The 144179-nt window shown below is 40.7% G+C and overlaps 2 protein-coding genes across 2 annotated transcripts; both read left to right on the top strand.

Annotated features, from left to right (window-relative positions):
- Positions 1 to 301: 301 nt before the first annotated feature.
- On the top strand, positions 302 to 40844 carry srp54 (signal recognition particle 54). Its single transcript, XM_072267552.1, has 17 exons — positions 302 to 406; positions 500 to 684; positions 783 to 885; positions 12455 to 12546; positions 13305 to 13389; positions 13476 to 13580; positions 16378 to 16444; positions 20956 to 21013; positions 22833 to 22983; positions 23078 to 23226; positions 30181 to 30281; positions 30368 to 30454; positions 30539 to 30612; positions 31220 to 31328; positions 39289 to 39459; positions 39925 to 40020; positions 40501 to 40844. The coding sequence occupies exons 3-17, from the start codon at positions 808 to 810 to the stop codon at positions 40590 to 40592; spliced, it is 1515 nt and encodes a 504-aa protein (XP_072123653.1). The 5' UTR covers positions 302 to 406; positions 500 to 684; positions 783 to 807; the 3' UTR covers positions 40593 to 40844.
- A 2646-nt stretch (positions 40845 to 43490) lies between these two features.
- Positions 43491 to 105405, top strand: sec23a (Sec23 homolog A, coat complex II component). Its single transcript, XM_072267538.1, has 20 exons — positions 43491 to 43833; positions 60415 to 60656; positions 61361 to 61418; positions 63680 to 63766; positions 63966 to 64202; positions 65210 to 65289; positions 67088 to 67232; positions 76353 to 76511; positions 79318 to 79433; positions 81838 to 81961; positions 84477 to 84557; positions 86963 to 87052; positions 90513 to 90619; positions 94987 to 95140; positions 95259 to 95336; positions 95831 to 95992; positions 99027 to 99113; positions 99970 to 100125; positions 104173 to 104238; positions 104751 to 105405. Exons 2-20 carry the CDS (start codon positions 60436 to 60438, stop codon positions 104838 to 104840), a joined length of 2298 nt encoding a protein of 765 aa, XP_072123639.1. The 5' UTR covers positions 43491 to 43833; positions 60415 to 60435; the 3' UTR covers positions 104841 to 105405.
- The last annotated feature ends 38774 nt before the right edge of the window (positions 105406 to 144179 follow it).

Raw genomic sequence — 144179 nt, forward strand, 5'->3', positions numbered from 1 at the left:
GCCCATAGTATTGATACCCTTTCCATAACCTCCCCCCACTTGCCAAGATATAGAGGTCCTTTCTCTCCTCCTCATTGTCGAGAATTTTTCCCTACTCCCCACAGTTAAGGACACTAATCTTTACATCTTCGCATACTCCCTTTCTTTACCTCTACGGTACTGAATAAGCCATTGAAATGATCACTACCCCACAGATTTAGCTGAGACATAACTCGCAGTTGGCTGCGAAACTGCTCGCCGACACCGCAGCCTTCGAGCGGGCACTCCGCCTGCCCTCGGGACGTGTCATCGGGCACGGGGCGGAGCGACGCGATCCCGGATGTGAATGCTGCTGGCAGGATGGGTCACCAGTAATGGTGACGTTTCGGTGATTGTCGAGGAGGGAGCGTGTTGTGTTGTTTTAGGGGTAAGCTGGATGGATTCAGAGTAGCGTCGGCACCCTCTTTTCCTTGCTTTTTAAAATGAGGCTCGAACACCCGTCTCTGTGTCTTTGTTTCAGAACTGTGAGCGCTGTGGTGGCCGAACGTGTTTCTTACCGTGACTGGGTTCCGACAGGCGGCTGCTGGCCTCTGTTTCTATGGAGTGAAGTCGGCCAGTTTTAGCCAAGTGGCCCGTTTCAGCTCCTCACCCTAAACCGTCTCACCGGCGGCGCCCTCCGTTCCGGCTTGGTTTTCTTTGGCTGTGGTAAAACAAACTTGTGTTCATCTTTGAAATGCTACCATATGGTTTTGAGTTTAAGTCAGCTGCGTTCAGATCGTGTCTCATGGTTGTTTCTATCAAAGGTTTAGACGTCGGAAAACAGCGAAAATGGTTTTGGCAGATTTGGGAAGAAAAATTACCTCCGCGCTGCGGTCCTTGAGTAACGCGACCATAATTAACGAGGAGGTATGTTAACTTGTGATTACGGAAAACGTAAAGTCTGGAATTTTTTCTGTGGTTTGAAACACGTCACACTGTTACCAAAGGCATCAGGTTATCACAATCGCTATATCGTATGTTTCCCCGTTTATTGTCTCATGATAATTGAGAGCTATTTTCGCTAATTTTAATTAGAGTATTTTAAGTCGTCGAAAGAAGTGCGTACATTATAAAAGTTAAGTCGTGTTTATTTGAGGTAGTTGTTCATTGTAAACCCGGAATATTTTCACATTTTTTAATAATGAGCTTTAGATATCTTACTACCAGTACCTTGAATTACTTAATGTTGGAAAAAATTGGAGCAATAGTCTGGTTGTCTCTGACAACTTGATCATCTTGTGGTATCTTTGCCAAATTGTAATAAATTTAGTTGTAAAAAGATAAAATTATGTAGACGGATAGATTATAGATGTTTTTTTCTTTTGTCCACATTTGCAATTCAGTTATTGAAAATCCAAATATTCAATATAACCGTGCACTTAACCAGTTTTGATATACAGCACCTTAGAAAAAGTATTCAGCCCCAACCATTTATTCACATAAATGAGTATTAGAGCCATGGATTTTGATCAATTTAACTGAGAATTATAATTTGTGAATTACATGATCCTTTTTTCATAGTAGAACTCGAATAAAGGGAAAATTGTAAAGCATGAAAAACTAAAAATTCAAAAACGGAAATGTCAGCAGTTCAAAAGTATTCATCCCCCTTTGCACAGTACTTAGTTGAACCACCTCTTACAGTTATTTCAACCAGTAGTCTTTTTGAATAAGTCTCTTTTACATGATGGAGCAAGATTTGCCCATTCCTCCTTGCAAAATTGCTCAAGCTGTGCAGGTTAGTTGGGGACTGCGTTGAACAGCAATCTTGAGGTTGTGCCAGAGATGTTCAATTGGGTTAATGACAGGACTCTGGGCCACTCAAGGACATCAATTTTCTTTATTTTGAAGCCACTCCGTGGTTACTCTGGCAGTGTGCTTTGGGTCATTGTCCTGCTGAAAGAACTTCTTCCCCAGTTTAAGCTTTTTGGCATAGGCTAGCAGGTTTTTAATCCAGGATCTTTCTGTTTTTATCAGCATTCATCTTCTCATCAATCCTATAGATTTCCAGTACCTGCTGCTAAAAAGCATCCCCATAGCATGATACTACCTCCACCATACTTTACAGAAGGGATAGTGTTACTTGGCTGATGTGCAGTATTAGATGTATGCATATGTACTGCTTAGTGTTGAGGCCAAAAAGTTTCACTTTAGTCTCATCTGATGACAAGACCTTCTTCCACGTCCTTACAGTGTCTTCTAGGTGACACTTTGCAAAGTCTTAATGGGCAAGGATATCCTTTCTTTTAGTAGAAGGGGTTCAACTAAGTACTGAGCAGAGGGGTATGAATACATTTGAATTGCTGACATTTCAGATTTTTAATTTTTAATTATTCATGCTTTACAATTTTACCTGTTTTCGCACTACTGTGAAAAAAGGATTGTGATTTAAAAGTAAAATTTATCGGTTAAAATGATCCAATTCCCTGGTTGTACTTCTCATTTATGTAAACAAAGGTTTGGGGGCTGAATACTTTTTCAAGGCACTGTATATGTGGTTGGACAAAGAATTATCATTGATTGGAATTGTGTCAAGAACAAATTACGGTTGAGCTGAAATTAGAATGACTTATTCCTATAATTTGCTTGCTATACTTAATTGATTAGATCATCTTTTATGTACATCCCCTTTGTAAAAGATTGTTAAAGTTTAATGACTTAAAAAATACAGATTTGGGACATTCCTTAATTAGTAAAAACATAGTGGGGGAATATGTCCAGTCTCCTGACATAGTTTTGAAGAATTCATAATTTACCTTCTATGTGCCACAGATGTTGTCTCATAAGACCAAAAGATATAGAGCAGAATTAGGCCATTTGGCCCATTCAGTCTGCTTTGCCATTTCATCATGGCTGATCCAATTTTCTTCTCAGCCCCAATCTCTGCCTTCTCCCCATATCCCATCAATCCCTGACCAATCAAAAATCTATCAACCTCTGCCTTAAATGTACGTAAAGATGGCCTCCACAGCTGTCTGTGGCAAAATATTACACAGATTCACCACTCCGGCTACAGAAATTCCTCCTTATCTCTGTTCTAAAAGGACATCTCTCTGTTCTGTGGCTGTCTCTTCTGGTCTTAGATTCTCCCACCTTAGGAAGTATCCTCTCCATATCCACTCTATCAAGGCCTTTCACCCCTCATTCTTCTGAATTTCAGTGAATACAGGCCATAGCCATCAGATGCGCTTCATATGACAAGCTATTCAATCCTGGAATCATTTTTGTGAACCTCCTTTGAATCCTCTCTAGTTTCAGCACATCCTTTCTAAGGTGAGGTGCCCAAACCAGCTCACAATGCTCCAAGTGAGGCCTCACCAGTGCTTTATAAAGTTTCAACATTTCATCCTTGCTTTTATATTCTAGGTCTCTTGAAATGAATACTAACATTGCATTTGCCTTGCTCACAACTGACTCAACCTGCAAATTAACCTTTAGGGAATCCTGCACAAGAACTCGTAAGTCCCTTTGCACCTCAGTTATTTGTATTTTCTCTCCACTTAGAACTTCTACCAAAGTGCATAACCATACACTTCCCATTACTGTATTCCACCTGCCTTTTCTTTGCCCAGTCTCGTAATCTAAGTCCTTCTGTAGCTTCTCTACTTCCTCAAAACTACCTGCCCCTCCACCTATCTTCATATCATCTGCAAACTTTGCAACAAAGCCATCAATTCCATCATCCAAATCACTGACATATAACGTAAAAAGAATCGGTCCCAATAAAGACCCCTGTGGAACACCATTGGTCATTGCAGCCAGCCAGAAACGGCTCCCTTTCTTCCCACTCTTTGTCTCCTGCCAATCAGCCACTGCTTTGTCCATGCCAGAATCTTGCCTGTAATACCATGGGCTCGTAGCTTGTTAAGCAGCCTCATGTGGCACCTTGTCAAAGAACTTCTGAATATCTACGTACACAACATCAGACATCGGTCGATTTCCCTGTGTCTATCCTGCTTGTTATTTCTTCAAAGAATTCCAACAGATCTGTCAGGCAAGATTTTTCCTTGAGGAAACCATACTGACTACAGCCTATTTTATCATGTGCCTCCCAGTACCCTGAGACTTCATCTTTAGTAATCTACTCCAACACCTTCCCAACCACTTGAGGTCAGACTACTTGGCTTATAGTTTCCTTTCTTCTGCCTCTCTCCTTGAGTGGAGTGATATTTGCAATTTTCCAGTTTTCTGGAGCCACTTCAGGATCTAGTGATTGTTGAAAGATTACTAATGCCTCTATGATCTCTTCAGCCACCTCTTTCAGAACTTTGTGGTGTATACCATCTAGTCCAGGTGACTTATCTACCTTCAGACCCTTGAGTTACCCAAGAACCTTCTCTCTAGTTATGGTGCCTTCACGCACTCATAACCCTTGACACCTGGAACTTCCACCATACTCTCGCTTCTTTTACACTTTATGTATCTGAAGAAACTTGGCATCCTCTTTAATATTATTGGCTAGCTTACTTTCATATTCCATCTTTACCTCCTTAGTTGAGGAACTTTGAACTTTATTGTGCTCATGGACTTCTTCATCAAGTTATGCTATTGTTGCACTGTGTAACTATATGTTATAATTATGTGGTTTTGTCAGTTTTTTTTCAGTCTTGGTCTGTCCTGTGTTTTGTGATATCACACCGGAGGAAATAATGTATCATTTCTTAATGCATGCATTACTAAATGACAATAAAAGAGGACTACGTGTCTTCATAATCTAATGACTTTTTGGTTGCTTTCTGTTGGTTTTTAAACGATTCCCAAACCTCTAACTTCCCATTGACTTGTGGTCTATTATATGCCCTCTCTTTGGCTGTTATGTTGACTTTGACTTCTCTTGTTAGCCACAGGTGTGTAGTCTTTTGTTTCGAATACTTTCTCTTTGGGATTTATGTATCTTGTACCTTCCGAATTGCTTTTTAGAAATTCCAGGCATTGCTGCTCTGCCATCATCCCTGCCAGTGTACTTCTCCAATCAGTTCTGGCTAACTCGTCTCTCATGCCCCTGTAATTCCCTCTATTTCACTATAATACTGATGCATCTGACTTTAGCTTTTCCTTCTCAAATTTCAGGGTGAATTCAATCATATTATCATCACTTGCCCCTTAGGGTTCCTTTACCTTAAGATTTCTAATCAATTCTAGTTCATTGCACAACACCTATTCCAGAATAGCTGATCCCCTAGTGGGCATTTGTAGCATCTCCTGGAATCCACTCCTGAATTTCCCCTCCTGGAATCCAGTATCAACCTGATTTTTTCCCAATCTACCTGCATATTGAAGTTCCCCATGACTATGGTAACATTTTTCTTTTGGCATGCATTTTCTGTCTCCTCTTGTAATTTGCAGGCCACATCTTAACTACTGTCTAGGGGTCTGTATGCAACTCCCTTCAGGGTCTTTTTACCTTTGCAGTTCTTTACCTCTATCCACAATGATTCAACACCTTCTGACCATATGTCACCTCTTTCTAATGATTTGAATTCATTTTTTGCCAACTGAGCAACACCGCGCCCTCTGCCTTCCTGTTTGTTCTTTCGATACAATGTTTATTCTTGGACATTAAACTCTCAGCTATAATCTTTCAACCATGATTCAGTGATGCCTACAACATCTGCAACTGTGCTGCAAGTTCAACTACCTTATTTGGTATACTGCGCGCATACAAATGAAACATCTTCAGTCCTGTACTCACCCTTTTCGATTTTGTGTGCCTTTTACATTACAACTCATCTTGTTGACTGTAGTTTTGCCCTATAAACATCCTCTCCTCACTACACATTGCTTATGTTTATAAAGCTCATCTTCAGCACTATAATCTGCCAATTCTATGATATTTCTTGCATTGAAATATACGCAGCGCAGGACACTAGTTGCACCATGTTCAACCTTTTGATTCCTAACTTTGTCTGAGGCCTTAACCAACATCTGCTTCCACAACTTCTCCACTAACTGTTCTGGCACTCTGGTTCCCATCCCACTGCAACTCTAGTTTAAACTTCACTGTGCAGCATTAACAAACCTTCTCACTAGGATATTAGTCCCCTTCCAGTTCAGGTGCAAACCGTCCCTTCTGTACGGGTCCCACCTTCCCTGGAAGAGAGCCCAATGATCCAAAAATCTTGTGTCCTCCCCCAACACCAACTCCTTAGCCACGTATTAAACTGTATAATCTTCTTAGTTCTGTCCTCACCAATACACGGCATAGATAGCAATCCTGAGATCATAACCCTGGAGGTTCTGCCCTTTAACTTAGTACCTAACTCCCTGAACTGCCTATGCAAACCTCGTCACTCGTCCTACCCATGTCATTGGTACCTACGTGGACCACAACTTCTGGCTGTTCACCCTCCCACTTAAGAATGTTGAGGACTTGATCTGAGATATCCCGGACCCTGACACCCGGGAGGCAACGTACCACCTGGGAATCTCGTTTTCGCCCACAGAACCTCCTGTTCGTTTCCCTAACTAATGCATCCCCTATCGCCACAGTGCGACTCTTCTCCCTCGTATCCTTCTGAGTCACAGAGGCAGACTCATTCCCAGAGACCCGAGCACTTTGATTTTCCTCTGGGTCATTCTCCCCCAACAGTATCTAAAATGATATGTCTGTTGTTGAGGGGAATGGCCACAGGGGTACTCTGCACTGGCTCCTTAATCCCTTTCCCCTTCGTGAATGTTACCCAGGTTCCTATGTCCATCTCCTTGTGTGTAACTACCTTCCTGTATGTCCTACCTATCACCCACTCAGCCTCAACGAGGTTTGTTAGAAGTTGCAGCTGGATGCATTTCTCACAATTGTAGTTGTCAGGGATGCTGGAGGTCTCCCTGCCTTCACACATCCTGCAAGGAGAGCATTTCACTATCTTGCCTGGCATCTCTACTGTCTGTAAGGGGTTTCTTCTTTTATGTTACTGCGTAGGCTAATTAAAATGGCTTCTTTGTTAACTGCTGAGAAAGTTCTCTTGCTAGCAGCTTGTTTGGGTTATATTATTGATAAGAGAGCGAACGAACCAATTAAGATAGATGTTATTCTTTCTTGTGTGTCTGTGAGCTATTGTGATGCGTGGGTTTTTGGAGTAGAAGGCGCGATGGGGAGAGAGAGGGTGGACGCGGTGCTGTGACTGGCTAACGGGTTTGGACCCCAAGCCGGAGTCCGAGGTCTAGGATCTTCAGCAAGGAGGGGAGACGAAGACAGACTCATGTGGAGCGTCTGGTCGACCACCGTGGTTGGTCCCAGGTGGCGGGTCAAAGTGGTCAGAGGGAATTGAATGGTGAAGAGAGGATCGTTACTAGAGCTCCAACTGTTTGTTCACAAAGAGATTGAACTTTGATAAGTTTGGCACCTTTTATTTTCCTTTTATAGTTTATCTCTATTAATTATATAGTTCCAGTAATATCTATAAATTGTAATCAATTAATCGTATCTGATGTTCTGTCTGTTATTTGGCGGGGTGGGGTACATTACACAGCATCCACGTAAACTTAACTACCCAGTTTGGCGGGGACGAAGGCTGCTTCCCCTAGACGACAGCGAGTCGAGAGACCCTGAGGCTTACCGGGGGGCTACACTTGGGGGCTTTGTCCGGGATTGGATTCAGTGGAGTGCTGCATGGTTGCCCTGTTTAAATCAGTGCTGCTGTGTCTCTGTGGGATTGTGCGTAGTAATGTGTGTCTCTGTGGGTTATTTGCTGGTTATTGCTGCATGCGTGTTGGGTGAGGTCTTTGTTCGAGTTCAGACTAGCGCTGATGAGTTGGGGGTGGGACTAGGGGCTGTTCATACTGTTAGGAGAGAGGGGAAAGAGTGGTCTGATTCGTAGGTAGTGTCTGCGAATAAATGTTCCAGCTATGGCAGGCTCCGCCTGGCTTTTGGGATATTGTCCACCCCTAAAGGGGTGGAGGCATACAAGACGTGGGCGGAGCGGATCTCTCAGTTGTTAGATAGGAGTGCTGGGTTGAGGGAGAGCAACGGATTGGTTGAAAGTTTGAGTAGGTGGGCTGTTGATGGTGTTAGAACTGTCAGGTTCAATTACACCGTAGTGACAGCTGCCAGTTATCTGAAAGCAGGGGAAAAGCTTTCAGTGTATCTTCTCTGGCTAGGAGGGCAGCTAGATTGCTTGCAGTGCCTGGGGGATCATTTCAGGGGATCAGCCCCTCCTTCAGTTCAGCTGATCAGAGAGGTGTCGGGAAACTTGGTGGAGGCCCAGTGGGGGATCGGCTTGGGGTCTCGGGGAGCACGTTCCCAGCAATGTACCAAGGAACTTCGGAAAGGAAAAGACCCTGTTCCTAAAGGCTTAGAGGGACCACGCCCCAGTGTGTCATTACGGATAGATGGAAGCTATGCTAAAGCCATCCTTGATACCGGGGCGCAGGTCAAGTTGTTGTACAGTTCGTTTTACAACCGGTGTCTGAAGCATTTACCCTTGACAACATTAAGGGCACTGGAGATTTGGGGTACCAGTGCCAGTAATTATCCAGAAAACGATGATTGGTTAGTGACCCTGGAGTTCATGGGGGCATTGTCTGGGCACTCAGTGTTCTGAGCTGCTTCTGAGGACGTGTGTAGCAGCCTTGGGCTAGTACTGAATTTAAACGAGACCCGATTGTGGTACGGTCTGGGGGAAGTATCTGATGGTGAGACCCTCCTAGTAGACGCTCCGAAATACCACGAGGGAGGGGAGTTGACTGCTGAAGACGGTGAGAGAGAGGGTGCGGCGACTGGACCCTGTAGCCATGGAAGACGTAGGCGGCATGTGAGTGGATTATAGGACTCTGAACAGGCGCACTGTAATCGACCAGAATACGGCCCTGAGGGCCGAAGACACTATGGTCTGTTTGTATGGTGCAACGTGGTTTAATGTGCTGGATCTGAGGAGTGGATGTTGCCAGATCCCGATGAGTGAGGCCGATAAGGAGAGGACAGCTGTTATAGGTTCTCTAGGATTCTTTTGATCCGAAAAGATGCCCCAGGGCATATCCGGAGCTCCTGCAACCTTCCCGAGGGGCATGAGAAAGACCATGGGGGATGTGGAGGTGTTCGGAGTTTTGGCGTATGTGGATGACCGCCAAGAGTTTGGATTCGCCTTGGGGGACTATGATGCGAGGCGAGTGGCGAAGCCCGGGCGACAAAGAGTTAAAGAATTAAAACATTCTTTGGACGAGTGTCAGGTCTGGAGAAAGAGGCAGTTTGGGGAAAAGCGACCGAAGCGAAGTGTAAAATGTGGAGTAGCTTTTGGCCGGCGCAGTTTGGTGCAATCTGAGAAAAATGACCCGACATACCAGTTGAACTTCCTGGTGTTGGAACAGACGATGGTGGACCTGGGGATGGAAACCCAGGTCATCAATTGGAATGAGACACTGGGAAGAGAGAGGATTTGCACCGCTGAACTGAGTGTTCAGACATGCAGGCTGGAGACTGAGTGCCTGAGAACCTGAATTTCATGCAGAAACTGTGGCCACTTACTGATGAATTAATCCAGACAAGATTGGAAGACTTACAAGTTGGGGAAGACCAAGGAAGCTGTCTGACTAAGGCCAACAGAAGACCGAGAGCCTGGAGAGGGGAGCTTGACTACACTTCAGAGGAGGTGAAGCAATCGAGGACAGATCGCGGAAAAGGGAAGCGGATGCTTGAAGGGAACCTGAAGACGACCATCGACTGTTTAAGTGAAGTGGAAAACTGAAAGTTGACCTGGAAGAAGTCATCAGGAAGAAAAAACTGGAGGCTGAGCATCCTTTAACTTCTGCTTTTCCGGTCGGGGGGAAGAAACTGATGGTGTAATTGCGTCCCAGATTGAGATGGCCAAGAAGCATGAGTCAGAACTGCTGAGACTATGGCGAGAGTTGGAGGAGTCCAAGAAGAAGCTGTCGTCTCGATTACAGGAGGCTGAAGAGGCTGCAGAAGCGGTTCAGGCCAAGTGCTTCAGTTTGGAGAAAGTCACACAGCAGCTATCGATCGAGGAAATGATAAAGAATATGGATTTGAAGGATGATGTGCTGGACATGTGGTACATGCTGCCTTTCTCTAACTTCCCCTTGATTGAGGAAGAGACTTTTAGCCCTTCTCCCACTGAGTTAGGGTAGTGGGGAGGGCTAGCTGTGGGCAGCCTGGGTTACAGCAGGACCCGGAAGGCAAAGAACCGGGGCCCCGGACACGGAACAGGGGGCTCCGAGTTGCAGTGGAGGCATGAGTGAGAGGTTGAGAGAGGATTTGGCAAGCCGACCCGAGGTATGCCCCGTAGTGCCTGAGCCTTAAGGGTTTAGGTGAGGAGGGTACGGAGGTCTCGGAGGATTAGGAAACTCCCAGATAGGTTGGTCTATGTAGCGCCCATGGGACCAGGCATAACTGTTTGGGGAGCAATGTCACTGTTTGTACCTGGATTGGGTTTTTGTGTCTGCAGGAATGGTTGGGGAGTTATTTAGAAGTCAAGAGGACATGACTTTATTGGTCAGGGGAGAGTGTAAGGGGTTTCTTTTTTTATGTTACTGCGTAGGCTAATTAAAATGGCTTCTTTGTTATGTTAACTGCTGAGAAAGCTCTCTCGCTAACAGCTTGTTTGGGTTATATTATTGATAAGAGAGTGAACGAACCAATTGGGATAGATGTTATTCTTTCTGTAAGCTATTGTGATGCGTGGGTTTTTGGGGCAGAAGGTGCAATGGGGAGAGAGAGAGAGTGGATACGGTGCACCTGTGAGCTGGCTAACGGGGTCAGACCCCGAGCAGGAGTCTGAGGTCCAGGGTCTTCGGCAAGGAGAGGAGATGGAGACAGACTCGTGTGGAGCGTCTGGTTGACCACCGTGGTTGCTCCCAGGCGGCGGGTTGAAGTGGTCAGAGGGGATCGAATGGTGAAGAGAGGATCGTTACCAGAGCTCCAACTGTTTGTGCACGAAGGGATTGAACTTTGATAAGCTTGGCGCCTTTTATTTTCCTTTTATATTTTATCTATTAATTATATATTACCAGTAATATCTATAAATTGTAATCATTTAATCGTATCTGGTGTTTTGTCTGTTATTTGGCGGGGTGTGGTACATCACACAGCATCCACACAAACTTAGTTACCCAGTTTGGCGGGGCCGAAGGCTGCTCCCCCTAGACGACAGCGAGTTGAGCGACCTTGAGGCTTACCGGGGAGCTACATGTTCTTGTAGAGTGGATAGAAAGAAGAGAAGGAAAAAAAACTTAAGCTTTTTTTTTCTTTTGTTTTCTCTGAGTGAAGCCTCTCTTTGTTGAAGCCTCAAAGAGCTAAAGCCTCAAGAACACCCCTCTGACCACGTCCACTCGGACAATGGCTGCTGCGATGATGGCCGGTGCGCTTGCCCCTGCCTTCTTTTAATTTGCTCTTACTGATCAATCCCAAGCACTAACTGGTTGCTGGTGAAAGCTCTTTTTTTGCTGTAGCAACCCACTGCTGCCTTTTACCCTTGGGCAGTGGACCTGATTGAAGTTCTCCCCTCTCTCCCCACCCTCCAAAACTGATCTGCTGAATTCCTCCAGCATTTTGCTTTTGGCTACAGATTACTATGTCTATAGGTTCCAATATGTTATATTTTGACTAACTTTGTCATCTCACTAATTTTTACTTGCATTTTGTTCCATCTTGTCAAACTCCATTCAGTAAAGTTCTTTTTGGCTCATCACCAACACATTGTACTTTCCTGTCTGTGATCATCCTCTTTAAGTCATCTCTGGAGGGTACGAGCAAAATGCAATTCTAACTATAGAATACTTTAAATTTCATTTTCTAATTTTAATCCAGACAATTTGGCTTCCAGAGCTACATGAGTTGCCATACAATGAGTTGTTATATTAACTTTGAAATAGCTATTACTAGCTGTCACAATTATATTTGCCATTGCCAAAAGTTGACCTTTTGTTCAGTACTAGAAACTTTGACTCTTTAATATGGTATAATTAAAAATAAATATTGATGTATTGCTCAAATTAAACTGGGTTCTGGATTTGATTAACATGTTTGTTCTGGAAACATTTGATTTATTAACAACAGATCCTTTTCAATATATCTGATTTCCCGTATATGTAGTAACTATATTATCTAAGATATTTTGCTTTTTAAAAGAGTTTTGTGTTTTGCTTATCCAAATGGAAAAGACACAATTGAAAACTTTTTTTTGTTGGCTTTTTTATTATAAATGGAAACGCATAGTATTATGTGAGTTGAGGCCTCTGGCATAGTCCTCATCCTGATGATGTTGCTCCTGTCTCAGGTGTAGGTGAGGAAATGATGATTGGGATCAGTATTTTTCATTATGCAGTGAGAAATAGGTTTTGAAGTTTGGAATTACTGCTGGGTGATTAATTGGTTGTGCTAATGACAAAATAAGGCAAACTGAACCAGAAGCTTACAATTTTAGTGAATAGTGGTGGGATAAGAAAACTGTAGCTTTTATAACATTAAAATATATTTCACTCTTAGGTTTTGAATGCTATGTTAAAGGAAGTATGCACAGCTTTACTTGAAGCAGATGTCAATATAAAACTTGTGAAACAGCTAAGAGAAAATGTCAAGTAAGTAACAATCTTTAACTTTAGTTGGTTTTTGGCTGTTACACTGCTGGCGTTTAGGGCAGCAATGAAGGTCCGCCATCTATGTCCTTGACCATCTTATCAAATGTGCCCCTGGTGTGCTTCAGGCTCCCCAGTCACACACAGATGTAGAAGGATTCTTTATTGCTGTTTTTGTAACAATCTTTGACCAGTCAGGGTTGTTAGTCCTGTGCTGAACCCCAAACCTTGCGGACCAGTGCACCACTCTTAATCTGGCCTTTACCCTTTGATCTGTTTGGTTGACATGGGTGACACTATCAAGAGTTAAAACACAAGGCCCTGACTCCAGCCAACATAGCTCTCTGGGTCATTGAGGCATGCAAGCCTCCAAACTCTATGACAAAGTTGTGGTCCTCTTGATTGTCATATCATAAAGGGCTGAAGTTAATGCCCATTTGTTTTTATTGAGCATTTTTATTCGGCTTTGTGTTATTCATACTGCTATTTGAGAGAGACCCATGAATATCTGCATTTGACCATAAGACATTGGAGCAGAAGTAGGCCATTCAGCCCATCCAGTCTGCTCTGCCATTCAATCATGATTGATTTATTTTCCCTCTCTACCCCATTCTCCAGCTGTCTCCCCATACCCTTTTGGTAATAATTTGGGTTTAGATTTACATAAAGATCAATTTGACAGTGAAAGTATGATGTATATTAGTCTGTTTGATTGTTTTAAAAAATTTATTTGACATTCCTTTTGCCAAATTGTATTTCAGAGCAGCTATAGACTTAGAAGAAATGGCCTCGGGCCTCAACAAAAGACGAATGATTCAACATGCTGTCTTTAAGGAACTTGTTAAGGTACCCAAGTCAATAAGACTGGAATTTTATATATTGAACTAATCTTATTTAAATTCAGTTGATTTAAATTTGGATCTATTATTTAGCTTGTAGATCCAGGAGTTAAAGCATGGACACCCACAAAAGGAAAACAAAATGTCATCATGTTTGTTGGCCTTCAAGGTAGTGGTAAAACTACAACATGTACAAAGGTATTTAACTTCATTCATTGATGGACATTTCTTTGATGTGCTGCATTTTTGTTGTCCTGACAACTGAGATACATTAGGTGGATTCTCGACGTGCTGGGGGTGGGGCAGGAATTGTCACTTTAAATCTACTATTTTCCCTCTTAAATTATGTCTCTTGTCTTAGGCAGCCCCACCATGGAGAAATGATTCATAGTATCGACACTTCATCCCCAGCATAATCTAGTATGTTAGTTTGTTCAAGTAAAACAAACCTAGCCTATTCTGTCTCTATAACTGAAATGCTTTAAACGAGGCAATCCTGGTGGATCTTTCTTGCAAGGGGTGATCGTAATTGCTCCAGACGTCTAACCAACATTTTATGATGTCCTAACTCTTATATTCGATGACACAGCTGATGAAAGCAAGTGTCCCACATGTCACCTTTACCATCTTCACCATGCTGTCACTTTCAGGGATTTATGGACATACCAAAGATTCCACACTCTGGGTTCCCTGACATTTATTGTGTATATCCTATCCTTCTCTGACATCTTCAAAATTTATCGCTTTCACTTGTCAGAATTAAGTTGCATCTGCTATTGCTCTGTGCAATATGCCAAGTGGCTTTTTTTTTATTCTTGGCCAACCCCCTAGCTGTCTATGGCATGTCCAGTTTTCATATCATCAACAAATTTACAAATAGTACCTCCTAATTTTGCATCTAAGTCAGTAATGAATAGCTTAATTGTCAGAAGTTTCAGCGCTGGCCCTTTGGTTGGCCACTAGTTACAGCCTTCTAATCAAAAAATAACCATCCATGACCCCTGAACTTTGAACTCCTGCCTTCCTACAGTGAAGCAATTTTGAATTGATAATGTCAACTTGTCCTGGACGCCATGGACTCTAACCATGCGGATCAGCCCATCACGCAGGACCTTTAAGAAGGGTTACTGAAATCTACTGGACTGTAATCTTAAAAAAAACTGCTAAATTAGTGAGACAGGATTTCCCACGAACAAAGATTTGATTAATATCTTTAATTTCCACTTTTCCAAACGTAGATAAATACTGTCCCCTAGATTTTTTTTCAATCGTTTCCCTACCACTTATGCTGGCCTGTGGTCATCTGGCGTGGCCATGCAGCTCTTGACAAAATAAATAATATTTATCATTCTCCAGTTATGTGGTCCCTAACCAGTAGCTTATGAATCTTAAAGTATCTACATCCTTGTTTTCCTGTAGCAGTCTGGGATACATCTCATTGGGCCTTTGGAATTTCTTCTCTTTTATGCTCATCAAACACTTCCTCCTCAACGTGTACATAAATGCAAAAGGCTTAATCGGGCCTCCTGAAGCAGTGCCCAATCCAAGTACTAGAACATTTATTTTTATTTATCTAGAGACAGAGCGTGGAACCAGCCCTTCTGGCCCAAGAACTGGCACCACCCAGCAAAGCACCTATTCAGCACTAGGCTAATCATAAGACAAGGGTGGCGGGGTGGAGATGTGTCTCTACCAAAAGAGGTGTAAGGCACTTCTTCCCTCCACTAGCCTGTAGGTCACCCTCGGGTAAGGTGTAGCACCTGTTTAGCCCCCCCCCCGCAGTCATGATTACATGGAAGCTGGTGGTGGATGGTCATATGAGCAGCTGGTACGTATTACGAATCCTGGTTATGCGACCACTGACGCCATGCAGACAATCTCTGAAGAGTATTGGTAATGGCTGGGGTCACCCATTTTGTAAAGACACTGCCTAGAAGACCATAGAGACTCTACATCTTCCGATCCTATGTCATCCCTTTCTTATGATTTAATATTATTATACATGGGGCCACACCACCCTCTTTGCCTACTAACCTATCTTACTGATACACCGTATATCCTTGGACGTTCAGCTCCCAATGGTAGTCATCCTTTAACCAAGTTTCAGAGATGGCCACAACGTCATACTTGCCAATCTGTAGCTGAATTTCAAGATCGTCCATTTTATTTCTTATGCTGTGTCCATTCAAATATAACATTTTCAGTCCAGTACTTGTTGCTTTCTGTTTTAACTGCACCACCCCACTATTGCCCTGTAACTCATCCCACTGCTGTGATTGTGGCTCATCTCCTGCCTGTCTCTTCTCTTCTATCATCTCTGTTGCACGTTATCTTTGATTTATTTCTGTTTTCCCCGTCCTCAGCCCTATCACTCCGGTTTGTTAGCACGTGGCACAGGCAGCAATCCTGAGATTACTACCCTGGAGGTCCTGCTTTTCTTAAGAGATGGAAGGGTTGGATTTGAGTATTTTAATATTAAACTGTTCCTTGACTATGTTACTGTGGTGAGAGATGAAATAGAAGTTAGGGCATTCTTGGCAATATTTTACTGTTTCCAGAGCAGAAACAGGGAAGCCAGCCAGATGTGCTTTGGAATCAGTTACAGGTAAAAGAACTCAGATAAGTGTTTCAACAGCAGATTAGCTTGAATTAGCAGTTGATTAGTCAATATCATAGTGGTAGATTTTGATGTAGCTTGAAGCATTTCTCAAGAGTATATATAACACCAAGATTGCAAACTGCTCAGTTCACTTTTGGCTAGTTTCCTGGATGAGCAATATGGTCATTGTCTAGACCTGAGAATGAAATTTTAATGGACACCAAATTCAGTGGTTTTGGCCTCGATACTTAGATAGCACTATCATCCATTGAGGCTTTTAAATGGGAAGTGACTTTCCAGAATTAAAGCTTTTTCCTAATGCTGGCAGTAAGCCAGAGAGCTTTTGTTTTTCACTTCATTTTTAGTTACAGTGCTGTTTCACTTTTTTTCTTGTAGTTAGCGTACTACTATCAAAGGAAAGGCTGGAAGACTTGCTTGATATGTGCAGATACGTTTAGAGCAGGTGAGTATTATAAATGCTTGATTTGATGGAAATGGGGCCTTTAAAAATATATATTAAAAATCTCATATTAAATGTATTTTCAGCGAATGGGATTTCCTTCAGTAGAGATTTAATCAATAATTTATAAGAGTAAACCAGTATTTTGATATATTCTGTGATTTAAAGTTTTAAATGCAGTAATTTCAATGTGATATGAATGACTAGATCTCTGTTTCAGGAAACTACCTTTTTCTATGGATTAAGCATTCTTTGATTTCAAATAGGGGCAATCACGATAATGTAAAGATTATCCAGAAAGATTACCTAGAAACTGTAAGAAAATTGTAACTTCTCTGTGACAAATTATAATTGTATATTAAAGTGGTGTAGTCACAAAGTTTTGTTTTCGGTTTCTCAGTTTTGGAGGACTACTTGACATGAACTTACTTGATTTTCAGAACTAAAATGTTTAATCCACATTGAGTGAATCGAACAAAATGCAGATATTTGTACTTGGAGACAGCAAAAGAAAAATCAGTTTAAATGTGTTTTACAGTGCTTAGTTATAACTAATGAAAAAAATACTATCTCACATAATTATTATACCGACTTGATACTGTTCTTAGCCCTTAGATTGGGTTAAAAATTATACAATCTGAAACATTAGCGCTAAAAGCCAGGTAGAAAGAATTGGTTAGAAAATGGTAGCTACTTTAATTTCTGAATACAATGTACTGATGTTTCTGATCTTTTCTATTCCTGTAGCTTACCGACAGATTTTATTAATTCCTTAAAATGGCCATTTACAATTTCTTGAGTTCTTTTGGTTAAATTCAGCTTTTTAATTGCAGAGTATATTATAAAAATATATTGGTATGTTAAATTTTCCATTGAGTTCCCATCAACCTACTCAAAAACAGCAAAACAGAAGGAGTAACCAGAATCCAGGAACATATCCAACATGAACCACAACGTCCGCCAAAATGGTCCACAGGCACACTGATCAATCCTTGCAACATGGATCCCAAGACTCATGCTAGCTGCTGTTGGAGAGAAGTGCAAGAGGGAGAGGAACACTGGTCAAACACAGGCAGACTGTGCTGAACGCCCACCTGTCCTCCCCTCTTGTCCTTGTTTACTTCTGCCTTGCTTAATGCCTCAATCGGAGAGAAGTAATGGAGTCTACCAGTGCTTGTGCTCATTCTCTAGACCAGTGGTCCGCAACTACCGGGCTGCGAGGGAACGGTATGATTTGGCGATATGAAACGATATGAGTCAGCTGTCACGCCCACTGTTGAACTTGAATGCACGCGAGGTCATCAGTCAGTATAACCTACAACTACTCGATGAGTAAAAAAAAAACAAACGTCGCTTGAGAGTTTCTTTGGAAGAGGTGGTAGGGGCCATAAAAGGCCTAATGATGATGATAATGCAGAGACAGCTGAGGCCGAGACTGCAAAAAAAAAGAAAGCTTCCTTCAACAGAAAATACGATGAGTCATACATAAAAAATGCTTTATTGCGACAGGTGACTCGCACGCTCCAAGCCCCCTGTGTGTGATATGTGGAGACAAGTTGTCTAATGAGGCAGTGAAGCCCTCAAAACTGCTTCGGCACCTTGTGTCCAAGTACCCTGTACTTAAAGACAAACCCGTTGAGTTTTTTGAGTGGAAAAAACATGAGCAAGCGGGACAGAAGCAAGTGCTGAGAGCCACCACCTCCACAAATGCTGCTGCTCTGAGAGCGTCATACTTAGTGGGCTAGCCGTATTGCTAAGGCTAAGAAGCCTTTCACTGTTGGTGGTGAATTGATTCTGCCTGCTGCCAAGGACATTTGCCGTGAATTGTTGGGAGAAGCTGCAGCTAACAAGATGGTACAGGTTTCTCTTTCAGCTACCACAGTTTCAAGGAGAATCGATGACATAGCGGAGGACATCGAAGCACAGCTGTTGGAACGGCTTAACAAGTCACCATGGTATGCTATCCAGGTCGACGAGTCTACCAATGTTGACAACAAGGCAGTACTGCTGGTTTATGTGCAATATATTTTTCAAGACAATGTGCGCAAGGATATGTTGTGCGCACTGCCGCTGCCAACTAACACAACTGGGGCAGAAATATTCAAGTCTTTGACTACATGTCAGGCAAACTGGACTGGTCATTCTGTGTTGGAATATGCATAGATGGGGCTGCAGCCATGACTGGACGGCTGTCTGGTTTCACTACCCGAGTCAAAGAGGTTGCTCCTGAATGCCAGTCTACACACTGTCATACACAGGGAAATGCTGGCTAGCCGAAAAATGTCACCTGATCTTAAGAGCGTATTGAGTGACGTTGTTGAAGTTATGAATCACATCAAAGCAAAAGCCCTTAACTCACGTCTGTTTGAGCAGTTTTGCGAGGAAATGGATGCAGAGCACAAACGCCTTCTCTTACACACTGAAGTCAGGTGGCTATCAAGGGGGAGAGCCGTGGCCAGGGTTTTTGAGTTAAGAGAGCAGCTACAGAGATTTCTTTCAGGAAAAATGTCACCACTGGCAGCACACTTCAGTGACGAGGAGTGGATAGCAAAACTCGCTTATCTGTGTGACATCTTTAACCTGCTTAATGAGCTCAATTTGTCACTTCAGGGGACAATAACAACTGTCTTCAAGTTGGCAAATAAAGTGTCTGCTTTCAAAGTCAAACTGGAACTGTGGGGACGGCGAGTGGACAGGGGCATATTTGACAAGTTCCCAACATTAGCTGGGATTTTGGAAGAGACTGAGCTGCACCGTCCTTCTCACAACTGGTGTATGATCACCTAACTTCGCTGTCGACAGAATTCAAGTGTTACTTCCCAACCGCAAATGACCTAAGACGTGCAAAGGAATGGGTCCGTGACCCATTTGTGAATGTCCCCGGTGAATCATCCATGTCAGCACAGGAAGAAGATCAACTCCTCAAGCTTGCAAATGACGGTGGGCTGAAAAGTATGTTTGACATAACATCTCTGCCGGCATTCTGGATCAAAGTCAAGGCTGAATATCCTGAGATAGCCACGAAAGCACTGAAACCGTTGCTTCCATTTCCAACATCATATCTCTGCGAAGCGGGGTTTTCTGCAATGAATGCAACGAAAACTAAATTGCGGAATAGACTGGACATAAGGAACCCCCTTCAAATATCGCTGTCTCCCATCACCCCTCGATGGGACCGTCTTGTTGCAGGGAAGCAAGTCCAGGGGTCCCACTGATTCAGCGATATTGGTGTGTTGCAATGATTTTATATGTTCATACGAGGAAAATATGTGTTACTTAAAATGTTTTGATGCTATTGACTTATAAGTGACTTATAATTGACTTATCACTAGATTCATGGGAGAAAAATATGTGCTGTGTGTTTAATATTAAATTTGTTAGATAAACCCTTTTAGAAACGAAATTGAGTATTAGCCACTTATAAGTGACTTATAGTTGACTTATCACCTATTTTCTGGCCATGATTAACGCCCCCCCCCCCAAAAAAAGGTTGGGGACCCCTGGTCTGCAGGACATCGGTGTTGGTTGCGTTATTTGCTGGCTTCATATTTAAATTAGTTGACAACATCACTGTCGTTGACAGAATCAAAGATGGTGACGAATCAGCATATAAGAGGGAGATTTGAAAATCTGGCTGTGTAATGCTACGATAACAACATCTCACTCAATATCAGCAAGACCGAGGAGCTGATTATTGACTTCAGGAGGAGAAACCATATGTCCATGAGCCAGTCCTCTTTGGGAGATCAGAGTTAGAGAGGGACAGCCAGTTTAAATTCCTCGGTGTTATTATTTTGGAGGATCTTTCCTGAGCCCAGCACATAAGCACTATTATGAAGAAAGCATGGCAGCACCTCTACTCCCTTAAGAGTTTGTGAAGATTCAGCATGACATCTAAAACTTTGACAAACTTCTATAGATACGTGATGGACAGTATATTAACTGGTTGCATCATGGCCTTATATGGAAACACCAATGCCCTTGAATGGAAAGTCATACAAAAAGTAGTGGATGTGGCCAGTCCATTGCAGGTAAAGCCTTGCCCACCATTGAGCACATCTACGTGGAGAGTTGTCACAGGAAAGCAGCATCAGAGACCACCACCATCCAGATCATTTTCTCTTCTCGCTGCTGCCATCATGAAGAAGGTACAGGAGCTTCAGGACTCACCAACAGGTTCAGAAACAGTTGTTACCTCTTAACTATCAGGCTCTCGAATCAGAGGGGATAACTTTATTGACCCATCACTGTTCTCACAAATTATGGACTCACTTTCAAGGGCTCTTTTTTTCATATTCTCAATATTTATTGCTTGCTTACTTTTTTTTTGTATTTGCACAATTGTTTTTTGCGCTCTGGTTGTCTGCTCTGTTGGTGTGGTCTTTCATTGATTCTAATATGGTTAGTGGATTTATTGAGTATGTCCACAAGAAAATGAATCTCAACTGTACAATATATGGTGACCTATATGTACTTCGATAATAAATTTACTTTGAACTTTGTTTGGTCTGCAGGTGCATTTGATCAACTGAAACAGAATGCAACCAAAGCAAGAATTCCATTCTATGGAAGGTAAGATTTACAAATTGAGATATTTGAAGGAAATAATGTTAAGGGGATAGTGCATTTAAATTAAACAACAAGTAATTATGACTAATTAAAGTTGGCCAGATTGTTTTGATTTTTTGCAACCACTGCTGATGGCTGCAGTGCCTGCATCAGTATACTTTTAGGCACAATGCAGCATGCAAGTACTGAATACTGTGAGTTGGAGTAATGATGCATTCTGTTAATGGAATCAGCAAAGCCCTTGGCAGTTTCTGATCAAAATTGTGCTTTGGGTATCTGCTCTTTGTATGTGGCTCCTCAGTTCTGCATTTATACAGACCTTCTTCAAAAAGGTAAATCAAACTGTGTTTATTTTCCATAATTAACTTGTTAATGGTCAAGTACGATCTATGTTGTTATAGTGTACTGTAAATTTCACCTGTTACCAAATGTTTCTGATGGTTGGAGACATCTTGAAACAGAAAGGCTTTCTGGCAGCTCTTCCTGTGAAAAGGGTAATTAGTGACTTTGCTTGATCTTTCTTGGGGACTGGTCAACAGCCAAATTGAGAGCTGTCATGGTGATCGCAAGCAATTTGGCCCAATCTTTAACTAATAGATCTCTTATCAACAACTTAAAACAAGTTATTTCGGCTTCTTAGCTACTTCAGTAGAACTTCAAAAACATGAACCTGATTAATATTTTGTTGGTTGCGACGCAGCATTAGATAACCATATTGTACAACGTAAAAATCCTATTGTATGTGCAAATCATCAAGGAATTGTCCTTTCAAATGTGTTGGTTGTAATACTGGGAGAATAAAATTGTTCAATCTTACTGGTATGTAATTGATTTGTGTGAAGGCTCACTTTATTGGTAGTGTTTGGTGTTGTGAATTTGGGGATTGTGTTTGTTCCTACAGAAGATCTGCTCTATTGTGATTATACTTTGTATTGATTAGAAAGAAGGGAAATACAGAATGAAAGAATTGTAGAGCACAAATATTGCTCCTGTGACCTGTCTACGTTGATCGGAGGTTGTTCAAGTGCTTTTAAACATTGTAATGTTATCTGCCTCTACCACCACCTCCTCTGGCAGTTTATTTCGGATAACCGCCCTTTACATGTGAAAACTTAACCCTCAAATATCCCAGACAAAATAAAACCTGCAGATGCTGGAAATCAAAAATAATACACACAAAATGCTGGAGGAACTCAGCAGGCCAGGCAACATCTATAGACAAGAGTCTTGATGAAGGATCTTGGCCCGAAACGTCGACAGTTCACTCTTTTCCATAGATGCTGCATGGCCTGCATTCATCCAGCACTTCATGTGTGTTACCCTCAAATATCCCTTCAGTTTATCTCCTTTCACCTTAAACTTGTGCCTCTAGTTCCAGACTTCCCTGCCCTAGAGAGAGAGATTCTGAACATCTGGTATGCTGTCATAATTTTATGCACTTTTATGACGTCAGCCCTCAGCCCCCCTGCATTTCACTGAGAATAAGCCAGGCTATCCAATCTCTTTATGTCTGAATCCACCCCCCCCCCCCCCCCCGGCAACATCTTTGTGAATCACTTCTGCACTCTTTATTTGCCACTGCATCTTTTCTATAATGTGATAATGTGGTAACCAGAACTGCACAAATGATTGGTTTACAGACCCTTAGCACATTTATTAGAATGTTTTATTGCAAAGTTCAATGACCTAAAACATTTAATCTATATTTTTGTTTGCCGCAGATGCTGCTTGACCTGCTATACATCTGTTCATATTTGGGTGTGACTTCAGCTATTCAAATTACAAGTATACAAATCAAAAATCTTTTTCTTGTTGAAATTAGCTACACAGAAATGGACCCAGTGATCATTGCCTCAGAAGGTGTGGAAAAATTTAAAAAAGAAAACTTTGAGATAATAATTGTTGATACCAGTGGCCGGCACAAACAGGAAGATTCATTATTTGAAGAAATGTTGCAAGTTTCAAATTCCATAGTAAGTTTCAATATGATTGGGAAATCATTCTGTTTTTTGTTTGAAGCTTTTATTATTGAAAAATGTATCTGTTTCTTCCTGAAAATCATTTTAGCAACCCGACAACATTGTTTATGTAATGGATGCATCTATTGGTCAAGCCTGTGAAGCACAAGCAAAAGCTTTCAAGGACAAAGTGGATGTTGCATCAGTAATTGTTACTAAGCTCGATGGTCACGCTAAGGGAGGAGGTGCTCTCAGTGCGTAAGTGCTCTGAATTCTGTTTTATAAATAAGTGCTAATTTTTCTGCATGGCATTTTATTACAAAGACCTATTCAGATTTACTAATACAGAACATCGTTTAATAGATATATATTAAATGGGTTTGACTTAAATATCAGGAAAGTTTGGTTCTGCATCTAATTTTGTACTGAAGTTGAATTGACAAGGTTTCAACTCGTTTATTTTTTGTGGTGGAGTCATTTGTTTCCAAATGTTGAAGAATTTCTTTGACTTTTTTTGAGTTTCCACAACTGGAATACTACCAAAATGGCTAATGAATCATGAGTGAAATTCTTTATCATTTGTGACTACTTTTTTTAAAAATCCTTTTTGACCTGTTTGCAGTTCATTGTAGATTTGATTAGATGACTCCATTGCTTTTCTAAGTCCATCTGGATGGGATCACATGAAGCTTTTCCTATCCTTGTCTTTCCAGTTAAAGACTGCTTGGTACACTAGTACAAGAGGATGTAGTGTCTCCCAATAGTGCTTTATTAACCCCTTTATTTCTTGGCAACATTATTTGAAAAACCTCAGGCTTCCTATATTAGATATATCTCTACTTCATTCTCTCTGATTTCTACCCCCCCCCCCCCCACCTTCAAGTGTTATGCGGTACGTTTGACATCCAGGACAAGATGAAAAATAAAATTTCTCCCATAAAATAGTGAGCAAACCATAGGTATTCTTTTCAGCCCCTGCCACGGACCTTGTTCCTTGGCCTTCAACTCCAGCCCTCCACAAGAATTGGTCTGAAAGTGAACTTACTTAAGCCCAATCACCACTACTGGGGCATAGACAGCGGACAGTAGCTCACCAGACTTCTATGAGCTGGGCCAGTCCTTCGTGTTGTCTCCAGGTGTAACCCATCTTCTTGGTGTATCCTTCCTCTCCCAGGGATGAGGTTTTAGAACTTCTGTTGACATTCCTGTAGCACTTTTTTTTATGGGATAGGGTTGCTATCCCCATGCCCAACCCTCCTCCTGAATTAAAAAAAAAACTGAAGATGCCGATCCGTGATTCACAAGTCCTATTCCAATGTTGGCAGGTGTAAGTCATTGAAGTGGTCGTGGATGTAGCTGGTTGGGCCTTTTCTCCGTCTCTCCTTACATTGTAGCTGCTTAGTCTCAGCGGCATGGTGGAGGTATTCTTCGAGCTGTGCAGTCCCCTCATAGACAGCTTTTCCTATCCTGTGCTAAGCTCTCCTATCCATTCAGGTTGATGTGGCACTTCCTCAGGTGGGTCTTGATACTGTCCTTGAACCACTTTTTCTGCCCTCTAGGAGTTCGCTTTGCATCCACAAGTTGGCCGAACAGGAGTTGTTTAGGGAGGTAGGAGGCAGGCATACTGATTCTGTGGCTGACCTGTCACAATTGATGTTGAGTCATGATTGTGGCTACGGAGTTAATGTTTGCTTCCTCCAGGATGCTGGAATTAGTATGCCTTGTTCTTCTAGCTAATTAAGAATATTTTGGAGGCATCTGTGATGGGAAGTTTCTAGGGATTTTATGTGTCTGCTATATGTTGTCTGTGACTCTACTCCATATAGCAAGGAAGGGAGGACTATAGCTTTATAGACCAGAAGCTTAGTGTTGGCTTTGATATCCTAATCTTCAAAAACCCTCTTTCTCAGCCTGGCAAAAGCTGCACTCACACAGTCTATTTTGCATTTTACTTCAAGGTCAATGTCGGCTCTTGAAGAAAGAAAGTTGCCAAGATATGAGAAATGATCAGTGTTCTCCAGAGGAATGTTGTCAATTTGGATGGTTGGAGGTTTAGAAGCTTGATCTGGAGCAGGTTGTTGCAAGATTTGGGTTTTCGTGATGTTTAGATCAAGTCCCAGGAACTTGTATACTCCGGCAAAGGCATCCATTATGCACTGCAGATTCTCAGTGAGCTGTGATGGCGTTGTTGTCTGCGTATTGGAACTCCATGACAGAAGTAGTTGACACCTTGCTGTTTACCTTGAACCTTTTAAGAGCCCTCCATCTGTCCTATAGAGAATCTGGACTCCTTGTGGGAGGTCTTGGCCTGTGAGGTGAAGAATCGTTGCAATGAAATGGCAAGCAGAGTTGGGGCAATGATGCACCCCTGGTTGACCCTGGTCTCAACTTTAAAAGGTGCTGTTTCAGAGCTGCTGTTGCTGATGACTGTTAAACAATGATAGGAGTGCAAGAGCTGCAGGATCTTGAGGTATTTCTCCGGGCATCCGGTTTTGGACAGTACCTGCCAGAGGGCAGGACGATTTAGTCAAATGCTTTTGTAAGGTCTATGAAGGCCTTATAAAGTGGGAGATTTTGTTCCCAGGTTTTCTTCTGCAATTAATGTGCTGTTTAAAAAAAAATCATATCAGATGTTCCTCTGGCTGGATGAAAGCCACACTGAGACTCAGGCAGGAGATCTTCTGCCAGAGGTGAAAGCCAGTCACATAAAATTTGGCTGAGTACTTTTCCTGTTGTAGAGAGGAGGGAGATGCCTCTATAATTTTCGCAATTGGCTTTGTCACTCTTTTTGATAAGTGTTGACAATCAGGGTGTCCTTGAATTCAGATGGAATCGTCTCCTGATTCCAGATCTTGACAAGCAGGTCATGAATATAATTTAGAAGTTCTGTGCCACCTTTCTTGAGGATTTCTGCTGGAATTCCATCAGGTACAGTGGCCTTGTTTCTCGATTTCTTGCAAGCTGCCTTCACTTCGTAGATACTAGGAGGCTTACTCGTGTCTTCATTCATAGGTTGTCGTGGGAGCTGGTTGATGACTTCAATGTCTACAGTAGTGTTATGATTAAGTAGCTCCTGAAAGTGTTCCTTCCATCGAGAATTGATGGTATCATTGTCCTTTAGAGGCCTTTGTCCATTTTTGGAGAGAAGGGGGTTTAGGCCATACACTGCCTTGGTGGCAATAAAGATACCCCTGATACAACTCTTTGCATTAAGAGTTTGTATTGACACTTTTGTGTTGTGCAGTATAACTTTGTATTAAGTGTGTTCCAAAATTTAACACTGTAAATTTTAACGTTGTTTTGTCTTGTGGTAGATTTTAAAAATATCCTATTAGAGAAATACAGGAAGTTTTACAGGAAGTTAATACATTTTGAGTGATATCAATAAAGTTAAGAACTAAATTTGAAGTAGGCAAATAGAGCAATAAGTATGAGTTTTAAATACAAAAATGTTTCAAAATACATTTATTATCAAAGAATATGTAAATTAATCAACCTTGAGATTTGTTTGCTCCCAAGTAGCCACAAAGTAAGAAACCCAAATGAACCCAATTAAAGAAAAAAAGTAAAAATAAAAGACCAACACCCAATATGTAATGAAAAATCTAGATGAATTAAACTAAAAATAACTATGACATGTAAACATTCAGTGGATCCATCAGTAAAAATAAGTCTAAAATGTGAGAATGAATTTCTGAAAGTTGAGATAAAATCAGTAGAGTATAAAAGGAAGAATGATGGAGATGAGTTGGATCAAGAATTGGCTCAGTTTGATGAATCAATATGAAATGTGTGTGTGGGGTGGCTTGGGTATAGGGGTGAGAGCGTGTATGTGAGGGTTGTTAATTGGTAGGGGTAGTGGGGGAGAAGTCAGAGGCACAAGAAATCCTATTAATTAGTTATGTTGATAGTTGTAAGATTAGAGGGTGTTCCATACAATAACTGTTTTCATAAAGAAAAACTACCATAACCTACAAAGTTACAAGTGAGTTGAATAATGAAGAAAATTATTTTCTTCAACCTGTAATAAATTAAAACCACTACATAGCTATAAAATGAAGGAAAAGCCAACACAGCTTTGGAAAAGATTTCCATGTTGTGAAGAATGCTTTGAGGATACAGAATTTGTTTGATGAAATGCTGCAGTGGATGTACTGTACATAAGCATTAAGAAAGCCTTAAATAAATTACCACGTACAGAAAATTAATAGCTATGGAAATAAGCTAGCCATATAATTTCAGTTGTAAAATTAATTAGCAGGAAATGTTAATAATTGAAGATTTTTTTTGTATTTAAGTATCCTAAGAGGTTTCTGTTTTGGTACTGCTACTCCTTGTATATATGAAATATTTGAAAATTGGGCTGCAGCGGTCAATATTAAATTTGCAGGTACTAAAGCAGGTAGCATTGCAAATAACTGTTTACGCCGGATTCCAAAGGAGGACTTTGATAAAATGGTGCGCTTGGCAAATGAGTGGCAGTATTTTTAGTGTATTTTAAAATATATTGCCAGTATTGTTTTAATATACAGTATATTTAGCAGATTGGACTGCGTCTGAGGGCCAAGGAACGCTGTTAATGTTTCAGGTCAAAGAGCCTTTGTCAGAACTAGAATTGTCATAGTTTTGTTGCAATAATGGGATTCATGTTTTTCTAGTTGCCTCCTGTTGTCTTTACATTCTTATAAGGCTTTAAGTCAGATCTTTTCCATATATGTGCTTTTTTTCCCAATTTACTACCTCCATTCATAATCTGGAGTATATTATATTTCTGAAAAGTACATGTCAGTTGTACTACATAGCATTGATGCCTTGTGGGTTACCCCTCCACAGCTCTGATTCAACTCAGTCTGCTCCTTTACTGGAGAAGCTCCAGTCCTGAATCCTGTCTCTGTAACCCTCGCCTATAATAATGGGTAGGTAATCCAAGCAAAATGGGGCCCTTTCATTGCACTGTACAGACAGTGACACATATGGCAGCACCTGTTGCACTAAGTTCCAGACGTAATGCTGTGGGAATGGCAGAGTAGGTAAGAATTTATTCTTTGTGAAAAGCTTTAGTGTTAGTCCATCTGCTGTCTGACTTCAAATTGTATTTTTAGATTTGTTCTCAATTATGCTTAGTTTTGAAGATCTTTTTAAGAGTGATTTTTTTTCTTTTCTGTGAATATAGCCTCAATTGAAAAGCTTGTTTTTTAAAATTTCATTATTAATAAACGTATTAGATCTTAATATATTAGCAACAATTACAGATGACCACTGCAGAAAGGAAGGGGTTTATGTTTCTTGACAATGATCTGTATTGCAATTTTCTGTGCATGCGTAAAGAAATGCAAGTTGGGGGAAAAAGTGTTGATTTATTTACTTTTTTAACATAAATTCTATGAAAAATTTTATTCATCTCAAATTTTGGGAAGTGATTTGTGAATTCTGTAATGGCAGTTTTCTGTAACCTGAGTGGATGTAATGCAGCGTAGAATGTAAAGGCAGTTGTGAAGTTTAAATTGGTATATTGGTCAGCACAGACGTCATGGGCTGAAGGATCTATTTTTCTCTGCTGTACTATGCTTTATGTTCTTTACATTCTGTTATAACTATCATCTATCACCATTCTTGCCTTATGAATTCCACATTTGATTAATGGAAACCAAAGATTGCTCAGATCTTAAACATCACTTTAGATCTGCACAGTCTTGCCACAAGGTAGCATTTCCTTACAAAATATTCAAGCTCTACATTTTTCATGTCATTTTCTCATTAGGTGAAAGCTGATGTGCAAAATTAAAGTTTGCAAAAATCACAAATTCAGAAGCATTTCACAGTAACAAGTATTAGCTTTATCAATAGTTTGCCTTCTATCTTTTATTTCCTTCAGTAAATGTACTCATCTCTGCAAGTCCCAAACTTGATGATTTTCCCAAAGCTACGGTGTTATCAACTGCAATTGAATTGTGCAATCTTAGCGTTATCTAATTGCAGAGTTCAGATGGCAGAATTGTTCAAATTTACTTGATATTTTTAAAAATTATTTGAAGAAAAGCTATGGCACAAACTTTAAGGGACGTATGTGTGTAAGGAGGAGAATGGTACATTGACACATAGGTACTGCAGTTATCTTGTAGATCTAGGAACCAGCTTTGATCAGGACTTCCGGTGCTTTCTGTATCAAATAGTGTGTTGTCCCCGTGACACTGTTTCCACTTGGTTGTTATGTTTTTTCCAAAGTTGTGCTAGTGTTTTAATTAACAACTGTAAATTACCCTATTGCAAGGCGTGGCAAGATAATTCGAGGGATGAATAGGTAACTGGGAAATAAAGGGTAGATAGAATCGCTTTTGACCAGCAGAAACTTGATGGTCTTTCTTCTATGACAGTGGTCCTCAACCACCGGGCCGCGAGGAAATGATATGTTTTGGCGACATGAGTCAGCTGCACCTTTCCTCATTCCCTGTCACGCACTGTTGAACTGAACACCACCCCCCTCTCCCCACCCCCACCCCCGGGTCAGCTGGTCCGCAAGAATATTGTCAATATTAAACTGGTCCGCGTTGCAAAAAAGGTTGGGGACCCCTGTTCTATGACATTAAGATTTTGAGAAAGTAAAGTACCAGCTAATTGCTGGTAAACATTAGCAACTTGGCAGGGTAAATCTCATTCTAATTTTACTTGATTTTTCTGAACTACGATACTGAATTGTGCAGTATATGGGAAATAGAACATAGAACAGTACAGCACAAGAACAGACCCTTCAGATCACTGTTATGCCAAACCAGCCAAAAAGTAAATCAAAACCCCCAAAGAACTAATTCTCCTACTTACACAATGTCTATATCCCTCCATCTTCCTCGCATTCATGTGCCTATCTAAACGTCTCTTGAGAGTTTCTAATATATTTGGCTCTAACAACAAACCAGGCAGTGCATTCCAGACATCCATCAGTCTGAGTTTAAAAAAATAAAATTACCCCTCACATCTCTTTTGAACCTCCCACCCTCACCTCAGTGCATGCCCTCTGGTATTAGATATTTTTATTCTGGGAAAAAGATGCTCCCTGCCTACTCTATCTATGCCTCTCATAATCTTATAAATCTCTGTCAGATCTCCCCTCAGCCTAATTATTTTGGTATTATCCAATTATTTTCTGTTTTGTGAACAAAATGTGAACATGAGAAAGGGTGAGCACATAGCAACATGTTCTATATTTTGTTGCAGAGTGGCAGCCACCAAAAGTCCAATAATTTTTATTGGTACTGGAGAACACATTGATGATTTTGAACCATTCAAAACACAGCCCTTCATTAGCAAATTACTTGGTAGGTTTCTTTATTATTTTTGCTGTTGTATATACTGTGTTTGTAAATAATATGTATACTAAAACTTTAATTTTCATACATTCCAGGTATGGGTGATATTGAAGGTTTAATAGATAAGGTAAATGAATTGAAATTGGATGACAATGAAGAACTAATAGACAAACTTAAACATGGTAAGCTTGAATCTAAAATATTGTGAGGGAGAAGAGGAGGATTTGAAACTAAAATGACTTAATGGCTTGCTCTCTCCTTTGTAGGTCAGTTCACCCTGCGTGATATGTATGAGCAGTTTCAAAACATTATGAAGATGGGTCCATTCAGTCAGATAATGGTGGGTTTTAAAATATTTTCTGCAGTTTAACTAGGTAAAGTGCATGTTGTAACAGTAAGTATTAAAGTAAAGAAAACATAGAACATAGATATCTACAGCACATTACAAGCCCTTCGGCCCACAGTGTTGTGCCGACTGTGTAACCTACTCTAGAAACTGACTAGAATACCCTGCCGCATAGCCCTCTAATTTTCTAAGCTTCATTGCCTATCTAAGAGTCACCTATTGTATTTGCCTCCACCACCATCACTGGCAGTGCATTCCACACACCCATCACTCTCTGTTTGAAAAAACTTGCCCCTGACAACCTACTGTGTACCTACTTCCGAGCACCTTAAAACTATGCCCCCTCGTGTCAGCCATTTCATCCCGGGGGGTGGGGGGGGAGTTAACATGGGCTCAATGATTTGTATCACATACTAGAAATAATAACCTCGTGTTCAAGAATTTATTGCCTTTTGTAACTGCATGTATACTTTGCATTGGTTATTTAGGTCAAATGTAAATGGCTCTGCCCCAAACATATTTATTTTGGAGGGTCAAAAATATTTTTCTGTAATTAATTTATTCCTTATGTCTAATTATCAATTATGTCTTTTTCTTCAAGGGTATGATCCCTGGCTTTGGAACTGATTTCATGAGTAAAGGCAATGAACAAGAATCAATGGCAAGGCTCAAGAAACTGATGACCATAATGGATAGTATGAATGACCAAGGTATACTCTATCTACTCTGTGCTTTATACTTTTAATTCTGTTAATATTACACAAATGTATAAATATGACCATGTGTGAGGCGCAGCAAATATTTATAAAAGGAAATAGATAATTGTTGCTTTGTGTAGGATATTACACCCTAAATGCTGGAGGAACTCAGCAGGTTAGGCAGCATCTGTGGAGAGGGATAAACAGTCAACATTTGGGCCGAGACCCTTCATCAGGACTGGGAAAAAAAGGGGGGGAAAGAAGCTGAAATAAGGAGGTGGGGCAGAATCATAATACAATAGAATTCACCCTGCAGTTTGAGAGGGAAAAGCTAAAATCAGTTATATCAGTATTATAATGGAGCAAAGGCAACTACAGAGACATGAGAGAGGTACTGGCCAAAGTTGACTGGAAAAGGACACTTCCAGGGATGGTGTCAGAACCGCAATGGCTGGCATTTCTGGGACCAATTTGGGAGGCGCAGGTTAGATACACCCCAAAGAAGTAGTATTCTAAAGGGAGGATGAGGCAACCATGGCTGTCGAGCAAAGTCAAAGACAGTATAAAAGCAAAAAAAAAGGCATAAAATATAGTAAAAATTAGTGGGAATTTAGAGGATTGGGAAGCTTTTGAAAACCACCAGAAGGAAGCTAAAACAGCAATAAAGATGAAATAATGAAGGAAAACTAACCAATCATATAAAAGAGGATACCAAAAGTTGTTTTTGGATATATGAAGAGTAAAAGAGAGGCAAGACTGAATATTAGATTGCTGAAAAATGATGCTGGAGAGGTAATATTGGTTGCGGGTGTGGTGGAAGGACAAAGAAATGGTGGTTGGACTTAAGTATATTGTGTCAGTCTTCATTGTGGAAGACCAATATGCCAGAAATTCAAGAGTATCAGGGCAGAAATGAGTGTAGTTGCTATTACTAAGGAGAAGGTGCTTGTGAAGCTGAAAGGTCTGAAGGACTACGCCCCAGGGCAGGCTTCTGAAGGGGGTAGTTTGAGAAATTGTGGAGGTAATGGTCTTTCAAGAAGCACCAGATCCTAGTATGGTTCTGGAGTACTAGAAAATCGCAAATGTCACTCTACCCTCAAAGAAGGGACGGAGGCAAAAGAAAGGATATTACAGGCCAGTTAGTCTGGTTTCAGTGGTTGGGAAGATGTTGGAGTCTATTATTAAAATTGAGGTTTCAGGGTACTTGGAGGCACCCATGATAAAATAGACTGAAGCCAACATGGTTTACTTGAGGAAATATTTTGCTTGACAAATCCCTTAGATTTGTCTGATGAAATAACAGGCAGGTTAGATAAAGGAGAGTCAGTGGATGTTGTTTACTTGGATTTTCAAAAGGCTTTTGACAAAAGTGCTGCACCTGAGGCTGCTAAACAAAATTAGAGCTCATGTTATTACAGAAAAGATACTAGCATGGATAAAAGACTGGCTGACTGGCAGGAGGCAAAGAGTGGAAATGGGGCCTTTTTTTTGGTTGGGTGGCGAGTAGTGTTCTGTAGGGGTTATTGCTGGGACCATATCTTTTCAGGTTGTATGTCAATGATTTGGGTGATGGAATTGATAGCTTTGTGGTAAAGTTTGCAGATGATACGAAGATGGGTGGAATGGCAAATAGTGTTGCGGAAGCAAGCTTTTTAAGAAGCACAGATTAAAAGAATGGGCAAAGAAGTGGCAGATGGAATATAGTGTAGGGAAGTGTATGGCTATGCACTTTGGTAGAAGGAATAAAGGCACGGACTATTTTCTAAATGGGGAGAAAATTCAGAAATCAGAGGTGCAAATGGACTTGGGAGTCCATGTGCAGGATTCCTTAAAGATTAATTTGCAGGTTAAGTTGGTGGTAAGGAAGGCAAATGCAATATTGGCATGCATTCATTCATTTCAAGAGAACTATTTATTGTATAAGAGCAAGGATTTAAAGCCTCAGCATTGCAAGGCATTGGTCAGACTGCATTTGGAGTATTTTGAGCTGTATTGAGTCTCCTATCTCAGAAAGGATGTGCTGGCATTGGGGAGGGTCCAGAGTAGGAAGAAGATCATTCATGACAATGATCCCGGGAATGAAAGGATTAACGTGTGAGGAGCATTTGATGGCTTTGGGCCTGTACTTGCTGGAGTTCAGAAGAATGAGTTGGTATCTCATTGAAGCCCATCGAATTTTGAAAGGCCTGGACAGTGGACGTGGAGAAGATTTTTCCTTTAGTAGTGGAGTCTAGGACTAGAGAAGGACATCCATTGAGAACAGAGATGAGGAATTTCTTTAGCCAGATGGTGATGAACTCATTGCCACAGACAGCTGTGGAGGTCATCATTGGGTATATTTAAAACAGAGTTTAATAGATTATTAATTAGTACTAACTCATAATAGTGTCTAAAGTTACAAGCAGCAGGCATGAGAATGGGGTTGAGAAGAATAATAAATCAGCCAAGATGGAATGATGGAGCAGTTTGGTGAGCTGAATAGCCTAATTCTACTCCTATGTCTTATGGTCTGTAGCTTATGGAAACATTGACTGTTTACTCTTCCATTGATGCTGCCTGGCCTGCTGACTTCCACCAGCATTTTGTGTGTGTTATGGAAAGGAGTACAGCTCACAAGTGATAGGTGAAGGGGAAGGTTGGTGAGTGAGTGAAGGAGGATGGAGGTGATGGGTGGAAAAGGTAAAGGGCTGAAGAAAAAGGAATCTGAGAGGAGAATTCATCATGGGAGAAGGGGCTGGAGGAGGCATAACAGAGAGAGATGATGGGCAGATGAGGAAAAGAGAAATAGGTGCCAAAATAGGAAGAAATGGAAAAAGATGGGGAGAGAGACAGAAATTAGAGAAATAGATTTTTGTGCTGTCAGATTTAGAGGCTACCAAGATGGAATATGAGATGATGTTCTTCCAACCTGAGAGTCTCCTCCTTATGTTAGACAGGAACTTGGCAAGTAGATTGCTTTGTTCTCCCACAGCTCCACTGATCCTGGTACATCTGAGCAGCACACATCAAAGTTGCTGGTGAACGCAGCAGGCCAGGCAGCATCTGTAGGAAGAGGTGCAGTCGACGTTTCAGGCCAAGACCCTTCGTCAGGACTAACTGAAGGAAGAGTGAGTAAGGGATTTGAGAGGGGGAGGGGGAGATCCAAAATGATAGGAGAAGACAAGAGGGGGAGGGATAGAGCCAAGAGCTGGACAGGTGATAGGCAAAAGGGGATATGAGAGGATCATGGGACAGGAGGTCCGGGAAGAAAGATGGGGGGGGGGGGGACCCGGAGGATGGGCAAGAGGTATATTCAGAGGGACAGAGGGAGAAAAAGGAGAGTGAGAGAAAGAATGTGTGCATAAAAATAGGTAACAGATGGGGTACGAGGGGGAGGTGGGGCCTTAGCGGAAGTTAGAGAAGTCGATGTTCATGCCATCAGGTTGGAGGCTACCCAGACGGAATATAAGGTGTTGTTCCTCCAACCTGAGTGTGGCTTCATCTTTACAGTAGAGGAGGCCGTGGATAGACATGTCAGATTGGGAATGGGATGTGGAATTAAAATGTGTGGCCACTGGGAGATCCTGCTTTCTCTGGCGGACAGAGCGTAGATGTTCAGCAAAGGGGACTCCCAGTCTGCGTTGGGTCTCGACAATATATAAAAGGCCACATCGGAAGCACCGGACACAGTATATCACCCCAGTGGACTCACAGGTGAAGTGTTGTCTCACCTGGAAGGACTGTTTGGGGCCCTGAATGGTGGTAAGGGAGGAAGTGTAAGGGCATGTGTAGCACTTGTTCCGCTTACACGGATAAGTGCCAGGAGGGAGATCAGTGGGGAGGGATGGGGGGGACGAATGGACAAGGGAGTTGCGTAGGGAGTGATCCCTGCAGAATGCAGAGAGAGGGGGGGAGGGAAAGATGTCCTTAGTGGTGGGATCCCGTTGGAGGTGGCGGAAGTTACGGAGAATAATATGTTGGACCCGGAGGCTGGTGGGGTGGTAGGTAATAATATGTTGGACCCGGAGGCTGGTGGAGTCAGGGCCCCAAACAGTCCTTCTGGGTGGGGAGGCAATACTTCACCTGTGAGTCGACTGGGGTGATATACTGCGTCCGGTGCTCCCGATGTGGCCTTTTATATATTGGTGAGACCCGACGCAGACTGGGAGACCGCTTTGCTGAACATCTACGCTCTGTCCGCCAGAGAAAGCAGGATCTCCCAGTGGCCACACATTTTAATTCCACATCCCATTCCCATTCTGACATGTCTATCCACGGCCTCCTCTACTGTAAAGATGAAGCCACACTCAGGTTGGAGGAACAACACCTTATATTCCGTCTGGGTAGCCTCCAACCTGATGGCATGAGCATCAACTTCTCTAACTTCCGCTAAGGCCCCACCTCCCCCTCGTACCCCATCTGTTACTTATTTTTATGCACACATTCTTTCTCTCACTCTCCTTTTTCTCCCTCTGTCCCTCTGAATATACCTCTTGCCCATCCTCTGGGTCCCCCCCCCCCACCCCGTCTTTCTTCCCGGACCTCCTGTCCCATGATCCTCTCATATCCCCTTTTGCCTATCACCTGTCCAGTTCTTGGCTCTATCCCTCCCCCTCCTGTCTTCTCCTATCATTTTGGATCTCCCCCTCCCCCTCCAACTTTCAAATCCCTTACTCACTCTTCCTTCAGTTAGTCCTGACGAAGGGTCTCGGCCTGAAACGTCGACTGCACCTCTTCCTACAGATGCTGCCTGGCCTGCTGCGTTCACCAGCAACTTTGATGTGTGTTGCTTGAATTTCCAGCATCTGCAGAATTCCTGTTGTCTGGTACATCTGAGGTGGTTTTGTGTGGATTTTTACACATTCTATCTGTATCACGGTGGATGTCACCAGGTGATCGGTTTCCTCCCACATGTCCTCATGATTGATGTAGAAAATTTAGCACATTTATTTAGCTGAATATAAATCCACAGCCGTAGTGAGATTTAAATCTATGTCAATGAATTTTTAGCTGGAGTTCTGAATTACTGGACTAGTAATTTATTCATTTTCCATATCTGATAAAAGGAGTAGACTGACCATTTAGCCCCTTTTATCCAAAATCAAAAGTGACCCTGAAGGCCTCCAATGTTCACTGTATAAATTGTTTCAACTTTAACCCCACCATCCCAATAAACAATTTTTAAAAATAAAGAAAATCTTTTTGATATCCATGTATTTACCACACACTTGTACAAGGGACCTTTACATCACTTCCACTGAGTTCATCAAATTTAGGGAAGAATGTATTTGCATACTGTAGGAGGGAGTGAAGAAGAAGTTCCTGAGACTTCTAATGCCCTCTGAACACAAGAATATCTTTTGTTATATAATATGTTAATAATACTCTGCATGAGATCATATAGACATTAAGAAAGAGGATGTGCTGGAGCTTTTGGAAAGCACCAAGTTGGACATGTCTCCTGGTTACTGTGGGAGGTGAGGGAGGAGATTGCTGAGCATCTGGCAATGATCTTTGCATCATCAATGAGAACAGGACAGGTTTTGGAGGATTGGAGCGTTGCAGATGTTGTTCACTTATTCAAAAAAACGGAGTAGAGATAACCCAGGAAATTAAAGACCAGTGAGTTTTAATTCAGTGGTTGGTAAGTTGATGGAAAAAGTCCTGAGAGGCAGGATTTATGAACATTTGGAGAGGCATAATATGATTAGGAATAGTCAGCATGGTTTTGTCAAAGGCAGGTTGTGCCTTACGAGCCTGATTGAGTTTTTTGAGATGTGACTAAACACATTAATGAAGGTAGAGCAGTAGATGATGTGTATATGGATTTCAGCAAGGCATTTGATAAGGTACCCCATGCAAGGCTTATTGAGAAAGTAAGGAGGCATGGGATCCAAGGGAACCTTGCGTTGTGGATCCAGAATTGACTTGCCCACAGAAGGCAAAGAGTGGTTGTAGATGGGTCATATTCTGCATGGAGGTCAGTGACCAGTGGTGTGCCTCGGATCTGTTCTGGGACCCCTACTCTTCGTGATTTTTATAAATGACCTGGATGAGGAGGTGGAAGGATGGGTTAGTAAATTTGCTGGTGACAGAAAGGTTGAGGGTGTTGTGGATAGTGTGGAGGACTGTCAGAGGTTACAGCGGGACATTGACAGGATGCAAAATTGGGCTGAGAAGTGGCAGATGGAGTTCAACCCAGATAAGTGTGACGTGGTTCATTTTGGTAGGTCAAATATGATGACATAATGTAGTATTAATGGCAAGACTCTTGGCAGTGTGGAGGATAGCGGGATCTTGGGGTCTGTGTTCATAGGACACACAAAGCTGCTGTGCAGGTTGACTTTGTGGTTAAGAAAGCATACGGTGCATTGGTGTTCATCAACCGTGGGATTGAGTTTAAGAGCTGGGAGGTAGTGATACAGCTACATAGGACCCTGGTCAGACCCCACTTGAGTACTGTGCTCAGTGCCTGGTCACTTCTATGGATATGGAAGCTATAGAAAGAGGAGATTTGCCTGGATTGGGGAGCCTTTTGAGAATAGGTTGAGTGAACTTGATAGAGGTGTACAAGATGATGAGAGGCATTGCTTGTGTGGATAGTCAGAGGCTTTTTCCCAGGGCTGAAATGACTAACACGAAAGGGCACAGTTTTAAGGTGCTTGGAAGCAGGTACAGAGGAGATGTCAGGGGTAAGTTTTTTTACGCAGGGTGGTGAGTGCGTGGAATAGGTTGCTGGCAACAGTGGTGGAGGCGGATATAATAGGGTCTTTTAAGAGGCTCTTGGATAGGTATATGGAGCTTAGAAAATTACAGGGCTATGGGTAACCCTAGGGAATTTCTAAAGTAAGTATATGTTCGGCACAGCATTGTGGGCCAAAGGGCCTGTATTGTGCTGTAGGCCTTCCATGTTTCCACATGAATAAGCAGACCAGAAATAATAAGGTAATAATAGACTGATAAAGGATAGGCAGGTGGAAACAAGGAACAAATAAATATATTTTGTAGGAGTGTCTAAATCTGTACTGGACCTTGGCTTTGCACCATGTACATTAATGAGTTGGATGAAATAGGAAAATGTTGTATGGGAAAGTTTGTATGTGAAATTTTGCTGTTGGCACTAAGTCAAAAAAATATATTTAATTGTGTAGTTGGGAACAGAATGTTGCAAAGAGGCATAAGACTTTCATAATGTAAAGCAATAAAAATGGGGATTGATTTTTGCACCTTATTCTTCTATTTACAGCTGTTTATTAGGAAAATATTCTTTCCATAATATACTATCCTCTACTTAGTGCATTTATCTTGAAGAAATTACCCTAAATTTATTGAACTACTTCATTATGTTACATTCTATTTCTCTAATTTTTACTAACACTTTACTATCGATTCTCTGCGATGTTCTATTAATATATTCTTTGCTAACTACTGTCTCCCATCAAATTCTTTGGTTCACATTATCTGAAGAAAAAGATGGAACAAATATTTTTGAAATGCTGTCAGATTTGGATCTCTGGAGGAGAGTGATTTTTGGGAAATGGGTCCAAAAGCCCAAAATGTAGCATCCAGGAATAAAATGTAATTGGATAATTGCCTTGTTATTCTTTATTCTGAGTAGACTAGAGTACGAAAGTTGGAACTTTCAACTGTAAAGACATCTGCTTCAAGTCCGTCTGGGTGATCCTCTGGATGATCGTTTCTTTGCAGATGAATACACACTAAGCTCTCAATGTCCCATTCTCATCAGACTGTGTGATACCAAGAGCTCAATGTTATGTTTCAGATCTGATCAAGGCTCTACATGAATGTGTTTTCAGTGGCTTGTGGATGGTGTACATTAACTATTGTATGCTGCTGTTAAAGAGAGTACATGGCTTAAGATGGGAATAGGCATCTGTCTTTAATAGTGTCAAATTTCTTGATTGACAAGTATAAATCTGAAATCGCGCAGCTTTAGGGAAATTAATGATGGCACTGATACTTTTTTTCCTAGAACTCGACAATAAAGATGGTGCTAAACTGTTCAGTAAACAGCCAGGAAGGATCCAAAGAGTGGCACGAGGAGCTGGTGTTACAACCAGAGACGTACAGGAGCTTCTGACACAGTATACAAAGTTTGCTCAAATGGTGAAAAAGATGGGAGGAATCAAAGGTCTTTTCAAAGGTATGTAGGTTTTGCAGGATTGTAGAATTCTAGAATAACCATGTTTCCTGTATCCTGACAACAGTGAAATAACAAGAGGTGTTAAACATGCTTTAGCATTCTCAGTATGATACTGAAAACTGCGAAAGGCAAAAACGATATCCGAACAGCTCAGTGGCTCAGCAGCTCATACTTCATTGCTCCACCAACTCGGGTCTAATTGTGGCCTCCTGTAGCCTCTCTGTGAGTCGCAATATGAATGAGCTGAATTGACAGGATTATTGAGAGAGCTGACACAGACTCAAAAGTTGAATGGTGACTGCATACAAGGAATTATTGAGAGAGTCATTGTGAACTAAAGCCAGTTTTTAAAAAGGGAATTACAGCCTTGATGTTTAATATGAGTATATATAACTTGATCTTTTACTCTATCTATTGTAAAATTAACTCAAGTTTTATTAACACCATTTTTTGGCTGGTGTGCAGGAGGGGATATGTCCAAAAATGTCAACCCATCTCAGATGGCTAAACTCAACCAGCAGATGGCTAAAATGATGGATCCAAGAGTGCTTCATCATATGGGCAAGTATCTCCATAATGCATTTTCAAGGCTTCTACCCATGCATACTTGCCTTTGCGTTTTAACTTCGGTTACAAAATTCCTGTGCAATAGCACTTAGGTTTTCCTGTTTAGAAAACCTATCAGATAAAACTGTAACACACATAAAAGTTGCTGGTGAAACGCAGCAGGCCAGGCAGCATCTCTAGGAAGAGGTATAGTCGACGATTTGGGCTGAGACCCTTCGTCAGGACTAACTGAAAGAAGAGCTAGTAAGAACTCATGTTTGCGGAGATAAAACTGTAGTGCATTTGTCATACTTATAGGGATAGGTGCCAGGACAAGTGCTACACTTGCCCCTGCACCTCCCTCATCATCATTCAAGGCCCCAAACAGTCCATCTAGGTGAGATGACACTTCACTTGCAAGTCTGTTGGGATGCAGCCTCCTCTTCATAGGTGAAATATTTGGTTGTATTAATTATATTTTTCTTTCCAATTTAGGTGGAATGGCTGGTCTACAGACTATGATGAGACAGTTTCAACAAGGTGCTGCTGGGAATATGAAAGGCATGATGGGATTTAACAACCTTTGAAACAAGTGCCATAAATAAACTTGGCAAATTTGGAAGATGAAAAATATAAACCTTTTTTCCTTTGGAAGGGGGAGGGAGGAAATAGTAGAGTTTTTAAACCTTAAAATTATTGAATAATATTGTTATATGATTGATTTCATTGTATTCTATTTGGATATGTTGAACAGGAAAAAGTAAAATCATTTAATGTAACTGCTGAAAATTCATTGCTCAAATAATATTGGGTGAAATAAAATATTCCTTTAGCCAATATTTTCAAGTATGTTTCTCACTTTATGCTGTAAAATACAAATAAAACAATCGTAAAATTAGAATTACATTAATTTACTTAATTGTTTGCACAGATAAGCAAACAATGTATAATTTGTAAATGCAGTGCTTTGTTCAAAATGAAATGAAGATTTTCATAAATGAATTGCTTCTTACAAATATTATGTTGTCTTTATTTTAGTGTCATTATGAAATTCGTATGCCTAAACATGCTTAATATAAATGTTGATGGTTTGAAAACCATAATTCTATTGACAAGTACCTGGCTAGGCTGGGAGGTATAGAGAAGAAGTAAAAAAGACAACAAAGAGGTTTGGCATTCTCATGGAGGACAAGAAAGTTGCAGGAATTTTTTTTCCATTGTTGGTGAAATAATTTAATTCTGCTAATAGATTAAGAATTGGTTCTGCCTATGTAGGAAGAAAAATATGGATGACACAGTTGCAATAAATGGAGTGAGAAAAATCAATAGCAGAAGGGGGAAATGTGGCCCTTTTAACTAAATAACAACATTCCTTCTGGAGCACCTTTTAACATAAAATATTATCAACTACATCATTAAGTAAACTACATCCTGCAAGAATACAAATCTCAGGGTTGTATATGGTTGTATATTGTTAATAAATTTACCTTGAACTTTGAGTAAAAAAGAGAGGCATAAGAAAATCATAAGATTTGAGGCAAAGTTATAAAAGTATATTGGAGAGGCTGAGATTTTGATTTAGACTTGGGGCTTAAATAGCATGGCCTCCTTTACTTAACAATGCCAATGCCAAAAACATCAGAATTAGAGGAACAGATTTGTTGTTAAATTATAGGGCTTAACGGAATTTGAAGAGAAAGAGAGCTGAGGCTGTAAAAGTATTTAACATTGAGATAGTGATAGGGAGCCCACTGAAGCTCAGCAATGGTAGGGGGATAATGGGTGAAAAGAAAGTGGTTTGAGTTACAATATAGACAGCAAAGATTTAAAATTAAATCCAGCAACACACATCAAAGTTGCTGGTGAACGCAGCAGGTCAGGCAGCATCTCTAGGAAGAGGTACAGTTGACATTTCAGGTCCTGATGAAGGGTCTCGGCCTGAAACATCGACTATACCTCTTCCTAGAGATGCTGCCTGGCCTGCTGATTTCACCAGCAACTTAGATGTGTGTTGCTTGAATTTCCAGCATCTGCAGAATTCCTGTTGTTTGCGTTTTTAAAATTAAATCCAGGTTGGGTGAACTTTTCATTGATCTTGTTCCTGTGTAGTGATTTCCATCGCTATATATTTTCAGAATTCAAGTGTGGGATGAGTAATTATTGGATTCTTTTAACTCTTTGTTGACTCTTGGTCCACAAGGAGTCCGGGATTTAAAAACCATGGAAAGTTGCTTTTTTTTCAAATCTAGCATTACTGTGTTAATCAGCACTATTGTTTGCCTGCATAAATGACTTTACTTAAGTAACTTTATTCAAAGCACATTGGTTATTCTGGTAGAAAGCAGTAGCTATGTAAATAGATTTGATCTTTTATCAGTTTTTCAATGCTAGTAAGTCATGAAAACAATCAGCTGATACTGCTTTTATTTGTATTTCTTTAGAGTTTAGTTTCAGATACAGTATACACTTCTCAAAAAGGGGTTTATTCGTCCTCCTGTGTTTCTTTTCCTTACCCCCTGAGACACTGAGGTTATTTATGGTACCACCTTGCTATCCTAGTTGAGGTCTAATTACATGTTGGGGTTCTAGAATATGTAATTATCCATAACATTGACGTTTATAAACTAATGCCAAACAGCAATTCTTAGTTATATTTTGTGTATAACACCACTATGTAATTGAAAGTCTGATCCAACTGAAACTATTATAATGATATAAGGTACCCTTAATTTTTCAAAAACATTGACAAATATTGTATCAGCATTAAATGTACATGACAAAATGAGAAGGGTATGGAACTGGTCATTAAAAATAAGAAATCCCAGTATATTATTTACTTAACCACCTTTTAATTGGGAGGAAGAATCTACCTAGGATTTTTTTCGGTTTAAAATAGTTTTATATTCACACTTGCTGATATCAGCCATGTAATTGTTTGATTTCCAAAATAGGTAGTTATGTTTTTAATTATATCTTGTTGATATAAATTGCTCAACTGTACATTTCCCTTGTTAGTTACGGGCGAGGGTCGGGCGGGGGGGTGAGGGGTTGGAATGTAAAGCAAAGGCTTTGGCTTACTCTTTAATTTTTTACATTCATCATCTTTGAATTATCTAAGCAAGGATGATTTAATTACGTGGACACTGCGATTTAGCTCTTTGTTTTGTTTTATTTTAAGACTACTGTGACCTTTAGGCATCGACATGGATAACACAATGACTTAGGTAGGGAGGTTCTGTTTACCTTGAAATAGGGTCCTGAAGTGTCTCGGCCCGTAACGTCCACTGTTTGTTCCTGAGTTCCTTCAGCAATTTGTGTATGTTGTTTTGGATTTCCAGCATCTGCAGATTTTTTTGTGTTTATCTTTTTATTTTTTATTAGGACTTCTGGTTGTTTATGTTGAGCTTTTATTTTGATGCGCCACAAGATTGTATAGTACCGCCCCAAGAGGGGAACTTTGATCATGGAGAGGCGGATGCCCCTTTTGGTCCGGGGAACGACTTGGAAGCCCCACGGTTTGGGGTCGCCGTATTCAGCCAGGACGTTGAAGATAAAGGACACCTCCCGGGAGGCTGGCAGTGCCCTCGTTAACGTTCAGCTGAACTTCAAGGGTGTGCGAAGTTTATACTCAAGCTTTTTCGGGAGAGAGTAGACCTCCCTTTCTGCAGGCAGTTGGCGGCAAACACTGCGGTGTTCCTGGGGCGGGACCCGGGAGCGGCCGCCCTCTGTCTCGACGTGGCACAGCCTTCCGCCATATTGACAGCGTCAGCGGTGCCGGTTACTGCAGTAACGCCGGCCGAGAGGGCTCCGAGTCGGGAACTGTCGCAGGTAGGGGGCTGCTTTAATTCACGGCAACATTTAATGCGGGCAATGAATGGGGGCAACGGTAGAGCCGCAGACTCGCAGTTGCCGAGCTGTCAGCGGCTTGGAGCTTTTGGGCTGCGTGGTATGCTGGATAACCCAGCCCCAGTCCGGGCTCTGGGGTTGAGTGGAGCCCGGGACAACCTACACCTCACCCGGCTGTAAGGCTGCGTAGAGCCCGGGATAACTAATCCCGAGTTGGGGTTCCGTGGAGTGTGGGAGAATCCTGCACCAGCCTGGGTTGTATGGAATTGCAGGACCACTCAATTTGTGGTATTGACGTGTGCGTTCAGATTCGGTCACACGGAACCTTACACCACCTGTATAGAAATCCGAGTAGGTGAACGCGTGACAGCTCCATGGATTAGGATTCCACTACAGACATTTGAACAACGAAGTGGTCTTGTTATCCGAGATGACGTTTATCCATCCCACTTGCCACATTCATTTCACCTCATCAAAGAAATTAATCAGGCTAATTACTTCATTGCTGGTTGTGGAACTATACCTTCTAGTAAATCTTTGCTGTATGTTGTAAATTCAATTAGTAACTATTTTTAACTAAGTTAATTAACTACGGTTAATTGGGTCCTTCAAGATTGTTTCGTTAGCTTTATTGTTGGAATAAATTGTGGTTTGGGACTGAAAGGTTTGTGGTTTTGCAGCTTCACATGTTTGCTTTAAGTGCCTTGCTTTGCATGTTAGCAAGTTGTTAGTTGTAACGTGTTAGGAGTGAAAATGTACAGTTGTCCCAAGGGAAGCTCACTGAGGTATACTTTAAGTAGCAGATTGTAATCCAATGACGTTTTAAATGTGCTTTCAAAACTTTCAAAATACAGTATCTTGCTCATTCTCTTAATGTAATACATTTATACTATCCCTCCAAAGTGGTGTGGGGTTGTCATTAACTTCAATTTTCTACACTTGGTTATGGCTATACAACTTCCCAAATGCACAGTAACTGCTCTGATGAACCCCAACACCTTTCTCATTTCTTTGCTTATGAATAGTGCCAAATACCTTCCTTATAAATAGTGCCTAATCCAAGCAAATTATGAGAATGAGTAACAGACTTGGAATAATATTAGAAATTTACTTCAAAATTAATTTGCCAGCAAAATAAAGGAGATCAACAAGTTGTGCAGAAGACACCTTTCTAACCCAGAATGCAAGAATAAAGGAGGAATTGTCAGTGTATCTAGTAATAGAACATGAGCTAGGGTAGGTATAAATAGAGAAACCTACAAGTAATCGTGCCAAAAATGTAGGATAATAAATAGAAAAGGTCTCGAATGTGACAAAGGTTGGGAAAATGATTGATTTTGAGGGTGTGAGAATATCATTTGGAGAAAATCAAATGACATAATATTGTTACATGTATGTCAGACAGCAAAGGTAATGAGTCATGAAGTTTTACAGCATAGACACAAGCTCTTTAGCCTAATTCATCCATGTGCCTACCTGAGTTAATCTTATTTGCCTGTATCCCTTTAAGTACAGTGGATTCCAGTTAATTGGAATAAACCGGGGCCAGTACACTTTGGACAACTTAAGTGGCTGACCCAATTAGCTGAAATTTCATGGAAAGGTTAAAAAAAAGTGTAAGAATGACAAGCTAATATTTAACTGAGTAAATAGGTGGAGGATTACAAATACCTGGGGATGCGAACTGGTGGAGGATTACAAATACCTGGGGATACGAATTGACAATAAACTGGACTGGTCAAAGAACACTGCGGCTGTCTACAAGAAGGGTCAGAGCCGTCTCTATTTCCTGAGGAGACTGAGGTCCGTTAACATCTGTCGGACGATGCTGAGGATGTTCTATGAATCTGTGATGGCCAGTGCAATCATGTTTGCTGTTGTGTGCTGGGGCAGCAGGCTGAGGGTAGCAGACACCAAAAGAATCAACAAACTCATTCGTAAGGCCAGTGATGTGGGGATGGAACTGGACTCTCTGATGGTGGTGTCTGAAAAGAAGATGCTGTCCAAGTTGCATGCCATCTGGGACAATGTCTCCCATCCACTACATAATGTACTGGTTGGGCACAGGAGTACATTCAGCCAGAGACTCATTCCACCGAGATGCAACACAGAGCGTCATAGGAAGTCATTCCTGCCTGTGGCCATCAAACTTTACAACTCCTCCCTTGGAGGGTCAGACACCCTGAGCCAATAGGCTGGTCCTGGACTTATTTCATAATTTACTGGCATAATTTACATATTACTATTTAACTATTTATGGTTTTATTACTATTTAATTATTTATGGTGCAACTGTAACGAAAACCAATTTCCCCCGGGATCAATAAAGTATGACTATGACTAAAAAATATGACTTAAATAAAATACAAAATAAATTAGAACACTACCAATATTACTACAGTAAAACTATGTATTAGTTCCTAATAATTATTGACAGAGAAATTCATCTAGTGTACGCTGCATGTTCTTTTGATTGACAAAATGAACAAAATCAGTGCAGACACCTAGTGCAGATAATAGACTACCTTCATACAATGATTGCAACCTCAAAATCTTCACTTTCATGGTAATCTTTCATTTTCATAGTTCCTAACTTGTTAAAGTAGTGAAGTCATTTTATTTTCATTCCTGGCTGTTTCTGGTATCTTCAGGCCTGAATGGTTGAAACTGCTGTAAGGAAAACTCTGAATTGCCTTACTGCTTTTTCTCACGAACTATCAATAATCACTGCTTTTTGAACACAAGCATACACAACTGATGCTATTTAAAAACTGTTCACTCTAAGCATGGTGTAGTGTCTAACGGCTACACAAGTGCACATGACTGACGCTAGTGAGAAACTTCAGTGACAGTCTCCTGTCCAATAATGTGGCATAGTGTCCCAAATAAACAATGGGAATCCCATCTATTTTCACAATTAAGTTTTGTTCTTTAAGAGTGGTCATTGATGCCTTCTTTTATTTCCTTAGTTATCCGAGGCTGGCTCTCTCCATCCTTACTGTCCTAGCTTTTAACTGGAATATACTTTTGTTGAGCATGGTGAAAAACTTTTTCAAAAGTATTCCACTGTTCCACCATACAGTCTGTGTTGCCAGTCTGTGCTGGCCAACTTCTTCCTCATCTCATTGTAGACTTCCTTGTGTAGGCATTATATACTGGTTTTATATCAAACTGTTGAACCATCCATTTTTATGAGAAGTTCAGACTTACTGTGATCACTCTTTACAAGAGGATCTGTAACTACAAGATCATTACTTTTACCTGTATCATTGCACAGGGCCAGATAGCATTTTTCCTTGTGTAGGTTCATTAGCAGTTGTTCAAGAAAGCTAACATGGATACATCCTATGAAGTCCTCATGACTGCTTTGAACGATTTCACCCAATCTACGTGTAACTTAAAATCCCCCATGACAAATGTTGTTCCATTCCTACATAAATCAGGTTATTTCTTACCTTATTGCCCAGGCCACTGTGTCATTATTCAGTGACCTATAGACTCTTACATGCATCAGATTCATTGGGTTATGTCTTGTTTTATTGGCCATGCCACTATAATGTTATTATTCAGTGACGTATAGGTAACTCCCACTAGTGATTTTTTTCCCTGTACCTAGATGAACTCATTATTCAGCTCCTTAGAGCTTACATTGTCAATATAAGGTTGGTTTGCAAGTGCAGAAGGTTATGAAGGAGCCAAATGGATTATTATAGAAACATAAACATTAGGAAAGGGATACATAAGGTAGAGGCAGTAAAGATTTTGCTACTGGTTGGTAAGACTAGTAATAATGGATATAGTCTCAAGTTTTGGGGGAATAAAATTTGGACAGAGATGAGAAACTGCTTTTCCTAGAGAGCAGTGAATAGTGGAATTTTTTCGGGCCAGAGATGCAACAGAAGCTACCTCATTAAATATATTTTAAGACGCAGTTAAATAGATTTTTGCATAGCAGGGGAATTTGGGGTTATGATGAAAATGCAGGTAGGTGGAGCTGAGACCAGTGCTGGATCAGCCATGATTTTATTCAATATCACAGCAGGCTCATCAGGCCAAATGGCCTACTGGTCTACTCCTATTTCTATTTCTTATGTTCTAACTACGGATACCTTGCATTTATTTCTTTATTTGCAGACTTTGTGAAATTAGGAGGGATAGAAAATGTGGATTTTTTAGTAATGTGGACAACAGATGTATAATTTGTAAATAAATTTGACTACAGTTAATTGTGAAAGTTAATTTAGTTTAAAATCAAAATACCCTGAATTCCAAAGCAAAAGAATTTAAATCAGGGTTTGCCAGCCTGGGGTCCTTGGTCCCCTCGGTTAGTGGCAGGGGTCATGGCATAAAAGAGGGTGGAAACTTCTGATCCAGACGCAGGTGTTGGACCATAGGTCAGAATGAGTCATACAGAAGACTGGTAAACAAAGCTAAATTTGGCTTTAGTTTGGTTAGTGGGATCTGTGCTGGGAATACTGCTTTTTACTTTATGATGATAGCTTGGAAGTAGATAAGGGCAGGATTTCTATTATGTTGAAAACATTAAGGAGGATAGGAATGCATCTGGAACTGGTTTATTGTTTATTGGTTTATTGTTACAGTGAAAAGCTTTTGTTTGTATGTCGTTTAGATAGATCATTCCATGCATTGAGATTATATCAAGATTCCCATTAATGCAGGGAAGTGAGGATTGATACATTTTGGTAGATAAGGAAAAAAGATAATACAGGTCCACAATCCCTTATCTGAAATTCTGAAATCCCGAAAGCTCCAAAAACCGAAGTTTTTTTTCGCCAGCAGCTGCCAGCACTCAGGTGTGACGTGGCAGCACTAGCAGCGGCCGCCGGACGTCAGTTACACGTGTATTTGCTGGTCGCTGATATTTTGTGTTCACTGTTGACTTTGTCTTTAATTTCACTGTGAAAATGTCAAAAAGAGCTGCAGATACCCCTATGAGTAACAATGAGAAAAAGGGGAGGAAGCAGTTATCATTATCAGTAATGCAGAAAGTGGAGTTATTGCAGAAGCTTGATCGTGGTGTGTCTGTGCGGTGTTTTACTGAAGAATATGGTGTCGGAACTACCACTGTATATGATTTAAAGAAACAGAAAGACAAGTTACTCAAGTTTTATAGTGACGGTGACGTTCTACATTTATTCCAATAAGTCATTTACCATGTGTTTGATTCGGTTCGTTTGAAGCTGTATAGTTTTATGTTTTATTGAATGTTTTTTTCTTGTCATTATTCCCTAAACAATGCAGTATAACAACTATTTACATAGTATTTACTTTGTATTAGGTATTACAAGTAATCTAGAGATGATTTAAAGTATACAGGAGGATGTGCGTATGTCCGGAGCTCGCTGGGTCCTACAGTCCACCCGTACTGAGACAGGTTAAATAAGTGACTTGAGCATGTGTGCTTTTTGGTATCTGCAGGGGGGTCCCGGAACCAATAAGGAGGGATTTTGAAATCTGAAAAATTCTGAATTCCAAAATGCTACTGGCCCCAAGGATTTTGGATAAGTGATTGTGGACATGTATAGACTAAAAGGTTTTTAAAAAAATGAACATGTTTATTTACTTAGTATGCTCATTTAAAAATATATGAAAGTGACAAAGCAGTTTTTACTTAGATAGGATTCCACACCTCAGAAAGGCATTAGAGAAGAAAAGTAGAGAAGTTATGGTGAATTTGGTGTCTGGGTCACAAATGGAGTATCGTATCCATATTTTTGGATGGAAGTGAAGATCATAGAGAAGGTGCAGAAAGATTCAATTGAATGTATCTGTGGATGGGGGACTTCAGCTCCAAGATTAGACTGAAGAAGTTTGAATTGTTCCTCTTGGAAGAAAAGCGATTTGGCAGATGATGAAAATATTGAACTCTCCCACAAAGGCTACTTGAGGCAGATAATGCAAACACATTGAAAGACAACTTAGACTGCCATGTGGGAGAGTGTTAGGGTTATAAGAAAGGATCACAGAAGGGTTGAGTGGAGTTGACTAGTGGCGCAGTAGGGTTGGAATGACCGGCTTGTTTTTGTGCTGTATCTTCCTTGTGAAAACAAATTATAAACATTTCAAGGACAATGTTTGCCAATCAACTAAATGAACATGTGCTAAAGAATAAGGGCTTGTACTGCTATGTTTGATATAAAAACTTATAAAATGTAGGATGAACATTGGCTTATGCTCATCGGTGAATCAACAAAACAGCGGCATGGAAAAAAAATAATACACTTCTTGGCCAGAGCAAGTTTAGAAAAGGAAATTCCCAACGGGTTACAGTTGTTTAATAAGATATTTCCATTTGAAGTCTCAGGTGAGTAGAAATTTCAATTTACTAACAAACATGTTTTTGCAGAACAGAGCTAAGTCTATGTGAAACTGAGACAAAACTTTGGTTGTCTGCCATTTCAGGCTGTCACTGGATTATGAATGGCCGATTCATGGACACCTCTATGTTAGAATAAACTCCTACAATATTATTAAATTCAGAGATAAAACAGACACACATTTGCTTGTTCCTGCGATTGGCAGAAATTGTTAAATCTTTTTCTCCACTTTTAGTTATTCTTTCTAATCAATCTTCGTGTGACTCTGATGTCACTCATTACAATACTGTGGAAGTATGGTTACATCAAATTATTTTTGTGTATTTTCTAACTTGTAGACAAAAATTGAGTTATGAATGTGTGTAAACTTTATTGGGAGGATCATGCCTGAACCACACCCAGGCCTCCCATCCTTGATTTTTGTGGTACCCGTGCAGGAGATCCTCACCCATAAATTACAGCCAGACTTCAGGTGGTAGAATCTGAGTCCCCAGGTCATCCTTGCAGTCCTTTAGTACCACTATGATGGTGAAGACATAAGTAATCAAAATTAAAATAATCACTGTAATAAGTTTATTTAACATACTGTACATATTTTCACTTTATTTTAATTATTTTTGAATATATTAAATAAGTTGGTGATCCCTTTCAAATGTAGCATATGCTATAAGCCCCTGGCTTTTGGTCTCTCAGCTTGAGTTCTCCAATCACCCCTTCAACCTGCTCATCTATTTGAAAAGATCATGGCTGATCTAATATTAGCCTCAAAACCGTTTTGATTCTGACTCCCATACTTCATTCAACTTCCATAATTTTCTGGGGTACTACATTCCAAACAAGTGTCAGCTTCAGACATCAAAGTTGCTGGTGAACACAGCAGGCCAGGCAGCATCTCTAGTTGCTGCTGCGTTCACCAGCAACTTTGATGTGTTTTGCTTGAATTTCCAGCATCTGCAGAATTCCTTGTGTCAGCTTCAGAGTAGGGTTTCAAATGAACAAATCCTTATTCTGAAACTATGCCACCTTGTTTCAGATAATCCATCTGGTTGAAACATCCTTCAAGTAGCCACCCTGTCAATCCCTTTAAGAATCTGATGTATAGGATCATTATTTCTTTTTCTAAACTCTAGTGTGTGTTGATTCAATCTGCTCATCCCTGCTTTGTATGTTAATCTCTTCAGAATCTTCACTTCCTTCAGAGCTCAGTTGTCAATTTTTAAATACGGAGACTAAAGCTATACATTACTGTTGATGTGTAAGGTTCATCAAAACTGCCTATAGATTTATAATTTATGAATCTTGCAATAAAGGCTAACATTTCCTTAGTTCTCCTAATTATTTGTGCTCATGCCTTTTAATTTCTTGTGCTGCACTTGCTTGAGGTGCCCAGAACACTGTAGTCTCATAATTTGCCTTTCACTCTTACTTCCAAAGTGGATAACTTTGCATTTTCCACTATTTACTCCATCTGCCAAATTCTCACCAATTTATTTAACTTATCTGTATTCTTTTGTAGGTTTTTAGTATCCTTCTCACAATTTGGTAACCCCACCTGTCTTTGTATCTTCAGAAAATTTAGCCACATTGCACTGGGTCCCTTCATTCCAAATCATAAGTGTGCATGAAAAATAGTTGAAGATCCATCACTGATCTCTGTGGTACCCCACTAGTTAGCCAGATAGCCAGGATATCAGTGCCAGAAATCTGGTTTAAGATGGCATTGGTCAAGCATAGCGACTTCTTGTCAGTGGCAAACAAAACTACTAACTACTTTATTAGTCACAGTTTTTCTGGTAAACAATCACTGCAATCAATAGGCTGCAATTTCCCTTTCAGAGTTGATCTTTTGAACCACCTTGATGACGTGGCATTTTTGGAGTGTAAACTGAAGTGTTGAAGGGGCGGGTGTGGTGAAGCATGTATGAGCTGAATCAAAGTGGCAGGTCCTGGGCCCAGGAGTGGGGAATGAGCCGATGTTTGGCCGTTGCTGGAGCGGACTTGGAGGAAATTCAATGTGGCAGAACCGCAGTGAGGCGAGGTGGTGGGGCATGGGCCTGAGAGTGAAGAAGGACTCAAGGTTTGATCGATTTAAGAACCAGGCTGAATTTAGGTGGCAAGGCCTGGGTCTGTGTCTGAGAGTGAGTCACAGCCTAAGGTTTGGGCGATTTAAGCACTGAGCCAGTTTGAAAGGGTCAGGGTATTGGGGTCGGAGGTGAGGAATGGACTGGTTCAGCTCACTGCTCCGAAAGGTTTACTCATCTCTGCACTGAACTGAGGCTGTGGCCTGCAAATAACTAGTTACTGGATCAGCTGCAGGGATGATTCACTTCACGGCTGTGGACTGACTTTCGTGAACTTCAGTTGTTTGCTTGCCTTTGTTGATTGCACAATTTGTTTCTTTTCCTGCACGTTGGGTTTTTGACAGTCTTCTGTCTTCTAATGAGCTCTACTGGGTTTCTTTGTTTTGTGGCTGCCTGTAAGGAGATGAATCTCAAGGTTGTATATAGTACATGTACTTTGATAATAAATGTACTTTGAACTTTGAAGTCATGTTCTGAAGGACATGAATGAGATTTGTGAAAGTTGTGTGATCTCACCAAAGGAAGAGGTTGTATTGCAGGTTGCTGCAGATAACTTTGCTGAGCTCCGCTCTGTGGACGGCCATGAAAGAAGACTGATTAGCATGAGTAATGAAATCTTTAGTATGTTGGGAGGCCTACATGGAAGCTTCTAATCAGCATCAAATAAGAATGAGAATGTATTGCATAAACTGCTATGGAACGGCATGCAGGTATGGTGGTAGTAGACAGCTACAATAGTGCATTTGTAGAACCAAACAACATATAGTGCAAATCAGCGGTCCCCAAAGCATGTGCTACCGGGCCGTGAGGAGACGATATGAGTCAGCTGCATCTTTCCTCATTCCCTGTCACGCACTGTTGAACTTGAACATAGGATTGCCAACTGTCCTGTATTTGCCGGGACATCCCGTATATTGGGCTAAATTGGTTTGTCCTGTATTTCCCCTGCTAAGGTAGAGCGTTCCTATGAAACCTTTCGTCCCGAAATGGCGTGAAGTGAAGAAGCAATTACCATTAATTTATATGAGAAAAATTTTTGTGCGTTCCCAGACCCAAAAAATAACCTAACAAATCATACCAAATAACACATAAAACTGAAAATAAATAACACAAACATATAGTAAAAGCAGGAATGATATGATAAATACACAGCCTATATAAAGTGGAAATAATGTATGTACAGTATAGTCGGGAAGATGAAGGGAAAACCGATGTGTGGGGAAAAATCGGCACATACGCGCATGTGCACACAGGTGCCCGCGCAAGGCTTCATGGTCATGGTAGTCTTTCCAGAGGTGAAGTGTCCTGGGATTTGACTGCTACTTTTGTCCCTTATTTGGGAGTGAGAAAGTTGGCAACCTTAACTGTAAAACACATGTTGAGGTGAATTTAACCCTACTTGAACACCTCCCCCACCCCAGGTCGTCCAGTCCGCAAGAATATTGTCAATATTAAACCGGTCCACGGTGCAGAAAAGATTGGGGACCCCTGGTGTAAATAGCCATTATTGCAATTTACATAGCCTCACGTAGTGCAGACATCAGCTGTGTCCAGCAATGGAAATCCAGTTGAGAAAGGTCAGCTTAATTCAAGCAAGTTTAAACTGTTCTCATCATGCACTACAAGGTGCAAAATGGCATGTGGGCTTTCATAGCAATCTATGCTTCAAACAGATTTCAAAAAATAATTTAAGAGTGGTTGTTGTTTACAAAGGACCTTTCTGAGTTGCAGTCAACTGCACTTAGCTCATGGGAAAGACTGCAGTCACAGCAAAATCCTAACGTATCACCATCTATGGATCTCTGACAAAAGAATATGAAATGTAGTTAACTTTTGAATAGGTGTCATCCCATGTTCATTATTAGAAATAACTTGTGATATATAGATATCGTCATTTTCACCTTGGAAAGAATCAGGCATGTAGAATTTAATGAGGCAGTGATGTTAATGATCACAGTTCTATGGTTGATAATTGCCTTCAGCAAATGGATAATTTTGCTGAACAACTTCCTTTGGAAGCAGGGTTTTTGTACACATTGTTTCTTACTGGGAAGTGGAGTGACAATTGCAATTTTCCAGTACTCTGCAACCATGACAGAATCTGCTGATTCTTGAAGGATCATTACTAATGCCTCCACAATCCCTTCAGCTACCTCTCAGATCTTCAGATCTTTCAGCTTCCCAAGCACCTTCTCCCTAGTAATAGCAAATACACTCACTTCTGCTATCTGACACTCTCGAACCTCCAAGATACTGCTAGTGTCTTCCACTGAAGGAAAATACTTATTCAGTTCCTCCTTGTTCCCCCATTATTTTCTCTCCAGCATCATTTTCCAGTCATTCGATATATACACTTGCCTCTCTTTTACTCTTTATACATCTCAAAAAAAAGTTTGGTATCTGCTTTGATATTATTTACTAGCTTACATTCATATTTAATCTTTTCCTTCCTTAATATTTTTTTAGTTGCCTTCTGTTGGTTTTTAAAAGCTTCCTAGTAATTTTTTTTTCTCTGTTATATGCCCTCTCTTTTGCTTTTATGTTGGATTTGACTTTCTTTGACAGCCATGGTTGCATCATCCTGCCTTTAGAATACTACTACTACCTTGGGATAAACTCCAGCCATTGCTGCTCTGCCTTCAACCCTGTTCCCTTCCAGTCAACTTTGGCCAGTTCCTCTCTCATGCCTCTTTAATTCCCTTTACTCCACTGTAGTACTGATACATTTGACTTTAACTTCTCCCTCTCAAATTGCAGGGTGAATTCTAACATATTATGATCACTGTCTCTGAAAGGTTCCTTTACCTTAAGCTCCCTCACCAAATCTGGTTCATTACAAACACCCAATCCAGAACAGCTGATCCTCTACTGGGTTCACCCACAAGCTGCTCTAAAAAGCCATCTTGCATGCATTCTACAAATTCTCTCGCTTGGGGTCCAAATTCAGCACTAACCTGATTTTCCCAATCTATGTGCATATTGAAATCCCTATTGTAATTTCTAGCCCACATCCTGGCTACTGTTCGGAGGCCTGTATATAACTCCCATCAGGGTGTTTATGCCCTTGCAGTTCCTTAACTCTCCCCACAAAGATTCCACATCTTCCAATCCTATGTCACCTCTTTCTAAGGATTTGATTTCATTTTGTACCTGAAGAGCCACGCTAGCCTCTCTTCCTACCTGCCTGTCCTTTCAAAACTGTGTGTATCCATAAGACCATAAGATATAGGAGCAGAAGTTGGCCATTTGGCCCATTGAGTCTGCTCCGCCATTCAATCATGGGCTGATCCAATTCTTTCAGTCAGCCCCACTCCCCTGCCTTCTCCTCATATCATCTGATGCCCTGTCTAATCAAGAACCTATCTATCTCTGCCTTAAATGCACCCAATGACTTGGCCTCCACAGCTGCTCATGGCAACAAATTCCACAGATTTACCACCCTCTGACCAAAGTAATTTCTCGGCAACTCTGTTCTAAATGGAAGTCCTTCAATCCTGAAGTTGTGCCCTCTTGTCCTAGGCTCCCCTACCATGGGAAATAACTTTGCCATATTTAATCTGTTCAGGCCTTTTAACATTTGAAATGTTTCTATGAGATTCCCCCTTATTCTCCTGAACTCCAGGGAATACAGCCCAAGCGCTGCCAGATGTTCCTCATATGGTAACCTTTTCATTCCAGGAATCATTCTTGTGTATCTTCTCTGAACCCTCTCCAATGTCTAAAATAAGGAGCCCAAAACTGCACACAATACTTTTAAGTGTGGTCTCATGAGTGCCTTATAGGGCCCCAACATCACATCCCTGCTCTTGTATTATATACCTCTAGAAATGAATGCCAACATTGCATTCATCTTCTGCACCACAGACTCAACCTGGAGGTTAACCTTCAGGGTATCGTGCGCAAGGACTCCCAAGTCCCTTTGCATCTCTGCATTTTGAATTCTCTCCCCATCTAAGTAATAATCTGCCCGTTTATTTCTTGCACCATACACTTTCCAACATAGTATTTCATTAGATGTTAAGCTCCCAACTATAAGCTTCTTTCAACCACAGTTCCGTGATGCCCACAACTTCAGTCTTGTCAATCTCGAATTGCATTACAAGATCATCTACCTTATTCCATATGCTGTGTGCATTCTAATATAATACCTTCAGTCCCGTATTCTTCACCCTTTTCAATTTTACCCTTGCTACACTGCATCTTGTCCCACTGACTTCCAATTTTGCCTTATCATCTGCCTGTCCTTCCTGACAGTCTCACTACACACTGCCTCTGCTTGTAAACCAACTACCCCATTCTCAGCTCTCTCACTCAGTTTCCCATACTCCTGTCAAATTAGTTTAAACCCTCCCCAACTGTTCCAGCAAACCTGCCTGCAAGGATATTGCTCCCCCTTGGGTTCAGGCGTAACCTGTTCCTTTCGTACAGGTTATACCTTCCCCAGAAGAGATCCCAATGATCAAAGAATCTAAATTCCCTGTCACCTGCACCAATTTCTCAACCATCCAGAGATTGCTACCTTGGAGGTCCTGCTTTTCAGCTTTCTACCTAGCTTCCTAAATTCTCTCTTCAGCACCTCCTCCCTTTTCCTACCCATGTCTTTGTTGCCAATATGCACCAAAGCTTCTGGCTGCTTATCCTCCCCCTTTAGAATGCCACGGACCGGATCCAAGAGGTCAACTCCTCTAACTATGGAATCCACTATCACTTCTGCAGCCCGCTTCTCCCACATCCCTTTAGATCCACAGAGCCTGACTCAGTGCCAGAGACTTGGTCACTGTGGTTTCCCCTGGCAGGTTGTTCCTGCCCCTACAGCATCCAACATGTTATACTTATTATTGAGGGGAATCGATATCAAGGTGATCTGCACTGGCTGCCCATTTCCTTTCCCTCTCCTGACAGTCACCCAGATATCTGCCTCCTGCAACTTAGGGTTGACTACCTCCCTGTAGCTCCTATCTATCACCTCCTCAGTTTCCCCGTATGAGCCGAAGGTCATCGAGCTATAGCTCCAGTTCCTTAACATGTTCTCTGAGGAGCTGCAGCTTGGTATACTTGGTGCAGATGTGGTTGCCCTGGAAGCTGGAGGTCTCCCAGAACTCTCACATCACACATGAAGAACACAGCACAGCCCCTGAAGCCATTCTCATTGCTCTCTGTACTAACAGATGAAGAACGAAGAGGAAGTAACTTACCATATACTTGTCTCATGCAAGCCTGTTCTTACAAAAGCCTGATGAGTCAAAGTCTTCCCCTTCTACCACTGATTCACTCATACAATGGCCGCTGTATTCGTCCCTGCCGTAGTTTGATTCGCCCTTGCTAATGAGTCACAATTTGATTGGACTGTCGGAAAAATGCCAAAAGCCCGCGAACACTTTTTAAATCTCACTCATGGACCTGTGAGTTGCCTCCTCTCTTGCTCCAAATTCAATTGGGCCACTGGAAAAATGCCGAAAGCCTGCTAACGCTCCTTATTAGGAGCTTATTAGGAGGAGGAGAAAGATGGTGGCGTGACCCCAGCGCGTGCAGCCTCTCCAGTGATGAATATTTGTTATCTGTCAAGTAGGGTACCATGCAGAATTCTGATGGAGACGGACGTGAGAGTACGGAAGAACATCTGGAAAACTTCTGAAATGCCTGCTTCGCTTCCGCTGCTACTATGTGGTAACCGGAATCTCCAGAGCAGAAGGCCCTGAATCCTCGGCTTTTGCTTGTTTCAGCGGCCAGGGCTAGTTCGAAGGTGCTTGGCAGAGGATGGCGCTCGGGAGGCTGTACGGAGGGACTGGTTGGAGGCTCGGAGTTTTCGGACGGATGGACTCAGTGTTGGCTGTGGTCGTCCAAGGCATCGGCAAGTTGACGGTGCCTTTAGGTTTATGGCAGGGAGTTTCTCCCTTTTGCCGCCTGCTATCGGGGACTTGGGAGTTGATCGACTCGAGAACTTTGAGACATTTTTTACTGTGCCCATGGTTTGTTCTTCATCAAATTATGGTATTGCTTTGCACTGCCGTAACTATATGTTATAATTATGTGGTTCTGTCAGTGTTAGTCTTTGGTTTGTCCTGTTTTCTGTGATAACACTCCGGAGAAACATTGTATCATTTCTTAATGCATGTATGCATTTCTAAATGACAATAAAAGAGGACTGAGTGTTCTCATAATCTAATCTATTAAATCTCATTCACGCACCTGTGAGATGCCACCTCACTCCCGATTCAAACAGCAACTAATCTGTCAGTTATGAATGATCCACAGAATGGTGCTGGTGGGTTTTTCTTTTGCTGTTCTCAGGGGTTGTTTTATGCAACAGCATCACTTTAAGGTATGTCACACCTGAGCTTGGAGAAGCAGCTTGCTTCAGCAGTCTGAAGTTCAGCATCTGAATAACATGACCAATTCAGCAAAGTTGATGTTAGATGATCATTGTTTTGATGATTTTGTTCTCTTGAAGAGAGTGTTTATATTTGTTCACTTGTCTTAAGTGCACAGTACATAAGATCACAAGCTGTGCTCCCTGTAAGATGTACTTTGGCTTGAGGTGATAACTTTGCAGTACGTGTTATGGGATATATGCCAAGTAAACAACTCTTGCGAAGTAACCTGAGTATAATATTTCAGGTTACTCCATTTAGTTACATAGGATTTTTAGAGTGGAGGCAGTTCTTTATAAAATAACCCACATTGCCCTCACTAGCCACTTCAGATCCCAGAAAACTGGAGTGGAAATAAGCCATCTTCGTCCTTGAGGAACTGGTCAAGAAGAATATAGTGTGTTGAGGTGGTGATATTTCTTACAACATATTAATGAATGTCATATTTTATCAGCTGAAGAAACAAAACTTAATTGCATAATCTAAATCTGTGCTATCATAGATATCAAAGTTCACTGAAAGATACTTAACCAGTTTAGAAATTCTGTTTAATGAGGTGCCAAAGATAATACCATGCAGTATTCAGGGTGACATGGGTACATGGCTCCTGTTGTGCTAGCTAAACCGGGATCCATCTGCATGTTGCTGTCATTAAAATGCTAAACATTCTAAAGGATGGCAAATGTCTATTATTCTGAGTGCCATTGTTCTCTCAACTTATTAACAGAAAAAAAAAATTTGAAAATTATTAATCTTTGTGAGAGCTTGGTATGCAATTTCTGGTAGGTCCAGCACAGTTTTCATGTTTGATATGTTAGAAATTTAGCAGTGGTCTATTCTACAGAACAGTTCTAGGAGTGGTCCGTCTTTTCCTGCTTACCGATTCTATTGCCCTCACAATAATCACCTCATTACTATGAGGCAAACCAATTCTACTTCCTATATTTTGAGTAATTTAAGTTGTCACTGAATTTAAAATGATAAAGGCTATCAATCATATTTAGGTGGAATAGATATTTCAATATATGGTAATGTTCCATGTGTTGGCAGAAGAACTATAATTTCAATCTGTTTAGAGTGATTAGATTTCTCTATTTACCTAGTATTAGGAAAGTCCCATGGTAATTTGGCACATTATATATTAAGTGATTATAAAGGTCACTCCACGAGGAAAGTGAGGAATTTGTTTCATATTGCTATTTGTTTTTATTGCTTATAGTTCATGTAAAGCTTACTTAGAACATCGAATATAGAAAAGCACAGAAACAGGCACTTTGGCACATGATGTCTGTTCTGATCATGATGTCAATTAAAAGTCCCACCAGCCTGCACGTGATCCTTATCCTCCCATTCCCTGTATATTCGTGTGTCCGTCTAAATGTCTCTGAAACACCATTATCATCTCTGCTTCCACCACCACATACATACAAAGTGCTAATACAGTTTTTGAATGGAGTATAGTTTTAATGCCTTGAATTAAAAACTAAAAATTACTTTTAACAGTATTAAATGTATCGCTACTTACATGACTGAACGAATTTAGATCTGTGGCCTACATACTCAATTTTAGGATTCACTCTTTGATGAGTATCAGGCGGTTTGAGACACTTACCTGATTACTCAAGCCTTAACCAGCTCGGGTCACGTTGCAGGGAAAAATAATAACAGTGTGGTGTGATTTGTGTTTTCTGATAATATTCAAAATGTAAGTTATTTGTATTTTCATTATGACACTTTTAAAAAACTAAACAGACTAAGTTGTTTCTTTTTACAGATAGAAGTTTGCCAGGTAACAATGGCAACTTTTATAGAGTTCATCCAGCAAAACGAAGATCGGGACGGTGTTCGGTTAAGCTGGAATGTTTGGCCTTCAAGTCGTTTGGAAGCAACCAGAATGGTTGTTCCTCTGGGTACCTTGTTTACTCCATTAAAAGAGCGACCTGACTTGCCTCCCATTCAGTATGAACCTGTCCTCTGCAGTAGAGCAACCTGCCGTGCAGTCTTGAATCCATTATGGTAAGTCTTTTATAGGTATAAAGTAAATAGTGGAAGATCAGCTGACTCAGAGAAAGTACCCACTGCAGTGTGAATAGTAATTCATTTTATACAGTTACATTATCTGTAATTAAAATATTTTGCAAAACATTTAAATTATTGAAAGCATATAATGTTGCAAAAGACATCCCTTGGAATGGTGGGTTTCTTTCAGGATCAAAGCAATTTATATAAGCAGATGAACAGGGGTAATTATTGCAAATGCTGGAAAACTGAAATGGAAGCAAAACTTAAAAGCAATATATAGGTTAGTAAACATCGATAAAGAGAAAAGATAGATCAATATTTTTGAACATTGTTTCTGTAAGCTAGAGCAAATGTTGACTGTTCATTAGTTTATAACTTTAAGTCTTTGACATTATGATCCATGTCACCATGGACGAAGTGGGCAATATGGTGAGGAATGGTTGATGCCTGCTTTTGTCCAATGGCCCTCTTTCTAACACTTGCAAAATTAGTTCTTGCCTGAAGTATTGCCAGGTGGACCAAGGTTTGTTAAGATTATTGTAGAGACCTGTCCTGTAATGTCCTTTTTAAGTGATTTCCTATAGGACAGAAAATTAGTGATAGGTATTGAGGAATCTGAAAAATTTTATTTCTGCTGCTAAGTATATGGAAGAAAACTAAGCAAAATGCAAACTGATTTGTTTTCTTGTTGCTCTTAGTCAGGTGGATTATAAGGCAAAGTTGTGGGCTTGTAATTTCTGCTATCAGAGAAATCAGGTAAGATAAATTATTTGTATGTATTTTACTGGTGTTTCACTACAATGTGTGTTGAGATACTGTATAACATGAATATATTTTAAATGGAGTATTGCAGTGTTTATGATATGAGTGTAACTCATTTGACTGGCTTGGCAATTACTTGAATTTAAAACAGGTTTTTAGATATTCAACTTTTATCCTTAAAGTTTTTGTGTACTTCACTAGGTCAAAAACTTGCATGCGTAAGGAGAGTATTTTCTGTAAAAGAAAAGAGGAAAAAAAGTATTTTTAAAAATGTCACTGCTTTTTTGATTCCAGACCTAACCAGTTCCCCTCTACCACCACTCTGCTCCATCTAACGGAATTAGTCCTTACTCTTAATAATTTCTCCTTTGGCTCCTCCCACTTCCTCCAAACTAAAGGTGTAGCCATGAGCACCTGTATGGGTCCTAGCTATGCCTGCCTTTTTGTTGGCTTTCTATTCTGGTATCTGTCAACAACAGGAATTCTGCAGATGCTGGAAATTCAAGCAACACACATAAAAGTTGCTGGTAAACGCAGCAGGCCAGGCAGCATCTTGCAGATGCTGGAAATTCAAGCAACACACATAAAAGTTGCTGGTGAACGCAGCAGGCCAGGCAGCATCAGTTAGTCCCGACGAAGGGTCTCGGCCTGAAACGTCGACTGCACCTCTTCCTAGAGATGCTGCCTGGCCTGCTGTGTTCACCAGCAACTTTTATGTGTGTTGCTCTGGTATCTGTCCCCCACTTTTCCTTCGCTACATTGATGACTGCATTGGCGTTGCTTCCTGCACGCATGCTGAGCTTGTTGACTTCATTAACTTTGCCTCCAACTTTCACCCTGCCCTCAAGTTCACCTGGTCCATTTCCGACACCTCCCTCCCCTTTCTAGATCTTTCTGTCTCTATGCCTGGAGACAGCTTATCTACTGATGTCTACTATAAGCCTACTGACTCTCACAGCTATCTGGACTATTCCTCTTCTCACCCTGTCTCTTGCAAAAATGCCATCCCCTTCTCGCAATTCCTCCGTCTCCGCTGCATCTGCTCTCAGGATGAGGCTTTTCATTCCAGGACGAAGGAGATGTCCTCCTTTTTTAAAGAAAGGGGCTTCCCTTCCTCCACCATCAACTCTGCTCTTAAACGCATCTCTCCCATTTCACGTACATCTGCTCTCACTCCATCCTCCCGCCACCCCACTACGAATAGGGTTCCCCTTGTCCTCAACTATCACCCCACCAGTCTCCGAGTCCAACATATAATTCTCCATAACTTCTGCCACCTCCAACGGGATCCCACCACAAAGCACATCTTTCCCTCCCCCACCCTCTGCTTTCCGCAGGGATCACACCCTACGCGACTCCCTTGTCCATTCGCTCCCCCCCATCCCTCCCCACCTATCTCCCTCCTGGCACTTATCCTTGTAAGCGGAACAAGTGCTACACATGCCCTTACACTTCCTCCCTCACTACCATTCAGGGACCCAGACAGTTCTTCGAGGTTAGGCGACACTTCACCTGTGAGTCGGCTGAGGTGATATACCGCGTCCGGTGCTCCCAATGTGGCCTTCTATATATTGGCGAGACCCGACGCAGACTGGGAGACTGTTTCACTGAACACCTACGCTCTGTCCGCCAGAGAAAGCAGGATCTCCCAGTGGCCACACATTTTAATTCCACGTCCCATTCTGATATGTCTATCCACGGCCTCTTCTACTGTAAAGATGAAGCCACACTCAGGTTGGAGGAACAAAACCTTATATTCTGTCTGGGCAGCCTCCAACCTGATGGCATGAACATTGACATCTCTAACTTCCGCCAGTGCCCCACCTCCCCCTCGTACCCCATCCGCTAATAATTTATATACACACATACTTTTTCTCTCTCTCCTTTTTCTCCCTCTGTCCCCCTCACTATACCCCTTGCCCATCCTCTGGTTTCCCCCCTCCCCCTTTTCTTTCTCCCTGGGCCTCCTGTCCCATGATCCTCTCATATCCCTTTTGCCAATCACCTGTCCAGCTCTTGGCTCCATCCCTCCCCCTCCTGTCTTCTCCTGTCATTTTGGATCTCCCCCTCCCCCTCCAACTTTCAAATCCCTTACTAGCTCTTCTCTCAGTTAGTCCGGACGAAGGGTCTCAGCCCGAAACATCGACTGTACCTCTTCCTAGAGATGCTGCCTGGCCTGCTGCGTTCAACTTTTATGTGTGTTGCTCACTTTTAAGGTACTTGTTTTAAGTATATTTAATTTATATTTTACATAGTTTCCACCTTCCTATTCTGGGATATCTGAAATGAACCAACCAGCAGAGCTTCTACCACAATTTTCAACGATTGAGTATGTAGTTCAGGTAAGACTTTTGAATCACAGTTTTACTTAGCATAGACATATTTTATTCATTTTGCTGAGTTATATTGAAATCATATTGAAGTTAAATAGATTTTCAAGAAATAGCAATGCTTTGTCAATACTACTTGTTCCTGCAGTTTTCATTGCTGCATTATTTATTTAGAGACTTAAGTATGTTGCACATTTCTTCTTCTCTACAGCGTGGCCCTCAGATGCCTTTAATCTTTCTTTATGTTGTGGATACTTGCATAGAAGATGAAGATTTGCAAGCCTTGAAAGAATCCATGCAAATGTCCTTGAGCCTTCTGCCACCTACAGCTTTGGTTGGTCTTATTACATTTGGCAGAATGGTACAGGTTCATGAGCTTGGTTGTGAGGGTATATCTAAAAGTTATGTCTTCAGAGGTACAAAGGATCTGACAGCAAAGCAGCTGCAGGTAAGCACTAATGCCAGGGTAGGAATTTGAAGCTGATAGATTAATGATGATCCTTTTGGTTTTAAAAGTAAAGCTGTAATTTTATCCACCTCCGGAAACAAGCTGTCTAAGTTGTTTTGCTGATCACCAGGAACCAACTATACTCTCACCTTTTTTTTAAGAATTTCATTTCTTATCGGTTCAGTTGCATTTTATATTTTACATGGTATATTGTGAGAATATTCTAGAACAAAAATGCTTTTTAAATTGTTGAAACTTCCTGAGTATAATGTTATTATGAGCAGTTTTCTAACATAGTTTGATTAGTGTAAGTTTTTTTAAAAGTCAAAACATTGATAAGTTAGCTGCTTGTCCTTGAAGTAGTGATGAAAAATGATTTTGAATTCATGCTAATTTTTCTGGGAACTTGTATTTTCCTCTTATTGTGATTTGGAACAAATAAACATCACTTGATCAAAATGTTTTAAGGAGATTGATCTTAGAAGGGCAAGTATGCCTTTGACAAGGTGATAAAGGCATGCTAGCCAAGTTGAGTAGTAGTTTAATAGGTAGCTGTTTTCTCCCTGAGTTAAAAAAGCTTGTGTTTGAGTCAGAGAAATACTTCATTTATGTTTCTGTTAGTTCCCTGGGTTATATACAGCTGATCTGTAATGAGCAAACTTCTTTGGTTCTGTATGTGAGAAATAGCATAATACAACCTGAAATAGTAGCCAGAGCTTCTATATAATATTATTAGACTAATTGGGATCTATTCTGAATAAGGAGTATTTCTCATTAAAATTGTAAGTAAGTTATACTTTTTCTGTGAATTACCACGTATTAGCAGTTAGTATGAACTCTTTTCCTGAAGAACTGAGCTCATGCTGTTTGGGGAATTTGAATATAAACTGAATATTGATGGCTGTGCTTTGAACAAGCATATTTGCTGACCATGACTTCAGTGGAAGAAGGAAATGTATTTATTGCATTATTAATAGCTTTAAGTTACTTTATTTTTTTTTAAACAGGACATGTTGGGCTTAACCAAGCCATTAGGTGCCCAAGCAGGGCGTGGACCTCAGGTTCAGCAGCCTCCTCCATCCAACAGGTAAAGTTGTATCTTAATTATTTAACTTCACAGTCAGGAAAAAAAATGAACCACAAGATAGAAGCTTTTTAGATAGAAGCCATTATCAATCTTAAGTGCTACTATTTCCTACTATAGTAACAGAATTATTAAACCTTTGATAATACTAATGTAATTGAAAAGAACCAATGAAATCTGGAGGGTAGGTGAAAGTCTAACATCAAACAAAAGATGCAATATATTTCAATAATATTCTTCATAATTCAGATTTCTACAATTGCACTCGCCTCCCATTTGGAAAGTGATGCCCTGCAGAATGGTAATTCATTATAATGCTGCTATTCTGGAGTCTGAGCACTCATTTTCTTACCCGTCTCCCCATGCCCCTCCCTCCACCATTCTATAATTAAGACAACTGTTAGCATGTGGGACTACCAGGAAAGTGGTCTAAACATTGATCCTATTGTCATGATAGGAAGTGAAATATCAAATGTGCAGAGGTGAGCAGTGTGGCTACTGTGCATGGAGATAAATGGCTTGGATGTGTGCTGGTAAGTGTGGGTGTTGTTTGAGACCACAGTAGCTTCTAGAGTGTTGACAGACTGCCTGAATCCTATGGCCTGTCTTATCACTTCTGTTGGAAGTTATAGACGTGTTATAGACTGCAGCTCTCCTCAGCTGGGAGATTTCTCTACAGTAAGTATGTACAACAGCGTGTGGCCACAAGATCCTCAAATTGTTACACCAAGGAAGGAGGTCATTCAACTCAGTGAGTCCCCTTCTTCCATCTTCGCAGAGTGCGCTGTAGATAATGACTTCTCATTATATGATAGCTTTGCCTTACTGTTGTCCTGATTAGCTGTTTCAAAATTACTTTAAAGCTATGTCCACTAATTTTTAACTAATTGATCCACATGCTTCATTGAGTAGTTTGTTTCACTGAGAAGTATTTGTTAGTTTACACTTAGTCCTTTCATTATACTCCTTACTAGGAAAGCTACCATTAAGACCACCTGATCTCTTATGTACTTAAGTACTTCTGTTTGTCTGAATTTATGGTTAATAGTGATATTTAAAATACAAATACACTGATTGTAGGGCTTTGCACAACAAGAATTTTAATAGGAGTGTTTTAGTTGTGGGTAAAGATGATGATAACTGGCATAGAGTGAGAACAGCTGATATGGTGAATGCACTGGTTCTGATTCATTTTCTTTACAATTCCTGTGGCACTCCAAAAAGTTATTAGCAAAGTGGAAACCACTTCAAATTAGCTATGAAGCTAGTACTTTGAACAAAAACAGAATTAATGTTAAATCCAACATTAGCTTTCAAAAGTGATAAATTGTTTTTCATTTTAAAATGTATCCAAGTCTTAAGAACCAAATTCCAATTCTTTGAGTAAGAAAGAGCATATAGCTTCAGTAATTTAAGTGGAGTATCTTTATGTATGTATATATGTATGTGTGTGTGTATACACCCATATATGGTGGATTCTGGTTAATTGGGACACATCGGGACAGTACATTTTGGCCCAATTAGGCAGCTACCCCAGTTAGCCGAAGTTTCATGAAAATAGTGCATATTTGGATCTTATGGTAACATATATGTTTTTGTCATAAAAATCATCAGAACAGAAATACGTTTACCATTACTTGAACCTTGAGATTGCCTTTATGCCTTGAGGTTTATGCTAATCATTCGTTTAATTCAATACTAATCTACTCATGCACCACTTGAGAAACTGAATTTAATGTCTTCATTGAACAGTGTAATAGTTCTGAAGTGCTTAATATACTTCAAATATTTAAATTCACAGATTTTTGCAACCTGTTCAAAAAATTGACATGAATTTGACTGATCTTTTGGGAGAACTACAACGTGATCCTTGGCCTGTACCACAAGGAAAAAGACCACTGAGATCAACTGGGGTTGCTTTGTCCATTGCTGTTGGTCTATTAGAGGTATGAAATTATCTACCTAAAAAAAAACTTGATTTTTGAAGTAGGCACGAGAGCAGTTGTACAGCATTATTAACTCAATTGAACTTGTTGCATGTGTATTCATTTTCAAGACGTGATGGAACCTGCCATTTTTAATATACTGTTGGTTTATTCAAATAATTACATAGCAAATTGCAGCCTCCACTTCTCTTTCTCTCCAGCCTTCTCTCCTCTCCATTTTGGATACAAGATCTCTTGGGTTAACTGTCATGAATAAATTGTCTAGCTTAAACTCTATCAAAACCTCCAATGTTTTCAACTTCCAAAAGTCACTGGTGAGCAAGATATGCGTCAAGTACATTCTAAAATTTTATTGGGACTTCCAGCCCTCTCAGTTTGGGCCCAATAAGGATTTCATGTACCTGTGTTCAGTTGATTGCTTCTTCCGCCATTTTTCCCTCTGGATTCTATATACCATCCTCAGCACCATGCAGGGATACCTACAGGCCGATCTCTTTCTCTGCTACAGCTTCCTGTCATGGATCCATACCTTCAACTGCCAATTTTTCTCCTTCCTCCTGTCCAGGAAGGATCAGAAGATCATCCGTCTTCAGACCTTGGCCCGAGCTGCTTCTGGCTTGGTCCTTGGCCTTAACCTCCTGCAGGATGTGGCTCCTGCCACCTCTGGAATGGGACCTGGCCTCCTGCAGGCTGCAGACCGTCTGCCTCTAACTGCAACTTGGATCTCAGCCCAGGCCACCCTTAAACTGCAAACCCTGCCGCCTCCAGCTCCATCCAGTTCCAACCTTGACTTGCGCCATCTTGAGCCAGCTGACCCTGTTTCCTCCAGCTCTAGTTCTAATGGCCCTAGTTGCCTCCAGTGCAGAGATCCCACTGTCTCTGTTTCTGGCTCTGGTACCGGTTCTGACCTCTGCCGCCTTCACCTCCGGGCCAAGACCTTTCTCACTGCCTCTGGATCCTATCACTCTTCTTCTTCCACTACTACTCCCAACCACCCCTGGGTTTCTCAGGCTTCCTTTTACCCTTTGTCCCCCTTTCATTCATCTGAGCCCCTTTCTTCTCCCAACCCATTTTCCCTGAAGATCTCAATCCCCCCCCCTCTGACCCCACCAACTCTCTTCCCCTCCGATCCCAGCTCATATCTCTGCCATGATTTAATCATCCCCTCTGACCTTCCTTTCTCTGATGCAGAATGTTCTGTCCTCAGAAAGTGCCTTACCATTTTACCCCGTACCAACACCTTAGTGAGTTCCTTGCCTGCCATGATGCCAAGTTCTTCTTCTGTTGCCTCCCTCTCCAAGCCTACTTCTTATTTCATCCCCCACTGATGACCTCTTCTCCCATCTTTAATCCTCCTGTTCTTCTTGGACACCATGCTCTGGTATCCTGCACACTCTGGATCATTTCATCTCTAACTGCTGATGAGTCACGTTGGATTCTGGTGTTTAAATCCAAGTTATTTTAGACGTCGGGAATGAGGCGCACAACTTGTTGTTTCACTATCATTTTAAGAGTTAATAGAACAAAGATAAATTGAAACAAGCAGTGATAGGGGTTCTACTAGTTCTAGAAGAGAGAAACTAAGTATGGTACCTAGCATAAAATAGCAATTTTATATCACAGAGATGAGAAAACTTCCATTAAAAATTTGTAGATACGAGACAACCAATTAGAAAGTACTAATTTGAATACTGCAGTACCAAGTTAACCAATGAGAAAGCGCTTATTCACTTAATGCAGAACAAAGAAACTTACAGAGCTTTCCAGAATTATACTTTGTATAGCCATTAGGAATCATTATAAGCAGTTACTTATATATAAGGTATTATATAAAATACAAGCAAGTAATTAATTGCAAACAACAGGAATTCTGCAGATGCTGGAAATTCAAGCAACATACATCAAAGTTGCTGGTGAACGCAGCAGGCCAGGCAGCATCTGTAGGAAGAGGTGCAGTCGACGTTTCAGGCCAAAACCCTTCGTCAGGACTAACTGAAGGAAGAGTGAGTAAGGGATTTGAAAGTTGGAGGGGGAGGAGGAGATCCAAAATGATAGGAGAAGACAGGAGGGGGAGGGATAGAGCCAAGATAGAGGCTCGTACCCCATCTATTGCGTGAACATCGACTTCTCTAACTTCCGCTAAGGCCCCACCTCCCCCTCGTACCCCATCTGTTACTTATTTTTATGCACACATTCTTTCTCTAAATCTCCTTTTTCTCCCTCTGTCCCTCTGGATATGCCTCTTGCCCATCCTCTGGGTCCCCTCCCCCCCCTTGTCTTTCTTCCCGGACCTCCTGTCCCATGATCCTCTCATATCCCCTTTTGCCTATCACCTGTCCAGCTCTTGGCTCTATCCCTCCCCCTCCTGTCTTCTCCTATCATTTTGGATCTCCCCCTCCCCCTCCAACTTTCAAATCCCTTACTCACTCTTCCTTCAGTTAGTCCTGACGAAAGGTCTCGGCCTGAAACGTCGACTGCACCTCTTCCTACAGATGCTGCCTGGCCTGCTGCGTTCACCAGCAACTTTGATGTGTGTTGCTCAAATAATTAATTGCTAAGCTGCAAAGAAAATAACAATTAAACAGTCTAATCTAAAAATTAACAGTTGGATCCAACAACATCATTCTTCTTGACTTCAGCACTCCTCTTTCCTCTTTGAACCTTGTGCCCTCTACACGCGCTGCCCTCCACTCTCTCTGCACCAATCCTAACCTCACCATCAAAACCACAGACAAGAGGAGTGTTGTAGTCTGGTAGACTGACTGCTACCTTGCTGAGGCCAGGTGGCAACTCTCAGATACCTTCTCTTAGTTACCCTTTGAACGAGACCCCTCTAATGGGCATTAGGTCATTGTCTCCTGCACCATCACCAAGCTCATCGACTCTGGAGATCCCCCATCCACTGCCACCAACCTCAGAGTTCCATTATTCTGCACTGCTGATTTCTACCTCTTACCCAAGAATTACAGACCTGACTGTCTGGGTAACCCATTGCTTTTGCCTGCACCTGTACCACTGAACACGTTGGTACACCTTAACTCCATTTTGACCTCTTTGGTTCAGTCCCTACCTGGCTATATAAGTAATACTTCATATACTCTTGATCACTTCAATCATTCTGTCTCCATTTCTGGAAGCAGAATATCTATCAGACTATCTTTTATAAGCCTACTGATTCCCACAGCTGTCTTGACTATACTGTTTCCAGGGAGAACAGTCTTGTTTCTATAGTTTCAGAATCAGAATCAGAATCAGGTTTATTATCACCGGCATGTGTCGTGAAATTTGTTAACTTAGCAGCAGCAGTTCAATACAATGAATAATATATAGAAGAAAAACAAAGTAAATCAATACAGTATACGTATATTGAAAAGATTAAAATTCGTGCATTAATCAGAAATAATATATATTAAAAAAAAAAGTGAGGTAGTATCCAAGGGTTCAATGTCCATTTAGGAATCGGATGGCAGAGGGGAAGAAGCTGTTCCTGAATCACTGATCATGTGCCTTCAGGCTTCTGTACCTCCTACCTGATAGTAACAGTGAGAAAAGGGCATGCCCTGAGTGCTGGAGGTCCTTAATAATCGATGCTGCCTTTCTAAGACACTGCTCCTTGAAGATGTCCTGGGTACTTTGTAGGCTAGTACCCAAGATGGAGCCGACTAAGTTTACAACCCTCTCTTCTTTCAGTCCTGTGCAGTAGCTCCCCCCCGCCCCATACCAGACAGTGATGCAGCCTGTCAGAATGCTCTCCATGGTATATCTGTAGAAGTTTTTGAGTGTATTTGTTGACATACCAAATCTCTTCAAACTCCTAATGAAGTATAGTCACTGTCTTGCCTTCTGTATAACTGCATCGATATGTTGGGACCAGGTTAGGTCCTCAGAGATCTTGACACCAGGAACTTGAAACTGCTCAATCTCTCCACTTCTGATCCCTCTATGAGGATTGGTATGTGTTCCTTTGTCTTACCCTTCCTGAAGTCCACAATCCGCTCTTTCATCTTGCGTGCCAGGTTGTTGCTGCGACATCACTCCACTAGTTGGTATATTTTGTTCCTGTAAACCCTCTTGTCACCATTTGAGATTCTACCAACAATGGTTGTATCATCAGCAAATTTATGGATAGTACTTGAGCTATGTCTAGCCACAAAGTCATGGGTATAGAGAGAGTAGAGTAGTGGGCTAAGCACACACCCCTGAGGTGCACCAGTGTTGATCGTCAGCGAGGAGGAGATGTTATCACCAATCTGCACAGGTTGTGGTCTTCTGGTTACGAAGTCGAGGATCCAATTGCAGAAGGGGTACAGAGGCCCATGTTCTGTAACTTCTCAATTAGGATTGTGGGAATGATGGTATTAAATGCTGAGCTATGGTTAATGAACAGGATCCTGACATAGGTGTTTGTGTTGTCCAGGTGGTCTAAAGCCATATGAAGAGCCATTGAGATTGAATCTGCTGTTGACCTGTTGTGGCGATAGGTAAATTGCAATGGGTCCAGGTCCTTGCTGAGGCAGGAGTTCAGTCTAGTCATGACCAACCTCTTAAAGCTTTCATCACTGTAGATGTGAGTGCCACCGGGCGATAGTCTTTAAGACAGCTCATAGTTTTCTTCTTAGGCACTGGTATAAATTGTTGCCTTTTTGAAGCAAGTGGGAACTTCCGTCCGTAGCAGTGAGAGGTTGAAAATGTCTTTGAATACTCCTGCTAGTTGGTTGGCACAGGTTTTCAGGGCCTTACCAGGTACTCCATTGAGACCTTCCGCCTTGCGAGGGTTTACGGTCTTGAAAGACAACCTAACATCGGCCTCTGAGACAGAGATCACAGGGTGATCATGTGCAGCAGGGATCTTCACAGCTGTTGTTAAATTCTCCCTTTCAAAGCGGGCATAGAAGGCGTTGAGTTCATCTGGTAGTGAAGCATTGCTGCCATTCATGCTATTGGGTTTCGCTCTGTAGGAAGTAATGTCTTGCAAACCCTGTCAGAGTTGTCGTACATCCGATGTCACCTTTAACCTCGTTCGAAATTGTCTCTTTGCCCTTGAAATGACCCTCCGCGAGTCATACCTGGTTTTCTGGTACAGGCCTGAGTTGCCGGATTTGAATGTCACAGATCTAGCCTTCAGCAGATGAAGTACTTCCTGTTTCATCCACAGCTCTTGGTTTGGGAATGTACAGTCTAACCTTTTTGCTAAAATAACTCATTCCTGGAACCTTCCTATTCAATCTTCCTCTTTCCCATGGACTCTGGTAAAGTGCAATGACTGAAAACTGTTGTTTAACTCCTAAACAATGGCCTAACCAATGTGTTTTCATCAATTCTTCTGTTTTTGCACACTCAGCCTCTACGAAGTGCAGGATCCAATATCATCACTCTTGAAAGAAGGCCTGTCAGTTTCAGAGATGCATTCCATTTGTTTCTGCGTAGCTTACTGCTGGTACCAGAGCATCCACATTGTCTCTACTTTTCTGCAGTTGTACTGTATATCACTTTGCACTTCATTTACCCCTGTATCAGGTTATCTGTCTTCCTGCTGCCTATTTTTGTATTACTGTATAAAGAAATTAAAAGGAATGTGTTTGTTATATTAAGATTCCAGAATAGCTGTCCTCTTCACTATTTACCACACTTCCAATCTTGTGTTGGAAATGTAATATTGAAAATGTTATTGTACATATTATTGTCCACCATCCCTCATTCTGAGAAACAGCTATAATTTTCTACCTCTTTAAGCCAGTTCTTTCCTCATAAGAATTAAAGAACTAGGAGCAGGAACAGACTACTTGGCCTCTTGAACCTACTGTGCTATTCAGAATCATGGCAATGTTATAACACCACATTATTTTCTGTATCCTTTGATTCCTCTAATGTACAGAAATTTGTCAGTCTCTGTTTGAATGCTGTCAATAACTAAATATACAGCCCTCTGCCGTTGAGGATTGTAAAGATTCATCACCCTCTGTATTTCAGATATTAATGATCTGTCCCTTATTTTGATACTCTTGACTCCTAATCCTAGACTCCTTAGTCAAGCAAAGCATCCTCTTTGCATTTACCCCAGGAACTTAGTGTGTTCTAAAGAATTAACTTCTTATTCTTCTAAATTCTCACCATATGACAGACCCATTAATCCAGCAACTAATAATGATACTCATTCCTTCTATAGAAAATTATAGTTATTAGGAAGGACTTGGAGTGTAAGGTGTGGGGCTAATGCCAGATTGAAAAAAGAGTTGAGGTAATTAGGCCCAACTAGAGTGGGTTTGTATTCAATTGAACTAGAGGGATGTTATATAACTTTTTAGTATATACTTTAATATTTTCATTAGAGTAGTACATAGAATATTTTCTTTAATATTTTCATTAGAGTAGTACATAGAAATATGCAGATTTTAGGAAGGGATTTTTGCTTTAATTGATGGTGAAAAAAATCCTTCTGATCAAACTCTTTAAACTCCCTTACCCTTTGTGACCCTATGACTAAGCTTTCAGTTCCCTTCCTAATTAGTGTATCCTTCAGATCATTGCAAAACTTTGACTAGTTTGGGGTATCTTATACATGAAGTTTACTACTGCAATGATATTAATGGTATTGGCAGACCAGCAGATGGAGACCTTGCACTTTTAAAAATGGCCGGTAATTGCAAATATTGCAACATCAGCTAAGAGAAAGAGCTGCAAAACTAACCATGCATTCCCTGTAAAAATTAAAAGGTTTTCTAATTGAAATGTTAAGAATGAGTAAACAAATTGATCAGGTATATAGTTGGAAACTATTTTCTAGAGTAGTGAGATATGATTTTAAAATTGGAGGTATAGAAGTTTTTAGGATTTGAAAACCAGATAAAGATAACAAGAGTTTATTAGAAAGAAATATGAATATACATTCAGTTAGGAAAATGGTAAAAGACAGAATTTTTAACCAGGATAGATTTTTAATTAAAAAAACACAGCATAATTAGAAACAAATAGGTATGGTAATCAATACGCTAAAATGACTAAGGTTGAAAATTAGGTATTCTGGAATACTTCTGGAAGATTTGGACAGAATGGTAGAGGAGGAGAAGCTGCCTTGATATTAAAGGATGGAAGAACAGATTTTAACCTAAAATCAAGAAGTAGACACATTGTGAGTGGAGTTAAGAAACAATAAGGGACAGAAAACTCTGAAGCCTCTTGTACATAGGTATCCACAATATGGCAGTATTGTTCTTTGTATAATTAAGGAAGTTATGGTAATACGATTGGCAAAAGTAGTGTGGAGCATTATTTCACAGACTGTATAGCAATAGGGTTTTAAATCAATATGCTGAGGGATCAATAAGGAAACAATTTACCATTGGAGTACTATGCTAATAAGAATGCGCAGATGACTTCTGAATTTATAAGAAATGGCTGATGAGTTGGGATATGGACCTGTAGAGGAATGCAATTTTGCTGCGCACCCTGGTGTAGAATGTTTGAAAAATATCCAGCTGGAGTTCTGGCTGCCAATACACATCCTTGGTGCAGTTAATAGATATGGGAATCAGTAAAAATTTAAAGATGTTGTATTGACAGAAAAATTGGTGAACCACATTCTTGAAGCAATTGAAGAAAATCTATTACATCTTCAACAGCAAAGGAAGTGTGTGCAAGGGATAAGCTTTTACAGACAGTACAGTTTGTCAGTGATAGTTGGTGAGAAGTAAACAGCAAGACAATTCAGAACTGTTTTGCTCACTGCAGTTTCAAGTATTCTGACTTGGAGACTCCAGAAATGGCCGGGAGTGAAAATGAAATGATTTCACTACTTCAACAAGTTGGGAACTATGCAAAATTTGAAACTGTCAACTATCATCTTGAATGTTACCATTGAAAATGAAGATTTAGGGGATGCAATTGTTGAAAGCATTGTATCAAAACACCAAGGCGGGGAATATGAAAATGAGGCAAATTACAAGGGTGACACAACTGAACTCAGTAGCTAGCAACTACAAAGGATGCCAGGAAATTTATTGTTGGATTACGACTTTACTTCATGCAGAAAGGCAATGAAATAGTCCAGTTCAATATCTGCACAAGGTGTCTGTGCTAATTTTGTTCATTTACAGTCAATCAAAAGAACATGCCAACATACAGTCAATAAATTCCTATTGGTAACCATTACAAACTAATACAGTTTTATAGTACTGTAGTAATAATAGTTATATTTTCATTTGTTCTCTATTTCATTTAAATACATAATTTGTTACTCAATTAAATAGTAGTTTGTCTTTTTTATACCTTTGTAACTATTTCCATGAAACTTTGGATAACTGGGGCAGCCGTTTAAGATAGCCAAAACATCCTGGTTCTAATGTGTACTGAATTTGGTTCCTTAAGGTTGTTATAACCAGGGATGGTAGTGAGGGGGAAGTTCCCACTACCTTTTAAAGGTTCCCAATGATGTGCATCTCAAATGGCCTCTGACAACCAAGTCCAGCTCCTGGCCTGCACGTGTGGGTTAGCTACTGAGCCCAGTGAAACCATTTCTACTGACAGAAGGGGCAAAGGTGGGTTTCTGATTGCTTAAAACCAGTTACTTCAGGCAGATAAGGCTCGTTAGCTGTAGTTGGCAGCTCATCTAGGAGAAGGAAAGTTCTGATCTCAAATCTTTGCTTCCTCGCACCATACCCATGGGGAAGGCTTTGGGAGTAAACCCCAAGGAAAAATCCGTAGCTGGAGTCCATAAGGCAGTCCTACATTGAGTTCAATGCTGACTGGCAATTCCTGCAATGCAGCTGGTGCCAATCTGTATCCGTCTTTTCTGTTCCTTTGATTCATCAGCTGTGTGGAAAGTGGGAGCCTACTACATGGGCAACAGCTTGCTTTCCATATTGTACTGTCCTGACTTACATATCATGTAGACAGCTGGGGTGCAACATCCATGATCAACAGCAACCAACCAACGGAGGGCCTCAACTAAATAAATTATGGAAGATCTGGAAGTGTAACTAAATGAGTGCAACTTATTTAAGATTATATATTACTAATGCTGAAATTGTAAAGACCGTACAAAATAATTTAGTGCATGTTGTCCAGTAGTAATTTATACTAATTTACTTACCCCTAGCTTTGATTTAACTTTCATTTAAACAGTGTACTTTTCCCAACACTGGAGGTCGTGTGATGCTGTTCATTGGGGGACCGGCCACACAAGGGCCTGGAATGGTTGTGGGTGATGATCTAAAGACACCTATCAGGTCTTGGCATGACATTGAGAAAGACAACATCAAATACATGAAGAAAGCCATGAAGGTAAGTGTTGCACACTTTTCCTGAATATGAGCATAGGAAGATGTGTAGTCTTAGCCCATTGACTGTGCTGAAGGGTCTTTGACCTAAAATGTTATCTCTACTTTACAAGTAAGCTTTCTGCCCTACTGAATACTTCCAATATTATCTGCTTTTATGTCAGGCCTCTAGCATCAACAGTTATTTTGATTTTCAACTTCATTCTCTAACATGGTTGCTGCCAGTGTGTGACTTTACTCCATGTACCCAGCCATAACACAGTTAGGAGCAGGACTGACTACTTAGTCCTTGAAAAGTGTGCTCTGCCATTCAATAAGATAATGGCTGACCCATGATATTACTCCATATACTTGCCTATTATCTTTAGTATCAACAATTAAACTAGCATCAGCTACCATTTACAGAAGAAAAAAATCCTAAACTAGTTTCGCACTTTCAGTATAGCGTTACTTTCTAACTTCATTCCTTAATGGTTGGGCTGTAATTTTTGGATTTATCCATTGCTATTTCTGCACTCTAGAACCATTAAGATTGGATTATTTTGTTGTAGTACGTTTCCCATAATACCTGATAAGTTTTGATCAGTTCATTTCTTGACATCTAAATTTCAAGGAAAATAATCCTTGTCTGTGTAATAATCTCACCTAATAATTTAAACTGAAGTCCAGGAGTGATCTAGGTTGCATTCCCTCCACTGACAACTTCCTAAGGATTAATGTCCAGAACTTCTCTGATTGCATCAAGTATGCTGAGTCAAATGGATTGCTGTGACAGATTTCTAACAGCTTGTATTCTTGTACCATGTGCATACTTTAGTATTCTGTTAGTTATTTGGTTATTTTCCTTACAGTACTCACCTGTGACTTTTTAAGTATCTAAGTATGTGAATCCATAAGTTTCTATGCGCTTCCACTGTTTTAATCTTTTTTCAATCTTTTATAGGTCCAGAATGGAACATCTCATAATTTAATCCTATAGTTACTTAATCTTTGAATATTTCTCTACTATTTTAAGTATAAATCTATCCTGATTGCAATCTTGCCTATTTGTGTCATCAACAAATTTGATGTATGGCTTTCTGACTTACCATTTGCATTATTAAATGCAGTGTATATAGTTGAACCTCCAAAACAACTTAGAGGATGCCATTAGTCACTTCTTGGTATCTATTCCCCTATTTTGTCCATGATCCTGATTTGATTATCTTGTCACTCACCTATCTCCTAACTAGCTTAATAATTTGCCTTCGATTCCATGAGCAATTTTAGCTAAGAGGATGTTTTGAGAGTCATTTGAATATGTCTTTTGAAAGATAATTCCCAGGTTGACAATTTTAGTTACCCTAGCAAAAGTTATGTTAGGTTTTCCAGTCAAATCCTGTCTTTACAGATCCTTGTAGGCTTATTTGCTAAGCAACAAGGTTTTTGACTGCCCTGTCCTTAATTACAGACCGTGTTAATATCTCAACTACAAATATTGGGTTAGCTAGCCTATAATTCCCTGGTTTCCCCTCTCACCTTTCTCAAATAGTAGAGAGACTCATATAATTTGTTCATCATAAAGAAATGATTCCTGAATCGAGAGAACTTTGAATGATTATATGTAGGGGTCTGCAGTATCCTTACTGACTTCTTATCCTCAACAGATTACCACTCTGACTCTTCGTTGCCATTATCTTCTTTATTTTTTTTCTTTTGCTTTCATGAATTTTGATGAATTTCCAGCTCTGATTTAATTTTCTTGGGATATCCAGAATACTTTCACCATGGCTAATACTGAAAGCAATTATTCAAAGCGTGGCCAAGTGGTTAAGGCGATGGTCTTGTGATCTGAAGGTCGCTAGTTCGAGCCTCAGCTGAAGCAGCGTGTTGTGTCCTTGAGCAAGGCACTTTGCCCTGCGATGACACTGGTGCCAAGCTGTATCGGCCCCAGTGCCCTTCCCTTGGACAACATCGGTGGCGTGGAGAGGGGAGACTTGCAGCATGGGCAACTGCTGGTCTTCCATACAACCTTGCCCAGGCCTGCGCCCTGGGAACCTTACAAGGCACAAATCCATGGTCTCATGAGACTAACGGATGCCTGTAAAAATATATATTCAAAGTCAGCCTCTTCCCTTTTCTTCACAAGGAAGTGGTGGGTACAATATAGCAGTTGATGTTTTGTGTGACCTTTAAATTATTGTCTAAGCAGAATTTGCATTTTAAGTCTAGGTGTCCCCTTTTTTCATCAGTTTCCAAGTGTTCCATTCCAGATAGGCTACACTGTCATCTTCAACTCTTTACCCTGATCTACAAACCAGAACTCTTTTGTAACATATCACAATCATACATTTATTTAGGATATTTGTCATATGATTAACATAATGCAATATTCTTATTTGGTATCAATTAGTCCAAGTAGAGCATATGATTTTTTTTGCTCGCATGCTCAATATTTTCTATACCATTTTTACATTCATGCTGTATTTGGCACCTTCTTGTGCAATAATCACTAATCCTGTTCAAATCCTTGCTGAAAGTCTTCAATCCTAATATTCTAATACAATTATTTAAGTACCTGAATGTGTTCAATCTTCATAATGTAATCCTTATTATCAATCTCTGTTGTGAAAATAGTAACATTAGTTATATCTAAAATTATTACTTTGCAATAATTTAAGAATTGTAACTGTTTGTTTTACATTTTCCAGAGTTGTTCTGATAAAAGTGATAATATGAATTAATTCAATTTTATATCATGCCTGATAAGTGTTGCAGATTTTGAATTAGTTTAATATTTGTTGGTATTTGAACTTGCATTCTTAAAATAGCACTATGAAGCATTGTCAAATAGAGCGGCAGCAAATGGCCATGTTATTGATATCTATGCCTGTGCATTGGATCAGACTGGGCTCAACGAAATGAAGTGCTGCCCAAATCATACGGGGTAAGTAAAAGCTATGTGATGTGAGTTAGAATTTTGATCTTTTGCTCCACAGTTAAATTGTAGCAAAAAAAAATCTGAAAACTGTTAAACATGTACGTGTAGCAAATAAATTCTATTATATCTTTCTTAAATAGGTTGGAAAGACTAATCAAAACAAACTTCTGATGCATTATAATTGGCCTATATATATAAATAACGGATGGGGTACGAGGGGGAGGTGGGGCATTAGTGGAAGTTAGAGAAGTCTAAATGTTCATGCCATTAGTTTGGAGGCTACCCAGATGGAATATAAGGTGTTGTTCCTCCAACCTGAGTGTGGCTTCATCTTTACAGTAGAAGAGGCCGTGGATAGACATATCAGAATGGGAATGGGATGTGGAATTTAAATGTGTGGCCACTGGGAGATCCTGCTTTCTCTGGCGGACAGAGCATAGGTGTTCAGCAAAGCGGTCTCCCAGTCTGCATTGGGTCTCGCCAATATATAGAAGGCTGCATCGAGAGCACTGGATGCAGTATATCACCCCAGCTGACTCACAGGTGAAGTGTCGCCTCACCTGGAAGGACTGTCCGGGGCCCTGAATGGTGTAAGGGAGAAAATGTAAGGGCATGTGTAGCACTTGTTCTGCTTATAAGGATAAGTACCGGGAGGGAGATCGGTGGGGAGGGATGGGGGGGGGGGGAACGAATGGACAAGGGAGTTGCGTAGGGAGCAATCCCTGCGGAAAGCAGAGAGAGGTGGGGAGGGAAAGGTGTGCTTAGTGGTGGGATCCCATTGGAGGTGGCGGAAGTTACAGAGAATAATATGTTGGGCCCGGAGGCTGGTGGGGTGATAGGTGAGGACAAGGGGAACCCTATTCCTAGTGGGGTGGCGGGTGGATGGGGTGAGAGCAGATGTGCGTAAAATGGGAGAGATGCATTTGAGAGCAGAGTTGATGGTGGAGGAAGGGAAACCCCTTTCTTTAAAAAAAAGGACATCTCCTTCGTCCTGGAAATTCCTCCACCATCAGCTACGTTCCCAATGCGGCCTTCTATATATCGGCGAGACCCAATGCAGCCTGGGAGACCATTTCGTTGAACACATACGCTCTGTCCGCCAGAGAAAGCAGGATCTCCCAGTGGTCACACATTTTAATTCCACGTCCCATTCCCATTCTGATACATCTATCCACGGCCTCCTCTACTGTAAAGATGAAGCCACACTCAGGTTGGAGGAACAACACCTTATATTCCGTCTGGGTAGCCTCCAACCTGATGGCATGAACATTGACTTCTCAAACTTCCACTAATGCCCCACCTCCCCCTCATACCCCTTCCGTTTTATATATATATTTTTCTCTCTCTCCTTTTTCTCCCTCTGTCCCTCTCACTATACACCTTGCCCATCCTCTGGTTCCCCCCCCCCCTTTCTTTCTCCCTAGGCCTCCCGTCCCATTATCCTCTCATATCCCTTTTGCCAATCACCTGTCCAACTCTTGGCTCCATCCCTCCCCCTCCTGTATTCTCCTATCATTTTGGATCTCCCCCTCCCTCTCCCACTTTCAAATCTCTTATTAGCTCTTCTTTCAGTTAGTTCTGACGAAGGGTCTCAGCCCGAAACATCGACTGTACCTCTTCCTAGAGATGCTGCCTGGTCTGCTGCATTCACCAGCAACTTTTATGTGTGTTGCTTAAAATTCCAGCATTTGCAGATTTCCTCGTGTTTGCGTTTTCAAATAATCACATGTTGCAATACTGGTGTGTGGAAGAGGATCTCTGAATGCACAACGCTTCGAATCTTGAAGTGAATTGGCAACTGGAACACAAGACCACAAACATTCACTCTCAGTGGCCACTTTATTAGGTGCAGGAGGTTCTTGATAAAGTCACTCTGTGCGTGTGTATGGATATGTGTGTGTGTATGTGTATATATATCACACATGCACATGTATAATATGAAATATAATATATATCTGCTTTATCCCAGTTGAGAATCATAGTGAACAAGGTACATCCTGCATCAAAGAAATATATAATTTTAAGTTGATTGAATTTAGAAGAAGATTATCATTTCGAATATAGGAATACTATTGTACAAGTAATTGTTGCCATGTGACCAGTATTGAAGATAAATTTGGTTGCATTGGCTGTGTCAATCATTTTAAGGAATAATGAATGTTTATTCTTCTATAATAACTTGAATCAATTTTCCTTCACTATATTAACTTTAATCTATGAAATATACCTGTGTGAACATGCTGAGTCCTCGAACAAATTTGAGATTGAAATTTAAATCTCCTGAGAGAAAGTACTCTTGTATTGGAAATTGCTATCGTTTTTCTGATTCACCATCTTTTTAAACACCTTTGTGTAGTTTCACCAATTTTATTTTGTTTGTTGTGACTTTTCTCTTTTATCATTCCTGAAGAGGCTACATGGTGATGGGGGATTCGTTCAACACATCTCTATTTAAGCAAACCTTCCAACGAGTGTTTACGAAAGATATTCAGGGACAATTTAAAATGGCTTTTGGAGGCACGCTAGAAATTAAGGTATTGATAAAAATTTCTCACCATTATCCAGTTTGTTGCAAACGTCTGTGATTCTCAAGATTTTTTGAAATATCATAACTTTTGACAAGACCTTGTATTCCTAGTTGCAACATGAATTCAATATCATTTTCATTTCAGAGATAGAGATCCCCTAATCCTGGGTTTGCATTTTACTAGCCCCTGCATCCAGCACATCATTCTTTGTGAAGTAGCGACCCAAAACATTCACTGCCTATTTCCCTTCATTTATGCTGAGTTCCTCCAGTGCTTTTTGTGTTGCTCTGAATTTCAGCATCTGCATTTTGTTGTTCCTTCTTCATTTCCAGAATTGAACGCAATGCTCTTTGAGGTCTAATCAGAGTTTAGGAACTGCAGCATTACTTCGTGGCTCCTGAATTCAATTCCTTAACCAAGGAAGGCCAGCACACCAAACACCTTTTGAACCACCCTACTGCTTTGCACAGCAACTATGGACTTGGACCTCAAAATTTGTCTGTTCCTTCACACTGCTAAGAATCCTGAAATTAACCGTTATCCTCTGTTCTCAAGTTCAATCTTCCAAAATGTAGCACTTTACAATTTTCTGGATTGAGCTCCATCTGCCACTTTTCCACCCAGCTCTGCATCCTGTCTGTATTCTGTTGTAACCTACAACAGCCTTTTACGCCACCAACCTTAATGTCATCTGCAAACTTACTAACCCACTCTTCCACTTCCTCGTCCAAGCCACTTATAAAAATAACAAAGAGCAGGGGTCCCAGAAAAGATCTCTGCAGAACACCACATGTCATGGACCTCCAAACAGAATGCACTTCATCTACTACCATCTGTTGCTTTCTGTGGGCGATCCAATTCTGAATCCACACGGCCAAGTTTCCGTGGATTCCATATCCTTTGACTTGCTGGGTAAGCCTACTTTAGGGAAACCTTGTCAAATGGCATACTAAAACCCATAAGCACTACATCCACCACTCTGCCTTCATCAAATAGTTTTGTCACCTCCTCAAAAAATTAATTTGGGCTCATGAAGCACAACCTGCCCCTCACAGAGCTATGCCAACTATCCTTATCCAATAATTTGCTGATCACTGATATAAGACTCACTGCTCTATAATATCCAGGATTATTCCTACTACCTTTCTTGAACAATGAAACAACAGCCCAATCATTCTTTTCCCTTGCTTCTTATAGTAATCTGGGTATATTCTGTCTGGACCTGGGGACTTGTCTATCCTAATATTTTTCAGAAGCTCCAAGACTGCCTCTTTTTAGCCTAGATATGCTCCAGCACATTAGCCTGTTCCACACTGACCTCACATTCATCAAAGTGCCTTCCCCTGGTGAACACTGACACAAAGTGTTCATTGAGGACCTCCCTTATCTCCGCCCACTCCAGGTAGTTTTCCACCTTTATCCCTGAATGGTCCTACCCCTACTCTGGTTATCCTCCTGCCCTTCACATTTATGTAGAGTGCCTTGGGATTTTCCTTAATCATTATCATTAATGTCTTCTTATGTCTCCGTCTAGCTGTCCTAAGTTCCTCCTATACTCCTTCCAGGCTACCTTATAACTCTTGAGACCTGTCTGATTTTTGCTTTCTAAACCTTAAGTATGTTTTTTTTCTTCCTCTGGTGTAAAATTACATTTTTCTTGTCAACCATGGTTTCTTAGCCTACTATCCTTTCTTTGTCTCATGCAAGTGGTAAGCTGATTTTTGTAGCAGAAAATGTTTATTACTGGTCTCTTTGGAGTTTTTATTTAAGTTTTGATTTTAGAGAAGATGCAAAACACCTGTGTTCTAAATGGATAACCATGGGTTTGTTTTGGTGCATGTACAAATTATTTTAAAGAGGTCAATGTAATTTACAAATTTTTTTTCAGTAAAATTTTTAGTAGCATCATTCACATAAAGTATAGATATCATCAGATAGCTTTGAAAATTTAAAATATCTGTGGATTAAGATATTAGGAAACCTACCTAATGTATTTTAGTCTTTTGGCAACTTTTAAAAAAAATTATAATTAAATGAATGAAGTTGTGAAATTGATCTAAAAAGTTGCTGGATGCTTTTTCAAGGATGACCATCCATTTGTTGTTTTAACTTGGATTATTATTCATTTTTAACTAAAAGATTTGTATTGGTTTTGCTCGTTCTTGAGGCAGAAACAAGCAATGTTTATTAATAATTCTAGTGCTGTCATTCATAAGGTAATGTCATGACACTTCATTCAAATGAACTTCAATAATATTTCAAAATCGACGTGTTTATCATATCAGGCTATGTAGGAGGGGTTAGCATTGAAATTCATACAACCTGAATTTCTACTTGAATTGTTACTTTGAATTGGAAAGCTTACTTTTAATGGAAGGATAATACAAGTTGCAGAGTGTCATATAAAAACTGATTACTGTCTTTTCCATTCTAGATTTTACTAGATAATCAAAACAGTCTCAAAATGTTTTCAAACTATAATACATACAAGTGATATTTCCAACTGTATTTCTTCTAATAGACGTCAAGGGAAATCAAGATTTCTGGAGCTATTGGACCCTGCATATCACTTTGTGCTAAAGGACCCTGTGTGTCAGAAAATGCAAGTGTTTTTGTGTTTCTATCAATAATTAATTTGTTAAACGGGGAAATACAGTGGGGAGGGAGTGGTTGGCGATTTACTGGGGAAAGCCACAGCGACTAGGTCCCTAGCACTGAGTCTGATTCTGTGGCTCAGAGATGAAGGAGTAGTCATACTATTGGGAGTATTCCAACCATATTGGACCCCCAGTAGCAACATGCATACTGAGGAGCATTCTGGTAGGGCAGATTTTGGAAAGGTGCAAAATCAACAGGATTGTGGTCATGGTTGGCTTCCTTGATTGGCATATCCTTAGTGCAAAAGGTTTAGATGGGGCAGAATTTATTAGGTGTATTCAGGAAATATTCTTGACATAACATGGATAGGCCGGCTAGAGGAGAGGCCATATTGCATCTAGTACTAGACATTGAATTGGGTCAAGTGATGGATTTCTTGGTGGGTGAGCATTTTGGAGATAGTGACCACAATTTCCTGACCTTTACCATAGCCTTGGACGGGGATAGGAGCAGATGATTTATTTTAGGCAGGGCAAATTATGATGCTATCTGGCAGGAACTTGGAGCATAAGTTGGGAACAAATAAACTGGGAAATGTACAGTGGAAATATGGAGGTTGTTTAGGAAGGTCTTGCATGGGGTTCTGGATAGGTTTGTCCATTGAGGCAGGAAAAGGATGGTAGGGTGAAAGAACCATGAATGACGAGATGGGTGGAACATCTAGTCAAGAAGAAGAAGAAGGTAGCATAGTTAAGGTTTAGGAAGGAAGGATCAGACAGGGCTCTAGAGAGTTGTAAGGTAGCCAGGAAGGAGCTGTAGAATGGACTTAGGAGAACTAAAAGAGGTATGAGAAAGCCCTGGTGAATAGAATTAAGGAAAATCCCAAGGCATTCTACATGTATTTGTAGAACAGGAGGATGACTAAAGTGAGGGTAGGACAGATCAGGGATAAAAGTGGAATTATATGCCTGGAATCAGAGGAGGTGGGGGAGGTTCTTAATGAATACTTTACTTCAGTATTCACCTGTGAGAAGACTTTGATGAATGCAAGGTCAGTATAGACCAGGCTAATATGCTGGAGCATGTTGATATCAAGAATAAAGATGTGCTGGACTTTTGAAAAATGTTAGTATATATAAGTTCTCAGGGCTGGATGGGATATACCCCAGGTTACTATGGGAAGTGAGGTAAGAGAATGCTGTGCCTTTGGTGATGATCTTTGTTTTGCATCCTCACTGGCCACAAGAGTGGTATGAGAAGATTGGAAGGTGGCAAATTTTATTCCTTTGTTCAAGAAAGGTAGTAGAGATAATCATGGGAATTATGTATCAGAGAGGCTTATATCAGTGGTGGGCAAGCTATTGGAGAGGAGTCTTAGATAGAGGACTTTGAAGAAGTAACAGAACAAATTAATGAAGACAGATCAGTGGTTGTGGTGAATATCGATTCTAGTAAGGTGTTTGGTTAGCACATTCACAAAGTCTGGAAGTGTGGGATCCAGGGAAACCTGGTACATTTCAATCCAGGAAAGTGTGAAGTGATGCAGTTTGGGAGGTCAAACTTGAAGGCAGAGTGCAAGGTTAATGGCAGGATTCTTTACAGTGTGGAGGAACAGAGGATCTTGAAGTCATGCCTATAGATTGTTCAAAGTTACAGCAGAAGTTGACATGGTGTTTAAGAAGGCATATAGTGTGTTGGCCTTCATTAGAGGATTGAGTTCAAGAGCCATGAGCTAATGTTGAAGTTCTATAAAATTCTTGTTAGGCCGCACAGAGTATTGTGTTCAGTTCTGGTTGCCTTGTTGTAGGAAGGATGCGGAAGATTTAGAGAGGGTATAGAGAATTACTTAGAAGCTGCCTGGATTAGCAAGCTGCTTCTTATGAGGAAAGGTTAAGTGAAGGAGGATGAGAAGTGGCTTGATAGAGGTACATAAGATGATAAGGGGGATAGATAGAGTGCACAGTCAATGCCATTTTCCCAGGGTAGCCATGGCTAATACGTGAGGGCATCATTTTAGGGAGGATAGTATGGGGGGGATCTCAGAGATGAACTTTTTACACACCTCTGTGTGTGGAATGCTCTGCCAGGATAGCGGTAGTAGCAGATTATGTTAGGGACATTTAAGGGACTCTTAGACAGGTTGGTGGATGAAAGAAAAATGGAGGGCTATGTGGAAGAAAAGAGTTAAATTGATTTTGCAATATGTTAAAAGATCGGCATAACATCATGAGACAAAGGGCTTGTACTGAGCTGTACAGTTCTAGTTCTATGTTTTATGACAGTGTGAAGAAATAAGGAAGGATTTTATTTAAAAACTTCAACTAAATTGCCACAGGAGGAACTAGCATGCAGTATTTAAATACAATAGAGATAAAAGTTGATAATAACTGTATTTTATCATGTTCACAGGAAATTGGAACAGGTGGTACCTGCCAATGGAAGATCTGTGGTCTGGACCACAATACAACTCTTGGTATCTACTTTGAGGTTGTGAATCAGGTTTGTGAAAAATAAATGTAATTCTGGAAACCTAGTACCACCTTCCTATAATTACTCTACCAAATAGACTTGCATTTATATCCTAGTAATCTAAATTCCAATAGCTCCTGTAAATTCTGCACTATATTGTTTGAACCTGATATTATTAAGCCACATTTTATTTTGAAGCTGGCATTTTCACAACATTCTTTCTTCTCTGATTCTACAAACTTTCCTCACTACTATTTGTCATAGGTTTTTTCTTCCTCAATTCTTCGTATTTATACATACTTGCTGGTAACCTGCCAAAGCATCTGTATTAACAAATTTGAATTTAAAAAAAATTAAATACATGATTACATAAGTGTAATTATTACTTATGTATCCATGCATTTAATTTTACTTAGTTTTATTTTTAGTGATTTACAATTTCCATTTGAATATGTACCCGTTTCTTAAATTTAATCTTGAAAATATAGTAGATTGCATCTTAGTATTGTGTAATAAAGACTAATATGACTCGTCACTTTTTGTTTCTTATCATCCATGATTATGTGTTAATATTTAAGAATGATTGCACAATGGTTGGGTTGATGGACTGTTAATACAAAGGAATGTATAAAAATACAAAGATATAAATTGATACCCCAAAATTTGGGTATGGGGAATTTAAATATGGGTTAAGTAAACTTGGAAGAGAAAGCTACCGTGAAACTGCATTGCTATAGAGAAAGAAATCTGCCGCCTTTGCATATCTGCACATGTGACTTCAGACCCATAGTTGTTTTGGTGACTTTTAATTGCTCTCTGAACTTTTTACAAGCAATCCAGCTATGTCACACCTTTATTCATTATTCAAGAAGTTGACTCCCTAAACGAGCCAACCCCAACCTTTGCAAGGGCAGTTAGGGATATGCACCTTGCCACCGGCACCCATGTTCTGGGGGAATGAAAAGGTTGCACTGGGCAGGGCATCACCTTGTCAACATCAGTTGATTTGTCAGAGCAAATTGGAAGTTAAAGTCTTTAGAAGAAGAGGTTTATCGTTTTAGAAGTGCTATAAATAAAGTGAATGATGGGTATAAGAATAGAGTGTAAACAGGATATTAAAATATGTGTGTGTATTTGTACAGATACCTACTTCAGAATATTATCCTCCTAAAGTACTTGCAAAGCACTTTACAGCTAAAAAATGTCCCGAGTCATGAAGGGTATTATAGAAAATCAGGTATTCTGTTAAATGTATATGATCATTATGTGTGAATAATTCTTGTATCACAATCAATATAATATCACTGACTTATATGAAATCTACTGTTCTGCAGCAGCATTTCAGTGCAAAGACTTAAGATTACTATAAATTACAAAATTAAATAAAACTTGCAAAACAAAAGCATACTTTTCAAGTTTGAGAAGAGCCTTAAGAAAATGCTTTTTTTTATTTACTGAAAATGTCATTCAAACTAGAAAATTTGAAAGTTGAAAAGTTCCCTCCATTAAAATGAAAGGAGATTTTAACCTTTTTGAGATTTTAGATTTAGATTATGAGAACACTCAGTCCTCGTTTATTGTCATTTAGAAATGCATGCATGCATTAGGAAATGATACAATGTTCCCCCAGAGTGATAACACAGAAAAACAGGATAAACCAAAGACTAACACTAACAGAACCACATAATTATAACATATAGTTACAGCAGTGCAAAGCAATACCGTAATTTGGTGAAGAGCAGACCATGGGCACGGTAAAAAAAAGTCTCAAAGTCTCGATCGACTCCTGAGTCCCCGATAGCAGGTGGCAAAAGGGAGAAACTCTCTGCCATAAGCCTTCAGGCACTGACAACTGCCGATGCATTGGAAGCACCCGACAACAGCCGACACTGAGTCCATCCATCCAAAAACTTCGAGCCTCCGACCAGCCCTTCCGATACAGCCTCCCGAGCGCCATCCTCTGCCGAGTGCCTTTGACCTCGCCCCAGCTGCCAAAACAAGCAAAGCTGAGGATTTGGGGCCTTCTCCGGAGATTCCAGACCACATAGTAGCAGCGGCAGCAAAGCGGGCATTTCAGAAGTTTCTCCGGATGTTCCTCCGTACTCTCACGTCTGTCTCCATCAAATCAGAATTGTACATGGTACCCTACTTGACAGATTACAGATATCATTCACCGGAGTGGCCGCGTGCGCTGTATTTATGAGATAAATGCTGCATCCATCTTTCTTCTGTTGTCTGATTTCTTTGTGAATGTAGGCACTAGCTGGTCTGAGAGAGTATTTCTGCAGCTGGAGCAGCATTGCCTCCAGGGCATAACTGGATACGTCTGGTGCTTAATAAATTAAAAGGGAAACTAAGAGGTTTTCTTTAGAAGGAAAACTGGAATTGCCTTTTGGAAGAAATTGTAATCTAACTTCCCTATCTACCTGACCTACTCACAGTACCTTTGGGTTCCAGATCTAGCTCTGGTTTCTACAGTTGTAAGAAAACACTTTTTGTTTGATGTTTTATGGCTGGTTCTGAGATTTTGGTTGTTTTATACTTTATTATTTATCCACATCATTGTGATTTAGATATGTTAAACATGACAATTGCAATTAAATTTTAGAATTTCAATAATCGTACTGGCTTTTTCAAACTGTAAAACACTTCTAACCTACCGAAAGTCCAGTGCAAAGTAAGTTCAAAGTAAAATTTATTTGTCAGAGTACATGCGTCACCAGATGAGTAAATTGACTTTACTTTAAGTTGCATTTTTCTTGCATTTGTTCTGTTCTAAAAGCATTTACATGGGAGAATATTCATCATATAGATAATTTTGATCCAGATATGTTTGTTTCTGCTAATTCCTTGGTAGTCCAAAGAACATACAGTTAAGTTGCTAAGGAATGATTAATTGTGTATAAATGATGTCACTGGTAGAGAAGTCTGAGTCATGTGTAAGGGTAAGTTCAGCAAATATTGAGTTGGCCAGTTAGACAAGTCTAACTGTAGCTTGTCCAGTTCTGTCCATTAGTTGAAGTTGATCAAGTTCCTCAGGGTTCCTTGGTAGCATAGCGGTTTGTGCATCACTATTACAGCTTGGGATGTTGGAGTTTAGAGTTCAATCCTGGCATCTTATGTAAGCAGTTTGTATGTCCTCCCCGTGGAATGTGTGGGTTTTCTCTGGATGCTCCGGTTTCCTCCCACAGTGCAAAGATGTAGGTAATTGGTCATTGGAAATGATCCCATAATTGGGTTAGGGTTAATTCAGATGTTGCTGGACGGCGCAGCTTGAAGGGCTGGAAGGGCCTATTCCACACTTCATCTCTAAATAAAAAAAGTAAAATAAAAACAAGTGTGCTAATGAACTTGATCTGATAGTTCTAGAAAATGGGTGGTGAAGTAAGGTATTGTCTGTAACTAAACATGAATGCTGTTGTGCTCCATTGATTTTGTTATGCTTGCAGGGCAAATCTCTCAGCATCAAATGTTATATTTACATCTACAGCACAATGCTCCAATTCCCCAAGGTGGTCGTGGTGCTATTCAGTTTGTGACACAGTATCAGCATTCTAGTGGACAAAGGCGAATCAGAGTCACAACAATTGCCAGAAAGTAAGTTTTTCAAAATATATAGTTTTATTCTTCTTGAAATTTCACAGTTTTATATGAAGAATTAATTAGAAATGTGCGGCTACATTTGCAGCTCTCTCCCATGCATTCAAATATGCCAGTTATAATTTTTACAAATTTGCACTTAAAATTTATCTGCCTTTATTGAATTTATTCATGTTGAGTTGGTTTTTAATTCCTACTGTGAGGAGATACTTACCTATCAGGTTTTTAATCACTTGTGGTTTGCCTGTGTATAATGTTTCATATAGATATTGTTGTTAAAACAAAGTTCTATCCAGCTTCCTGTAATTCTAGCTACTTGACGCAGGTTTTCTGTTCATTTTGATTTTACTTTGATCTTATTTCTATTCTTGCTGATTTTCTTTCATTTTTCCTCTTTAGTCTTTTGTCTATGAATCTTATTCTTTATGGAAAAAGAGTGTATTTTTCTTAAGAATTATGAGATCTTGAAGTGAGAGCAGAGTTAGTTCAGGTGAACTTCAGTATAATAATGTTGAAAATATTCGTAGTGGGGGAGTGAGTTGCATTTGTGAAGAGGCACTCAGTGGAGCAGTAGAGTGAGCATGAGGAACAATGATGGATGATTGCAGAGACAGATATGAACATGGCCTGGGTGGCAAGTGGGTAAACTATAATAATAAGCAGAAAGTATTGGTTGGTTGAGATGATAATATTGCAATTGTATTGATTTGTTCAACACTTGGTTTGTGTATCTGTTTATCTTCCATAGAACACATTTTCCCAAACTCCCTTTCTGTAGCTTGGTGGTGTGAAGGAGTGAAGATGAGTGGAATAGTTCTGCATGCTGGGGGTGTCTAGCAGTTCTTGCTTCCTGTGATGGCCGTATCCCTGTCTCTCATATTTGGTCATTCGCCCTAGTTCCAACCATTTGACTACCATGAGAATTTTAAAGTGTTAAAAATAATAGCACTAGGCCTTGAAATAGGAACTGAAAATGGTATAAAATTAAAAGATTCAAAGTACTCTTATTATCGAAGTATGCACGCAGTATACAACCCTGAGATTCATCTTCCTGTAGTCAGCCATGGAAAAAAAAAGAAATACCATGGAATCATTCAAAGAAAACATCAAACATCAAAAAAAGAACAAATTGTACAAATGGCAAAAAGTGAGCAAACAACACACAAAATATTAAACATCAAACAGCGGAGAAACACTCTAGGGATGTTCAGTTTAGTTTGGTTCAGTTCCATTTAGTGATGTGTTGTTTGATAACTGCAGACAGCAGATGCAGAATGCCCCAATCAAAACAGTAACCAAAAAAAGAGTAACCAGAAACATATATAACATGAACTGCAGAGTCCTCTAAAAACGAGGCCAGTTCACAAACCAAACCGATTAAACCTTGCCCAAGACCCAAGACTCCTGTCTTTTCCTCTGGCAGCAGAGAAGGAGAGGGAGACTGGTTAAATGCAGGCAGACGGTGCTGAACACCGCTCTTGTCCTCAGTGATTTCAGTCTTGCTTGATGCTTTAATCGGCGAGTTGGTTGAGAATTAGAGCCAATCACGGGGTTGCGCTCCACCATTAGATCGCCACTCTGTTCTCAGCCACACCAAATTCCCTGGGAGGCAGCAAAAGCACCAGATCGGTCAGTCGGCCCAAAAGCACATTATCAAAATGTAACTTACAGGCTTCAATGACACACAATTAGTAGTAGGAGTATATTTAAAAGAAGAAGTAGTGTTTCAAGAACTATCTGAAGAACGTCGCTGGGAGTCGCCTTGTTTGCTAATGCTGGACCAAGTTTGAAACTGCATGTGAAAATAGAAGGGTGGGTTTGGGGACCAGGTGGAGAATGGAACCATAGATCCATTTAAAGAAGAAATTGTGATGCATTTCTGGGATAGGGTAGAAGTGACTGGACTCCTGACTGACAGAAGATTATAAGATGAATGGGAATATATTTTAGCAGATAATGTACAAGCAGAGATAGAAAAACAGCCAGCTGAAGGGTACCAAGGACGATGCCATGACTAAAATATTTTGGCATGTAACAGAATATTATGTTGAATACCACAGATGCTTTGCATATTTAATATCCAACCAGTATGATTTAAGGAGATGGAAGATTATTTTAAGGTATTGTTGACTGAATTGGTTGAGGCTCGATCATTTTTAGATATGTTTAGTGTTACAGACAGACACAACATTCTTAACTTATCTGGGGAATGGATGGTGAATCTTGATGAAACTTATCAGCCCAAAACATTGACTGTTTACTCTTTTCCATTGTTGTTCCCTGACCTGCTGAGTTCCTCTAGTATTTTGTGTGTGTTGCTTGAATTTCTAGCATCTGCAGATTTTCTTGTCTTTGTAAAAGATACATTTTTTTTAAAAGGTTGATGATTCTGGTTTCTTTTGTCAATGAGTATTTTGGAATGAGATTGAAATATTTGTCTTACATGTGGCACTCATTAAGAAATAATCTGCATGTTCGGGCAGATGGGGTTTATCAGCTTTGGTTGGCAGCTCATCTAGGAGAAGGTAAACTCTGATCTCAAACCAATGCTGCCTTGCGGCTATACGCATTCATGGGAAAGGCTTCAGGAGTAAACCCCAAGGAAAAAATCCAGAGCCACAGTCCTACATTGAGTTCAGCACTGACTGGCAAATCCTGCGACGCTGCTGGTACCAAACTGTATTGGTCTCTGCTGTTCCTTTGGGTTCATCGGATGTGTGGAGAGGGAGAGCTTGCTACATGGGCAACAGCTTGCTTTCCATATTGTATTGCCAAGGCTTGTGTATCTAGGGCGTAGCATCTATGGTCGACCCTGATCGATGGAGGCCTTACTTACTCGCAGCTTTGATGGTTATGTATGTGCCCGTGAATATGAAGTGTCTAATTTTGGAGAGAATAATAAATCTGAGACGTTCTGTAATACTCAGTTCTGAACAAAAATGCTTAAATTGCATTGTATGTTTTGGAAACCTTGGAGTAACTAGTAAAGATTATTACCTAAAATAATGTGATTTCATGTTCAGGATTAATCAATGGATACCTATTAAGTGGATATTTGTTATCACCAAATGTTATTAAAAGTAAACTAAATCTAGGTTACCATATTTATTCTAATTTTGTGTTGTTACCCGGAATGATTAATTATTTGTTGTTTGCCATTATATTTCAGAGCATAATCTCTCGTCAATCAGATTTGTTTCTAAAGAAGATTTTTGTATTGATAAACATGGAAAATTGATATATTGAAAAACAAAATACTTATAATCTTAGAATATTTTGCTGGTTTTTAATTAATTATATACAAAATTTACCATTTATCACTATAAACATTCTTTGCTTTGTCCCAAAAGAAGTTCTGTGGAAGGCTGTAACACTACAATATGTAATATGATTTTGCCAACTGGAAAGTGACCTAATCTTGATGAAGTTAATTGCACTTATTTCCTACTGCTATAGGAATTTTAAATTTGACAGTACACGTTTTTAAATATCTTGCATCACATCCTTAGTTTGTAATTAATAATGTACCATACATTGAAAATTTGCTTGAGTGAAACCTACCATAGATACAACCTATGTTTGCTGTTGTTAAGCAATATCTGCCAGTCAAATTAAGTTAAAAATTGTTCTGATTTATTATTAAACTTTGCCAGTAATGACTGTATAATATTTGACTTTAGCCACTAGCATCTGCTACTATGACAATAATTGTAAAATATTAACAATTTCCTATTATAAGATACTTAATTGTCAATAGACGCATTTAATGTCAGAGAAATGTACATCCTGAAATTCTTTTTCAGTGGCTTAGATTAAAATATGTATACATGCAAAACCCAAGTCTGGAAACTTCAACAGAGGACAAGCATTTGTACACAGATTAATACATTCTTAGTGAATGATAGAAACACTTAACTAAAATTATAACCACTTTTGTGTGTGTGAGACGTGATTGCAGCAAATGGTGAGTTTTCCTTTCGATTCACAAGGGCTGCAGTTTTGTTAGGGCTGCTTAATGATGTCACTTAATTTGCCTTTGGAGTTCTGCCCTGTATTCATGTTTTGTTCAAGGCTATAGTAAGGTTTGGAGCTGAGTGATCCTCAACGTGCTTGAACTGGTTATTAATGAGTAAGTGCCACTAGTAGCACTTACCGCTTCCTTTTATAATTTGTTGATTGAGATTAAATGGATCAGGTACTGGATTAATTTTGCCCTGCTGTAAATAATTACATTCAAATTTGAGGCAAAAAGCTGATGATCAGAATAATCATTATTAATTTAAATTTATGTATATACACCACTTTTCTTAAAGCTTTTACTAATTGCACTTTATAACATTTCTTATTTTCTCCCTTTGGTAAAGCTGGGCTGATGCACAGACACACATCCAGAACATTGCTGCATCCTTTGACCAGGAAGCTGCAGCTGTTCTAATGGCAAGATTAGCAGTTTACAGAGCAGAGACTGAGGAGGGACCGGATGTTCTTAGATGGCTGGACAGACAACTTATCCGACTGGTAAGATCTTTCTTCTGATTGGAGGGGGGAGGAAGAGGCAAGAAATTGGATTACCTGTTTTAATCTGTTCTGATATTTAAAAAAAAACTTATGTGTTATGTATTTTCCTCGTCATCAGTGTCAGAAATTTGGAGATTACCACAAGGATGATCCAGCTTCTTTCAAATTCTCGGAAACGTTTTCGTTATATCCACAGGTATGAAGCGAGAACCTTATTACAAATTATGTGACTTCTTAAAAGTTTTTTGATTTTTCATTCTTGATTTGAATTTGTGAAGTGTGCACCAGGGAGTTAAAATTTATGCTATTTTATGTAATAACAACAAATTTGCAGAGGCTGGAGATCTAATATAAAAACAGAAAGCGCTAAAAATTTCCACAGGCCAGGCAGTATCTTTGAGGGGAGAAACGGAGCCTTCATCAAAACTGAGAAAAGAAGGAAATTAGATGCATATTAAGTTGCAGAGAAGGGAGATACAGATGGAAATTCATGATACTGCCTGAGAAATGGTGGTGAGAGCATGTTAATTGCAGATGATCTGTCTGCAGAAGATGTAAATAGAAAAAGATGAATGAGGAAAAAGGGAAAAGAATAGTGCTAGAATTATGATATACAATAAAGAATGATACCTTGGATTGATAGAAATATGTTTGCTCTACAAATGTGCAACAATTTTGTTTCTGTTTTAGTTTATGTTTCATCTGAGACGTTCTCCATTCTTGCAAGTTTTTAACAACAGCCCTGATGAGAGTTCTTACTACCGTCACCATTTCATGCGCCAGGATCTTACACAGTCTCTTATTATGATTCAACCGATCCTATATGCTTATTCCTTTAATGGCCCTCCAGAGGTAAATAGTCATGCTTCCAGATATTTCATTCATCTGTTGATGTTGCATTGATTGATTGCTGAGCTGATGATACACCTGGGCTTTCAAATATTAAATGCAATGAGAGAATTCATTAATTTTTGTGTTTAAATATATATTCAGCTATGCTAAAACTACAATTTAAAAAACAGATGTCAGTTTTCTTAAGAGAGGCCGTGAGGAATCAATGGAGTAAAGATACAGATCAACCTCTATGTAATTGAATGGTGACTCAAATTTGAGAATTTGAATAGTCTTCCTCTTGTTTGATACTCTCCATGTGAAGCTACTGGATGTTCAACACAAGCCAATCATTAACTACTATTTCCCAGTTGAAACTGTACTGATCTTATCTGAAAAGCATTTAGGCCTTTCCAGTTTAACCAAATTTACACAGCATAAATTACAGTATAACTGTAGTGCCTGCTTAAAACAGTTCTTACTTGGGACAGAGGTGACACTTATAAATGTGGCTTAAGCATGAATGCAGTTGGTCACTAAGCAAGAGCAGTCTCTGCACTGAAGTCAAACTGAGCTTTATAGCTCAGCACTGATACAAAGGGAAGCTATTTTACATCAGTCCTGAAAATTGTGAGGCAATATTTAAAAAAATAATGTGATGTATTTGACTTGGAACATGCAGAACAATCCATCCCATAAACCTGTGCCTTTTCCCAATCTAATCACTGACCTAGAGTGGTTGTAAAGACAGTTGCCTGTATGGATGGCTAGAAGCACTTGCTGTAAAATATATTATGTACTTTGCCATATTTGTGCTTTTAATAAGTCTCAGTGAAGATTATAAGAAAGTAGCATTGTCCTTTAAGGCAGATTAATGGTTGTTTGCTGAATGCAAACAAGTTGTTCCATCATTACAAAGTAGGTATTGTTTTGGAGGGCAGTTTCATCAAATGTTTATGCAGTAATTAACTTCAGTAGTGCTCCAAATGGGGTCAAATAGTTATCACTCTTTTCAGAGTAAGTTATTATTTAATTCATTTGTCAGTATGTAGCCATTGCTGCGAGACCAGGATATATTGCTTATCTTTACTTGCTATTGACAAGGTGGTGGCTTCACTTTCACCTTGAGCTGCTGTTGTGCTGATGATGGAATGATTCACATTTATTAACTATATCCATCTTCTTCATTTGAAATATATCTCCAACTATTGGAGTATTTCCATCTTGATGCTCATTTACTTCAGTTTTACCAGAGCTCCTGAATATCACACTTAATCACATGCTGTCTTGAAGTCATGACCTTTTAGTCTTGTTGAATCAATGGAACTTGGCTGTGTGAACTTGGCTTTTGTTGATTAAGGCTGATGACTTCTGGATCTACACTGTCCTAGAGAAGCCCAAACTAAATATTGCTCAGCAAATTGTTGAGAGCATTCCTGAGCACACTTTCCATCATCTTGTTGATGATTTGAGAGCAGACTGATAGGCTGCATTGGATTTGTCCTGCTTTTGAGGACATGTATGCCTGGGAAATTTTCCATTTTCTTGGGGTAGTTGCCAATATTGTTTTTGAATCAGAACAGCAGAGCTCGAGGAGGAGTGCTGCTGAAGCATGTCCTCAATATTACTGGTCCCACTTTTCTATCTCCTGTATGTTCCCCTCCAACTTGCAGCCATCCTGACTTGGAACTATATCATCATTTCATCATTGTCACTGGGTCTAAGTCCTGGTACTCTCTATGCCATTGCTGTGTTGGACTCCTGCAAATGAATGTCACATTCTCAAGGACTGCTGGCTTGACTGTCTTTCCTTTCATCCTTAAACACAGCACTAACCAGCTGTCTACAGTCTTCACAGGTATTTTCAATCAGTCTCTTAAACTAAGCACTGTCCGGCACGTTTCAAGAAATCTGCTATCATTCCAGTCCCCCAAAAAAATCAAAATTCACTGGACTCACTGGCTAGAGGCTAGTTGCACTCACATTAGTCATAATGAAGGCTGGTCATTTTATTTGTCAAATCCATAACTCAAAATTTTCTAGAACCCTTGCAGTTTGCCTACAAAGGCAACAGATCTGTGGATGTATATGGCAACTAAAGTTGATCCTTGATAAGGGTGGGCAACAAATGCTGGCAATACCAGAGTCCTAAATAATGAAAAACAATGTTTTTGATAAAGTTTTGACCAACATTTAAACTTTTCTCCTCTGTTCTGAACAGTTCTGAAAAAGGTTACATAACCAGAAACTTAATTATAAATGGTTTCATTGAAAATAACAATACACAAGGTGGCGAGCTGAAGACATATCTACTCTTGTACAGCTGGTTTACATCCCTGTACCTTGAATTTCACTTGTGATTTTGTGGAGGAATTCAATACCTTATCTATATATGCTTTTTGGAAGCATTCTGATAATTAGAAGGTGTTTTTTGAACTTTTCATGAAACTATAAAGTAGTGTTATTAGAAAATACAGAAGACAAGGAAGAAGATTTGCCTACTTCTGAATATGTAAGAGTTTTGGCATCTACCTCAACATTTTAGGATTCTTGGATTTTAAAGTTATTTCTAGGAACCAAAATTGACCACACATTTACAAGAATATCTAACATCTAAACTGTTAAGGTATTTCTTGTAACAATAAAATACACTGAACCAGAACAGGAGATGTTAGAAGGCATCGCTCAAAACTTGATCGAATAGATTTTAAAAAGGGGTCTGAAAAGGATTAAAAGCGGATAGAGAGTTAATGGTCTTTATGCAAAAGGTAATTGTAAAAAAAAAGCTTCTATGTACTTCAGCCCCTGGTTTACCAATGGTGTGAAAAGAGTTAGTGTCATAGGAACAGAGGTTGAGTGAAAGGTAGCAAGATTATGAAAACTGAGGAATAGTCTGAATTAGTCAGTTAAATGTAGACTTCAACTGCTACTGAAGTGTATATATAAAAACCAATTATTTTGGGACAGGAAGTAGCTGAGTTTGGTTATTTTGGCTCTAAGAAACTACTTTGAAATGTGGAGATCAATAATTCAGATATTTTGTCCCTTTGTGAAGCCTGTCCTTCTAGATAGCAGCAGCATTCTTCCTGATCGGATTCTTCTTATGGACACATTCTTCCAGATCCTAATCTATCATGGAGAGGTATGAACTTGTTATTTTGGCCTGTATCTTGTGGTGATTGTGATGGTAAACGATTGTTATACTGTGAAACTGGCAAGAGTTTTGAGAGTATGCAATTAAATATGGAAATGCAACCGTTGCTGTCTACAATTCCTTGCTGCTCCATGTGCATTGCTTTATAGCTAGCTCCAATATAATCAGTGAACTGCTTAAAAGCTTCAAGTATTTACAAACAGTTCTTATTGTATTAAAAAAACTGAAAAATATTGATTTTAATGGATTGCCATTTCTTCAAATTCTGTTTTTTAAAAAATTTAACCCTTCAAAAAGGTTTATTTTATTTGATTTAATAATTAATTTCATGGGCAAATCTAATTTTTATTTAAAAATACTAATCTAGCTTGGTTTTTATTTTGTGGATTCCTGTATTTCAGTCAATCCTCTAAAGCAAAAACCTGACAGCAAATGAACTAGGGAGGGTGATAACAATGCTATAAAGATTGGGTCTTTGTGGGTACCTTTCTTTAACAGTGTATAATGTTCCATAACTGCTGACTGTAAAATCTTGTGTGTCTGTTTTGGTCAATATTCATTTAGTTATTCCATTTAAAACTAACATTGAAGGATCCTAAGCATATCTGCAGTATTTAATTAATTTCAAGTTATTCTGTTTTGCATGTGAATGAAGATAACTAGAGTATCAATGATTTTTAAACTGAACAGAAACTTGTAAAGTTACTGCAGTTTAACATTATATGATTACTTAGAGTTTAATACCTCTCAACTTATAAACTTGTTACATGGTTAAATTAACTGTTTATGGGAATAAATGACAACCGAAGTAGTAACTCATCAGATTAATAACAACTCCTCCTAGACCATTGCTCAATGGCGTAAGGCTGGTTATCATGATATGCCTGAATATGAAAACTTTCGACATCTGCTGCAAGCACCAGTGGACGATGCGCAGGAGATTCTGCACAGCAGGTTCCCAATGCCTCGTTATGTCGATACTGAGCACGGAGGGAGTCAGGTAACCGTGTTCTCTCTCAATATTAGTTCTGACTTTGAAATCACTATAAAATTCATAGCTTTAACAACATAAAAAATTAAAGTACAGTGTTTTTCTTTACATAACTTAAGTAACAGACATTTATTTGTTGGGCACTTTGCTTGTTTTTAACATTATTTGAAAAGTTGGTTTATTAACGGTTAGCATGACATGATTAAAGCTCAGGCATTGCAATTTGAAGTTCAGTCCCTGTGTCCACTGTAAGCAGTCCCTGTAGGTCTTTCCTGTGGACTGTGTGTTTTTTTTCTGGGTTCTCCAGTTTCCTCCCACAGTCCAAGGATGGGACCCAGAGTGATAGAACAGTGAAAGAAGTGCATGTAGTGGAGCCAGATCTAACATACAGAGGAATTCTGCAGATGCTGGAAATTCAAGCAACACACATAAAAGTTGCTGGTGAACACACCAGGCCAGGCAGCATCTCTAGGAATAGGTACAGTCGACGTTTCAGGCCGAGACCCTTCGTCAGGACTAACTGTCCTTCAGTTAATCCTGACGAAGGGTCTCAGCCTGAAACGTCAACTGCACCTCTTCCTGGATATGCTGCCTGGCCTGCTGCGTTCACCAGCAACTTTTATGTGTGTTGCTCTAACATAAAGAGAGGCTTTGAGGAAAGAGAAACAGAATAAACGGTGTAAAGACAGTAAGGTAGAAGGGCTGAAGTGTGTGTACCTCAATGCAAGAAGCATCAGGAATAAAGGTGATGAACTGAGAGCTTGGATACATACATGGAATTATGATGTAGTGGCCATTACAGAGACTTGGCTGGCACCAGGGCAGGAATGGATTCTCAATATTCCTGGATTTCAGTGCTTTAAAAGGGATAGAGAGGGGGGAAAGGGGAGGAGGGGTGGCATTACTGGTCAGGGATACTATTACAGCTACAGAAAGGGTGGGTAATGTAGCAGGATCCTCTTTTGAGTCAATATGGGTGGAAGTCAGGAACAGGAATGGAGCAGTTACTCTATTGGGAGTATTCTATAGGCCCCTGGTAGCAGCAGAGATACAGAGGAGCAGATTGGGAGGCAGATTTTGGAAAGATGCAAAAATAACAGGGTTGTTATCATGGGTGACTTTAACTTCCCTAATATTGATTGGCACCTGATTAGTTCCAAGGGTTTAGATGGGGCAGAGTTTGTTAAGTGTATCCAGGACGGATTCCTGTCAAAGTATGTGGACAGACCGACTAGGGGGAATGCCATACTAGATCTAGTACTAGGTAATGAACCGGGTCAGGTCACAGATCTCTCAGTGGGTGAGCATCTGGGGGACAGTGACCACTGCTCCTTGGCCTTTAGCATTATCATGGAAAAGGATAGAATGAGAGAGGACAGGAAAATTTTTAATTGGGGAAAGGCAAATTATGAGGCTATAAGGCTAGAACTTGCAGGTGTGAATTGGGATGATGTTTTTGCAGGGAAATGTACTATGGACACGTGGTCGATGTTTAGAGATCTCTTGCGGGATGTTAGGGATAAATTTGTCCCAGTGAGGAAGATAAAGAATGGTAGGGTGAAGGAACCATGGGTGACAAGTGAGGTGGAAAATCTAGTCAGGTGGAAGAAGGCAGCATACATGAGGTTTAGGAAGCAAGGATCAGATGGGTCTATTGAGGAATATAGGGAAGCAAGAAAGGAGCTTAAGAAGGGGCTGAGAAGAGCAAGAAAGGGGCATGAGAAGGCCTTGGCGAGTAGGGTAAAGGAAAACCCCAAGGCATTCTTCAGTTATGTGAAGAAAAAAAGGATGACAGGAGTGAAGGTAGGACCGATTAGAGATAAAGGTGGGAAGATGTGCCTGGAGGCTGTGGAAGTGAGCGAGGTCCTCAATGAATACTTCTCTTCGGTATTCACCAATGAGAGGGAACTTGATGATAGTGAGGACAATATGAGTGAGGTTGACGTTCTGGAGCATGTTGATATTAAGGGAGAGGAGGTGTTGGAGTTGTTAAAATACATTAGGACAGATAAGTTCCCGGGGCCTGGCAGAATATTCCCCAGGCTGCTCCACGAGGCGAGGGAAGAGATTGCTGAGCCTCTGGCTAGAATCTTTATGTTCTCGTTGTCCACGGGAATGGTACCAGAGGATTGGAGGGAGGCGAATGTTGTCCAATTGTTCAAAAACGGTAGTAGGGATAGTCCGGGTAATTATAGACCAGTGAGGCTTATGTCTGTGGTGGGAAAGCTGTTGGAAAAGATTCTTAGAGATAGGATTTATAGGCATTTAGAGAATCATGGTCTGATCAGGGACAGTCAGCATGGCTTTGTGAAGGGCAGATCGTGTCTGACAAGCCTGATAGAGTTCTTTGAGGAGGTGACCAGGCATATAGATGAGGGTAGTGCAGTGGATGTGATCTATATGGATTTTAGTAAGGCATTTGACAAGGTTCCACACGGTAGGCTTATTCAGAAAGTTAGAAGGCATGGGATCCAGGGAAGTTTGGCCAGGTGGATTCAGAATTGGCTTGCCTGCAGAAGGCAGAGGGTGGTGGTGGGGGGAGTACATTCAGCTTGGAGGATTGTGATTAGTGGTGTCCCACAAGGATCTGTTCTGGGACCTCTACTTTTCGTGATTTTTATTAACGACCTGGATGTGGGGGTAGAAGTGTGGGTTGGCAAGTTTGCAGACGACACAAAGGTTGGTGGTGTTGTAGCTAGTGTAGAGGATTGTCAAAGATTGCAGAGACATTGATAGGATGCAGAAGTGGGCTGAGAAGTGGCAGATGGAGTTCAAGCCGGAGAAGTGTGAGGTGGTACACTTTGGAAGGACAAACTCCAAGGCAGAGTACAAAGTAAATGGCAGGATACTTGGTGGTGTGGAGGAGCAGAGAGATCTGGGGATACATGTCCACAGATGCCTGAAAGTTGCCTCTCAGGTGGATAAGGTAATTAAGAAAGCTTATGGGGTGTTAGCTTTCATAAGTCGAGGGATAGAATTTAAGAGTCGCAATGTAATGATGCAGCTTGATAAAACTCTGGTTAGGCCACACTTGGAGTACTGTGTCCAGTTCTGGTCACCTCACTATAGGAAGGATGTGGAAGCATTGGAAAGGGGACAGAGGAGATTCACCAGGATGCTGCCTGGTTTAGAAAGTATGCCTTATGATCAGAGATTAAGGGAGCTAGGGCTTTACTCTTTGGAGAGGAGGAGGATGAGAGGAGACATGATAGAGGTGTACAAGATAATAAGAGGAATAGATAGAGTGGACAGCCAGTGCCTCTTCCCCAGGGCACCAGTGCTCAATACAGGAGGACATGGCTTTAAGGTAAGGGGTGGAAGTTCAAGGGGGATATTAGAGGAACGTTTTTTACTCAGAGTGGTTGGTGCGTGGAATACACTGCCTGAGTCAGTGGTGGAGGCAGATACACTAGTGAAGTTTAAGAGACTACTAGACAGGTATATGGAGGAATTTAAGGTGGGGGCTTATATGGGAGGCAGGGTTTGAGGGTCGGCACAACATTGTGGGCCGAAGGGCCTGTACTGTGCTGTACTATTCTATGTTCTATGATGTACCAGGTAGGTTAATCGGTCATTGTGATTTGTCCCACGATTAGGTTGGGGTTAAATTGGGGTTGTTGTGCGGTGTGGCTTGAAGGACCTATTGTGTACTGTGTCTCTAAATAAATAGTTTTTGGTATTCTAGAGTTGTATCTCTCAGATGTGAAGTAAAGTTATATTGTGCACTTCTGATTTGTGATGTAGGATCATGATTATTAGAGGAATTGATCTTAAATTGTAACATCACTAGAAAACAGGAGAATTGTCTCAACAGCTTAATACAATCATTCAGCCAAAAGTACTGGCTTAAATTTGCATCATAGTAATTTAGACATGTTATTTCCCCCCAAAAGCCCTACAGAGCAATCTGTTTATATTTTTTGGCATAATTGCACTATATTTCTGATATGATTATGACAATAACAGCCTTTCATAAAGTACTTCATAGCTTGTAAAGTGCTTGGCATTGTTCTTTGATTGTAAAGGCATGTTCACTTTTATTTTCCTTATATTCAGGCTCGTTTCTTGTTGTCCAAAGTAAATCCTTCACAGACCCACAACAATATGTATGCATGGGGACAAGTAAGTCTGTTTTGTGCTCTAAAAGAATGCTGATGGAATTAACATCCTGTAGAATGTACTCACCTATTTCCATTGCAAACTGCAACACTGGCTAATAGGCATACGTACTCAAAGACTAAGATCAAATTTTCTGCAGTTTGCCCGTTTGTTTAGACACGATATCAAAACTTGCTGATCAAATGAAGATATAATTTCAGGTGTTTATGAAAGAAACAAGATGATAGCAGAGGATGCCATATCTAAGGCTGTATTACCATGAACGATTAACTTAAAAAGGCTGTTCAGAACTTTTAAGAACCACTGGACAAAATGTTCCTTCTATAGTAATCTTATTGATTTTGTGAGTTAAATAAATGTACATAATGAATCTACAAAGTGGGTTAAGTTAACCTAGATACAAATATTCAAATTTTGTAGGACCCTGCCTTTTGTAGTTTTAAAAACTATCTAATTATTCCAGATAATGACAATGTATGTTATGTAGCTAACTTTCTACATAATCTTTCCTTTAGGAGGCTGGAGCACCAATCCTCACAGATGATGTCAGCTTGCAAGTATTCATGGATCATCTAAAGAAGCTAGCAGTTTCTAGTGCCACCTGAGTGTAAATGGTGGTGAATTAACGCGAGCCAGGCAGTGAACAATAAGAGATTTAGCAACCTGTTCAGATCAGATTATATTATGCATTTACATCTGTACTTCTTGCCTTTTGACAGAACAAATTTATATTGAATTGATAATAGACCAAAGGAGGTCTTGTGAATTTGTTGACTTAGATATATTATTGCTTTTGCCTGTCTTGTATAAAGGCATAGTGTATAAGTTGTGCATCTATACACACAATGAAAAGGACTGACCCAGAGTTTCTAATTTCTGCCTTGAAGGAACAAATATCCACAACAGTATTTTTATGTATTTTATTTGCTGTTTTTCTAATTAACACAGTACAACCACTTATAAAATTCATTATCATTAAGCTTGTGAATTTGCTGGAAAGCTTTGACTTTGAAGAAGCATTTGGACTTTACAAAGAATAGAGTACAAATTTGTCCTGAAATACAGAAGTCTCAATTTCCACAAAATTGTGGCTTCAGTTTTAATTAGCTCTGATGTATGTTACATAGCATTAGAAATACAATATTTCAAATAAAACAGAACTGTTTAAAATATGCTTGTTCACTTACTTTATCTTATGTAGACTTCCTTTGTGAAACATTTTTGGTACTTATCACTAATGGCTTTAATTTTATTTACTTCATGGTGCAGATGTATAATTTGAATGAAAATTGCACAGATCCACATGGTGTTTTTATGATTTGCCACTTTACTGCACAAAAAATTTGAATCATTAATATATTAGATTGGATACTAATAGGATGTCAACATTGATGTGAACATTATTCCAGCATCTCATTGTCTAAACGAACACATTGGTCAGTGATAAGCCTTTGAACTGCACACTTAAATCAAAGATGATTCATATTTGTGTAGGTATCTGGGGATGGTAAACACCGAAATACGGCAAATAACCAATTTTCTTTTTGGAATCTGGCGGTGGTGCTAACTCAGCTAAATTGTTCCTGAAGAATCTCTCCGTGTAATGATCTTTCTCGGAGTGCTTAGTTTGCTTACCTATAATCTTCTCTTTCACGTAAATTCTATTCTCACAGAATCTGAAATAACTTGGGCCACCCGTTCTCCAGGATTAGTCTTAAAAGTGCTGACAGTGAGCTGAAGAACACCATCGAGGCAAACCACCCACTATGATCCGGCCTAGGTCCACTGGTTGGACATAAACTGTATTGTGCCAACCATTGCACTATTCACGTACCTTATGTGCACGTATGATGTCTGTCGATCAACAGGAAAATTACTCAGCAGAAGAGTCGAGTGGGGGAATCTTGTCAGCTATGCCCTTAAGAAGTGAATGGCCATGTGCTTCTTCAGGAGTTGGGCTCTCAAGCCTGTTGATGGGAGTATGGTTGCACTCAATGATGGTTGATGAGGGTAAGCAGGACTCCCCTCCTATTGACTGCACAACAAATCCACTGGATCCAGCAACTTCGGATATTCCAGAACAAGTCTTCAGGGTGTACAGTGAAACAGAATTCTGAATACCAAATGTGTCAAAGAATGCTGATTTTTGCCAAAGGCACATTGCTTTGATCATCTAAATCATTTATGCCTTTATTTTTGCTGAGGATATCCTTTTGGGTAGATATTGTCCAGGCATATTTTAGAGCAGGATTCACCTTTGAAGCCTTTCCCGCAAAACTCTCCGTGTGAGGAAGTAGCTACATCTGATGGATACTCAGCTGGCATCCCGTTGTGCTCTGCTGCGTGTGTGCTGGAACCAGTAGTAGTCCAAGGTGCTGGCCCTGGATGAAGTGCTGATGTGTGCTGGTCACTTGCACTCAGTGCAGGGTTTGATAGCTTTACAGCCTTTTGCTTGGTGCTCTGTTGAAGCACAACATTTGAAACATCTGGAGTGTTACTTTAGAAAGCGCCTGCAGCCTTTAAGTGGTTTCTCTCTGAATTCTCCGCATTTCCTTAAGGGGTGATGTTTCTTATGGACTGGCTATTGTCCATTGGGGTTCAGCACAGAGTTTTCTACTTCAGTTTTGTTGACCGTGAAAGGGGTTTTGGTCTTCCATGCTTCTGCTGGAGACCTCCTTTGAATGAGGTGTTGCTGTAAATTTAGAATAGAAACTTGGATCATTTTGCATTTCTGTGTGGTGCAGATGAATTCCACAAAGAATGAAAGTGGTGATTTGGTGACATGATGCTTCGTTTTATATGTGAACCCTTCAGTTATCCACTTTTCTTGCATATTATTGTATAGTTTCTCTTCTACAAGGTTTACACCTCTTGCATTGTCCAAGAAACTCAGTCCCAATAGGTAACCCTCGTTTTTTGTGGCTTTAAGTTCCGACAACAGACATGCAAGCATTAGTAGCTTCTGTGGTTCATTGTGTGAGAGCTTTGGAAAATTATCGAGCCAACTGATCAAGATTCTTTGATTGCCTCTGGAGAACCATAGCCTTTGTCCAGCCTCTGCCACAGCATTTGTAACCCCATAGCTTAGCATAAAGAGAAGATGGAGATGGATGTCGTTTCACCATGTGCTTCAAGTTGAATCCAAATTACCCGTACAGGAAATGATATAATGTGCAGGAAGTGATGTTTATACAAAACAAACTGTACCTCCAGAACATCTACCCTTCAAAAATGTGAATCAGTTGTGATAATGCATGTTACTTTTTTGGCATTAAAATCATGTTGTTAATTTATTCACCTACTTGATGTTACTAAATAATTTTTCATTGTGTTGACGCGTGGCCAAGTGGTTAAGGCGTCGGTCTAGTGATCGGAAGGTCGCTAGTTCGAGCCTCAGCTGACGCAGCGTGTTGTGACCTTGAGCAAGGCACTTAACCACTTATTGCTTTGCGACGACACTGGTGCCAAGCTGTATCGGCCCTAGTGCCCTTCCCTTGGACACATCGGTGGTGTGGAGAGGGGAGACTTGCAGCATGGGCAACTACCGGTCTCCCATACAACCTTGCCCAGACCAAATCCGTGGTCTCACAAGACTAATGGATGCCTATTAATTTTTCATTCATTGAAGAACTGTGTATATGCATTAATCAGAATTAGGTGTTATCTCATACAGATGCGGCTAGGATTTAATGTTGATTTGAAATTTATATTGATGCTCCTAGGGTAGTTAATTGTTGTGCCCAGATGACATTTTAGTGTTTTAAGTTTTCATTAGTGGTTCTGTGTTTCTGATTATAAAATGATGCAGACTATTTCTTGCCATGATTATCATTTGCCTTAATAGCTTTCTAAGTATTTAAAAGAACATTAAAAAAGATCAGGAGTAGTCATATGGCTCTTTGAGCCCATTACTCCTCTCAGCTGATCTATATCAATGGCATGTTTCTGCTTAATCCCCTTGACTCCCTTAATCTTAAGAAATCTATTGATCCCTGGTTCATATTAACTCAGTCACTGTGCTCCATGATGACACAAAGTTAAAATCCTGAAGATCTGCAAGAAATTTCTTCTCCTCTCAGTCTTAAATGGTCTATCATTTATTTTGAGGCAATAACCCCTGTTCTTGACTCCTCAAACAGGAGAAACATATTCCTTGCATCTGGCCTGTTAAACCTCACAAGAATTTTATTAGCTTCAGTAATGTTTCCTCTCATTCTTTAAAACTATGCAGAATACAGGTGTAGTCAACGCAGTCTTTCTTCATAAAGAAAACCCATCATCCCTGGCCCCAATGTAATGAATCTTTGCTGCAATCCTATTTTGGTAAAGCAAGAACTATACACAGTACTGCATGTGCAGTCTCACCAAGGTCCTAAATAACTACTTAGTCCTCTTGCACTTAAGGTCAACTGTATTCATTACTTGCTGAACCTGCATGTTGGTTTTCAATGGCTTGTACTTTAAAAAAATACTCTGTTTCTCTTTGATTGTCATATTGTATCTGTCATTTCCCTCCTCCGCATTTAGCATGTCCCTTATTATCTCTTCATATCCTCTTCCTTATGAGCAAACCCATGTAGTTTGTCAGCAAGCTTGAAATGTGACATTCACTTAGCCAGATCAGTGAAGTAGATCATTAGTAGAATCTTTGACGTGAAGATTGGAAGCTCCCCTTCACTGTTATGGATGTATATTAAATTAAAATGACACAATTAGCAAACACAGAAGCTTCTGTATTGAAAGACTGGTCATGTTTCTGGAGTCTTCTAAATGTTGAGAAGGGTACCCCTTTGGCTGCATCCCATCCAGCAATGAACTGGAATAAGAAATAGAAAACTTAATTGATTTACTGTGTATGGTTTTGCATGGTCCTTTGTACGTGCAGAATGCATTTGATGCTGTTTAGGTCTTGATTCGATCCAGCTCAGATCCCAGTGTTAGGCCTTTTAGGCTAAATTTTCTAGAGCTTATTTCCAGAGGCATATACCATGCGCAAGTTGAAATGGTAGCAGAAGAGTCGTTGCAGAGTGAAGGGAATTTTCAAATGATTGGCTACTCTGAAGTATGGAAATGAATGTGATGCTCTGTAGAGTGTGAAAATGTAAAAAAATGGATCAAGTTAGTGAAGTTACTGGATCAGTCAAAGTTCTGAACTGGCTTTAAAGTGATTTGGGAGTCTGAAAGGAAAGAGAAAACTGAATAAATGTAACTGGTTAGAGTATCTGGGAAAAATATGTAGGCAGGGCTGCCTCCAAGCTTCTCTTCAAATGCTGCATTGAAGTGCAAGATTACTAATATTTCATTAGGTAGTTTTGGACAAAACCTGCTGGTGGAAGAAACAGATACAGCTCCTTTAATCTACATTACAATTAAGGCTGAACCAATCCTGGCCTTAACACCACTTTTCTGCTCTTTGCCCATGACCCTTGACTCACTTAGCAGTGGTTCCTGATCGGCATTTGAATACCTGAGTATCCATAAGTCTCACTTTCATTATCAACAGTGCACTGCTTCAGAATCAGAATCAGATTTATTATCACCAGCATGTGATGTGAAATTTGTTAACAGCAGCAGCAGTTCAATGTAATACATAATATAGAAAAATAATAATAATAAATCAATCAATTCAGGATACGTATATTGAATAGATCAAAAATTGTGCAAAAAACAGAAATACAGTATATTAAAAAAAAGTGAGGTAGTGTCCAAGGGTTCAATATCCATTTAGGAATCAGATAGCAGAGGGGAAGAAGCTGTTCCTGAGTCGCTGAGTGTGTGCCTTCAGGCTTCTGTACCTCCAACCTAATTGGTAACTGAGAAAAGGGCATTCCCTGGGTGCTGGAGGTCCTTAATAATGGACGCTACCTTTCTGAAACACCGCTACTTGAAGATGTCCTGGTTCTTTGTAGGCTAGTATCCAAGATGGAGCTGACTAGATTTACAACCCTCTGCAGCTTCTTTGGATTTTGTGCAGTAGCCCCCACCCCAACCCACCCTTTACCAGACGGTGATGCAGCCTGTCAGAATGCTCTCCACGGTACATCTATAGAAATTTTTGAGTGTATCTGTTAACATACCAAATTTCTTTAAACTCCTAATAAAGTATAGCCACTGCATTACCACCTTTATAACTGCATCAATATGTAAGGACCAGATTAGATCCACAGAGGTCTTGACACCCAGGAACTTGAAACTGCTAACTCTCTCCACTTCTGATCCCTCTATGAGTTTTGGTATGTGTTCCTTCATCTTACCCTTCCTGAAGTCCACAATCACAATTAGAAAACTCACTGTAATCACTAGCTAAGGCTTCATTGAAGCCTCTCTGAAAATCATGATTTCAACCCCCTAAAAGACAAATATAGCAAGTGGACTGAATTCCTGCTGCCTGCAGATTTCTTTCAAATTGTATACTATCCTGACTTTCAAATGAGTCCCTGGTTGTTTAATATTTCCAGGTCTAAATCCTGGAATTATCTACCCAATTTCATCAAAAGGACTCCAACAGTTCAGGGGGATTTTGCATCGCAACGTCCTCAGAGTAGTTAGGGTCAGAGTAGTTGGACACTAAAAGATGTTTTGGCCAATAATACCCACTTCACGTGGGAACAGTGGGAGAAACTGCTGGTCAGGCAACATCGTGGAGAGAGAAAACAAGTTCAAAATTCAAGTCAATGATCCTTTATCAGAACTAATTAAATATGTAATGTTGATGTTTACTAATAATTACCTTTAAACATTAGACAAAGATGTTGTTTGGTACGGTTCTTGATATATTCCCTGTGTTTGCACATCTTAAATGCAAATCAAACAACAATATTATAGACTTGGTTTGGTAACCAGGATAAAGACACTTATGCTTTCATCTGATATGTATATTGTCCCAAACATTCACAGTATTCAGAATCAAAATCAGGTTTATTATCACTGACATATGTCGTGTAATTTGTTGTTCTGCAGCAGCACATTAATACATAAAAATATGCATATAAAAATTATTATAAATTGCAATAAGAATATATAAAAAGTGCAAAAGGGGGTGAAAATACTGAGGTAGTGCTCATGGGTTCATGGACCATTCAGAAATCTGACAGCAGAGGGAAAGAATTGTTCCTACAATGACGAGTATGTACCTTTAGGCTCCTGTATATCCCCTGTGCAGACCACCCAGGTAGTGAGTGCAGTTTCCCTTTAAGAAAGTGAGGCTACCAGGCTGGGCAGCAGGTAAAACTGAAATACAAGGCCCTGAAGTCCCCACTCCCTACTGTTCTTTGAGTGATGCACAGTTTCTGGAAAATAAAATTGAAGATCTAAGAGCAAGATTGCAGTACCAGAGAGAAATCAGTGACTGCTGTGTACTCTGCTTCACGGAGATATGCTTCAGCCCCAGCACTCTGGACACAGCACAAAGAATTCACCTTCCACTGCATGGATGAGACAATGACATCAGCTAAAGACAGAGACAGCCTTTGTTTGATGATTAACTCATCATGGCAACGAGACAATTCTTTCTCAGTACTGCTTCCTGGACTTAAAACTTCTGGGAGTTGAGTGTTGTCCATTCCATCTGCCAAGGAAGTTTTCTGTTTCAATGTGGTTGCAGTATACATTCCACCCACGACCAGTGACGCTGGTACAAGAGGATCTGAAAACTGTGATCAGCAGTCATGAGACAGTGCAGCTTGCTGCCCTTATGATCATTGCAAGGGACTTCAAACAGGCCAGCTTGAAGAAGTCTCTGACCAACTAGCACCAACATGTCACCTGTACAAGATAATGAGAGGCATTGATCATGTGGATAGTCAGAGGCTTTTTCCCAGGGCTAAAATGGCTAGCACGAGCGGGCATAGTTTTAAGGTGCTAGGAAGTAGGTACAGAGGAGATATCAGGGGTAAGTTTTTTACGTAGAGAGTGGTGATTGTGTGGAATGGGCTGCCAACGGCGGCGGTGGAGGTGAAGAGACTCCTAGAAGGCTACATGGAGCTTAGAAAGATAGAGGGCTACGGGTAAAGCCTAGGTAGTTCTAAGGTAGGGACATGTTTGGCACAGCTTTGTGGGCCGAAGGGCCTGTATTGTGCTGCAGGTTTTCTATGTTGAGGACACATAGGAGCCAACACACTTGACCACTGTTACACCACCATCAAGAATACTTACAGTGCCATCCCATTTCCACATTTTGGCTGTACTTCCACTCCAGCTACGCAGGCAGAGACTGACAACCACAGCACCAGTGGTGAGGACCATGAAGGTATGGTCATAGGAGGCTGAAAAGTGCTTACAGGGCCTCTGTATCGGTGGACAGGATTCATCTTCAGATCTGAACGAATATGCAACATTTATCACAAACTTCATCAAGACCCATGAGGAGAAGTGTGTTCCTTCAAGAACATATACATACCCAAACCCAAACCAGAAGCTTTGGATGAACTGTGAGATTCGTAGTCTGCTGAGGGCTAAATCTGTGGTGTTTGATACTGGAGAACTCTACAAGAAGTACAGATATGACCTATGGAAGGCTAGCTTAAGAGCAAAATAGCAATTCCCAGTGAAATTAGAGATGAAATTGGATGGACATGAGCTATGGCAGGGTTTCCTAAAAGGTGGACCCTAATCTCACCTATGGCTGTGATGCTTCACTCCCTGATGAGCTAAACACCATTTATGCCCACTTTGAAAGGGAGAATAAAACTATACCTGTGCAAATCCCATTTCGTGACCTTGTGATATCTGTCCCAGAGGCCGGCATCAGAACATCTTTCAAGAGGGTGAACCCTCACAAAGCATCAGGCCCTGATGGTGTACCTGGCAGGGCATAAAAAGTCTATTCCAACCAACTGCTGGAGTGTTCAAGGACATCTTCAGTCTCTCACTGTGCTGGTCAGAGGTGCCCACTGCTTCAAAAGGGCATCAGTTACACCCTGCTCTGTGTTACACAGTTACACAGAGCAGGGTGAGCTGCCTCATTGACTATTGCTCAGTAGCATCACATCTACTGTGTTGAAGAGCTTTGAAACATTGGTCTTGGCTAGAATTATCTCCTGTCTAAGGAAGGACATGGACCCATTGCGATTTGTCTACTGTCACAACAGGTTTATAATAGATGCGATCTCACTGGTTCTCCACTCGGCCTAGGACTACCTGGACAACAGCCATGCCTATATCAGGCTGTTGCTTATTAATACAGATCAGCATTCACCACATCCCCTCAATGCTAATCAACAAGCTTCAGAATCTGGGTCTTTGTTCCTCCCTCTGCAACTGGGTACTTGACTTCCTCATCAGGACACCACAGTCAGTGCGGGCTGGAAATAATATCTCCTCCCCACTGACCATCAACACTGTTGCACTGCAAGGGTGTGTGCTTAGCGCACTGCTCTATTCTCCCTGCGTGACTGTGTGGTTAGGCGCAGCTTAAACACCATCTATAACTTTGGCAGTGACTCAACTGTTGTTGGCCAAATTTCAGATGGTGATGAGGAGGTGTACAGGAATGAGATAGATCAGCTTGTTGAGCGGTGTCGCAACAATATTGCACTCAATTTCTTATATTGTTTACCCTTTGTATCACCACATCTAAACTGCTTCATAGCCAGTGGGAAATTTGTGCTAACTAATGGTATTGAAAGCATTTCAGAGGGGGCTGCGCATAGACTCGACCTATATAACTCATATAATCTAAATTAACCCCATCTGGCAACTTTATTCCCCATCAGATTTAGTTAACACGGATAAGTTATCTATTCTAACTCCACAACAAAAGAGTTTTAAACATTTAGTGTCCACAATTTTTTTCCCCAATTAAATTATTTTTAACTTGCTTCATGGATACATCTAGTGGCACTCAAGAGATTACTCCCCAAAGCCACTATCATTCAATATAATTTCTTTGTGTTACTTTCCTTCCTCACAGAGCTTTTAACCTCAGAGCTTTCTCCCATTGCTTACTACATTTACAAAATACTAAGAGTGCCCCCATACAATACTAATGCTTTTTTCAACTCCTTAGTTAATCTAATTGAATCAATATCAGAAACAGGTCCACATTCAAAACTCAATAAAACCTTAAACTCCTCATTCCTTCTTTTATTTAAATCCTGTCTACTACCTTCATCACTGGACAATAAGCCAGTACAGTCCTCAATCAACCACTTATTTTTCTGTTTCCCAGAACTTGCCATTTGCTTTTCTCCATACAACTCCTATCACCTTCTGTTCGCTACTCCCGTCTTCTCAGTTGCTCCCTGTCATCTCTATCCACATGCCTTCCTGCCTGAGAGAAAATTCCCAAAAGCAGGCTCTGTGTTTCGGCTCCAACCCGATTCAGCTTGGTTTTCACTATGTTCCATCCCTTGAGATCAATCCAATGTCTCCTCAGAACTGCGTCTGTCAAAATGTGCTGAATGACCCGCTCGCTTCTTTTAAACTCTTTCTCCTGCTATGTAATCCAGTGTTTCCTTGGGACCATGGTGCACAAAGTGTGTCAACTACCCCTGCTCAATTCTTTTAAATTCTCTCTCCCTCCAAGCAATTTGCTGTCTTCTTGGGTTAGTAGGTTAATTGGATGACACAGGGTCATTGGGCTGGAAGGGCCTGCTACTGTGCTGTATCTAAATAAAATAAAATATTTCATCCTTTCTCCCCTTATTCCTTTTTAGTTGACTTCTGTTGGTTTTTAAAGCATCTCAGTCCTCATATTTTCCATTAATTTTTGCAAAATCGTATGCCTTCTCTTGCTTTATGTTGTCTTTCAGTTCCATTGTCAGCCACAGTTGCCTCATCATCCTTTAGAATGCTGCTGCTTCTCTTGGATGCTCTCTCATGCCTCTATAGTTTCCTTTACTCAACTGTGATATTGATATGTATGATTTTAGCTTCTCCTTCTCAAACTATAGTATGAATTCTATCATATTATGATCACTGCCATTTACCAGTTCTGTTACCTTAAGCTGGTTCATTGCACAATACCAAATCCAGAATTGCTTTTTCCTTAGGCACTTGATCACAAGCTGCTCTAAAACAGGGGTCCCCAACCTTTTTTGCACTGTGGACCAGTTTAATATTGACAATATTCTTGCAGACCGGCCGAGTGGGGGGGTGGGGGGGCGCGGTGTTCAATTAGGGTTAAACTCACCTCAACACGTCTTTCAAAGTTAGGGTTGCCAACTTTCTCACTCCCAAATAAGGGGCAAAAGTAGCAATCAAATCCTGGGACACTTTACCCCAGGAAAGACTACGATGATCATGAAGCCTTGCGCGGGCACCTGTGTGCGCATGCGTGATGTGCACATGCGTGTACGTGCGATTTTTTCCCATAAATCAGTTTTGCCTTCATCTTCCCGACTACACTGTACATACATTATTTCTACTTTATATAGGCTGTGTATTTATCATATCATTCCTGCTTTTACTATATGTTAGTGTTATTTTCGATTTTATGTGTTATTTGGTATGATTTGGTAGGTTATTTTTTGGGTCTGGGAACGCACAAAGATGTTTTCCATATAAATTAATGGTAATTGCTTCTTCGCTTTACGCCATTTCAGCACGAAAGGTTTCAGAGGAATGCTCTACCCTAGCGGGGGAAATACGGGATAAGGGTGGTCCCGTATGGGACAAACCGATTTTGCCCAATATGCGGAATGTCCCGGCTAATACGGGACAGTTGGCAACCCTATCTTCAAGTTCAACAGTGCGTGACAGGGAATGAGGAAAGGTGCAGCTGACTCATATCGTCTCCTCGCGGCCTGGTAGTACATGCTTTGGGGACCGATACTGGTCCACGGCCCTTTGGTTGGGGACCACTGCTCTAAAAAGCCATCCTAAAATTCTACATCTAAAGGCCTTCTACAAACTCTTTCTCTCGTGACCAGTGTTCCATCTAAGGTGTGCATGTGTACACATCTTTTGCTACTGGCGCACAAAGGAATTCAAATTGTGCACAAAAAGTTGTCACCCTCTACCCCTTTGACATGTTGAGTATATTTTACAATTGTAAGCAATTACATTTCCTTTTCTGGATTTTAATACAGACAGTATCAACAACATGGAATCTGCAGATTTTAGAGCTGGCTTATTTATACTGCTTTTTTTAAAATTGAAGAAATTATTGATTCATAATGTTGAGTTCCATAGAAGCAAAGGGTGTGAAGCGCAAGAGAACTGCTAGTTCATTTAAAACAAAATGGCTTAATGAAACAGTAGAAACTGCTTCACTGAAAGCTCATGAGGTCAGGAACGTATAGCTACAGGGAATACTTATGTACAATACAGAAACTGGTGTTACCTGCATGTATTGTTGCTGGAGAATTTGCAAGTGGGAACAAGTTGTTTGACCATTTCAAATAACTTTAATAACACGTGAAAAGATTGGTATTATGACATGCTGTTGAACGGTATATGAGAAATAAGGATTATTGATGTGTATTATTTTATTTCTTTTAAACAATGAACAACAAACTGGACTTGGTAGTCTGCTATCCTTAGAATTGTTTCAGATTTACTTCCACTTAGAAATTCAGTGCGCGCCTGTTGTCACTGGGCAAAAAATTGCACAGCATAAGATTAGAGAGAACATTGCTCGCGACCCAGTGCCAATCTAATTTTTCCAGTCTACCTGCATATTGAAGTTTCCCATTACCACTGTTACACTGACCTTCTTACATACATTAGGGATAGGGTTTATTTAAAATATTTTACAATATTTGAAGTGGAGGAACATTCTGGAAGCATTGCTTATAAATCAGAGTATTAGAATAATTTTATTTCACATGGCATTTCCCCAGCAATTATTGGTTCAACCCTGGTTTGAACCCTCGATTTAAGAATTGTGGTGCTGAAACTTGAATAATGTTAGTGCTCAATATCAAAATTTTAATGGAACACAAGAAATTGAGTTTGCTTAACAAAATTAAGTTTTTTCAGATTCATGTTATTGGAAGTCTAATATTTGTGGTATGTTCCTTTTTCAAGAATAAAAATGTTCCTCAAACTATACTATGTATAAAGTGAAGCATAGGTTTTTAACTATCTAGCCACACTCCAAAGCTTTTCTCTGTTCTCATTGCACAGCAGTGCTATTGATGGTGGATAATTTCTAAAGCTGCTTGAAACTACACAAAGACTGCTTCCATCTCCCATTACTGGAGCCTCAGTGAAGCATCCACACAGATTTTCTGAATGACGGGCATTGAACTGAAAAGTCGACTGTCCATTTCCAACTGCTGACCTGATGAGTTCCTCCAGCATAGTACATTATGTTCGTAATTTAAACTATAACATTATCAGCATCAGTAAGATGCTCTATGCCCACTCCCTTTTTAAAAGAGCTTCTCCCAACCTGTCTCCTTTGTTTTCACCACCCAGCTTTGTTTCTGGTCTCTCCACCAACTCTTTTCACGCAGGCTGTTTCTACAATCTATTTCTATCTCTTCATCATCTGCAATGTCAATGCAAGTTGAACTGTAAAGTTTGGGTTTCGATCAACATTTAGCACGCAAAAGAGATAAAAACACCAACTAATTTACTGGCCCCATTCTCTCCTAGTGTGGCATGAATTTGTGGACTATCACCTACACTCTACTACACACACCCACACTATCTCCTGTAGGAGACAAATAAAACAATTTCCAGCCTGTGGAAACCCCTCCTTCAAGTTCTGGGTCACTTGATGAAAAAACGATTTACAAATACTTTTATGACTCCAAAACTATCATATTGTGGAGATGAAGGAAGTCCCATCTCTCACTCAATGATCAAACAGTATTGCACATGATGCTGAGATAGAGGTTAGTGTGTGAAGTCCTATCTTCTGAGAACATAACATGGGCTTCAGCGCAGCACTGTGCTCAGTGGCCACTTTGTAAGGTACTTCCTGTAGTTAGTAAAGTGGCCACTGAGTGTACGTTCATGGTTTTCTGCTGCTGTATCTCATTCACTTTAAGGTTCCACATGTTGTGTGTTCAGAGATGCTCTTCTACGCTCCACTATTATAACACGTGGTTATTTGAGTTACTGTCACCCTCCTGTCAGTTTGAACCATTTTGGCCATTCTCCTCTGATTTCTCTCATTATTAAGGTGTTTTCGCCCACAGAGTGCCGCTCACTAGATGTTTGTTGCACCATTCTCTGTAAGTGCTAGAGACTGTTGTGTGTGAAAATCTCAGGAGATGAGCAATTTCTGAGATACTCTAAACACCCCATCTGGCTCCAAGAATTATCCACAGTCAAAGTCACAGGTCATATTTCTTCCCTATTCTGATATGTGGTCTGAATGGCAACTGAACATCTTGACTGCATGTTTTTATGCATTGAGTTGCAGCCACGTAACTGGCTGATTAGATAGTTCCATTAGTGAGCAGATGTACCTAAGAAAGTGGCCACTGACTATAAATATAGCCGGTAGCATCCTTTATGGAACCCATTAAATGAAGTATCCACCTGCCTGTTAAAGTGAATGTGATACACCTACTATATGATGAAAATGTTTTATATGGTTCTGAGCAAAATTCATCCCTTAATTATGTCCACAAAAATAAATTAACTGGAAGGCCCCATGTAAGCTGGGTAATGAGCTTCAGAAATTATCCCTGAATTGTGGACAAAATGGTAAATGTCTCATAAAATAATACTGCCTTTATTAATTGCATTCATTTGCACGAGTCCCTTGGTTTAATTGTTTCTGGAGCAGCAGCATCTTAAATTACACAAACCCTTCTTGTATCTTTTTTTAAAATTATGCCACTCAACTGGCTTATACATTGTGTTACCTCAGTAACTATCATTTTGTTTTCCATGCACATCCCATTGCAGTTCATAGCTCTATCAGGGAGCCAATTGTTTTTTTTCCCAAACAAGTCTGGTGCAGGAACAGGCAGCTGTATGATTGCTGGCAATGGGAATGGGCAAGGTAGAACCAGAATCTCTGGGAGAGGCTGACTCAGGCCAGGGACTGGTAGAAGCGGCAGTCAGATGATCTGGCCCATTAAACAGGTGCTTGATATCACCATTGCTGTTGGGCTTTATTATCTGATTAGTTTTCTGACCTACTGCAGTTTGGACATGCACTAAACGTTCAAAATATTCAGGCAAATCAGGGATTGTTGGTAGACCTCATTTTGGTAATTAGATTCATTCCAGAAACAAAGGGAAATATCTCATCATCATCGTAACACCTTCACAAAATGCTGGAGGAACTCAGCAGGCCAGGCAGTTTCTTTGGAAAAGCGTGCAGTCGACATTTCGGACCTGATGAAGGGTCTCAACCCAAAACGTCGACTGTACTCTTTTCCATAGTGGCTGCCTGGCCTGCTGAGTTCCTCCAGCATTGTGTGTGTGTGTTGCTTGGATTTCCAGCGCCTGCAGATTTTCTCTTTGTCAATCATACCTTTTATGTTGGGGGATCCAGTCAAATGGTAAAAATGTAGAGAAGTTGCTTTAGCATCGATTCCGTGAGAGAGGAGGTGAGTGGATACCTAAGGTATGCTTTAGCTTCTTTGATTTACTGAACAGAATTGTTAAGAGAAAAATCAGTTTGTGACACTGTTGGTTAGGGCGCGGGCAATAGGTTGTTCATGGTGTAGCTAACAGCTCCATTATAAAACCAATTATCTTACAAATGAGCATCGAGAACACCACAGGTGAAATGCCAGTGAAAATAAATTAGACCAGAGCTTCTGGGGGAATGTTGTCAGTTACATGAGCAACTGCTGGCACATCCCATGTAAGGGTTAGAGATTTTGTGGCTGCTGCACAAACTACAACTCCTCATCTTTCTGCAGCTGTGCAGTGGTGATCTCCTAATTGCTCTGTTGCTGGATTCATTTTGGGGAATATTCTGGAACAGTCTGCAGCAGGTGAATCCTGCCATGGAAGATCTTAATTAATATCAGAGGAGGAAAAAAAGGTTAATATTCTTAGATGTTTATGTTTACTTATGATTAAAGTGTCTTTAGATATGTCCCACTTTCAAATCTCTTACTATCTCTTCTTTCAGTTAGTCCTGACGAAGGGTCCCGGCCTGAAACGTTGATTGTACCTCTTCCTATAGATGCTGCCTGGCCTGCTGCGCTCACCAGCATTTTTTGTGTGTGTTTCTTGAATTTCCAGCATCTGCAGATTTCCTCGTGTCTATGCTAAAATGTTAATGATTTTTTATAGCTTGATTCTTTATTTAATGGCTTTGGAATGTCTTTGAACACTCTGAATATCAAAAACCTTCGAAGTATCTGATAGTGCAGCTTTGCATTTTATGGTTCCAGTTTATTCTGGGCCTCATACCCCCCTATAACTCCACCCCGTCCTCCTCAAAACTCAACTTCACACTCCTTCCCCTCTAAATGCCCCCTTTCCACCCCCTCAACCACTTCAAAGACCAGATATTGTCACATCATTGACACTTTCCTGATGGCAAATTCTGGTCTATTATTTATCAGTTCCCATAAACCGTGTTTTTTTTTTCTTTGCACAGCTGTTGCCTTAACTGCTGAGCTTTTTTTATATGCCAGCATTTTCTACCTTTGCATCTTCAATCTTTTTTTGATTTTCTGTTATTTACCGGGAATTTAATCAGAAGGACTGGAAGGTAGCAATACCAGTTTAGCACCACTGGGGGAAACTCTATTGCTATGCTGCAGTTCAGTAAACTCTTCACATCTCAAAGCTATAACTGCAGCAGTCTCAGTAAATCAGATGGTCTGCACATCTCAATATTTAGATGTTGGGACAGATTAATTATGCTTTGTATAAAATAAATCTCGAAAACAGTACTGTTATGCAATGCTATCATTATCACTACTTAACATTTAAAAAATATTCATTTATTGTTTAATGGTCCAGAATTAGTTAATTGACTTGGAACTGCTAGCATTTACCTTTTGAAATGTCAGGACTTCTGAGGAGATCACCAGTAGAGCTGGATCTGTCTGAGGTTCTTGGATCCTGATTACAGAACATCGAGCCATGGGAAGGATAAACAGATGTGATTCTATTAAAAATATCATCAGTGCTTTTTTAAAATTGTGTTTTTTAGATATTTCTCAGTTATATGAAGAGTGAAAGAGAAACCAGAATGCATACTGGAACACTGGAAAATGATGCTGGCGGGGTAGTAATGGGGGAAATAAAGAGATGGTGGATAAAGTTAATAAGTATTTTGCGTCAGTCTTCACTGTGGAAGACACTAGCGGAATGCCAGAAATTTGGGCGTGTCGGGGACAGAAATGAGTGTTGTTGCTATTACTAAGGAGAAGGTGCTTGGGAAGCTGAAAGGTCTGAAGGTGGATGTCACCGGGATCAGATGGACTACAACTTTGGGTTCTGAAAGAGGTTGCTGAAGAGATTGTGGAGGTATAAGTAATGATCTTTCAAGAATCACTAGATTCTGGAATGGTTCAGGAGGCTGGAAAATCAAAAACATCACTCCATTCTTTAAGAAGGGATGGAGGCAGAAGGAAGGAAATTATAGGCCAGTTAGCTAGATTTCTTTTTTTAATTTTATTTTTATTTGGATAAGGTATTCACAAATAATGCACAAACTTTTTTTTTACATATATAACCTTTTCCATTTTTTATGTGAGTAAATCTATATTAATTTGTACATTTATAAGTACACATTGAGATAATATAGAAAATAATTATCTGACCAATCTGCTGGAATTCAAGAGGAAATAACAAGCAGGATAGATAAAGCAGAGAAAGTGGATATTGTTTACCAGGATTTTCAGAAGGCCTTTGGCACATGAGGCTGTTTAACAAGAGACCACAGTATTAAAGGAAAGATACTGGTATGGATAGAAGATTGGCTGTCTGGAAGGAGACCAAGTGTGGGAATAAAGGGGATCTTTTCTTGTAGGCTGCCAGTGACTAGTGGTGTTGTTCAGGAGTTGGTGTTGGGACCGCTTCTTTTCACTTTATATGTCAATGATTTGGATGATGGAATTGATGGGTCTGTGGCCAAGTTTGCGGATGATATGAAGATAGGTGGAGGGGCAGGTAGTGTTGAAGAAGCAGGGAGTCTGCGGAAGGACTTAGATAGATTGGGAGAATGTGCAGAGAAGTGTCAGATGGAATATAGTGTAGGGAAGTGCATGGCCATACTCTTTGGTTGAAGGAATAAAGGCACGGACTATTTTCTAAATTGGGAAAATATTAAAAAAATCAGAGGTGCAAAGGGACTTGGAAGGCCTTGTGTAGGATTCCCTAAAGGTTAACTTGCAGGTTGAGTTGGTGAAAGGAAGGCAAGTGCAATGTTAGCATTCATTTCAACAGGACTAGAATACTGAGACTTTATAAGGTATTGGTCAAACTGTACTTGGAGTATTGTGAACAGTTATGGACACCTCATATAAGAAATGTTGGGCTGGCATTGATGACAGACCAGAGAAGCTTCCTGAGAATGATCCGAAGAATGAAAGGATTAACATATGATGAGCATTTGATGGCTCTGGACTTGTATTCACTGGAGTTTAGAAGAACGAAGGGGGAATCTCATTAAAGGTTATACCTTTAGCATTATCATGGAAAAGGATAGAATCAGAGAGGACAAGAAAATTTTTAACTGGGGAAAGGCAAATCATGAGGCTATAAGGCTAGAACTTGCGGGTGTGAATTGGGATGATGTTTTTGCAGGGAAATGTACTATGGACATGTGGTCGATGTTTAGAGATCTCTTGTGGGATGTAAGGGATAAATTTGTCCCGGTGAGGAAGATAAAGAATGGTAGGGTGAAGGAACCATGGGTGACGTGAGGTGGAAAATCTAGTCAGGTGGAAGAAGGCAGCATACATGAGGTTTAGGAAGCAAGGATCAGATGGGTCGATTGAGAAATATAGGGAAGCAAGAAAGGAGCTTAAGAAGGGGCTGAGAAGAGCAAGAAGGGGGCATGAGAAGGCCTTGGCGACTAGGGTAAAGGAAAACCCCAAGGCATTCTTCAATTATGTGAAGAAAAAAAGGATGACAGGAGTGAAGATAGGACCGATTAGAGATAAAGGTAGGAAGATGTGCCTGGAGGCTGTGGAAGTGAGTGAGGTCCTCAATGAATACTTCTCTTCGGTATTCACCAATGAGAGGGAACTTGATGTTGGTGAGGACAATATGAGTGAGGTTGATGTTCTGGAGCATGTCGATATTAAGGGAGAGGAATGTCGGAGTTGTTAAAATACATTAGGACAGATAAGTCCCCGGGGCCTGACGGAATGTTCCCCAGGCCGCTCCACGAGGCGAGGGAAGAGATTGCTGAGCCTCTGGCTAGGATCTTTATGTCCTCGTTGTCCATGAGAATGGTACTGGAGGATTGGAGGGAGGCGAATGTTGTCCCCTTGTTCAAAAAAGGTAGTAGGGATAATCCGGGTAATATAGACCAATGAGCCTTACGTCTATGGTGGGAAAGCTGTTGGAAAAGGATTCTTAGAGATAGGATCTATAGGCATTTAGAGAATCATGGTCTGATCAGGGACAGTCAGCACGGTTTTGTGAAGGGCAGATCGTGTCTAACAAGCCTGATAGAGTTCTTTGAGGAGGTGACCAGGCATATAGATGAGGGTAATGCAGTGGATGTGATCTATATGGATTTTAGTAAGGCATTCGACAAGGTTCCACACGGTAGGCTTATTCAGAAAGTTAGAAGGCATGGGATCCAGATAAGTTTTGTCAGGTGGATTCAGAATTGGCTTGCCTGCAGAAGGCAGAGGGTGGTGGTGGAGGGAGTACATTCAGATTGGAGGATTGTGACTAGTGGTGTCCCACAAGGATCTGTCCTGGGACCTCTACTTTTCGTGATTTTTATTAACGACCTGGATGTTGGGGTAGAAGGGTGGGTTGGCAAGTTTGCAGATGACACAAAGGTTGGTGGTGTTGTAGATAGTGTAGAGGATTGTCAAAGATTGCAGAGAGACATTGATAGGATGCAGAAGTGGGCTGAGAAGTGGCAGATGGAGTTCAACCCTGAGAAGTGTGAGATGGTACACTTTGGAAGGACAAACTCCAAGGCAGAGTACAAAGTAAATGGCAGGATACTTGGTAGTGTGGAGGAGCAGAGGGATCTCGGGGTACATGTCCACAGATCCCTGAAAGTTGCCTCTCAGGTGGATAGGGTAGTTAAGAAAGCTTATGGGGTGTTAGCTTTCATAAGTCGAGGGATAGAGTTTAAGAGTCGCGATGTAGTGATGCAGCTCGATAAAACTTTGGTTAGGCCACACTTGGAGTACTGTGTCCAGTTCTGGTCACCTCACTATAGGAAGGATGTGGAAGCATTGGAAAGGGTACAGACGAGATTTACCAGGATGCTGCCTGGTTTAGAAAGTATGCATTATGATCAGAGATTAAGGGCGCTAGGGCTTTACTCTTTGAAGAGAAGGAGGATGAGAGGAGACATGATAGAGGTGTACAAGATAATAAGAGGAATAGATAGAGTGGATAGCCAGCACCTCTTCCCCAGGGCACCACTGCTCAATACAAGAGGACATGGCTTTAAGGTAAGGGGTGGGAAGTTCAAGGGGGATATTAGAGGAAGGTTTTTTACTCAGAGAGTGGTTGGTGCGTGGAATGCACTGCCTGAGTCAGTGGTGGAGGCAGATACACTAGTGAAGTTTAAGAGACTACTAGACAGGTATATGGAGGAATTTAAGGTGGGGGCTTATATGTGGAGGCAAGGTTTGAGGGTTGGCACAACATTGTGGGCCGAAGGGCCTGTACTGTGCTGTACTATTCTATGTTCTATGTTCTATGAAACGTATAGAATATTGAAAGGCCTAGATAGAGTGGATGTGGAGAAGATGTTTCCTATAGAGAGAGAGCCTTGGACCTATGTCAGAATTGAGGGACATCCATTTAGAGCAAAGATGTGGAAAAAATTGCTTTAGCCAGAGGGTGGTGATTCCACAGAATTCGTTGCCTCAGACAGACAGCTGAACAGGCCAAGCCATTGTGTGTATTTAAGGTGGAGATTGATAGGTTCTTGATCAGTCAGAGCGTCGAAGGTTACAGGGAGAAGGCTAAAAAAAGGTTAAGGGGAGAATAGGGTTGAGAGGGATAGTAAATCAGCCAGGATGGAATGTTGGAGCAGATTCGATGAGCTGAATGGCCTAATTCTGCTCTTATATCTTAGGGACTTTTTTTTGTTTTGCTGATTTCAAATTAAAATTGTTAGCTATTTTTAAATCACTTCCATTAATTTTTAAATGTTTCTGAATTTTAGAGAGATTCAAGAACTTTTAAAAGCCTGGGCATTTATAGCAGCTGGCAAAACAGCTTGATGGACTCTGCTAAATCATCTCAACGTCTTAAAAAGATAGACTCTGTAATGTTTTGGCCTACTAGCTGGTCCTTTTGAATGAGGAAATTGGTGGGTTTTGTGACTGAGGAGTCTGTGGCAATAATTTTAGTCAATGTTTATAAATCTTCTCTACATTTATTTTACCCCAACTTTCTGCAATAACATGGATCTTTAAAAAGTATATTTTCTTCTTTTGGGTTCTTTCCATAAACCCCTTGAGCTTCCTGTGCTCAGATTTTATTTTGATATTTAATCTGGTGGCGGCACTGGTAAATACTTCAGCTGAATTGTTCAAAATAACGTGGTGAAGATTGCAGAGCTTTGGAAGCAGAGGGATTTGATTAGCCAGATGTATGATTTGCAAAGGCTAATATGCAGGTACAGAAGGTAATTAGGAGAGTAAACAAACATGTCATTTATTCTTTGGGAATTGAATATAAATGTAGGAAAGCTATGCTTAACTTGGTAATGTGCTGGAATTTATGGCTGAAATAGCAGGGAAATTGTCAGAGTCACTCTCATTACTAATTAGAATTAACATTGTCTTCTATCTGAATATACGTCGTAAAATGTGAATACCTGGAAGTTGTTGTTCGTAATGTGCTGCTTCATCATAATGCTTTCAGAATCTGTGATCTGATGTGAATTTCAACTTACGGTAAACAGCTCATGTTTTACAAAATATGCTGAAGCTGTTGAAATACAAATTGAAAATACTGAAGTTGTTGAGGAATAGTTCAGATTTCCAGCAGCTATTGTTTTTGCTTTTATTGAAGTTGCAGAGCCATCTGTGTCTGAGTACCATATGCATGGGTGTACTCGCCTATGTGCATATTGAGTGTGCTGATAACAGTATTGGGCTATCCGTGCTGTATTTGTCTTCTGGGCTTTTCATAACATTGGTATAAACTTAAGTCAGTCTGAAACACAGTTGGCTCAGAGGATTGGAACCAATGATGTTCCTATTATTAGCTGTTGCCCTGCTTTGAGAGAAATGATACCATCAGCAGGTGGATCCACTTTATAATATCTGTTTGAACTTTTTTCAAATTTTATGTGCATAATGTGAGGAAGAAGACTGCAGAAGTAAAAATAAAAGCCAGTCTTATTTTTAGACCAACTGTACAGCCCTGGGCACCTTCTCTTCATCTTTGCTATCGTTTCCTTCTAATATTTGAATGGTGCGAGATTTCTGCATAAATAAGGGCCTCATATTGAGCCAAATCATGGCAGCCAAATGTGGAATCCGAGAGTTCCTGGAAGTTAGATTCCTGCACATCTGCCTGTTTGCTGTACTCCTGAACTCCTGCTGGGGAAGGCTGACCTACATATGGGAAAAGCTAAGTGCCAGTAATCCTTCCATTCACTGAATGTGAAGGTTAATTTCCATTGTGGGATCTTCCTCATCTTTAAATTATAGCACTTTCCACACATAGCAGAACCACAAAGAGGTTAATCTTCCTAGCTGGAGAGTCTAGACCTGAAATGAAGATAAGTGTATTCATTCAGGTGACTGTGAATGATTAATGATAACTGTGGCACAGCAGTTAATGCTAATGTTGTACAATTCCTGAGATCTGGGTTTGGTCCTGACCTTGGATGCTCCTGTTCGGAGTTTGCATGTTCTCCCTATGTTTGCGTGGGTTTCTGCTGGATTCTGCACCAGTGTCCTCCCACATCCCAAAGATGTGCTCTGAGGTTAATTGACGTCAGTAAAAAAAAATTATCCTGTAGGTACTGTAAGTTGCAAAAAGATTCAAAAGTGAGTTGATGTGCACATGAGGCAGAATTGTTGCAGAAGTACTGTATAGGGGAATGAGAAAGATAAGATTGCCGGCAAGGTGCTGATGTGTTAAACTATCTTCTAAGTGGCAATAAAAATGGTTCATTCAAGACGGAGGCTGGTTCGAATCAAGCAACGTGGGGATAAGATAGGAAAGTTGAGTTCCCCTAGAATTCAGACAAGATGCTGAATAGGCAGGCTGGAGGTCAGTGCAATATTGTATGCATTTTAATAAAATTCTCTGGCAGCAATTTATTACTTACCTTTAAAAATGCTTGGAATAAATGTGAAGTTGATAACTGGACTGGGCCATTCATATGTTTGAAAGAAAAGTGGATTGCTGAGATCTGACTTCACATACTGTTAGTAATATAATAGTTGTACTTGGTTAAGGCCCTGGGATTATCAATACACTTTTTCCTAAACATCCTCAAGGGAATGTGGTACTGTCATCTAATTTAGCAGTGAGTTTAAAAGGATTTAACGCAGGTTTAGCTGGCTTCAGCTTTCAGAGTGCTTAAATAAAGCAATAAAACCAGGGAATCTCCCTGATTAATCTTGTCTGCCAAGAATCATAAGTAGTTCAAATATGCCAGTTTGCAGAGGAGGAGGCCACTGTCTGTCATACGTCAAACAATTGTTGCATGTTTTTCAAATAAAAGAAAGATGACAGACAACAGCCATATCTAAATCTGTGACTATAAATCCTTCTAATGTTTTCAACTCTACAACTGAAAAGATAGATTTTTTTGGCAACTGGCAGTCTAGTATTCACAAAAGGTTAATTAGTACTGGAGCAAAATATAAACTGCTGGAGACTCAGTGTGTTGAGCAGTATCTGCGGAAACGGGGTGGTCAGTGTTTTGGGTCAAGACCTTGTATCAGCTAATTTTTTGTTCCAGGTACCAGCACCTGCAGACTCCTGCACCTTGTTAATCGGTACTGGTTCAGTTCTGTAAACTGTGCTTGTGGCTTGATTTAGAGTTTTTTAAAACTTGTAGTTCATTGCATTTACTTTTGTGAATCTAATTGCATGTTAGTAAAAACTAAGAGACAGAACTTCCACGGTCTTCCTCTCTTCAATGAACCTAAATTCCAATCAAATAATCAGAGATTAGTCCAGCACAGAAACAGGCCTTTTGGCACGCCACATCCCTGCCTACCTTTTTGGCCATCAACATTGATCCCATGTGCCTGCACCCTTCTGTTGCAGGCTTACTCAAGTGCCTGACTGAATGTTTCTTCAATGCTGCAATGATAACTGACTCCACCACTTCCTGTGGTAGTGAGTTTCAAATATCAACCAGACTGTATATAAAAAAAAACAAAACCTTCCACTCAAATACCATTTAAACCTCCTTCCTCCCAGCGTAAACCTGTGCGTTCTTGTTTTTGATACTCGTATCATGGGAAAAAGATCCTAACTATCTGCATTGTCTCTGTCTGTTACAATTCTATTTAGCTGCATCAGATCACCCCTCGGGCCTGCTTCTCTCCATGGAAAACAAGCCTAGCCTCTTCAGTCTCTCCCCTTAACTAAAGACCTTTTAGCTAAACAACATTCTGGTGAATCTCCTCTGTACTCTTTCTAGCACAAACACGTATTTTCTAGAGTGTGGCAACCCGAACTCCACACAATTCTCCAAGTAAGGTCTAACAAAATATCCCAACTTTTATATTTTATGTCCCAGCCACAAAGGAAAACATGCTATATGCCTTCTTCACCATCCTATCTATCCGTGTTGCCATCTTAAGGGTACTTTCGACTTGAACGCCAAGGTATCCCTGTTCATCAGCATTTCTTAGTGCGCTACCATTTACTGTAAATGTCCTATCCCAAAATGCACCACTTTACACTTGCTGGAATTGCCAGAAGTGGTACACTTGGCACCAGCCTGACGGCCATCAAGGACATATATGCAGACAGATGCCAGGAAAAGGCCAGTAACATCATGAAGGATCCCACACACCTTGCTCATGGATTGTTTGTCCTTCTCCCATCAGGGAGGAGGCTATGTAACATCTGTAGCAGAAGCACCACACTCAAAAACAGTTACTTTCCCCAAGCAGTAAGGCCGATCAACACCTCCACCCCCTAACTCCACCGCTACTGCCAGTCTCCTTATGTACACTTTATGGGCATACAATTAAACTATATATATATAGTGTATTGTTTTATGTTAATTATTATTGTGGTTACTTTGTGCTGCATCAGATCCGGAGTAACGGTTATTTCATTCTCCTTACACTTGTGTACAGGAAATGACATGTCGAATCTTGAATTAAATACCACATACCAGTGCTTTGTCCAACTTTCTGCAGCCTAAAACAACCTTGATCACTAACCACAACAACACCAACTTCTGTGTCATCTAAAAACTAGGTAAATTGGCCACAATAAATTGTCCCGAGAGTGCGGGTGAGTTGTAGAATCTGGTAGGATTTGAATAGATGATGGGGAGATCGGGGATAAAAATAAGGGTTAATGTAGAATTAGTGTAAAACGGGTGGTTGCTAGTGTGTCTTCATGGGCTGAAGGGCCTGTTTTCATGCTATATATCTCAATGACTTTATGAGTCTGTATCTCCTACATTTACCTCCAAGTCATTAATATATTATCACAAATAACAAGGGTCTCAGCATTGATCACCACTGGCCACAAATTCCCAATAGTATAAGCATTTTTCCATCACTACTCACTGCCTTTCATCACCAAGCCTATTTTGGATCTGCTTAGCTAGATTACATTAAATCCAAAAAACTTTAACCTTCTGGATCACCCTACTATATGGGACCTTGTCAACTGCCTCTTTAAAGTCCACATAGAGTGTGCACAGCATTCTTAAGTGGGAGGGTGAGCAACCAGAGGTGTGATCCACATCACTACCAATCACGTGGGTAGGAAGGGTGACGAGGTCCTGCAAATTGAGTTCAGGGAGTTAGGTACTAAGTTGAAGGGCAAGACCTCCAGGTTTGTAATCTCAGGATTGCTACCTGTGCCACATACTAGTGAGGCCAGAGAAAGGAAGATCATGCCATTTACGTGTGGCTAAGGAGATAGTGCAGGAGTGCTTCTGATGTTTGGATCAATGGGCTGTTTTCCAGGGAATGTGGGACCTGTACAGAAGGGATAGTTGCACCTGAACCAGAGGGGTACTAATGTCCTAGCAGGAAGGTTTCAATATAGAACACAGAACATAGAAATTTATAGCACGTTACAGGCCCTTCGGCCCATAATGTTGTGCTGACTATGTAATCTACTCTAGAAACTGCCTAGAATTTACCTAGCACATGGCCCTCTATTTTTCTAAGCTCCATGTACCAAGCCAGGAGTCTTTTGAAAGACCCTATCATATCTCATATTCGCCTCCACTATGGTAGCCCATTCCACGCACTCACCACTCTGTGAAAAAAAACTTACCCTTGACATCTCCTCTGTGCCTACTTCCAAGCACCTTAAAATGGTGCCTCTCGTGATAGCCATTTCAGCCCTGGAAGCAGCCTCTGACTATCCACACGATCAATGCCTCTCATCTTCTTATACACCTCTGTCAGGTCACCGCTCATCCTCCGTCGCTCCAAGGAGAAAAGGCCAAGTACACACAGGCCAAGGTACTCCCTCCAATCCAGGCAACATGCCTGTAAATCTCCTCTGCACTCTCTCTATAGTATCCACATCCTTCCTGTAGTGAGGCAACCAAAACTGAACACAGCACTCCAAGTGGGGTCTGACCAAGGTCTTACATAGCTGTAACTATATTCTTTAGAATGTAGATGATAGAAAGAAGATTTGATAGAGGTATACAGTATTATGAGGGGTATAGATGGGGTGAACACAAGCAGGCTTTTTCCACTGAGGTTGGGTGCGACTACAGCCAGAGGTCAGGGGTTAAGTATGAACAGCGAAAAGTTTAAGGGGAACATAAGGGGAAAGTTCTGCACTCAGAGGGTTGTGTGAGTGTGAAATGAGCTACCAGCACAAGTGGTTCATTCAAGCTCGATTTCAATGTTTCAGAGTAGTTTGGATAGGTACATGGATAGAAGAGATATAGAGGGCTGTAGTCCTGGTGCGGGTCGTTGGGAGTAGGCAGTTTAAATATTTTTTCAGCATGGACTAGATAGGCTGAAGAGCTTGTTTCTGTGCTGTACTTCTCTATGACTCCATCATGAGATGAAGAGTCCTTGAAAGTGAGTCCATAAGTTACAGAGAAATTTCAGTGATGGGGAGAGTGAAGTTATCCCCTCTGGTTCAAGAGACTGATAGTTAAGGGGTAATGAGTGTTCCTGAACCTGGTGGTGCAAGTCCTGAGGCTCCTGTACCTTCTTCCTGAAAGAACAGAGAGGAGAGTGCATGGCTTGGATGGTGGGGGTCCTTAATGATGGATGCTGTTTCATGGTGGAGTTTAAACAGGAGTTGCAGGGGGATGGGAACCAGAGTGCTAGTGGAGCAGTTGTGGGGAAAGTTGTTGTTAAGCCTGCATACAAAGTCAGGAATTGATAGGACTAATGTTCTGAGCTGCATATATTTCAATGCTAGGAGCACAGCAGGAAAGGCAGAAGAGCTCAGGGCATGGATCAGCACATAGAATTATGACATTGTAGCCATTAGTGAGACTTGGTTGCAGGAGGGGCAGGACTGGCAGCTCAGTATTCCAGGGTTTGATTGTTTTAGATATGATAGAGCAGGAGGCATTAAAGGGGGAGGAGTGGCATTACTAGTCAGGGAAAATGTCGCGGCAGTGCTCAAACAGGACAGACAAGAGAGCTCCTGTACTGAAGCTACATGGCTGAAAGAGGGGAATAATAAAGGAGTGACCACGTTAATGGGGTTATATTTCCAACCACTCAACAGTCCGCGGGAACTAGAGGAGCGAATTTGGAGAGCAATCGTAGTCTGATGCAAAAAACATAAGGTTGTGAGAGAAACTAATTTTAACATTCTACATATTGACTGGGACTCCTATACTGTAAAATGGCTGGATGAGATAGAGTTTGTCAAATGTGTTCATGAAAGTTTCCTTAATTAGCATATACAAGTTCCAGCTAGAGGGAATGAGACAGTTTGGATATGGGATCACTTTACATCTTGTGATCATAATGCCATTAGTTTCAAGATAATTCTGGAGAAGGATAGGTCTGATCTTTGGGGTTGAGATTCAAAATTGGAGAAAGGCCAATTTTGAAGGTACCATAAGGATATGGCCAGTGTGGATTAGGATAGGTTGTTCTTGAACAAAGGTATACTTACTAAGTGGGAGGCCTTCAAAAGAAACATTTTGAGAGTACAGAGTTTGTGTGTTCCTGTCACAAAAAAAGGCAAGGATAACAGATTTAGGTAACCTTCATTTTGAGAGATACTGAGGCCTTAATTAAGAAAAAAGAAAGAGGTGCATAGCAGGTATAGGCAGGAAGGAGCAAATGACGTAATTGAGGAGTACAAGAAATGCAAGAGAACACTTAAGAAAGAAATCAGGAGGGTTAAAAGAAGGCATGAAATTGCTCTGGCAGACAAGAAGAAAAATCCCAAGAGCTTCTACAGTTGTATTAAGAGCAAAAGGATAGCAAGGAGCAAAATTGGTGATCTATACATGGAGCTGAAACAGTTGGGGAAAATCTTAAATGGCTTTTTTTTGCATCTGTGTTTACTTGAGAATTGGACACAGTGTCGATAGAAGTGAGGCAAAGAAGCAGTGAGGTCATGGACCATATATAGATTATAGAGGAGGTGGTGTTTTCTACTTTGAAGCAAATTAGGATGGATAAATCCCTACAGCCTGACAGGGTGATCCCTCAGACCCTGTGGGTCTAGTACAGAAATTGCAAGGACCCTAGAAAAGATATTTAAAATGTCCTTAGCCACAGGCAAAGTGCCGGAGGATTGGAGGAGAGCTAATATTGCCCTGATGTTTAAGAAAGGCTCTAAAAATAAGTCAGGAAATTATAGGCTGGTGAGACTGACATCAGTAGTGGAAAAGCTATTGGAAGATATTCGAAGGGACCAGATATATACACAGACATCCCACCTCTCTCGGAAGTTCCAGGAGTCTCCCGCATATCAATCGTGGCTCCCTGACACACGGAACTTATATACAATATCCTGGAAATAGATTTTTTTGAGAGGGAGAGGGAGAGCGAGCATCCTGATGGTCTCCCTTCATGCTAAGAGTGGTCCCCAAACACCGAGCCGCGAGGAAACAATATGATTTGGCGATTTGAAACTATATGAGTCAGCTGCACCTTTCCTCATTCCCTGTCACGCACTGTTGAAGCTTAATGCTCGCGAGGTCATCAGTGACCCGAGACATGCAAAGGAATGGGTCCGTGACCCATTTGTGAATGTCCCCGGTGAATCATCCATGTCAGCGCAGGAAGAAGATCAACTCCTTGAGCTTGCAAATGACGGTGGGCTGAAAAGTATGTTTGACATAACATCTCTGCTGGCATTCTGGATCAAAGTCAAGGCTGAAAATCCTGAGATAGCCACGAAAGCACTGAAAACGTTGCTTCCATTTCCAACATATTTCTGCAAAGCGGAGTTTTCTGCAATGAACGCAACGAAAACTAAATTGTGGAATAGACTGGACATAAGGAACCCCTTCGAGTATCGCTGTCTCCCCTCACCCCTCGATGGGACCATCCTGTTGCAGGAAAACAAGCCCAGGGCTCCCACTGATTCAGCAATATTGGTGTGTTCCAATGATTTTATATGTTCATAAGGGGAAAATATGCACTGTGTTTGATATCCAAACGTTACTTAAAATGTTATGATGCTATTGACTTATAAGTGACTTATAATTCAATGGTCTCGAACCTCCGAGCCGCGAAGAGTACAGCAGCGGCCGGAATGCACCCAGCACATCTTTAAGAAAAAAACCAAAATAAACAAGCTAATTAATTAGGTAACACACATAAAAGTTGCTGGTGAACGCAGCAGGCCAGGCAGCATCTCTAGGAAGAGGTGCAGTGGACGTTTCAGGCCAAGACCCTTCGTCAGTACTAACTGAAGGAAGAGTGAGTAAGGGATTTGAAAGTTGGAGGAGGAGGGGGAGATCCAAAATGATAGGAGAAGACAGGAGGGGGAGGGATGGAGCCAAGAGCTGGACAGGTGATTGGCAAAAGGGATACGAGAGGATCATGGGACAGGAGGTCCGGGAAGAAAGACAAGGAGTTGGGGGGGGGACACAGAGGATGGGCAAGGGGTATATTCAGAGGGACAGAGGGAGAAAAAGGAGAGTGAGAGAAAGAATGTGTGTATAAAAATAAGTAACAGATGGGGTACGAGGGGGAGGTGGGGTATTAGCGGAAGTTAGAGACGTCGATGTTCATGCCATCAGGTTGGAGGCTACCCAGACGGAATATAAGGTGTTGTTCCTCCAACCTGAGTGTGGCTTCATCTTTACAGTAGAGGAGGCCGTGGATAGACATGTCAGAATGGGAATGGGATGTGGAATTAAAATGTGTGGCCACTGGGAGATTCTGCTTTCTCTGGCAGACAGAGCGTATGTGTTCAGCAAAGCGGTCTCCCAGTCCGCATCGCGTCTCGCCAATATATAAAAGGCCACATCGGGAGCACTGGACGCAGTATATCACCCCAGTCGACTCACAGGTGAAGTGTTGCCTCACCTGGAAGGACTGTTTGGGGCCCTGAATGGTGGTAAGGGAGGAAGTGTAAGGGCATGTGTAGCACTTGTTCCGCTTACACGGATAAGTGTCATGTGTAGTACTTGTGCTGCCTGGCATGTAAATGTCAGCCCAGATCAGAGGTGATTGCTTTTGTGTCGCCTCTGATCTGTGCGGACATCTGGGTGGCACCTAATCAATTAGCTTGTTTATTTCAGCTTTTTTCTTAATGATGTGCTGGGTGTGTTCTGGCTGCCGCTGCATTCTTCGTGGCCCGGAGGTTTGGGACCACTGTTATAATTGACTTATCACTATATTCATGCGAGGAAAATATGCGCTGTGTGTTTACTATTAAATTTGTTAGATAAACCCCTTTGGAAACGAAATTGAGTGTATTAGCTACTTACAAGTGACTTATAGTTGATGTATCACCTATATTCCAGTAGCGTTTAACACCCCACCCCACCCCCGGGGTCAGCTGGTCCGCAAGAATATTGTCAATATTAAACCGGTCTGCGGTGCAAAACAGGTTGGGGACCCCTGATTTAAACTAGCTGGCTAGCTGCCAAGGAGCTACGCTATTGATGTCCTACGTGATGAGGCCAAACTCCCTGTAGACTTGCTTAAAGCTGTAATAGAACAAACATGATAACATAAGTACATATTTTAATGTCACATTTGCTGCATATATCCAACTTGGTTTGCAGATTAGACAAAATCACTAAACAAAGTATTACATACACCCTTGGAGGTCGACGGGGGGAGGGGAGGATATGGGGTTGCAGGGAGGCGGGGGTGCTACCTCCCTGCAATGAGTTTTTGCAGGGTGGGATGTCTATATATGTACTGTATTTGGATAAACATGAACTGCTTAGGGATAGTCAACATGACTTTGCGTTGGTAGGTCATGTCTAACCAATCTTAGAATTTTCTGAGGAAGTTACCAGGAAAGTTGATGAATGCAAGGCAGTAGATGTTATCTTCTTGGATTTTAGCAAGGCCTTTGGCAAAGTTCTGCATTGGAGGTTGGTCAAGAATGTTCAGTTGCTTGGCCTTCAAGATGAGGTAGGAAACTGGATTAGACATTGGCTTTGTGGGCGAAGCCAGAGAGTGGTAGTAGATGGTTGCCTCTCTGACTGGAGCCCTGTGACTAGTGGAGTGCTGCTGGGTAAGTGTTGGGTCCATTGTTGTTTGTCATCTATATCAAAGATCTGGATGATAGTGTGGTAAACTGGATCAGCAAATTTGTGGATGACACCAAGATAGCAGGTGTAGTGGACAGTGAGGGAGACTATTAAAGTTTGCAGTGGGATATGGACCAGCTGGAAAAATGGGCTGAAAATTGGCAGATGGAATTTAATACAGACAAGTGTGAGGTGTTGCACTTTGGGAGGACAAAACAGCTTAGGACATACATGGTGAATGGTAGGGCACTGAAATAGAACAGAGGGATCGGGAAATATAGATCCATAATTCCTTGAAAATGGTGTCACAAGTAGATAGCGTCATAAAGAAAGGGCACATTTGCCTTCATAAATCAAAGTACTGAGTACAGGAGTTGGGATGTTCTGTTGAAGCTGTACAAGATGTTGGTGAGGCCTAATTTGAAGTATTGTGTGCAGTTTCAGTCATCTACCTACAGGAAAGATGTCATCAGATTGAAAGAGTGCAGAGACAATTTACAAGATGTTGCCCAGACTTGAGGACTTGAGGTATAGGGAATGATTGAATAGGACTTTATTCACGCAAGTGTAGAAAAATGAGGGGAGATTTCATAGAGATATACAAAATTATGAGGGATATGGATAGGGTAAGTACAAGCAGGCTTTTTCCACTGAGGATGGAGACTAGAACTAGACATCATGGGTTAAGGGTGAAAGGTTTAAGGGGAACAAGAGGGAATACTTCTTTATTCAGAATGGGGAGAGTGTGGAATGAGCTGCCAGCAGAAGTGGTGGATGTGAGTTTGGTTTCAACATTTCAGAGAAATTTGGATAGTTTCATGGATGGGAGGGGTTTGGAGGGCGATGGTCCGGGTGCAGGTCAATGGAACCAGGCAGATGAGGCGTTTGGCATGGACTAGATGGCTGAGGAGCCTATTTCTGTGCTATAGTGTTCTAAGACTCTATGCCTCTGAGACTAGAAAATAAGATGATTTCTAATTGTTATTGTAACTGTTTACTACCCAAATACTGATATGTAAACCAGGTTTAAAACATAGCATCATGAGTTCTCGCAAATGTCTAGCTGGTGCCAAGCCAGCTTAAGATATTTCCCTTGAACCATTTTACGTACTCAGTATGTAAAAAAAAATGGTTGTTTCATTGGCAGTAAAGATAATCATCACATATTCTTTTTTATTATGGGTAAGAGTTAAATAACTGAGGGGCAGCCCTGCATGGGTGTGTCATAGGTTTGCCACCCCTGGCTTAAATGGTGGCGATCTTCCATAGATGTTGCTTTCTTGAGGCAATGTCTACTATCAATACACAAGTTGCTAATAAGTTCAACAGATGCTGATATGGAGAATTAAAAAAATGAAAGATTACATTTGTAGCTATCAAATTTGAAGATTGTGTCTTTGTGGATTTTACATTGTTTTGTGTATCAAGTATTTCTGCCAATTGCATAATATTCTGTTTTGTAAAAAGCCGAAGGTTTTTACTTCTGCACAAAATACTACAGGACTGTAACAATAAGTACAAATGATAAAAAGAGAGTAAGACTGTTTTTTGAGGAAATTGCCACAGGGTGGCAGGAAGTAGCTGTAGGGAAACTATTTCCTCTCCTATTTAGCAATACAAGAAAATTGATTCAGAACTGGAGATTGTTCTGAATAGTTTCTGATTCTTTCAGTTTATTCTGCTGGTACTTAAGCATTTTATTCTTTCTGCACTAAATTTTGAATTTTCGCAGTTCTTCAGACCAAAACTGCCAAGACAGACATTGGAGCATTGTGATGGAATGAATAATAGGGCAATCAGCATTTAATTTGGCTGGAAGCTGAAGGCCAACTTGAATAAAGGACATGGAACCCTACAGCTCAGTATAGGCCTTTTGTCCCACTATGTTGTGCTGAGTTTTTAATCTGCTCTAAGATCAATCTACTGTGACCATTCCCTATACAATGTACAGCAAGATCACCCAATTCTCTTGCTGCAGGTGCTGCCTGACCTCTAGTTATTTTGTTTATTTAGAGGTACAGCACAGTTACAGGCTCTTCCAACCCAATGGGTTCACACAGCCTAATTACACCCATGTGACTAATTAATCCCCTAACATGCATGTAGGTCTTTGGAATTTGGGAGGAAACCAGAGCATCTGGAGGAAATCCACCCGGACACGGTGAGAAGGTACAAAATCCTTACAGACAGCAGTGGAATTGAACACAAGTTGATGGTTGTGTAATAGCTTTATGCTAACCACTATGCTACCGTGCCATCCGACAGATTACCACAGATTCCCTCACAGATCTTAAACAAAGACTTGTTCTTTGTAATGGTTGTTTTCTCCAGGAGAATGAATCTTTTGGTTTTGATAATACTGCCTATTATGGCGATCTACAGAAATATCTTACCTCAACGTTGAGGGCCTAAAACAGTGGATATATACAGTATTTAAACTCTGATTTCAAACCTTCGCTGCCTTGCAGCCATATCCACTTATGGGATAGGCTTCGGGAGTAAACCCTGAGGACAAATCCAGAGCTGGAGTCTCCAAGGCAGTCCGACGTTGCTTTCAATCTCGCTCTGGCAACTCCTGCGATGTCACTGGTGCCAAGCTGTATCAGCCCTTGCCCTTCCCTTGGACAACATCGGTGGCGTGGAGAGGGGAGACTTGCTGCTTGGGCAACTGCCGGTCTTCCATACAACCTTGCCCAGGCCTGCGCCCTGGAGAGACTGAAGCAAGACTTTTCAGCACAGATCCATGGTCTCACGAGATTAACGGATGCCATCCATCCATCCATCCAAATCAAAGTAGTATTAAGTCCCTTCATATAGCTTTAAAGGGAAATAAATAACAGGTTTTCCCTTTTTACCTATTGTCTTTCTAATTTATCTATTCCACTTTTAGAAATATTCTATAGCTAAGAATGTAGTTTTCCATGTTTCTTTAACCAAGGATTCTAACTGGACTATTGTCAAAATGGGCTTCAATGAATCAGATTGCAAGGGACAAAATTGGTCCTCTGGAGGATAAGAATGGTAATCCATGTGTGTAGCCAAAAGAGATGGGGGAGATCTTAAAATACATTTTTTTGGATCTGTATTTACTTAGGACATGGATACAGAGTGAGGCAAAGCGGCATTAACTTCATGGACCCTGTACAAATTACAGAGGAGGAGGTGTTTGCTCTCCTGATGCAAGTTAGGGTGGATAAATCCCCAGGGCCTGATAAGGTGTTCCCTTGGACCCTGCAGGAGGCAAGTGCAGAAATTACTGGGGCCCTAGCAGGGATATTTAAGTCATCCTTAGCGACAGGAGAGGTACCAGAGGTTTGGAGGGTAGCCAATGTTGTTCCGCTGTTCAAGAAAGGCTTTAAAAATAAACCAGGAAATTATAGGCCAGTGAACCTGTCATCAGTAGTGGGAAAGTTATTGGAGGGTATTCTGAGGGACTGGATATCCTCAAAAAACTACATAAGATTGGATAGACATAAACTACCACGCATGAAGCCATGCTGACTATCCTTAATTAGTTCATGTCTATGCAAATACTTAATGTATATATCCAGTCCCTAAGTATTTGCATAGACATGAACTAATTAAGGATAGTCAGCATGGCTTCATGCGTGGTAGTTTATGTCTATCCAATCTTATGTAGTTTTTTGAGGAAAGTTGATGAAGGCAAGGCAGCGGTATGTTGTCTATATGGACTTTAATAAGACATTTGACAAGGTCCTGCATAGGAGGTTGATCAAGAAAGTTCAGTTGCTCGGCATTCAAAATGAGATAGTAAATTGGATTAGACATTGGCTTTGTGGGAGAAGCCAGAGAGTAGTAGTAGATGGTTGCATCTCTGACTGGAGGCCTGTGACTAGTGGAGTGCGACAGGGATCGGTGCTGGGTCTGTTGTTGTTTGTCATCTATGTCAATGATCTGTATATAATGTGATTAACTGAATCAGCAGATTTGCAGAAAACACCAAGGTTGGGGGTGTAGTGGACAGTGAGGAAAACTAACAGAACTTGTGGGAGAATCTGGACCAGCTGGAAAAATAGGCTGAAAAATGGCAGATGGAATTTAATGCAGACAAGTGCCAGGTGTTACACTTCGGTAGGACCAACCAAGGTGGGTCTTACGTAGTGAATATTAGGGCACTGAGGAGTGCGGTAGAACAAAGGGACCTGGGAATATAGGTCCACAATTAATTAAAAATGGCATCACAGGTAGACAGGGTCACTAAGAAAGCTTTTGGCACATTGGTATTCATAAGTCAAAGTACTGAGTACAGGAGATAGATTGTTATGTTGAAGTTGTTTAAGACCTATTGGTTAGGCCTAACTATTTGTGTATAGTTTTGGTCACCCACCTACAATGTAAATAAGGTTGAAAGGGTACAGAGAAAATTTACAAGCATATTCCCGGGATTGGGGGACTTGAGTTATAAGGAAAGATTGAATAGGTTAGGACTTTATTTATTGGAATGTAGAAGTTTGAGGGGAGATTTAATAGAGGTATACAAAATTCTGAGGGATACAGGTAGGGTAAATGCAAGCAAGCTTTTTCTACTGCGGATGGGTGGAAGTACAACTAGAGGTCATGGGTGAAAGGTGAAAGATGAAACATTTAAGGGGAACACTCAGAGGATTGTGAGACTGTGGAATGAGCTGCCAGCACAAGTGGTTCAGGCGAGCACGGTTTCAGCATTTAAGAGAATTTTGGATAGGTAGATAGATGATAGAGGTATGGAAGGCTATGGTTCCGGAGAAGGTCAATGGGAGTAGGCAGTTTAAATGGTTTAGCACAGACTAGATGGGACGAGGGGCCTATTTCTGTGCTGTTCTTTTCACTGACTCGCTGACTCTAATATTTGTAAGCATTTTACTCTGTCAGTATTGTTCCTGCAATAGTAATATAAACAAAATGCCAGTTAATATTCTGCAAATGTCTGAATTCTATTTGAGGCTCTCTGTGCAAAAGATGCAACTAAATACAGTGGATTCCAGTTAGTTGGGACACACCAGGATAGTATATTTGGCCCAATTAACCAGCTGCCCCAATTAGCTGAAGTTTCATAAAAATATTTAAAAAGGTATAAAAAGACCAATTACAGTTTAACTGAGTAACAAATGATGTATTAAATGATGGGTTGCACCCGAACTCGAGGGGGAGCAATATCCTTGCAGGTAGGTTTGCTAGCACGGTTCGGGAGGGTTTAAACTAATTTGCAAGGGGGATGGGACCCAGAGCGATAGAGCATTGAAAGAAGTGCATGGAGTATAACCAGATCTAACATATAAAGAGGCTTTGAGGAAAGAGAAGCAGAACAAAGGGTGTAAAGGTAGTAAGGGAGAAGGGCTGAAGTGTGTGTACCTCAATGCAAGAAGCATCAGGAACAAAGGTGATGAACTGAGAGCTTGGATACATACATGGAGTTATGATGTAGTGGCCATTACAGAGACTTGGCTGGCACCAGGGCAGGAATGGATTCTCAATACTCCTGGATTTCAGTGCTTTAAAAGGGATAGAGAGGGGGGAAAGGGGAGGAGGGGTGGCATTACTGGTCAGGGATACTATTACAGCTACAGAAAGGGTGGGTAATGTAGCAGGATCCTCTTTTGAGTCAGTATGGGTGGAAGTCAGGAACAGGAAGGGAGCAGTTACTCTACTGGGGGTATTCTATAGGCCCCCCTGGTAGCAGCAGAGATACAGAGGAGCAGATTGGGAGGCAGATTTTGGAAAGGTGCAAAAATAGGGGAGGGTTGTTAACATGGGTGACTTTAACTTCCCTAATATTGATTGGCACCTGATTAGTTCCAGGGGTTTAGATGGAGCAGAGTTTGTTAAGTGTGTCCAGGACGGATTCCTGTCACAGTATGTGGACAGGCCGACCAGGGGGAATGCCATACTAGATCTGGTACTAGGTAATGAACCGGGTCAGGTTACAGATCTCTCAGTGGGTGAGCATCTGGGGGACAGTGACCACTGCTCCCTGGCCTTTAGCATTATCATGGAAAAGGATAGAATCAGAGAAGACAGGAACATTTTTAATTAGGAAAGGGCAAATTATGAGGCTATAAGGCTAGAACTTGCAGGTGTGAATTGGGATGATGTTTTTGCAGGGAAATGTACTATGGACATGTGGTCGATGTTTAGAGATCTCTTGCAGGATGTTAGGGATAAATTTGTCCAGGTGAGGAAGATAAAGAATGGTAGGGTGAAGGAACCATGGGTGACAAGTGAGGAGGAAAATCTAGTCAGGTGGAAGAAGGCAGCATACATGAGGTTTAGGAAGCAAGGATCAGATGGGTCTATTGAGGAATATAGGGAAGCAAGAAAGGAGCTTAAGAAGGGGCTGAGGAGAGCAAGAAGGGGGCATGAGAAGGCCTCGGCAAGTAAGGTAAACGAAAACCCCAAGGCATTCTTCAATTATGTGAAGAAAAAAAGGATGACAGGAGTGAAGGTAGGACCGATTAGAGATAAAGGTGGGAAGATGTGCCTGGAGGCTGTGGAAGTGAGCGAGGTCCTCAATGAATACTTCTCCGGTATTCACCAATGAGAGGGAACGATGATGGTGAGGACAATATGAGTGAGGTTGATGCTCTGGAGCATGTTAATATTAAGGGAGAGGAGGTGTTGGAGTTGTTAAAATACATTAGGATGGATAAGTCCCCGGGGCCTGATGGAATATACCCCAGGCTGCTCCAGGAGGTGAGGGAAGAGATTGCAGAGCCTCTGGTTAGGATCTTTATGTTCTCGTTGTCCACAGGAATGGTACGGGAGGATTGGAGGGAGGCGAATGTTGTCCCCTTGTTCAAAAAAGACAGTAGGGATAGTCCGGGTAATTATAGACCAGTGAGGCTTATGTCTGTGGTGGGAAAGCTGTTGGAAAAGATTCTTAGAGATAGGATCTCTGGGCATTTAGAGAGTCATGGTCTGATCAGGGACAATCAGCATGGCTTTGTGAAGGGCAGATCGTGTCTAATAAGCCTGATAGAATTCTTTGAGGAGGTGACCAGGCATATAGATGAGGGTAGTGCAGTGGATGTGATCTATATGGATTTTAGTAAGGCATTTGACATGGTTCCACACAGTCGGCTTATTCAATAAGTCAGAAGGCATGGGATCCAGGGAAGTTTGGCCAGGTGGATTCAGAATTGGCTTGCCTGCAGAAGGCAGAGGGTCGTGGTGGAGGGAGTACATTCAGATTGGAGGATTGTAACTAGTGGTGTCCCACAAGGACCTGTTCTGGGACCCCTACTTTTCGTGATTTTTATTAATGACCTGGATGTGGGGGTAGAAGTGTGGGTTGGCAAGTTTGCAGATGACACAAAGGTTGGTGATGTTGTAGGTAGTGTGGAGGATTGTCAAAGATTGCAGAGAGACATTGATAGGATGCAGAAGTGGGCTAAGAAGTGGCAGATGGAGTTCAACTCTGAGAAGTGTGAGGTGGTACACTTTGGAAGGACAAACTCCAAGGCAGAGTACAAAGTAAATGGCAGGATACTTGGTAGTGTGGAGGAGCGGAGGGATCTCGGGCTACATGTCCACAGATCCCTGAAAGTTGCCTCACAGGTGGATAGGGTAGTTAAGAAAGCTTATGGGGTGTTAGCTTTCATAAGTTGAGGGATAGAGTTTAAGAGTCGCGAGGTAATGATGCAGCTCTATGAAACTTTGGTTAGGCTACACTTGGAGTACTGTGTCCAGTTCTGGTCGCCTCACTACAGGAAGGATGTGGAAGCATTGGAAAGGGTACAGAGGAGATTTACCAGGATGCTGCCTTGTTTAGAGAGTATGCATTATGATCAGAGATTAAGGGCGCTAGGGCTTTACTCTTTGGAGAGAAGGAGGATGAGAAGAGACATGATAGAGGTGTACAAGATAATAAGAGGAATAGATAGAGTGGATAGCCAGTGCCTTTTCCCCAGGGCACCACTGCTCAATACAAGAGGACATGGCTTTAAGGTAAGTGGTGGGAAGTTCAAGGGGGATATTAGAGGATGGTTTTTCACTCAGATGGTGGTTGGTGCATGGAATGCCCTGCCTGAGTCAGTGGTGGAGGCAGATACACTCGTGAAGTTTAAGAGACTACTAGACAGGTATATGGAGG

This window comes from Mobula birostris, chromosome 1 (assembly GCF_030028105.1).
Source record: "Mobula birostris isolate sMobBir1 chromosome 1, sMobBir1.hap1, whole genome shotgun sequence".
NCBI lineage: Eukaryota > Metazoa > Chordata > Chondrichthyes > Myliobatiformes > Myliobatidae > Mobula > Mobula birostris.

Coding starts and splice junctions, on each gene's coding strand:
- sec23a (XM_072267538.1), top strand. CDS start 60,436: ATGGCAACTTTTATAGAGTTCATCCAGCAAAACGAAGATCGGGACGGT. Junction 64,203..65,209: donor TGACAGCAAAGCAGCTGCAG/GTAAGCACTAAT, acceptor TTTTTTAAACAG/GACATGTTGGGCTTAACCAA. Junction 76,512..79,317: donor ACATGAAGAAAGCCATGAAG/GTAAGTGTTGCA, acceptor TTCTTAAAATAG/CACTATGAAGCATTGTCAAA.
- srp54 (XM_072267552.1), top strand. CDS start 808: ATGGTTTTGGCAGATTTGGGAAGAAAAATTACCTCCGCGCTGCGGTCC. Junction 12,547..13,304: donor CAGCTAAGAGAAAATGTCAA/GTAAGTAACAAT, acceptor ATTGTATTTCAG/AGCAGCTATAGACTTAGAAG. Junction 13,581..16,377: donor AAACTACAACATGTACAAAG/GTATTTAACTTC, acceptor TTTTTCTTGTAG/TTAGCGTACTACTATCAAAG.